The sequence below is a fragment of the Homalodisca vitripennis genome, chromosome 1 (assembly GCF_021130785.1).
Source record: "Homalodisca vitripennis isolate AUS2020 chromosome 1, UT_GWSS_2.1, whole genome shotgun sequence".
In the NCBI taxonomy this organism is placed as follows: domain Eukaryota; kingdom Metazoa; phylum Arthropoda; class Insecta; order Hemiptera; family Cicadellidae; genus Homalodisca; species Homalodisca vitripennis.
The window spans coordinates 90669967-90814145 of NC_060207.1; the positions used below are offsets into that span (position 1 = coordinate 90669967).

The following is a 144179-nucleotide window of genomic DNA, read 5'->3' on the forward strand; positions in this document are numbered from 1 at the left end:
TCAACTCTCCTGTACACGTGTTTGTGTATCATTAGCAGTGTTGGTTTAACATATTTATTGAAGATGGCTCTTCAGAGTAAGGCTGAAATATTTCTAGAACTTACTTGTGTTACCAATTTAAATTGATTTAAGCATTCATGTAAAGAAATCTAACTTTATTAATATTTCTTTTAATGCAACTGATTTAAATTAAATGGGAGAATAGAAACATATTTTTGTAAATGTGGTTTAATACATAAATATAAAGAAAACAAAATAAATAATCACTTTACGGTGTGTGTTTTCTAATACAATACAATACAATGTCATTTTATAGAAGGATAATTTGGAGTGATGCCCGGGTTGCAGAGGTTGGCCTGTACGTCGATGACACAGCCCAGTTTACGGTTGTAAGCCCCCAGAAAGTTGTTGCACTGAGCACAGTACAGGTTTACTACAGTGCTCTCACAGAGCAAGAACGGCAGAAAGGACAATGGCCAGCACCTAAAACATAAAACAAGACTACAGAAAGAATGTTTCTTACAAAATATGAATTAAATTTGATTTGTATCTGATTTTTTTTATTTCTAATATTTATAGTTAATTGTCACATGGTTTGGTTAAAAAATGTACGTATTCTTTAAAACATTTTATTCAACAGAACAAACTGTTTGAAGTGGATTTATTTGTATCATGGAAGGTGTGTTACTAATTTTAGCACCAACATGTTATCAAGGTATCAGTTGATACTAATAACAATAAAAATTCCTTCAAAATACTTGTAATTTACACAGTGTTTTTTTATTTGTATAATATTAACATTTAAGATATTCATAACAGATGACATGGATGGATGAGAAGTGTACACATACACTTGTGAGTGTTTCCGACAACCAATTCAAATGATCTGAAATATTGTTCTGTAAATTTCCCTAAAATTTAATTTAAGATATTTTGTTTGTATGTATTATTTAATAGGAAATACCCATCTATAGAGAATCAGAGTAATAAACCACTTAAATCATTTATATTATTTAGCTTTTCATTTGAAAGGTTCAGGGAATATCGGATCTAAGAACCTTTCTTTCAGACTGTTTAGAAAGGAAATTTTAACGTTTCAATATTGCATTAAAGTGTTATCTATAATTAATTTTAAATTATTGAGAATACAACGTAAGTGTATTAAATATTATTAAAAACACCTTTAAATTGTAGGATTTAGTTCTCCTGTGGCCTTTATTTGTTCAAAAGTGATGTGCAAGAAAAACATCTGTTAATAATTTCCCAATTTCATTTTTGCTGTCAACATTTATCAAGCTTTTTCCTGTACTTTGTTTTAGTGTACTTGTTTGATTCAATAATACTATTCATGAGACAGACCGAAAAGGGCCCTACATCTGTTTAACGATATACAATACAAACTACCAAACACTTAAAAAGTCAGTTTAACCAGATGACATATCTATTAATAAGCAGAAATAAAGATATAAAACCCATTATTGCCAAACTTGGTGACGTGGGAGCATTTACCTAAAATTATTCCTAAACTAATTCAGTGTATGCAATCAAATTTGTATGATCATCTTTTAACTCGGATATTTATTAATCAAGTATGAAAAATGATTAACTTTTTGGACAAGCTACAATTGTAAAAGCATCAATAAAATTTTTAGTTTACAAACAAAAGAGATGCTAATCACCTGTATGAGAATATTATCAAACAAAATAAGTCACAGACATGATTTGAACGTGCGATATCTCTGATTCAGATCCAAAGTTAGATGCCCAGAAATATAAGTCGCTGGCTCGGCCATGTCAGAACTTAATTTACAAAATTATACCTCGATTTAGTACTTATTTTGTACTAATTTGTGCAGCAGTACTGGAGTTGGTACCAAACACAGTAAACACTTCCTAATAAATTAGTATTATGAAGGGAGTTTTCAAGTTTAATGGGATGTAACCCAGAGGCGTATTTACAAATTCTACGTGGTCTCCGCGTTAGCATGGCCAAGTCATGGTGGGACGCCTGAATGTTTAGGTTCGTGCTCGCTCGGTTCGGAACTACCGAGTTAAGTAGGAGATTCATTGAAGAGTTATCGCATGAAAGCCATTCAAATTGGATAACAAAACAAAATTATAAAAATATAAAACATTTCTGTTGTTCAGAAATGATATAAACCTCAAGGAAGGTCTCAATGTGTGATCAATGTTGATGAAGTTCGATAACACCCATTATGTCAATGTTGCTAAAACTTAAAACTATTTAAGGGGTTTAGATGAAACCGTAAGAATTTTTAACTCTTATTTTACACGTGAAATGTCTCCAGGTGCTGCTAAATCCTATAACAAAATTTTAATCATTAAATCGTCCGTTAATGAAAAAGAAATTTTAACCAACTTAGCCAACGCTCAGGCGAATCCAATTTTAAGACAAATTATTCACATGCACAGTTGGAGGAAACGCCGTTCTGTAGACAGAGATCCAGACACATGTTGGGAGGGTGTAAAAACGAAAAAGTTCATCTGGAAAAAAAGGATTTTTTGTAAATGTTGATGGAAAATCTAAAACTGTAGCACTGGTAGTTCCAATCGTGAAACGAGTAAATCTCGTTCTATTATATTACGTTTTCTATATGTTTTTGTGACGATTTTATTTTGATTGGTGGGTATCATAAGTAGTATTTAAAAAGGTTTAATGATACGAGGCTTTGTGATGTGTCTGAAGATGATAGCCTCGCTATTGAAAGGCCTCACAAAACAAATAAAAGTTTTAAATATTGGTTTTATGTTTTTCATGTAATTTAACAGTGACCAATATAAGCTCCATCTACAGCATTTCAACTTTTTACTGTGTTGGGTACAAATTCTGATACTGCTGTACAATTAAGTACGAAATCGTGGTACAATTAATTGTGTTCATGAAGTTATTACGCTGGACTGGCTTGTCGTTGGCCCGGCTACAACGCTTTTGTTAATAACGTTTTACTGTGTTGGGTACTAATTGTGATACTGCTGTAAAATTAGTATGTCTGAATTATATAGTAAATTTAATCTTGATCAAGATGCTTTTATTACAAAAAAATAAAAATTCCATACAAAATCTTTCTATATATATAATTTAACTTAGGTTAGGCTTCAATCTAGTTTGTTAATATCAATCTAGTTATTAATATTACATAATTAATTACCTGTTGATTGCTATTTTGTGTAAAGTTTAATACAAAATCTTGTTTCAACCATGTTTAACATTAAATTACTGCTAAGTAACTTAAGACCATAGTGTTGTTGATAGGACTTTCTGTTACAAGCATGGAAATGATGTGGGTGTTATTTGGGAAAATCAGATTGTACTGCTTAGATTGGTGAAATGTATATGAGTAGTATGAGTCTAAACATAACTAACCCCAACATGAAGCAAGCACCGAGTGAACTATTGGCCAGCTGGTTCCTCTGGCGGCGTATCACAGGTTGGGCCTCGCACCCACAGCAGGGACACACCACCTTCGTAGAGCCTGGCTTCCATGACTCAACTGCCGCAAACCACTTCTTAAATCATTAACAATTCGTTATATGCACTTTTATCAAGTCTATTCGGGGATACAAGAAATCATCCTCTGTTGAAACCTTTTCACAGTTTTGTTTTGAAAAATTTCATAGTTAACTTAAAAAGTTAAAATGATTTCCTATAAAATAATAGAAAACAATCAGTAAATTTCTGTAATGTTATAAACCAGCTAATGACAAATAAAGTTGACCTCTTATATCCTTTACAAGTACTTGCTTATATTAGTGTCATTTACAGTGTTTCAAGCTCTGAAGGTACAACAATTTGGTCTAAGAAATTTTACTGAACTGTAAACAGATTATTCTAAGGTATCAGCTACTATAATTGTAGTGCAAAAATGTATGTTTGCTTGTAGTCTTAGCAACCTACAAGAGTTTTCAGAGTGGTTTCTTGGAGGGAAGCGTTTGGGTTTTATAATCTCTCTCTTCCCCTGATGTCCAAATCTTACATCACAGAATATTTGTGTGTAAACTAGAATAGAATAGAATAGAATATTCTTTATTGCACATAATCTTGGAGAACAGGGCAAAAGTCATGTTTATGTTACAATTGGTGTATGAGTTTATTGTTTGTCAAAAATTGTGTGTTCTACATTGAACAAATTCTTGGATTGTGTAAATTGGTCGCTCCAGTAGCCAGTTTCTCAAGGAGGCTTTGAAGTTCTTTTCTGGCAGTCTTCTTAGGGATTCAGGTAGAATGTTGAAGAACATTGCTCCTCGATAAGAAGGTTTCCTCTCAAATAAGCTGAGATGATGTTGATTTAGGAGAAAGTTGCTCCTGTGTCTGGTTTTATAGGAGTGTCTGTCTCCAGTCCTTGCTTGCCCTGATTTGATTGTATAGAGGATTGTCTCTTGGATGTAGAGTCCTACTACAGTCAGAATTCTCAGTTCTTTGAAGGCTGTTCGGCATGTGTCAAGTGGTCCTAGTCCTTTTAGAGCTCTAATTGTCCTTTTTTGTAGAACCAGCACCCTTTGGAGATTTGAGATTGTCGTGCCTCCCCAGGCTATCAGGCCGTATCTCAAGTGAGATTCAAACAACGAGTAGTATGCTGTCATAGCTACATCAGTGTTGCTGATTTGTGCAATTCTCCTTATTGCGTAAAGACTGCTATTTAGTTTTTGACAGAGCTGGATGATGTGTGGTTCCCAAGATAAATTTCGGTCCAAGGTGAGTCCTAAATATTTTCCGAATTCTATTGTAGTTACTTCTGGGAGACCATGATAGTTATTTTGAGTAGCTGTAAAAATTAGTTGTTGGGTTTTTGATTCATTTAAAACCAAATCATTTAGGTTGCAATATTGTTTAGCCATATTGAAAGCTACAAAGGAGTCAATGTCTAGTTGATCTTTGTTTTTGTTTGCTACAATAAGGGCTGTATCATCAGCGTACATTACCATTTCACAATAGTTTTGACGGTATTCTGGAAAGTCGCTAGTCAGAAGGATATACAAGACAGGTCCAAGAACAGAGCCTTGTGGCACTCCTCTGCTTACTGGTAGTGGTTCAGATTTTACTTTTTTGACTGTGTTGTGTGTAGTGTAAGTAATTTCCACAATCTGTGTCCTATTGCTGAGGTAGCTCTTGAACCAGTCTATTTCTTTGTCAATGATTCCCAGAGTTTGCAGTTTTTTTGTAATGAGGTTGTGGTCTAGACAATCGAAGGCCTTGGTAAAGTCCAAAAGTATACTTGTGGCTATATATCCTGCTTCCAATTTATCAATGATGGTTTCAATTAGTTGGACCAGTGCTGTTGCTGTAGATCTGTCTTTTACAAAACCATGTTGTCTCGGAGTAAGAAGGTGGTGCTGTTTGAGATGGTCCAGTAGTCTAGTTAGCACTACTCGCTCCAGGATTTTGGAAAAAGTGGAGATAAGTGAGATTGGCCGATAACTGGTGGCTTCGTCAGTTGCTCCAGTCTTATATTTTGGATAAATTTTTGCGAGTTTCAACCCGCTGGGAAAAGTCCCTTGTAAAAGTGATTTGTTTATAATAGTTGTTAGTGGAGTGATAATTTCATGTTTGCATTGTTTGACCAATTTAGAAGATATTTCATCGTCTCCTGTTGATGTTTTTGATTTTAAGGTGTCTATGATGTCTCCGACTTCTATTTCATTTGTCTCCTGGAAAATTAGTCCAAATTAGGTATTTGGGGTATGTAATTTGGTTCTATTGTGTGTGTTGTTCGTTGTTCATTTCCTTTGGTATCAAGTGTTCTGTCAGCAATTGTAGCAAAGAAGCTATTTAAGTAATTGGCAATGTCTATTGGAGAGTCTGATGCGTAGTCCTGTATGTTTAAGCGTTCAAGTTGAGTTTTTTCTGATCTCTCTTTTCTTTCATTATTAATCACTTTCCACATGGATTTTGATTTGTTGTCAGATCTTTCAATGTAGGAGGAGTTAAGCTGTTTTCTTAGTGTTTTTAGTTTTAAATCGTAGGATTTTTTCCTTTGGGCTGTTTCTTTTTTGTCGTCAGGATGGCCCGTAATGTGTTCTCGATTTAGTCCTTCTAAGTATGAATTTTTTAGCGCCTGGCTTTCATCAACCCATATATTCTTGGTGGGATTTCTTTTATGTTTTACTATTTTGAGAGGGCAGGCTATGTTCATTGCAGATTGGAGGATCCCATGAAACGCTTTATAAGCAGCATCCACATTGTCTGTGAGCATAACTTGTGACCAGTCCTGTGCTTGTAGATTATACCTCAGTTCTTCTACGGTTCTTGTGTTAAATTGTCTTTTGTATGATTGTGTCTGCGTGGGGCTTGTCATGTTTGTAGAGATAAAGCATAACTGGGCAGTGTGATCTGAGAGGCCTGTTTTTAGCACTCTGGTTGATATTTCAGTTTCGTTAATGTTTGTGCATATGAAATCTATAGAAGTCTTGCTGTGACTGGTTATTCTTGTAGGGGGTAGGTGAAGTCTGCTCAGTCCATAGCCGTGAATCATATCGTCCAAGTTTCTTCTGTCGTTGCTTGCCACCAGGTTGTCTACATTGACATCCCCTATTACGAGTACCGGGTTTTTAAAAGATGTTATTTTGTCCAATTCAGATGATAAAATATCTAATGCTTCTTCCAAGTTGCTACTAGGTGGCCTGTATAAACCTAAAAGGTGCAAGAATCCTTGTTTCATCTCAGTTTTTAGAAGGATGGTTTCACATATAAGTTCTGATGTGGTTCCTGATAAGGATATTACTGTAATTTTATTTTTAAGGTTTAAGTTTGCAAAGACAGCCACTCCACCTTTTCTGTGTTGTTGTCTATTAAAGCAGCCTATAAGTCTGTAGCCAAGGATTCTAGTGCTCTCCAGCTTTTCGTTGTTTAAGCCATGCTCAGTAAGTATTAGTAAGTCTGGTTTGTTGTTGTGGAGAAAATGAGCAAGTCTGTCGGTTTTGTTCTGAAGGCCGTCAATATTTTGGTGTGCAATCATAAGTTTCTGGTGCTTATTCCTAGGTTTGGAAGAATTTATATTTTGGGGATTTTGATTTATTTTTAGTTCTTGTGCTGTTGCTAATTTCGGCTCAGCTATGTCCTTGTGGACTTGATTTTGGTTTTTTCTAAAAAAGAGTCAAGTTGGTGGGTCGCATCCTGTGAAGAGGTTTGAGTCTGAGGTCCTGGTTGTGTAGGAGACTGGTTAGGCATATATGAGGTGGCAGTTTCACATAATACAGAGGGTTTGCCGTATTTTTTTACATTGTCTTTATAAATGTTAATATTGTCCTTGTACTCATCAATGTGACGGTTGAAGAACTCCTCGATACTTTCTCCTTCTTTTCTGATTTTTGCTAAAGCTGGTGGTGATCTTGAGATCTTATGGGAAGATGTGGAAGGTGAAGTTATTTTAAGGCCAGGCATTGCTGATGTTGGTGTCGTCAGAGGACTCGTTTCAGAGGCTTGTCGCCCTGGTTGTTTTCTTGAGTCCTGTCCTTGAAGTGTTGCAGCCTCCTTGCATTTGGCAACTTGCAATGCTACACTGAACTGAGTCTTCTTTTTGTTTTTGGAGATTTTTTTTGATATATTAAATTTAGAGCAGTTATTTTTCTGACTTAGATGTGATGTCATTTTGTGGGGATTTGGGGTTTGAGAGCAAGTTTTCCCAACTTGTTCTTTTAATTTTTGTATTTCACACTCTGTTTCATATTGCCTTCTTTTAAGGGCAGTCAATTCGGTAATTGTTATCAATGGTAAGAGAGTCTCTCCTGTATGTGAGCATGTTTGAATACCAACGTCCCGATTGGTAGCTTGAGGGATTACTGATTTTATTGACTCCGATTTGGAAGTGAGTTCTTTTATAGTTTTTTCTAAGTTAAAAATTGTTTTCTCTAGATTGTCAATAAGTTTGCGTTGGTTGTTGTCTTGTTCTTCAAAAAATTCTTGGAGCTTTGTTTGGTTATTTCTCTCTTTGTCTAGCTGGCTCTGTAACTTTGCCAGTTCTTGGTGTAAATTCTCGATTTTGCTTCTATATTTTTCTTCAGTTAGCTCCATTTTCTCTGTCTTTTCTGAAGTATCTGCCAGCTCCGCCTCGAGTCTCATGCATTTTTCAAGCAGCTTATTGTTTTCTGCTTTTAGCTTTGTATTCTCCTGTAGAAGGACACTACCTGCCTCAGCTGCAAGAGATAAAGACAAATTGAGATTGGCTTCCTCAGGATTTACTAGATTTTGTATTTTCTCCACGATAGTATGAGTGTCATTTGCAAAAGATTTGTTTTCAGTGAGACTGTGCTCCAATTCTTCTTTTAATGAGTTGTTTGCTAGGCCGGTACTGCTCACAGTTAACCCTTGTGTTTTGGGGGTGGAGCAGCAGAGCTTTTCTTTTATGTTAGGTTGGAAATGTTCTTCACCGGTGCCTTGGAAAACTTCCTCTCCTCCTGATAGTGGTGCACAGTCTATGTGAAGTATAGTGGTTGATTCGGGGTTATCTAGTATTGGGAGATTATTCATAACTTGGTTAGAGTCAAGGAGGGTTTTGGTTGGGGATGGAGGAGAGATGTTGCAGTTTCTGCATTTCCAGTTTGATATCTCTTTCTTTGTGAGTTTTGTCACTTGTCTTTCTGTAAGATTCACACAACCACCATGGTACCAGAGGTTGCAGGTGCCTGTGCATAAAATACTGGAGTATTTTACCCCAATACCACACTCTCCACAGGGGTAGTTTCGAGCCTTTGCTCTGGTGTTTGGCATTATCTGGTGTCCTTTTACAGTGAGGCTGTGTGAACGGATAAAACAGCGAAGTAATGATTTCTGCTCCTTCAAACTCATCTGTCCATCATTTTAATCGCATTAGTGCTCAAAAGTAAATTAAAAAAGTGCTAGAAACTGGTTTAGTTAATGCATTTATAAAATCACTGCCTATCTGGAACCTTCTTGTAGGTAATCCTTGTAAAGTCCAAAACAAGTATTATTCAACAGATAACCTGAGAAGAAAATGAACAGAGAGGGAGATCCTTATGGGCATTGTAATATTTCTAGATTTGTTTATTAGGTAGATTTTGAAGAAAAATCTCACTCTTGTGGTTTCTACCTATTTTGGTATCATTATGTGACGTGTTTGTGTTTCCTGATCATCTGAGTAAAAAAGATCTGTTACAAAGGTTAGATATTATTAGATAAAAAATTTGCAATTTTTAAAATTCACTACTTAGACTGTATCGCTTATCATTATAAACATTGGCTTGGTTGAATCAAATTTTATTTGTTGAATTATTCAATAATACCCTTCATTCTTGATGGCGAAGTTGAAATGTTCAGAATCATAACATGACAATGGGATATTGTTGGTAAGGTTTAGATTACTTCAATCTAAGCTATGTATTGCACAAACTGTGTAACTATTTGAGTGCAAGTTGGAGAGTGTTTAGTCTACAGGCTCATCTTGAAGAGCTGTAAGATAACTATCTGAACTCAAAAAGTTGCCTGGTGATGTTTGATGCTTGGAAATTGAGAAGGATTTGAAAAGTGTATTTATATGAGTTATACAGCTATATACAATTCTCATAGGAAATGCATCATATTGCCATTTTCTTATAACTGATTTATTTTGTCATGAGACTATATTTAGTGACATTTAATGAATCTATGAAACAAATGAATACTATAAGAGTCCAAAATGTGAATTTTATACAGTGTAAAGAAATATATTTACCTTAACCAGAATTTTAAGAACTGTATGATCTATAGCCAGAAGGTCCTTCTTGCTTGTATGTTCTAACAAGATGCAAACCAATTTTAACCCCTCAGAAGAAGTAGTTTAATGTATAATGTGTTATTTAGGTATTATATGTAAGTAATGTACAAATATAAGCTTGGTATGTATTGTATTTGGGTAAACAGTTTTAGTAGTAATCATAGTATTTTGGATACGGTTATCTAGGGCCAACATCAAGGGAGATGATGTAATGGAATATGTATCAATAAATCTATGTTAAACAAGATATTAAATTTAGGACAGGAATTAATACAATATTAGGTTAATTTACTTAGAATTTTAATTCTAAATTGTAAGGCTATTAGAGCCAGTAAAGTTCATAAACATTATTTAACACCATCTAAAATGGAAAATGCTATACACTTGAATTGATACTCTAAAAGAATCAGGTGAGGGTACTTGGATAAGGAGGTGACCCATAAAATAAGGTAAGTAGCAATTCAGCAACTAAAAAAACTCCTAATCCTTGCCAAAAGGATTATACTTATCTTAAGGCTAAACAGCTATACTTAAAGTAATTTTATTGAGGCACTTCATAGTGAATTCCTACTCTATGTGAAGGTGTGCACCACTTAAAACTTTAAATGGTTGCCCATTTTTTGTTTTGGTAATTCATTTAGATTTCTGAATGAGTATTTTTGACTAATGGGCATATTTAAATTTATAACACAATCTATGATTACTTTGAAATTAATTCTGAAGACTTTATTCTATGTGTTCTTGTGTCATAATAAGTTTGTGATTCTATTTGTATTTATAATGGTGTCCATACCTGTACACTTGTACTTAGTTCTATTCTCTCTGCGTTGTTGTCTGGCCATAGCCCTGCAGTAGTCATCCTGCGTGGGTGCAGGACAGTTGACAGCACAAGGGATGGGACAGGGGGTGGGTGGGCAGGGTGGAGGTGGTGGGCAAGGCTGGGGTGGACAAGGTCCACAGACGTTGTATGGTTGAGCTGCGTTTGTGGGGATACAGCCGGGGGGGCATGGTCTAGGACAAGGAGGTGGACAAGGAGGTGGACAAGGAGGTGGACAAGGAGGTGGACAAGGGGGTGGACAAGGGGGTGGACAAGGACGTGGGCAAGGAGGTGGACAAGGAGGTGGACAAGGAGGTAAACGAGGAGTTGGGCATGGTGGGCGAGGGGGTGGACACGGTTGGTAGCATGGAGGGCATGCTGGTGGAACTGGAGGACTGGGTTCTGGACGGCGGCATGGAGGGCAATATTCCGGCACTCTAGGCAGTGGGCAAGGACCCAGGCACGCCTTAGGCTGAAAATAGTATTGTTGAGGTTCAAGAAATATGCAATAAACATTTCTTACTTATAACAACAGAACTAATTCACATGGTGTAATTGGTGTTTGGATAATTTTAAGTTATATTTTAATCATAGCCTTTTAAGATAATTCTTTTAATAATATAAAACAGAATACCTACATTTTTTATCATTTCATGAGTAGTTTTATGCATTGAAAGTAATACTTAGGAGCAACTTATAATTAACTAGCCTCAAATAAAAACTGATGAAGATAAGGACATGAATATTTTAGAGTTTATATGAATGATGACTGGAGGAATAATAAAGGTTTTTATTTAATGTGGTATTTATTTGCACTTGCAAAAAATATTTCCTTAGAATAATTAAAAAAAAAACATGTAACTTATAAAAAATGTAAATCACTAAAAATATTTTGTTCCCTGAAAGTATATTATCTCAACCAAATACTGTGAAAAAATAATATTATATTAATCTTCAGAAGTTTTTATTTTGGCCTAACTAGACAAATTCTCGAATGTCCCACTGTAAATGCCCATAGTTCCTCATAGAGTGATATATTTTAGAGAAATCTTTTTTTAGTTTTCGGGGAAATTATCTTTAAGGACTGTAACATTGAAATTAAAAATTTGCAAATTGCAACAAAAAACCGATTACACAACTTTCATGATTGTTAAAATAATTTGATGGTTACTTTTGTGTTTTATTTTTCTTAGTAATGTTAACTTTTGTTAAAACAGAATATTTAAATTGAATTAATACAAAATGTGTGAAAAACAAAATATCACATTTCCGATTTTGCATATGTCTACACTATTATTTTACTTGTACTGCTTTAAACATCTGAAAACAAAGTTATTTCTTTTTTATTAAATCTAGTTTATATTGTGTTATACTTTATTGTATATAATATATAAGCATAACATTCCAAAACAACATTCAAGGTGTAAAAACCTCTTATAACGTAAAGTATTAACAATTGTTAAGCTCAATTAAAGTAATATGAATTTATAACTGATTAAAAAGTTACCACAATTTTAACTGGTAAGATATGTGTTTATCTACAAGAGGATCCTTTAGTTTTATATTTTACTTCAAAATGTTAAATTTATTGTAATTCAATAATTAAGTTGGATCATATAAAAAGAAATCTTCCATAAAATAATTTGTAATTAGAAGTTTTAGTATTATGAGAATATAAAGTAAATAAAATAAATGTTATAAATATATTTTAAGTATCACATCCATTCTCTTTGGTGTCTTATAGCATCATATCTTTCATCCATCATGCTAAGCCCACTGTATGATAGCTTCATCCTTCTCTTTGTAACTTTAACATTAGACATCATCTTCTCAGAAAAGAAAATCCTCTTTGTCCTCTCATCTATACAAACTAAAACATCTATCTCAGCCAACCACATGGCTCCTTAGTAATATTGGTCCTGATCCTTAGGACTAATATATTTTGAAGTATAAAAATAGCTCAAGTAATAACAAGTGCACTTATGCCATAGGAGTATAATTTATACATTTTAAAATTCAAAGAAACAGAGGGCATCACCAGTTTTAAACAATTTTAGTTAGGTAACCCTGTAAGAAAAAATTCACTTAAGATGGTACTAAGTAAAGTACAAATTCCTATTGGAATAATGCTTCAAAACCTAATATTATTTTATGGTAAACGTTTGATTAACCCTTAATGTAACAAGCATTAGAAAGAAAAATAACTTTAGTAAGATAAACATTTGTTAGGAATAAAAGCAGTAAGATAAAAAGTTAACATATTTTATTTTGTTATCCTTATCAATATAGTAAGTATAATCAAAATGATTTGAAACTTAATGTACATTTTTGTAAGAACATTATATACTTTGGAATTTAAAGGAAGTGCAATTACAGAAATAAATCACATTTTATACTAAGTAATGTTATGTCTTAAACTTTTTACCAATGAACATAGCCAAATTTTAGACAAAGTCATTCTTTCTCAATTTTGTTATTTCATTTAACCTAATCCGGCGGTTTTTAATAATCTTGGATCAGTTTATCATTTGGCAAAACTCATGAAAGAATATGTTTACAAATTTTTACCAAATTGATTTCTAGACATAAACTCTTTTAACACCAAAGAAAATTAGCTGAAGGATATGTAAAACATTTAATTTTTATTAAATTAAAACTGATCTCATTTTAGAGACCAGTAAAATTTTGGAACTAATTTGGTTTATGTTTGATATAATATATATATATGATATATATATGAACAGTATTTAAAGGGCTTAAGGCATCATTGGTGCACAGCTGATGAATTGTCTCGTCATGTTTGTATCAGAATAATTATAATTAATTGTGAATTTATAATAAATATGAACATTTCATTTTAATTTTTTATACAACTCTAGTCTGTCAATACAAGGTTTAAAATATCACAGGAAGAAAGTTAGTATATGCTTTACATAAAAATACAGAGTGGTCAATTAATTATCTTAATTTAGACCTAGAGAAATGATTTTTCACCATCTGATTAAGATCAGCTTTCATATTTTTTTTAAGAGCGCCAAAGTTAAAGATTGAGAACGTCATCGAGTCCTTAGTGTCTGTCCGTCCGTCGTGGACGCAGCATATCGCTTAGATGGATGAGGCAAAGTGCTGGGCCGTAGGAACCATGCCTTCAAATATCTTCTCTGCTGCGCTCTCGTACATTTGGAAAGACGAACGTGTCTTTTACTTTGAGTGCAGAGTGGTCACTAATGATGTTGTAGTTTGATCAGAGCCGTATTTAGCTTCATACCACCAGTAAACTATAGGGCTGATCGTAGCTGATGTGATGGGGGGACGGGAGAGAGCAAAAACAATGCCATACCACAAACGTTATTGATCTTCGCCACCTGTTTTTGTACCGTTTCAACATAAAGGGTGTTGGTTGTAATATTTTTATATTGGTACTATAATAGAAAATGGTGAACTGAGAGGATTTTATTAATTTTGAAAACAAGTTTTAAATACCAAAAACAATTCAGGTACTGAGACGTACTGTCGTTATAAACAGCCGTTCCATTATAAAACTTTCTTATAATAGCTCAAGAGAACACCAAAGAGTACGGGCCTGCATCGTCATGAATCTATGTTTTCCCGGAGAATAAACCACTTTGGATCTGCTGGTAGATGTAAGGAAATCGAAGACCACCACCATTAGATTTAATGCTCTAAGTTACCGAACAATAGAGGTTGGTACTCGAGTACAAGCCATGGACTACCAGGAGACTAAATGTTATCAAGTGCCAAAAAGAGGTAATCTCAACTACAGGCTCTTAATAGTTGACGATCTGGAGGCACCACATCAGGTTCTACCTGGCAATTTCGATGCGGAGTACTGATATGTATTATCATTACAAACAGGTGTTCTATTATAAACAGCTGATTTGATCGCTCACCAGTAATGTGATTGAGCGTTTTGCTGTTGTTACGAGTAGAATTATTAAATATACAAGTCATGTTTACAGTTACTTCTATTTTTACATAATAGATACATTTCCCACTTATTAACCCCCATTAATAACTTGGTAAAATATATACATATTTACGTTATGGATGTACGAAACTCAGTCGATATAACAAACTATTTATAAAAGGTTTAAATTAAATTCCTGTAGAATATAAATAAACTTACATATAAATATATACTTATTTGATTGAAAGGGCACACAAATTCTTTTTATCAATAGCTGTTTTAATTTGACATCTAATTGTTGTTATTTATACTTTAATGACAAATAATATTTCATGATTTGTTCTTTATATAAGACATTATGCCGATCGTCTTTCCGTGCAGTTTGCTATCTGTACTTAATCTATATTTGTGGCAACTAGAGAATTATAATAAGTAACATTGTTATGTTGTTTAGTTTCTCTTTATTTAATGTCAATCCGAAATAGTTTTTCATTCTCTTCAAACCTGAAACAATTATTTCACCTGAGCAGTTTGTAGCTAGAATATTCGTAATGACATGTAGACATCTTGCATGGAATATAGACATATTCGTAATGACATGTAAACATCTTGCATGGAATATAGACATATTCGTAATGACATGTAGACATCTTCCATGGAATATAGACATATTCGTAATGACATGTAAACATCTTCCATGGAATATAGACATATTCGTAATGCTAAGTTGATATTTGGATAAACGTCTTGAACTCTTAGTTTTTACGACTAAGGTAGGTTGAAATGTAGGCCTATATCTATTAACAAGCTATCCAGAAATTTTTCAGCTGTTGATACATTTACACAATTTGGTTGAAATTTATCGATAACATACATCTTCGTCAAGATTTTTACGTAAAAATCACACATTTAGAATTTTAATTCGTCTAATCAACTAGTATACCTTCTGGGCGTAGTATAAAACCACTGGCAAAACATTCTGATATATACACAAAATATATTTATATACGTGACAAAAAAAATACATGGGTGTGTTTAAACATTATTTATATCCAGTCTCGTTGAAATCATTGTTATCTTTGTTAACTATGGAAATTGTATATATTGGATACACGCAGTTGTCTAGCTGACTGCCAACTAATTACTCGTACAATTGCTGTGGCACACTTTGGACAAATCCTGTTTCAGTCGGGAAAAATTCACAACTCGTCAACGAATTCAGATATCAATACGAAACCTACGGGATTTGTTTTGTTTATTTTGTTTATCTTGCTACCCAAAACCATTTAAGGCTATCCTTTAAGGGGATATCCTACAGGCTTAACTTAAAAAGATCGTTCTGAACCCCATCATTTGATTTTAGTGAAAGGATAGGCTATACATACCAACCAAAGGTTGAGTTACTATTTTATTTTATTTGAATATTTCGAACTATCATAATAAATAATATCAGGAAACCGAGCTTTGCTCGGTATCTTTTCTGGTAAATCGTGTTTTGGGATTCATTTTATAATATACCAGTTGTCCGCAAACGATAAAACTATGAATGCCAATGTTTTTTATTGTTCCGTCATCTTTTGTATTAAAGGATGCTAGAGCAAAAGATGCGTTTATGTTTCTTATTTTGTTATGAAACCCTTCTGGATATGGGTGACGGTTTAAAAAAGACGTACTAATTAATTTGAACTTTTTTGTTGCTCCATTAAAATTAGTCAATGCACACAAAAGTCACCAAAATAGTTTCTATTTATGCTATTAGAAACCACGTTCCTTAGGGAAATGCAATGCACCGTAATAGATACACAAAATTTCAAATGTTCCTAAAGTGTGACATTGCACAGCTGTACGGCACACATCAAAGCTCAAACCTTAATTTGGTGAACTTAAGCAGGTAGTTTAATAAAGAAAACGGCTTATCATTTAATAGTAAACCTTAAATCGTAAACTCTGACATATCTAGGTTCAACATTTGAATATATTTATGAAGTTTTCTTTTAATGCGGACTTATTAAACTTTATTTTTAATTGAAGAACTTGTAATAAAACATCACAACTAACGTTTATGATAGATATCTAACATAACTTAGATTTTTAGGGAAATATATATTTTAAAATAAATGAATCCGTTAAATATCCCGTTTAGTCAAACAATTTCGTAGTAACCACTTTCTTAAATTGTCATAACAATTCAAATATTCTATATAACTTAAGTTTATTAAAGTTAAATATGCAGTTAACTCTTTTTTCAATGAATTCAGTCTTTTTATATTGCCATAACAGATAAATTATGATGTTTAAGATCAAGAAGTAAATCATATATTCCATTTTCAATGCTAAAACATGTATATAACTGGAAAACTCTAGGTAATAGAACTTAAAACTAAGCCGTAATGTAACTGGAAACAAAAAAATAAATACCTACGGCTACTGGAGATATTTGTTGGCCCACATTTATGAAAGGGTGTTTCTGGCGTAAATGTGTGATAAGAGCGTCTTGGCGATTATTCTTGAGAATTTCTCCACACACCAAACATCGATACTGAAAAATTATAGCCAATGAATAACATAATTTTCATTTCATACAAATCATAGCTATTGAATAGGCCTAACATAGTCGCCAGTACATAGAGTATATAGCAATTCAATATCAATAATAGTCATCATTGCATACAAATTATAGCACTTCAATATCAACAATAGTCATCACTGCATACAAATTATAGCATTTCAATATCAACAATAGTCGTCAGTGCACACAAATTATAGCCAGTGAATGATAACTATACTTGTTGCGTACAAATCATAGTAATTAAGCCTATATTAAAATTATAGTCATTGCATACAAATTACAGCCATTGTACACTAATCGTAGTTATTGCATGACACTATAGTCATCTTATAAAATATTTTTCAATACAAAACATCTAGCGTAGATGATTATGGCGAAACAGATATTAAGCTTATAAATCTAGTTAACAATTTTGAATATTATTGGCAACAGTGTTTCACAAATGTAACAAGAAAGTAACATTTACTTTCACTGAAAACTTAGGTACGTTTGTATGATGAAAACTAAGTTAAACATAATTAATGATACGTTTCCACGTTTGGTTCTAGACGTATACATTTCTTGAAAATATCCAACTACAAATATATCCTAATCTTTTGTATGAATAATATGATTTTTATTTGGGTGCAATTCTCTAGTTGTCCTGATATCAAACGTTACGTTCGTAGAAGTGCAATACGACACAGGGAACTAGTACACAACGGGAACGTTATGTATACAATAAGGCGGCCATGAATGGTAGGTACAACCCACACAGAAAGTTTGTATCACATCAACCTCCCATCGATCGTGGAATGTACAGATGTGCTGGGCGCCTACGCGAGAAATGGCGAGAGCAGTTTGTATCACATCAACCTCCCATCGATCGTGGAATGTACAGATGTGCTGGGCGCCTACGCGAGAAATGGCGAGAGCAGTTTGTATCACATCAACTTCCCATCGATCGTGGAATGTACAGATGTGCTGGGCGCCTACGCGAGAAATGGCGAGAGCAGTTTGTATCACATCAACCTCCCATCGATCGTGGAATGTACAGATGTGCTGGGAGCCTACGCGAGAAATGGCAAGAGCAGTTTGTATCACATCAACCTCCCATCGATCGTGGAATGTACAGATGTGCTGGGCGCCTACGCGAGAAATGGCGAGAGCAGTTTAAATATTGAATTTGTATAGAGTAAACCAAAATATTTGATGTATTCGTCGTGTGCAAGCGATGCTGAGTACTTGCGACATCGTCTCTGATAATGGGGCATCTAAATTTGTTTGTAAAGAAATGGATTTGCTTTGAAAGTTAATATGGTTTTGTTGCACAAATTACGGCAAATAAAGGAATAAATCACGTTCAATAGTAATGTATGTCGCCATTGATGGGTTATCGAACGAATGCTTTTATGCATGTATGTATATATATATAGCCTACATATATTCATGCTACTATATAAACTTACCAGAGTTAAAAAATATGTATTTTTAATCTGAGATATGTAAATAGTAAGGAAACACCTACGTGTCACTTAAATCTTGGCAAGATTTAAGGCGAACCCAATGGGGATGTCCAGGAGCGGTCTTTAACCGCAAATGTCAAGCCAATTTGGTATAATGGGCTGGTAGATTGGTCTAGATTACTACGAATGATCACTGTTACTATGGGGACTTAACGTTAAAGACGTTTAAAGTTAAACATGAGGGAGTATGGCTTCTCCCGTCCACTTTGACTGGAAGAGGCTGCAACAGAACTAACACCCCCCACCCACACCCCAGATGACAGATTTTGCCCGAGTCCTCATGGGGCCTGAACAGAAGGCGGCCTCTACCCCCAACCTCACCCATCCTGAATTTCCTGTCATTCTTTCAGGAGTAAGTGGAATGAGGGGTTGCCATCACTTTTTGTGTTAAGTGAAAAAAACTGGAAATAATAATGAGTTTTAAAACATTTTAAATAAAAGAAATTATACATTTAATTAAACTCAATGTTCTATATATACATTATAAATATCTTTTCATTAGCTATTTCAACAGTTATAAAAGTTCTTAGTTATTTTGTATGCTGTATTTGTGTAATAGGGGTTATCTGCAAGGTGTATTATGTATGTGCATTTATACAGATTACGCCTTTCGTTTTGGAATTATCTATAGGTAATCATATCTCAAAGGTATACATTTTGTTATTACGTATAATACACACAAACAATCACACATCACTTTCATTTAATATATAAAAGATAATTTTATTTAGATTTCAATGAGGTAGAAGTCTAAACTTTTGCAATTTTAAGTTGCAATCTAAAACTACAGAGTAATGAAATTTAAAAAGGGTATTGTGCACATAACACGAACACGTTCTGCGAACCTATTGCAAGTTTGACACTCTGAAATAGCAACACTTCGATACGGTGTTGCCAATTTTCTTTCCCTTTTTGTTTTAGTGCGAATAGAAATAGCCAAAACCCCATTGTTTTAACTTACCGACGATAGGTTTACTCAAAGTTCGTTTAAGGTATAAGTTCAAGTTATGGGAATTTTAGGTTACATCCTAGAAATAAATATAATAGCAACTGTCAAATTGTGTATATTAAATAGAATACGAAATCGCTCAGCGATCTACTTCAAGTTTGACGCTCCCAAAAAGTAACACTCCGATGCGGTGTTGCCGGTTTTCTTTCATTCTTGTATTTTGTAGGATTGAAATTATCAGTATTTTTATAACATGTTTAATAAAATAATTTACACATAAAATATTTAAGGGCGCAAACGGTAAGATACACTTAGCGAGAGCTTACCTTCCCGGGATCCCCCGTCGTGTTGACAACAAGGCGACGAGTACCGAACTCGCCGCCCTAAACAATCACTTTAAGGCGAATTTATTCGTAGAAACTGCCTCGAAACGCGTCCTTGTATAACCACATTACACTTGAAGATGTCAAATATAACTATGATAATTTGTTTGAGCACGAGACAAGTAAATTTATAACATTGTTTTCATTAATTATTTGTTTTTGAAAATATTGAGTTAGATATAACCTACATTACAACCAGCTGTCAGAGAGAAACTCGCAATTTGTTTGCCACGGTAGGTTGAGTCGACATCAGCCAGCCCGCATACACAGTAACATAGTGTAGATACAAAAGTGGGTGCAACTCCGACTAAGCCACCAGATAAAATGTCAAGTTGAAACTGTCAATGTATTGTTTCTGATTATAATTTAAATAATAAACCAAAAATAAACAAAAGGTGTGACAAATCGAACAAATACTAACAAAGTTTTATTCAAATAATCAGCAGTAAACGTAGAGTTTTAATCTTGTTTTAAACAACTAGAAATAAATAATAATAACATCATGAAAAGAAGTAAAGTTAGGCTAATTACGCTAAACATAACATACATATGAATTAAATTGATTTAAACTCCTATAGTTTTTCAGGGTACAAATTCCTCCTTAAAATGGCTCATTTTCATATATCTTTACTTATATCCTAACTAGAAAGTGTTTTTGTTGTTTTAAGTTCAACACCACCTTGATTTCAACTTTGACTCTCAGGTTTGCACGTCATTCTTAGATACAAGAATGATTGCTACTAACTTATGTACCTAACCGATATATGTACCTAACTTATAAAAAAAAAAAAAAAAAAAAAAAAAAAAAAAACAATGAAGAAGTAAGTTCCTGAAAATAATCTGCGTGTGCGAGTGTTATGGTTATGGTGTTTTTTATAAGCTGGTGTAACTTAAAATTTAGACTCGTATAAATAATACAGATGAATTCAGGATAGAAGAATCTCAACGTGCAGATACCAGAGTGGTTCCTGTCGAGATTTCGTGGTAGAGCACCACGAGGAGGAATCGGGCCCTATCTCAACCATACCATCTTGGAAGATGGAAGGGATCTATTCCAGCCTCTAAAGACGTATGTGTTAATTCACACTTTCCACAAGAATGGCAGTGACTGAAATCGAAATGGGTAATAGAGCAAACGGCCGTTCTATGTTAATATAATACTCAATTATAACTCCATAGTTTGCTAAAATTTAGTACTCACAGCGAATGCTCAGACTAAGAAAATACCAAATTCGTATGTATCCAAAAGTTTCCATAATACAGTGAAGTGCAGTTTCCAAAGAGTCATTAAAGTACATAAACATATTATATCCCTTATTGATATTTAGCCACTCAATTTACAACAGCACCATTTATTTCTTGGAAGGCTGTGGAAACTTTATATAGCCTATTTCAGAAACGGTTTGAGATAATAATTTAAAATTTGGTACTCATCTAACTGTGCTACGTTTTCTTCAAATGTGTACTATTTAAAATAATTATAGTTTACATATTTCCCTTATATTCAAAATTTGTCCACAAATTGTGTTATATAGGTAGGATGTAAAAGTATATGTTATTTATTATTGTCTACAATTTAATACAAATGAATCACTAAGAATATTTACACACACACACACACACACACACACACACACACACACACACACACACACACACACACACACACACACACACACACACACACACACACACACACACACACACACACACACACACACACACACACACACACACACACACACACACACACACACACACACACACACACACACACACACACACACACACACACACACACACACACACACACACACACACACACACACACACACACACACACACACACACACACACACACACACACACACACACACACACACACACACACACACGCACGCACACGCACACGCACACGCACGCACGCACACACCACACACACACACACACACACACACACACACACACAACATTTACAATATATGTACAATTTCACTATGCACTATAAAATATCATCCATTTATAAAGTTTTTTTATGGCTAATATATTACAAATTACAGCGAGTATGAATGTCCCTTTCGTCATCACTCATATCGCTCTAGTCGCGAGAGTGAAATGACGACAGCTACACGCGACTCAGGTGTGACGTTAATGCACACTTAACTTACTTATGTCATGTCAGCTGTTGTTTTATCTTTATATCGAGAGTGTCATTTCACATAACTACTGGAGTGTCAAAGAAAATACCGTATTTATAGTCAGCATAATTATTGAAAAATGGTCGAAGTAACTGATGAAAGCTTGATGAGATGGATAAGAAGTTCAAGAATGCAAAGCCAAGATCAACCATATACACGTGCAAAGTATTTTAGTTTTATTGATGGTAAATATTTCACGTCAAAACTATGACCAGTAGACTCAGTAGGAGTAGAGATAGGAAAGAAGGGTGGTGTGGAGGAAGGACTGAGGGAGAACTCATTCTACTTCGTTTATGGATCGGTGGTGGCCTGTTCCGAGTATTACATTATAATTCGATTGATAAAACTACAAACTACAATGCATACAAGAGGCTTCTTATGTGTTGTGTAGCTTAAGTTAAAAATAATTTATCCTCTTAAACATATAATTGCGGTATTTTAAATAGCGGTGTACGTTTCCCATAGAGAAGCTGTACTACTAGTAGATGGCGTAACACTTGTTTTTATACTATTCACAACTATTAGAGGATCTTGCATCTACCCAAAATATTACTCGAAATCCTTCATCGAAATATTCGTAGGCGCATAGCTTTGGTAGGAGTTTGGATAGTTTTAGCGTGATATTAGTCTAGGAAAATTATGTCCTATGAATTGAAATGAAAAATAAACTTCAAGGTTTTGGAAGAAACAAAGGTGGGATAACATTAAAAATATGACATAAGCTTCAGATTTTAATTATTTGGGTTTGTAATTTTGTGCTATTAATAGGAAAACTGCTAAGTTAGATTTTGACAAATCTATTTCTTCGTTAATTACAGTGCTGTGAGAGGGGTTGATTACACCGCACTGATTGACAACTCTGATTGCTAATCGTCCAGGAGCCAAAGCTAATTTGTATTGCAAACAGACAACACAGTTTTCCTTTAAATCGATAGAGAAATGTCCCAAAAAATATATGTAACGTTAGCCGAGTAAGTTTTGGCGGAGGTTGAAATGGGAGTGTTGTCAAAACGATTAAAAGTATTAAATAATTCTCGTATCACACCACTACAATTTTATAATTGTACAGTTGTACTATACAAAATTTTGTTTAGAGGAATTATATTTTTCTTAGCTTGGCTCACTTAAAACATAAATAAATGCTAAGTGATGTGTAACATAGTTTTTCTTTTATATACTGCTAATTATATCTCAGCTTCTACATAAGAATGGCCAAATTCGGGACATTACGTTCTTTATTACATTGATGTGAGTCAATGTATGATCGTACCAAAAAGCACCAGGTGTACCAATGCTTCGTCGTTACTAATCCCTCAAAATTTCAGTTTTGTAAATTCGATATCTGTATTTAAAAATATAATTAAGATTATATAATGCAAAAAGCTATCTAGTTCTTCCCTTTACTTCCTTCTTCTCTAAAGGTCACCAACTAAGTAGGCGCATAACCGTAAACGTCAGTAAAAAAATAATTGCCAAATCAGTTGTAATTTTTATGAGACCTTTAAAACCTGAAATATATAAATTTATAGCTTTTACAAACAATGCGATTATTATCAATATCGTACCATTGAGTCACGAAACATAAAACAATTTAATTAATGCATAAGTAAGACTTTCCCAGTGGAAATAAATTATTATTACTGAATGTAGTAATTATTTTATTTAATACTATCGTGAACTCCATAATATATATGATATGTTTGATTATGTTTTTAATTCTTGGTTTAGGTTCTGTTTCTATGTTTTATTATTAATTCAGTGTGTTTTTGATGAAGGGTTTCTGGGAACTAGAAAATTAAAACAAACATGAACACTGGATTTTCTGTTTTGTTAACTTTAAACTACTTGGATATATATATATATATATATATATATATATATATATATATATATATATATAATATGTATATAAGGAGAAGGCATTTATTTAGGCAATTGGAATTGGCAGATTGTGTATAGGCCTACAAAATCTAACTTATAAAACTGAAAGAATACGTTCATGAAATTCTTTGTAGATATATATATTCTTTAAGTATACTGTTATCAGGTTGTTGTGTTTTTTCGTTCACTGTTTTCAGATACGTTTTTCGACCTGACACCACTAAATATTAGCAGACATAACATCAAAGGAGAATTCTATAATCTGTGTAAGTTGCTTAATGTTAAAAACAAATTTTTAGTTATTATATACTAGTTTTAGGCTATTAAAAGACTACAAGAAACGACTATAGTGTAATAACCTAATAAGTGATTTGTTAACTACTGTTTTTTTATTGGTATCAAAGATTTATTGTTCTTTTTGTCTATTAAAGGTGCTGACATGTATTTCACGATTCAATAAATATTTAATGGTTCTATTTATAGAAATGAAATTTAAATACCCATTTAGAACCTGAACCAAATTTTTTTTCAGCAATGGCGATTATTTACCTTCTCAACGATTATGTAACTGTCGATGAGTCTATTGTAGATCATTAATGTCATTACAGGTAAAATTACACATAATTTCATAGGTTTTTCATGAGACGTGACCTATATTTAAAAACGATGTTCATTTGGGTACTTCTCTAAACTTGGAAACCATATAAGGTTATTTTTTTTTATTACATTCCAACGGCAAACAAGCCAAAGTACAAGCGGGTAGTATACATATATAAACCCATATATATCCCATATATTATTTTATATGGGATAACACTAAGTACCGATTACAATCTTTAATGTTAGTGCACAAAACAACTTGATAAAACGGATATAGGTTAAAGAAACCTACAGGTTACTTTATATTTGTGGTTAAAAAAATAATGTTTATATTCAAATAACTCTTCCCTACAAAAATGTTTTGAAACTCGTATAAAGCCTTCACTTTTGATACAAAGAGAGTTTTATCATAAGATTTTGTTTTTAAAACTCCTGCATAAAACGATGCATCTAATTTAATAGCCGATATCCAAAAGCTGGATATTCAATTTATTGTCCTCATGGTAGCACTTAGCGAAAATATCTGCATAACTTCACCGATCTTATAAATATATAGGCCAAGTTGGTTGGACGGTTTATAGTGCCCCATTTGTGTAAACATGGCGGCTGTTCAAGATTAAAAAAAATTCACAACTCTGTAATTTATGAGCCTGAGTATTTGGAATGCTATCTTAGAGAAATTTGAGATATTGAGTACATGTAAATCCCACGATAATAAATTAATAATATTTCAGTTGTCACAAAATTTACCTACTTATTCCGATTGTGACGGAAAGATTATTTAAATTGGTGTTTTTATCAACGCATAAACATATAGAGCTTAATTATATGTCCAATTTTCAATTGAAACAAATGAAAGCTTAATTTATGTCTGCATGTAAAGGTGAATGTTGGTTAATGGCGTAAAAATTTGGATTTTGAACTTTAATGTACTGTGAAATATGTTTATGTGTACAATTTAAACCATTGATCAGTTATTGCAAACTTCTGGTTATGTGATGTTGCAAAGCATGTTGGAAAATATACGATTGATGGAACTGCATCAATGTAAGTTATTTGTTGCACAAGACGCCTTAGCCTTTTTCTTCCGGAAACTGAAAGATGCAACAAGAATGAGCAACATTTTATGAACACTGCACTAATTTTAACAGGACAAGAAATATACGACTCAGTGTCCATTTATGTGAGGCTGAGCTTACTTCCGGTTAGCCAGCAGATGAAAGATTCGATAGGAAATGGTTACATAGATATGTAACGCACGATTCTCAAAACCGAACTAACATATAGACTTGAAATTTTACATGAAGCTTCATTTATAGTATATTAGCAACACTGAGTTCAATGATGGTGCATGTCACTACATGGGATTCGGCTTATCGTTAGCAAATATTCTTACATTGTTCATCTTACCCATAAGGGTAACCGTCATGGTGACGAGAACATTGCAGAGTAAATAAATGTGTAAACAAGGTGAATACAATCATATGAGATTGCAACATATGGTATACTAACTCATAATCTACATGTGTTCATACAATAATAATAAAACATAATAGTGAAAGTTAATATTAAAAGTTGGTGATAACATCTGATTTCAGTACACAGTAGGGGTTAAAGTAAACCCCCTACTTCACCGGAGCGTTTATTATTTTAAACACTGCAATGAAACCTAACTCAATGAACAAAAATGTGAATGTGTCATGTGGCAAGATGTTTGAAATTTTGCACAACACCTAAACTCTACATAGACAGGAATGAGTAATAGAACTGCCATGGTTGACTGTGCACGTCCAACCATAGCAGTTGGCTGAGCGCGATTGAAGCACTTAGTAGGCTGACACAAATTCTTTTGTTGCCTTCCGAAGGAATGTAAGATGTTTTCTGTACAACGTATATCTGTTTGTTTATCTGGCCGCTAAACATCTCGAGGATAAAATGAGCTGTAGGCTTAAAATCGTACATACAACCTATGCGACACGTGGTGTGTGGCATAAGAAGAAATAGTTATAAATAACTTTTAATGTAGTTTAAAAATTACCGATCAGGCACAAGCTAAAGCTAAGTTTCATGTAGTATACGATACGCACCTAGATATTTATGGTACTTATCACAGAATTGCATTCAGTCTATTTTTAAGGGGATAATCCTGTGCTCGGCAATTATTCCGTGAAGATGACCTGCCCTAATTGCCTAGAGTTTATCTACACCAAACTCTACAGCAGACCTACTCGGAGAACTGTGGTGGCCAACGTGGTCTTATCCGTTACTGGGTAACAGAGAGTAAAGTAGAGTACATAACGTCATAATTATTAGAGATCCTATTTATACAATAGGACTCATATTATATTTTGACCGATTTTTCATAGTAGATTATTAGAATAGTAGAAGATAATAATCTCTATGTACGATTATTACGATTGTTGATACTATTTTAAAAGAAAAATTATCTGTTTTAACGGTTTGGCAATAAATAGTTGAATTGTATTATATGAGTAAATTAGTGCAAAGGATGCTCAATTTCACTACCTCCTTTTACAAATCTGTTAAGGTTGTTATAAGTGCTACCCATATGATTCTTTTCATATGGGCATTCTAAAATGCTGGAAAGTTATCCATATTTCTAGACTAGAGCAATATATACTGTATTATAAACTAATAAGAATATATAGTATTATATCCTCAGAATTCGAGGTTGTTCTTATTTTCGAGGCAGAAACGTAAATACATCATTATTACTCATCTGATAAAAAGTAAAATCTGACACAAATTAGAGTTAATTTTATTTGACAAATAAAATTGAAAGATTGTGTGATGATTTGTGACAAAGTGATATTGTGTGTTTTTGATAGTTCGTTTCAAAATTCCGCACTTTCCATAAATTATGTTTGAGCACAGGGCTAAAGTTTTACGACCAAATTGAAAACTTTTCGAAGAGTGTCATATAGAGCCAGTTGGTGATGGTGCTTCAATGCCTATTCTGCTTCGACCTGTTCAGCATCACTCCAACGACTCACTAGGTGGAGCAGGATAAGGCTCCAAGTACTCAGTAAGCTGCAAAAGTCACATTGATTTCGGTATCAAAAATAGGACGTACTGAAAGACTGCTTCTTGAAGATTGTTCTAGACCCCTTCGAAGGTTTAATGTTTTTCACTGAAGATGAGGCTGGTTGCTGTAAATCTATTGTTAGCACTGGACCAGTTTCTTTCGACGAGGAAAGTGAGCTTTTACCTGACTTTGTTTAAGACTTTTGGATGGTTAGACTTTTGCTTCAACGAAGGAAGATCCTGATAGTCGTTTCTTTGCCACATGTTTGTAGAGGACACCATGTGTAAGGAAGTGATCACAAAAGAATATTCACATATTATTTATCTTATTATCGATGTTCAAGGTTGTTTTGCATCCCGATGTGCTGCCGGCTGTACCACTACTGTGTACATCTTTGCCCGATGTGCTTGATCTACCTAGGTCGCACCAGCCGTCGGTGTATTAAGAAGCGGTGGGTATGTCAGCGTCGGCTTTGGCCCTGCCGCTACGCCAAACCATAGAGATTCATGGTCTGGATACGCTATGGGACAAGAGCAAACTGCCTGTTTTGAGGTCCATGGCAACGAAACTAATCTTTTATGAAGCACACTTTTATTTTATATTTTATGTTTATTTGACCGACTTTACACCCTTGAGTCAAAATAATAATATACAATTTTTGAACAGTATTTATATTTCTTGTATCCACAACATAAAAACATAAACAATGATATGTGAAATGAAAACAGTAACAGAAAGTAAAACAATCTTCCCCGGCATAAAATTATGGCGGTAAATAAAAATACAGAGAAGACTCACGACGACTTTAACGACAGTTCACCTCGGCACTGCGGCAGTACTGTCTCACTTCCACATCACACACCCCCACTTCCACTTCTTTGCACATCACATCTCTCAGTTATGAAAACTATTAAATCGACCGACAGTTATGTCGCTACTCCTACCTCGAAGATCAACACAGAATAAGTTTTCAATGTACGTTTACCGCCCGACACACTGCGGTTTGTGCGGAACGAGCTCTTGATGTTGTGTTGACTGCAGCAGTTGGTACTCCTGTTAATAAGCAACTCTTAGACCAGGTGTTTGAGTGATTTGGTGTGATAACTCTATATCCTCCATATCCTCATATTCTGTCTTCAAATCCGCTTGCTATTGTCATAAAGTATTGATTTCATATAGAAGAGTGACTTGTTTTCTAATTCAACGTTTAGTATAACGTTCAACGGAAGTTATCTTGGCTTGAAAAAGCTTGGAAATAAACGATCTATAAAGTACGGCCTTTAATTAATTGTAAAGAGAACACAGCCGTATGCAATACACATTCCAAGTATTCAAATGTCTCCCCTGAGCTGTATAAGTCCCTCTCTCTCATACAATTTGACAAGAATTACATTTATGTCGTCTTGCTTCGAGTCACTTTACTCATGTATGGTTTGTCAAAACCTTTCATAGTGTAGTAAAAATTGTATTAAATAAAAAGAAGAGGAAAAAGAAAACTACATAGTATTGTTATACGTTTAACGTTGGCACAGTTCAAAGGCTTTTCAACTGCCAGACCTAGGAACTACCAGGCATCAGTAGCGAATTCTGTTGCCTGGTCGTAATTAATAATATCAGTCTGGGTTTGAACAAAGCTGTTGAGTCAAGCTGAATTACCATTAATGATAAGTGTAGATTGACAGTCCGTGTGATCGCAGAACAAACTTGTATTCCATTTAATACAAAAACAAATACAAATTACCAATTGTCAAAGCATTTCAAAGATAAAAGTTATGTACACTTTAAAAAGAAATGAATAACTTTAGGAAACAATGTTGTTTTGATGTGCCACTTAGCACAATTAGTGATAAATTTAAGAAAGTCACCAATTTGTACTTATAAGTACAACTTATATTTTAAGTACTATAAAATGAAAATCTACTAGTAATAAGCTGACATGAAAATACAGTTTTCGTTTTTAACATGAGCATACGGTTTAAAAAGAGAATCTAGTTATTAATAAAGCAACCAACTTTTTACTTTATGAGTAAAAAGTTTCAAATACGTACATCCTTTTTAGTTCGTAAATCCAGTGTTAAATGAATTTTGGGCCTAGCTATTTGAATGATTGTCTAAGCAATGATTCGCTTTACTTTGCTGTTCCAAGAGAAATATTATAGGATCGCTTATATATTAGAAAAATATCAGATTGATTTCTCGATTAAGACTTACTTAATAGAAAGGATAAATAACTCTATATACAAAATTGTTGGACTGGTAACACCTTTTGACAGAAAAATAGAAAATAACTTTCAATTAATTATTTGCTTAAAATTATTCATGTACGATGATGATGGATTACTCAGAATTTTATATACGCTACTAAATGTACGAGATTGGAGCTATTGAATTTCATTGCCTCGTTTTGTTACCAAAACATGCAATAGAAATACTCTAGGCATTGATACTTGTATTTTATATAGTTTACTATAGTAATTTAGTCGGTAGTTAGTTTTATTACAAAAATAGCAATTGCATTGATTTAAATCCTCAGTAAGTTCATGTCATCTAGGAGACGCCATTGTTTGCGTTGTGAATCACCCCGGGCACGCTTGTTTTCTTGTATTTGGCATTGGAAATTTCGTTACAAAGATTAGCAGACAATGATTTTTTTGAAATGTCATAAATATAAAAATCTAAGTTCTGGTATTATAAACCTAGATTTGTTGCCAAACCTCAAGAATTTAAAGATGCTCAACGAACGAATGGAAAATAACTACGCAACAGAACACTTGTAAAATATTAGCCTACATTCTTAAACTACGTATAGTGAACATTGACTATGATATTTGTCGTAGGCAGCAAACTATCGGAATAATAGAGACATTATATAGATAAACATTCCATGCTACGCCGCGCCGGTCAGGTAACAGGTTCAGTATGTGCGATTATTGTACCTTAGCAAAGAAAGGGTTGACATTAGTTTAACCAAAAGATGCTTTATTTAGTAAAACAATTATGCGATTCAAATAAAGAGAGTATATTACCTTTATCGAATAGGTCCGAGTTCCTCTTAAAAGTTGTTATTAATATCAATCTGTGTAAGTTTTATGTGTTTTTAAGATACACGTGTGATTTCCTAAATATGACAATGTTACTGAAGATGATAGGATTTAATTTGTTTTGCCTATATTCGGAAGTAAAGTTACACATTGATCATATACATTAAAATATAGCCTATCTTATATTAACTACGTATAAAAAACCAATGATATAAACTATTTTAAAAATATGGCCGTTAGATTTAGATTATTGTATTGTTTTTATACTGAAGCCTCAAACCTTCTGTAATAATAGAAGGTAAAATATATGGGAAAACGCACCTTATCTTGACTGCAATAATAGGCACTCAATTCTGTGGAATTTCCGTGGAACATGATATCTCGGTCTGTCTAAGTTATTATCCGTAACGCTACTTCAACAAGTTTCTTGTCCTACAAACAAGAAAGAGTCTTAACATTCATAAAAAATAAATACCAAGTTAAAAGATAGTGACAAAGGTTTGAATGACTCTGATGCCTTCATTAATCAACAATGTTCTAATGCCATTTAAAAATCTTGAAGAAATAACTGTAATCGTAGATATACCAATAAAATTTGTCCGACTTACTAGGCAGAGTGAGTTTAGTAAGAATATTCCTGTAAAAGTTGTCCTGAGGAATAATTTTATTGCGGATATGTTTTTAAATTTTTTATCCGAATAAGATTTCCCATTTTATTAAGATATTCTCGTAACACTTTGAAAAAGGACACACATACATATTATTAATGTTTATATAACACATATACAGAATGTAAAAAAAGTGGAATGATTATAAATTTACTTTTTTAAGTAACTACCATTTTTTGTCGTGTCAAGAGAATCTGGCCTGCAAGGAGTCAGAAGAAAACCTTAAATAAAAGCATAGATCGAGTAGTACATAAAATTAAAGGTCTTTATTAGTACAGTACAATGCCGCAAATTCGATCTGAAATGGTTAACTCTTTAAAAAATTACGCTGGTTTAAAGTTTGAAACACTTACAATATAGGTTCTGTTCTAGATGGGTTAATATTCTTGTCTTAGTTAAGTTGTGAAAGTTAAACTCAGTAAATGAATACTGGACTAAAGAAATGGTTTTTAAGGCAGTAGACATCCAATGGAGAATGGTGTACAAGGAGTTTTTAGCGTAAGCTCAAGATGTATATCCTTATAAAGGAGTTTTATCAGAGATGAATACTAAAGAGAAAAACCTGGTATCAGTTATTATAATAGAAAATTCTTATTTTTAGGTTGGGCTTTGGACATCACTTGATGTACATCTTACATTACACTTTAAAACAATGTACATCTTGAGCTATGCTTACGTTAAATGTTTTGCTGAATTCTCTGTAAACCATCCTGCACTTAATGTGAAAAACTCCACTAACTACCTTAAAAACTATTTCATAAGTCCAGTATTAATTTACTTAGTTTAACTTTCAATATTTGAGCCAAGACAAGAATATGTAACCACCTAGAACAGGACTTACATTGTAAATGTTTCAAACTTTATACCAGCATAATGTTTTAAAAAGTGAACACTTTGATGTCAGATTTACGGGATTGTATTCTACTAATAAACAACTTTAATTTGATGTACTATTCGACCTATACTCCCATTTAAGATTTCCTTCTGGCTTCTTGAGGTCCATCCCACAGACAAAAATGTAGTAGTTACTAAAAAAAGTAGATTTATAGTTGCAATAATGATGTGCCAAGTTTTATTGCTTTACCTGTAATCGTTTTAGAATTATCAAGCTCGTGAGGGACTTTGTTTACACCCTGCATGTGTGTGTGTGTGTGTGTGTGTGTGTGTGTGTGTGTGTGTGTGTGTGTGTGTGTGTGTAAGATATGGTAGAATATTTTTTTCGTATCACGTCACTGATTGCTAATGTGGTTCATTCTGTGTGGTTGGAGTTATTTCTTATTCTATTATATTGTTTGTTCCCACTGTATTGTACCACTACACAGGTTGTTTCTAAGGTATTTATTTGTTTACTCAGTTCAGTATTATATAGTTCAGTAGTTATTATTTATTTATTTAGGTTTGTTTGTTATTGTTTAAACACCACTTTCTTACAGGGTCTATTTGTAGTATTTTTATACTGATTTTTATGCATTAATATTTGTTATTTTTTAATGTTTTTATAGAGCTTTATTAGTTGTCATCTGAATTGAGTTTAGGAATGACCTCTATTAACGTCACTATTAATTGTATTGCCTACTGTTATTAATTTTCTGTTACTCATCTATTGTTATTATCATTTGGAGTTGCTTACTCTAGTTATTAGGTTTAGTTCAAACTTTATACCAGCATAATGTTTTAAAAAGTGAACACTTTGATGTAAGATTTGCGGGATTGTATTCTACTAATAAACAACTTTAATTTGATGTACTATTCGACCTATACTCCCATTTAAGATTTCCTTCTGGCTTCTTGAGGTCCATCCCACAGACAAAAATGTAGTAGTTACTAAAAAAAGTAGATTTATAGTTGCAATAATGATGTGCCAAGTTTTATTGCTTTACCTGTAATCGTTTTAGAATTATCGAGCTCGTGAGGGACTTTGTTTACACCCTGCATGTGTGTGTTTGTGTGTGTGTGTGTGTGTGTGTGTGTGTGTGTGTGTGTGTGTGTGTGTGTGTGTGTGTGTGTGTGTGTGTGTGTGTGTGTGTACATACATATTTATTTATTTTCTATTACGCCAAAAGCTGATTGTCCTGTCAGAGTATGTATTTTTTGTCATTCAATTTGATTGAAATGATATATAAATTATATCATATGTAAAATTATTTTGTACATCGTAGTATATTTGGTTGTGACATTTACACAACTATTCTGCCTTAATTGGTTGGACAAATATTTGACGGAAATTGAGTAATTGCTGCCACTGTAGAATGAACATGTAAGTCAATACAAACAAAATGTTTATTTCAGAAAATAAATACGGTTTCAGTAATGGGACAACGTTAGAGTCGGGTAATGTGTTTGGAACGACTGGAACAAACATTGCAAGATACACATCATTGGGGTTGGTTGCTACATAGTCGTACGTTAAAGTGGAGTGCGTGGTGATGCTCACATATTTATTTGAAAAGCTTTAACTGATTTTTGTAGCTAAATAAGTGACACTCAGAATTTTCTCAGAAATATTTATATTTTTATATGATCGACATGCGATTGATTTTGTTTTCACCAATCTCTATTACGTCGTTTGCAATCTCTTTATTTACTGTTGTTTCTTTCTTCTCCATACGCTGTATATTAGAAGGTAATGAGACGGTACATAGAAAAAGATAATTGTTTAAAGTCGAAATTTGTATTATTGATGGAAAGCCTTAATTAAGAAAAAAAGGCTTGTACGCAGTCAGATATAATACGAAAATCTTGATTTTAGGTAACGCCGTGGTGTGGATGTAATAAGTGAAAACCCATATAGTTTTGTTGAAATTAATGTTTCGGAATTTTTATTCTTCAATATTGGTTTGTAGAAAACTATTTCGTTACCGTATAACCAATGATTGTATAATAAGTTTGCAATTAGTTTTATTTGGTTATGCCATTATATGTTTAAGTAAGTGACAAATGCTGATCCATGCCAAATCTCGATTTAGGACTTTGTAAAACATTACATGTTAATTTTGATTGAAATATGATTGAAGCCATGATATACACAACAAGGAGGACCTGTTTATATGTATTTTGGCATTCAATGCTTGTTTATAAATACAAACATTGTTTATAAATCCAAGAAATGTGTATATTTAATAATGTTTAATGTTACAGATTACTTAAACCCAATGTGGTTTTGTGGTACTTGTGCTTTTGTTTTCAAATAACCCTATCGAATTAGAATACATCTTAGCATTCATATCAAATGAAATATTTAAATAAGTGATTTATCATATCTGTAAAAGTTTGATATGTTTTGTAAATAAACAATAAACATATTATATATGTGTTTCGTTGCGTTATGATCATATTTTAATAACGAGAAACTCCTAATAACTAATAATTCAATGACTAAAATTATGATTCTAAAAACGTTTTAAGAATTGTCTCATTGGGCTAAATTCAAGATGGAATTCAGTAAAACCGACTCTTACCGGGCTCTTATCCTCACCTCAGGCCACCCTAGAAAGGTTCATCTCTGAATAGTTGGGTGAATTTCAAGCTCATAAGCGTAATTATTGAAGACATACACGAATAAATCGTTTGATCATTACAATTACGGGTTTCAATACCAGATAGTGTTGGATCTGTTTGGATACTATACCTGTAGTAGAAGGAATTATCGCTGTTACACATCTCCCAGAGTGTTTTAAACATCTTTATATGGTCTACTACCGATCAGAGTTTCGGTTGATCTTACTGCTTGTGTTCACTAAATAATCGTGTCCTGAGGTATACCTACGCTCGTGGAGCCATCTTGGTTAACTTATAAGGGAAATATAAATATCTAGTTATTAAGCGATCACACTAACATTGAGTGACTCTTACTGATGACTCGTCTGCTACCTGAAAACTATTAAGGTTTTAAATAAGCCAAACATAACTTCCTTTTTGTTAAAAAGACATGTCTTGTAAAAAAAAACATAACTTTATTTGTCATCTTTGTGGATAAGACGTCTCAATAATTCTGATACAGCCATACGATCATACGTTCATAGCATTACGTTCATAAAGTCACAAATGAGTCACAAAAGTTACACATTCATGTGTAAATACCTATTGACACGTATCTGGAAAATCTGTAAACAACAATTGGATAACTCATGATCCGCTACTGGCTATAACCAATGGCCTACAACTTGGCCAGTCTAGACAATCCGTGATTCACACCCTATAAGCTCATGATCACATCTAGATAATCTGTGTATCACTACTGGATAACAAGTGTTGCGTGCCTGGGTAACCAGCCATACACAATTCGACAATCCGTGATTCGGGGCCTTTACTGGTTGAGAATTTACAGACTATTCAATTATTAACCTAATGAATTTTTAAACATTTTAACTTAATATTAACAACTTTTTTTATGTCGTACACCATATGAATATAAACTACAAATCGTTAAACCCGTCAAATAATATGTTTATTAATGAATTGAATTGTAAATAGTTGTTAATATTGTATATAGGTGTATTGAATGTTTATAAGAGGTCAATAAAGTATTTCGGAAAATTAAATTATGCACGGAATCTTGATTATGAAAAAGAGATAACCACAACAATCCCAGTTTTAAACGATTTATGTGCAGTATTGCAAAACTATGGTAATAGTGTACTGGTAGTAGTAATAGTGACTAGGAAATGTCACAAAAAACCTATAGTTCATTTATAAAAACCTGCCCTTGTTGAAATACTTTTTATTAGGGGTTCAATGGAGTTGTGTACAATGTTATCTTTAAGAAGAAGCCCCCATGTGTTAGTTTCTGTAATGTCCCGTATCAACTCGCATCGCATTGCATTAGGATACCAGCAAGATATTACCTTGACAATTGGTAGCATTGGTATCAATCTATCACGGATGACAAGGTGTGACAAGGATCATTACGGTGGTGACGATGACACATGATGACACGTGTCATTGCAATACCCTAACAAGCTGCCCACCGATCATCATTGTCATTGTGATCGCTTCTGACACACGTTTTCAACCTGTCCAGCTCAATGGAACCCCAAATAAGACCGTATTATACAATTCAAAAGGTGAATTGAAAACCTTATTACGACATCGATTTTCTGTCTGATTTAAAGCAGTGATTTCCCGATGACATCCTCTTTGAAACACGTTGTTCTGTTAGGGGAACATTACTGATTAGTGTGACTAAATTTGGGGTGATATGTCCAGAAAAAGAGTTTTAAGAATGCATAATTCCTACCCTGATTATTAAACCGAATTGCGGTAAAGAATAATGGTTTGAATCCAAGATATAGTATTAACTTATATGTGTATTATTGGTTGTAAATATAGTTATATGAATACCCAGAATCTTATAATTAGCGGTTTGCTGGATAAAATATTTTGGATTGTCGTATGAAAAAAGTTCTGAATACCTTAATGTAACGTATAAAAAACTGAAATTAAACTTTCCATTTGCAAAAATTATCAATCATACAATTAATTTTTGGCTGTCCAAAAAGTCTAAAATTTTCAAATGTTTCCAAGTTCTCGCCTTTGGTCGATAAAACGGTCCAAAATGTTTTATTTATTGATATTTCTCAATATAGGAGGATCATTCAATAAGTAACGAGACAAGTTACTGCTGCTTACAAACGGTTTATTCAATTAGTTTAAAACCTTGGTTACTTTCAACAAAGTCCCAGCAAAACTTATATACTTGTATCATTTTTCTTCTAATTTATAAATACACTTGCCCTGAAGTTTTTCTTTTATCAACTGTGACGTGTATGGACGAGCGTTGCCATTAAGCAAAATCACGCCTTCAGTCAAGAAACTCGTGGCATTTCGTTCGAATGGCAGATCTTATATTGTTTGTAGTACTGGCTGTTGATTTTTCTTTGGCCTTTAAGAAAATCACAATCAATTAGCCCCTTAAAATTCCAGAATACTGTAATCAGACCTTAACGGCGGATGGCAGGCCCCTGAATTATTTGAGAGTGGGAGAAGTCGTATGCTTCCACTCCAGGCTCTGATGTTTTGACTCTGACTCATAGTGGTGGATCAATGTCTCATTACACGTTACAATTCTTTAAATTAATCTTCTTCAGTCGATTATCGATTTTTCAACTGTTGACTGATTTCAAGCCGGGTTTCATTGTGAGCGTCCGTGATTTGTCTGGGCACCCATGTCGCACAGGTGTTCTTGTACTGCAGCTTGTTATTAATGATTTCATGGACAGTTCCAACACTCACTTTATTTGTACTCTTATCAGTTCATCAGTGACACCCCTAATATCCAGAATTAGCGTCAATCCTAAATTCAAGAGAGGAAGTCTCAACTTCGACCGGTCGTCCACTGCTTTGCTCATCAGACACTTTTGTACGACCACTTTGAAACAGTTCTACTCATTTTTAAACGTTCAATAATTTTAAACAATTGTCTCCATACACTCTTTACATTCTGTTGTGGATTTTAAAATCTTTTTCACCGTTCGTAAAAATATCTGATCACGACACGTTGCTTTTCCACGGTGCAATTCTCGTGCGGACTCACCATTGTTAACTGAGTAAATTTGAGGTTATGTTTATAAAATGAGGTCGAACAGCTCTATGTCATGAAAGTTTCATATGGATCTATTTAGCCGTTTTTAAGCAGTAGTAATTTGTGTCGTTACTTATAGAATGATCCTCGCATATAAAAGTTTATTCATCACCAGAATTTTAAACAAAACTAGATTTATAATAAAGGCACATTAAATTAAAATATTTTTAGTATGTTTCGGGTTTTATTCGTATAACCACGAAATGACTGTTTTATCGATCACTTCACATATATGTTTGTACGACCAAGTTGTACAGTTTGGAGTATGAGCTAGTACAGAAAAATATTAAAAAAAAAACATAATTTTAACTGAGTTTAACTAGATAATACCAAATAAAGTAAAAGGAGGAAATACAAAAATGATATAGATATACAGTATTCAATCATAAATGATTTATGCTTACCTGTTTACAAATAGGCGTTATGTGATTGACAGTGTACTGGTGTTATAGTTAAGTTACGCACCGACAATTTCGCCTGTGAACCAATTTGATTGAAAAATCTTTATTTTGGCCATCTCTCGTATCATGCCAAAAGAGGTGAGACGTATATTGCTGGTTCATAAAAAGATTAACGTGAAGGGAGGAGGCCAACAACAAGCATAAGTCTGTCAAAGCCTGGAGGAAAGATTCGATTTATTCTCTATATTAATTCCAGGTGGTGAGTTGGGTTTATGGATAAAAAAATAGTTACGATCTTGACGGCTTTCAGGGTTTTTCAATTTGTTCATTGTTAAATAGAGTGAAGATATCTAAATTTTCAAACATTTTAGCTCCTAAATTGGACAGGATGTCATGTGAAGTTTCTTATTTGATATATGTTGTAGTATTAGTTAGTCAATGGTTCACAGGAGCAGTTTTTGCTATAATTGGATTTTATTATTGCAGCACACAAGCCAAAAGCCTGCCTTTGGTTGGAGCTGCTTCAAGGATATTTAATCGATAAAGCAAACCAGTTTCTGATATCTATTGTATTTGGAATATATTGTACAGAGACTGCTATCGATTTTTATAAAATAATACCTTTCTCTTTCTAACTCTGGAAGTTTACATACAAAAAAGTTGGGACAAACATACGAAACTAAGATTAAGCAATTGGGAGGGATAAATAAAATATGTTAGGGGTTCAGAGAGTGCTCCTACGCAATAATTAATAACCTATGACCTCAGGACACTAATGTTGACACTTTTGAACTAGTTTTGGAAGACAATACAATATAATGCTCCCTCAATAGTGGTTTTTTTAAGTGAAGGCCTCTTCATATATACTTTTAACATACTTATAAGTTAATATTCCTAGCCGCTCAAAGATAAAATAAGCATAAAGGTAATACATTTATCTTATTTTAATTTTTTATGTTCAAGTCATCGTTTTATTCTATATGTTCCATGGTGTTTAAATATCAACACATTGTGTAAAACTTTGTTATATATACTTTTAAAACATTTCGTATTTATAATGACATGAGGTTTAAGATTACCGTACCCTCTATGTACGATTCTACATAAACATACAAGTTTATATTTTCCAACCAATTTATATTTATAAAAATTGTTGAAATTTAAAATTTGAGTATATAATGATTTTAAGAGGGAAGAAATTCTCAAAAAATTAGACGATCTCAAAAAATGGCTCAGCTTGCAATTTAAGTTTACCACTTTGAGTTTATCTAGTTGCAAGTCCTCCTCATCATTACGCATGTTTTCAATATGGCAATGACTTTTAAATGTAACAATTTCTTAAAATGTTGTTAAAAACTTTACATCTTCAGAGATTTAATTGATTAGTTTCACACAAATCTTTTGTGACAGGTGTTGAGATAACGTTAATCTATGCTGGTGAGTAGTCTCTGCCTCTGGTTTTATATTAATGAACGTCACCGCCACGAATCAAGTTTGCGATAACTTGAAGAATATAGAGGCAAGAAAATCCTAACCCCCTGAAAAATTCCCTTCATGACTCATTATAATTATAATTTTGCCGTTATTTCTACTGCATTTTTTGAAATCTGAAGACTTGCTCTATTTTCCGGAGCACAACATCCCAAAGTCTCACTCCATACGCAAAATGTAATAGATTAGGTCATAGTAGTTTACTTTTAACTCCTGGGGAAGAAAACATTGGTAAATTTTCCTTAGATGCCTCAGGTGCACAACCAAATCAACATGCTCGCAACAGTTAACCCACATATCTACGATCATTCCGGGAAATCTTGTGGAATTAGTCTCTTCTTAAAGGACTTATTGTACAAATACACCAATCTACATGGTATACTCTTGCTGACTAAGGCAGAAATTTACTACATTAGATTTAGACTGATTCCTCTTCAACTTAATATGTGTTCCTAATATAATGTTTAATATTAATATTGCTTCTATAATGGTGTAGACATCTAATATATTTTAATTAGTATGAAATATTAGCTTTTAATTCTTAGAATATTGCTGTATAAGTCTATAATTTATTCATGAGATCGTTCTGCAAAACAGTGTTGAGAACGTAAACAGCTCCTTTTTAGTCTGTGTGAAATCAAAATACAAATATATTTGTAGTTGTTTTTAGCAATTATGTCATTAATAGACACAAAACAATAAGAATGCAATATCATAACTAGTACAAAATTAATAGTTCTCGCATTTAGCATGTAGTTGTTTTATGGAACTGCAAAGAGATGATGCGTCCTTATAGCTGCAGAATTTTTCTGTGAGTAGTCAGATGATGGATCTGATATTTCAATGGAGGAGTAATTAACAACACTGTGGTTGATGAATATACCTACGTGAAGGAATAGAGATGAAAGCAGAGATTTATAACACTGAGAGTGTGTCTTTAATAAATCTGACTCTCGGATGAAGTCTAACCCTACTTCATTATTCTTGATTCTCACGAAGCTTTGGTAAAGTCATCAGTTATTTCAGCTAAAGCAAGCGACTTTATTTATAGAATTGAACACTCTAACCACAGTAAATCGATATTTTCTGTTCTTTATATAGATATGTAGCACTGGAACTTATTGTAAAATCAATAAAAACGATCAAATTGTAACAAATATTTGGAATCATCTTTACGTATTATTATTTCACTATCCCCAAATGATTTTTATTCCTAATCTTCATATTAAGATTTCTTAATAAAGAAATTATTGATACTGTCGTACTGCAATACATAAGACAAGCACGGCCCGTCTTTATGGCATTATATTATCTATTTTAATAGTTATTATCTTTAATGATTAAAATAACGATGTTTTCAAACTGAAAATAATATTCCGTACCCATGGTTTTATTACAATACAAGCAGGGATAATTAGAGTGATTTAAAAGTTATCGAGAAGGAAAAGAACTCGAACAAGGAAGATATCATCAGGTTATCGAAAAACTGGCAACGAGAGATAAAGAAGTCATATTAATTGATGATTTGTCAGGTTAATCAATTATTGGTTTAGCTTCAGCCAATCACGATGCAGCTCGGTTTTACTCAACTGTGGAAGCACAGTCCTACCAATTTTATCTACCATTTGATAACTCAAGGTGGTTTTACAGAGCAAGGTTAAAATATTTCAAAATTTGAATTTATTATAAATTTTTGATGTGAAGTTAGCCGGAAAGTATACATGGTACTTCTTTGTTAGGGATTTTTTACAATAGAAGAATTTAAATGAAAACGGATTTCCCCGGACATTTGACATTGTTCAGTAACACTGATTCTATTGTATCACTGAACGATGGCAAATGACCGGAAGAATCCTGATATACATAGTAGTCATTAAACGACTTCCTGAACACGGTTATAACAGAGCATCTACACATTTTCTTATATAGAGGAGTATAAAATACAAGACTGAACAAGAAAATAAAACGACTCAGATAAAACTTATAATTTTTATTCTTAAACATTTTCTTTTAACAATCTCACCTTATCACATGCCAGCTTAAGCCCCAAATCAACCGTAAAATAATAGAAGTGTAACAAACCTATACACTGTAGAAAAATAAATCACCTAGTTCAATAATAGTGTATAAAGATGTATTAAATTTTATCTTCGCAATAACTGTACAAAATACACTAACACTATATAGTATTCGATTACAATACTTAATGTGTACAAGATATAACAAATTTAACTTGAAAAGTGTTTTTTCCAACATTCAGATCACTACTTGGTCCTCATCGACGCGCCGAACGAGAGAGGGATGGTGGTAGTGAGGGTGTTTAGTGGTGGTGGCTGGGTGGGGGGTTAGAGGGACATAGGCTTGCGTCTGCGGCGCGACCAAGAGCCTTGAGGGACCCCCTGGAAGGAGCGCCGAGCGAAGCGATCGGGCGACTCCTGGCTAGCGGTCACGTCCAACAGGAAATCTGGAGACTGCTGTCTCTTCCTGGAACAGGACACACTTGTGACGAAATGAACCGCAAAAGTTATAAAACAACTATTTTTTATGACTGTAATGTACTTTAATCTTAAGGTATTATAAATTATAGCCTAATATTTCCAATACAATGCTAATAGATAAAAGTTTTAAATAGTCAGTGCGCAGATAACTAACTCCAATTTTAACAATCTATACCGATTCGTAATCAATAAAAGACAGCGCTAATCCGCCCTTACAGTCTGTCCTGAGGGTTATCTTAATTGGGAGCAACGTTGAACGCTTTAACCATTAACTTTTTTAACTGCGCATCTATCTGTTTTGTAGTATACGAAGAATTATTACTGACTAATCAACAAAAGATATAAAAATTTTCACATTGACGTGTAATTATGAAACATGAACAACATTTCGTAAAAGCAGTTGGTTTTTTTAGAAATTATAATTTTAAAGTAAATGGGTCATAAAGCTTTGCAGCAATAACACAAAGGGAACGGGTTAAGGATTTCGTTATTTTTATAGGATAAAACTTAATGGCGTTTAAAGTCGCTCTGCACAACGTAAACGGGTAATAACATTACAACAAATTGAAAATGTACGCAAGCAAAGACCGGTTTTAATGGAAATAATATAGAAGGTGAATAAGCTGTGTAAGCTGAGAGAAAAATATTTTTACAAGGATTCTAAACTAGCATAAACTCCATAGCAGGAAAAAGTTTCTTTCGTTTCATCAAATAAATTATTTCCTCTTAAACAAATACATAGTTTTGGTTCTAAATTTGTCGCTCACTGAAGTGAAAAAATATAATATAAATGTTGGAAGGAATCATCTGTATACAAAACATAAGCAGATGGTTGAACATAACATTTCTTTCGCCATCCAGAACGAAACGTGGTGTCTACAAGGAAGGAAGATTAATTAGGTTGACAGTGTCTGTAATAGTTTTGTCTACAGATGAGTTTTCATCCATCAACAGTCCATTCTACTCCTGTTGACGTCGTATCCTGTAGATGACAACCTCTCTCCTGTTGCTGCTCTCACTATCAGTAATAATTCTCTTCTTCAATGTTCCCTTTCGGTGTCAGAAATATTTAAGTCATATGAAGATTTTAAGTCAAAATATATTATGATGTGTATTGATCAAACAACACGTGTACAGCTAAATTAAATATAGTTGTATTATAAATTGTGCGTTAAAATAAGGAAACTTTATAATAACTCTGTATTGCTTATACTAGTTAAAAATCGGGTCGAATTACCAAGTGATGGATGTAGAACGAATGTGATGTCATTTTTACAGTTCAGAGCATTGAAAGGGACACTTATTTAAAAGAGCATTTTCTCAATGTTAAACACAATAAGGCATCTCAACACTCTAAGCTCTTAAATATTAGATAGGTATTAAGCAAAACATAAGGATTCACAAGATAAAAAAAACATTAAAACTATTTTTTAAATCGGAAATAGTATACAGGGTATTAAAAACTTCAGCCCGTTTATCATTATTTTCATAAGTGGTTCTTTCTACTGCAATGCTATTTTCATCTATTACAAGTTATTAAAGGAAAACGGCCCAAACCCGAATGCACATTTTATGTACTTCTGTAGGAATCGAACCCTAACTCTCGGTCTTACCCCTAGGCTACGATGAAGATAAATTCTTATAATTACATCAGCCTAAGGGATTTTTACAATATTGTACGTGAACTTAAGTCACAGGGACAAGTCTTGTCTGAATCTTTAGGCTGTTGGAATCAAGTCCTATCGCCAAATTTCATCTCTTTATCACTCAAAAGTTACTACATTTGTTACCATTTAAAACAACTTATTAATACTATTATATAAATGTCTAATGTATGTCTGTATATTCGTGTGTGTGTTTTACTTGATCGCGTAAAAACTACGAGCCGATTATAAATTTTACATAGAAATTCTTGAGGTCTCTGGTTAACATATAGACCTACTTCTATTTCGTAAATCCTTCCGGGGTACGACAACTGGTCTTTAAAACTTTATTTTTGGGTTCATCAGCAGATAGTAACTGTGTTTTTATAATGAACTGTTACTTTATTATATTATATGTCTAATTAATGTTAGTACCGTTTTAAATTTCTTTATGTTTATAGTATTGAAAGCATATAGTAAGCGTAAAAGTAACAACACTTCCTATTTTAACTCTGTATTCCTTAATGAGCCTAAAGGTTATCCAGATAATAAGAAGTTTTAGTAAAAAGCAAGTTTTAACTTTAAATTTAAAAAAATATTGGGTATGCAGTACTTAATGCAAATATCAAAGACAGGTGTATAGTTGTTACTGAAATAGTTTATCATGAAATGGAAAGAAATTTGAGTTATTTCACGGTACTTAAAAACCTGTTTCACTCTTCGACTTGAGGGCTCCAAATCACATTAAACTTAAATGAATCAGAAGCTGGAATATTTTTCTATTTTTCAATGATTACCACCTAATTCAGAAGTGTTTAGAATGTCATTTAAAAGGAATATGTCCACGATGTCCCCGTTTAACAGTAAGAAGTTGCGTGTGATGCTTCGGATACCTGCTAGTAAGATATTGTCTGTTGTAAGCCTCTCGTAGTTAAAGTGACAAAATGCAAGTTTATTCGATTGTTTCTTAAATTATTTGCATGCTACTTTCTTGTTGAGAATTGGGTAAATCTTAGGTAGTAAATGAAAAAACTCAGATTGGCTGGATTATGTTCCTACGCGACTTATACATATTAGACTTCATTTTCATCGAGCAAACCAAACAATTTCATTTTTCTGTAATCAGAGGTTTCTAATCTCTCTAAAGGAAACCCAAAATAAGTCGCAGTGAAGTCTGAAAAGTATGTTTAGTCAAATTCGAACCAGTTTTAAAGTTCCATATGAAACGAAACTTCCTTAAAGTTTTGTGGTAAATGTATTTACGCAGGCTTTAAAGTACAAAAAAGAAAAAAAAGAAAGGCTAAAAACAAGAGAAGAAACATTCATTGGTGATACTGATTTATAGCCCTCACAATCTTTAAATTATTTCATTATTTTTTAAACCTAGAAGAGTGTGAGAATTAATAGACCGCCGTAAAGATTGCTTTTACTCCATCATTTATGTTCTTGAATAATATGAAATTTATGTTTCGTTGAAACTTGTAACAGTTTCTAAAAATCTTCATATATTTACAGGTAAACCAATATTAAATGGTTATTAATCAATACAATGAAATATTTTCTATAGTTTAATACACTATATTGTGATTATGAGTTGGACCTAACATTCAAAAATAATATTTGATGTATATTTTGTTGAAACTTGTAGCAGTTTCTACAAATTTTCAAATATTTATAGATAAACCAATAGTATAAGGTTACTAATCAATAAAATAAAATCTTTTCTGTCGTTATACATTATATTGCGATTATTGTTTGGACATAAAGTTCAATACACGTAACGCGTATGATATAAGGCTTCTTGAATAATAAGTATCTGCTTGCTGTTACAATTATTTTGTTCAAAGAATATTATTTTTTAAACTAATTATAGTCATAATATCTAAATCTATTAGTTAAACCGACCTCAGAATTAAATTTATCAAATAATCTGAATAGTTAAAACATCTAACTAACAAATAAATTCATAGTCCCATTTAAAAGATATACATTAAGCTTTAAAATTATTATTATATTTTTGAATATACTAAAACATATTATGTTTTACTCTCCTATCTTTAAGTTTATATTTTAATTGTTTATATGTAAAAGGTCTGCATGCAGCAACACCACGAAAATATTGATCCACAGTCAGTCGTGTACATTATGAAATATCTTCACTGAAGATATTCAAGATCAGAGAGTTTCACCATCGAGGTCGCAATAGCTGGTAAATGACCTTCACGGCGATGCAGGATATTAGATGGGATCACTTCTAAGAATATCATCAGCATAAAAGAGGTCAGTTCATGACAAGGCTCAGCGAACACTGCGATTGCATCATTCGGCTTTAACGCTTCTGAGACTTGTGATCGTACTGGCAGCTTCTTAGATGGGAAACATTCATGTATTTCCAAACAATTGGACTATTTAGTAAAAGAACAATTGAAAATTAAAATCGTTAATCTGTTTAATAAACAGAATCCGGATAAATACATACTACCTTTAGTTTTACTGACCATTTGTAAAAGAATCGTTCTCTCTGCATTACTAATCGCTAAAACAATAATTGGGTTTATATATTTATGTATATCTCAGACAACATTAGTAAATACTGTTTCGCCTTTTACTTTCATGAATAAAATATCTAAATATAATAATAAACTGTCAATGTTGTAATCAGTAGCGGATTTACCACTAGGTCCTAGTCCATGGGCAATCAAAGCTAGGGATTTCAATGCTATTATCATAAGTACGCACTTATGATTTTATCATATTTGGTTATTGAAAAAATAATGCATTTATTCTAAAGTTCTTCAAATTCAATAAAAAAATAACTTTCACGAGAATTACATATTTATTTCGTAAGCACTCCCTTTTGGGTAAGAATTTTAACATTCACAAAAAAGTTTTCAGGGAGACCGCAAATGTTTTCGAGCCTAGGGCCCATGAAAGTTTTATCCACCATTCGTTGTAGTTTTGTCTTAACTAAAATATTTAAAACGCCAACTTTCCCTTGAAAATATTACTGGAAGCGTACAATGAGTCCAAAATATTGCACAACATGTTTAAACATGTTGCATTCTAGGTTAAAGTAAGAAAATTTGGTTCCTGATCATTTCGCAAATAACGCATCCCTCAGGAATCTTCTGCGTCGGATTTTTTAATATTATGTGTATGATGAGTATTTAGATAAGTGGTATAATCATTGGGATTAATACATTTTTATAAAACGAAATACAAGTAATTTAGTATTGCACCATCATCACAATGTGCAATGTGCAATACTACCATATGGACGCCAAAAACTGTATCAGTGTCAATGATTTCACAAAGCCCGACAAAATGAAAAGAAGTAATATTTATTGGCCTGATAGGTCGAAGGAGATGGCTGAAATGCCTCCAGCCAAAAATGTGTTTCTATAAATTACGAAAAGTGTTTCCAAAGAAAATTGTTTTAGTCATAAAACATGTACTTATGAATTCATTGAATTATGAAGTTCGGTTTCAGAGTAGTATGAAGTTTTGAGTAGAATGTTTACACTTAACTAAATAATTATATATATATATATGTGACAGATACGGCCAAATACAAAATAATTGAATCGTAAAAAGTGAGGGCTCTGTGGTGTAATGGTAGCACATTCACCCGGCAAGTGAGAGATCCGGGTTCGAGTCCCGGCGGAGCAAGTACTTTTTGCGATTCAATGTTTATTGATAAAAATAAAATAAGGCAATTGCCATTTATACGAACTTGATTAATGTAAACAAAAGTCGTTTGACAGGTATTTGGTCTTCCGATCATATGTTAAATTTAGTTATTTAAACGCATATGTGACAGATACGGCCAAATACAAAATAATTGAATCGTAAAAAGTGAGGGCTCTGTGGTGTAATGGTAGCACATTCACCCGGCAAGTGAGAGATCCGGGTTCGAGTCCCGGCGGAGCAAGTACTTTTTGCGATTCAATGTTTATTGATAAAAATAAAATAAGGCAATTGCCATTTATACGAACTTGATTAATGTAAACAAAAGTCGTTTGACAGGTATTTGGTCTTCCGATCATATGTTAAGTTTAGTTATTTAAACGCATATGTGACAGATACGGCCAAATACAAAATAATTGAATCGTAAAAAGTGAGGGCTCTGTGGTGTAATGGTAGCACATTCACCCGGCAAGTGAGAGATCCGGGTTCGAGTCCCGGCGGAGCAAGTACTTTTTGCGATTCAATGTTTATTGATAAAAATAAAATAAGGCAATTGCCATTTATACGAACTTGATTAATGTAAACAAAAGTCGTTTGACAGGTATTTGGTCTTCCGATCATATGTTAAGTTTAGTTATTTAAACGCATATGTGACAGATACGGCCAAATACAAAATAATTGAATCGTAAAAAGTGAGGGCTCTGTGGTGTAATGGTAGCACATTCACCCGGCAAGTGAGAGATCCGGGTTCGAGTCCCGGCGGAGCAAGTACTTTTTGCGATTCAATGTTTATTGATAAAAATATATATATATATATATATATATATATAATATATATATATATATATATTATTTTTAAAAACATTTGACATGCATATGAGAACCTCAATATTTATTATCCCAAATCATGAATTTCTAGCAGTTAATTGGTTATCACGTATGATTGCCAGGATGATAAGGGGCTAGTTGCAGGTGTACATTACAAGTATATAAGAAAGTATTAGTTGTTATTTGATACAACTATACAAAAACATGTTTAATCTTTGAAAGGCTCTACCTGTACTCATGCATTTACGTTTCATTTGTATCTGTAGAAAATGTCATATTTTGTAAAAATATGTTAACAGCATGCGTCCAAGTACAGTCTGTATCCAACTATTTGCTGCAAGATTGTTTGTATTTTTTCTTTACTAAGCTGTAAAAATATGCAAAACGTGTCAATGTGAGATTTCCCGTGTATACACATTTCTCCCCATTTACTATTACCTCCTATTGCATAAAACTTACAAGTACTACTGGCTGAAAAGATTAAGTTGACTTACTCCTGCAAGATCTAAGGTGGTTTATCCTTCGTCATGAAATTCCCAGGTTGCCACAGATGTTACCATGGGAGACTATAGGAATTTAATCTATCCCAAAAGAAGTACGTTATCAGTTAGTTTTCCAGGGTATTTATTTTAAAAACATTTATGCGAATTTACGCAGAGTTCAAACTAATGATCTACGCATCACTTTTACATATTCAATACGATATAAGTTACACAAAACATGATGACATTATTACATACATAAGGAATGTAACTTTACACAACCTACTATCGAGATGACACGTCAAATATTTTGATCTCACCTTTTCGCGCCTTGAGTGTCAACCCTCCTCTCGACTTTGGACAGTCGCTGCTTGACAGCCGCCTGGTGACTAACGTACTCAGCCATCAGACGTGCAAATCGCATCTGGAGATTCTCTAGAGTTCTCTCTGGACAAACCATCACTCTTGTCGTAATAGTAATCACTTACTTAAAAGCTTACTAGTAGTCTACTATAAATAATTCTCTATCAGAACTAAAAGAGAAAGTTTAAACAAAAATGCCTTCAATACTTACTAAATTTTGACGTTATAAAGTTACTTATACGACGTTATAAAATACTTATACCCTTACCTTCCAAAGTTTTCTTATATATTTTAAGTCTCCTGGTTCATACGGTGGGAAACAATTGAAACCTTGAATATTTGACATCGCTGAAGAAAGACCTCATCAGTCCTAAGATATTGAACTGAAACTGGCAATTCACTAGCTCTGTAAAATCACTTAGATGTATTTTTGATGAAAAATAGCTTTCCACAGACATGCGGAAATATCTCAGGATTTTAATTGTGTTAGCAGTATTTTGAAACAATTTATAAGAAAACATGTAAGTACTGAAATAAAGATAGAGTACTTAATAAAATTTAAGTAGTAGCTTATAAACAGCATAAACAAATAATGGAACAATTATTTTGTAAGTTTAGTTTAAATATTGATAAAAAAATGAAGGTAGGATCCGGTTTACGAGAGCGGAATTATTACACATAGTTGTTGAGCAGAATGAATCGCTGATCAGAAATTCCTTACTGGTTTATTGGGAAAATGAAAGAAATACTTTAAATACTTGTTGGAAAGTAAATTTTAAACTTTACTGACTTTAATACAGAACCAGCGTGAATGAACCTTGTTTTCACGTTTTAAGAGCAAATCAGGCCTCAATCACTTGTACACCATTATTTTTATTGTGTAATTTGGAAAATAACACATAACAAATCATGAATAATTTACGCATTAATAGCAAAATCTTTAAGCTTTTAATTAATCTTGTACGGTTTGTACTTTTTGAATATAAGAGATCTAAGAGAGTTTGAGATTTTTATCTCATTATGGAATAACAATATCAAGAATATAAACGTTTAGATTCATATTTATTATATAGTGAATGCGGTGTTCAAATTCCAACACAAGATCTAGATTTCAGATCATACATTTTTTACAAATTAGAAAATACGAACACACAGTTTAGTAATTCTTTGTCCTCAATTAGAGAAATTTCATAACTCGCTTTCAGTAGATTAATATAAATACTTCAACTAACAAAGTAAGTCTTCGTAAAAAAAAAATTACAAAATAGCCGGTATATATTGTATTAACTAAGAAATTGGTAATAGTTCAACCTGTTCCTAATTAATTAATTTAAAACACTAAAACGCCAATATTCATTTTATTTGTGTGAGGCCTTTCGTTTTAAACGAACACATAGTCAGTCCCGCATAATTGAAATCAAAGCGGTTACAGTCACTATATGATGTTTTGATTGAAACCGAAAGGCATCACACAAATAACATCGAATTATTATTGGAGTGTTTGTTTTTATATTAATACAAATACAATAAGAACGAAGCTACAACCATTTAGGTTTCTAGTTAGTAAACTATAGCTTAAATGTAATGCATTGAATAACAAAATACATAAAAATAGATCTCACGGCTCAATCGGAATGAGTAAGTAGATTTTGTGACAACTGAAATATTATTAATTTATTCTGAAGGTATTTACATCTGGGAAACCTTTTAAAATACAAAATAATTGTTCATAATCAAAATTTAGGAATTAAGAAAAGGATTCTCGAACATTAAATTTTGTTTATACTTTCAAAAATAATACGGCTGTTAATTGTTATACAATTTGAATGACCGTCATAATGGAACCAATCCAAAGAACTTAGTAAAATTATTTAAAAGATTAGTTTTGAATCAAATTTCGACTTGTTTTGTCCTTTTTTGGAACAATTTATAGTTTCCACATGCCGCGTTATACAGGGTGTTTTGAACAAGATGTTACAAACTTCTGTGGCTAATAGTAGTACTGATAATTTAAACCAAAATTTGTCCTGTAAACATAGGTCAAGGCATATGTCGTTTAGTCGCCAGCTACCATTTTGTACGTTTGTAAAAATTATTATCTCTAGAAATAGAAAACCTATACATACCGATTTTTGCGCATAGGTATTGATAAATAAGTGGAAAAATAGTTGTGTTATTTAATTTAATATTATCGAAATGTCGCCAGTGAAAATAAAAAAAATCAAATACCAAAAAACAAGTATAATTATAAAAACTGTATAAGATATAAATTATTTTGAAATTTTTATTTCAATTCCAACTGTACTTTATTCAACGAAATCTGTCAAAGCATAAGCGAGAACGTTCTTTTTAAAGGTATGCTTGCACAAGCGGGAGCAACAAACATTATTAACAGTTGAGAGGCATCAGCTGTTTTGACAGCTTGAAAATTCGCCTTAGCGTAAAATAGATCTCTAAAATGAGAGCTCTCCCACAAATATAACTAAAAATAAGGGCGTAAAACTGTTTGAAGTTTCATATTTCTCTTATGAGGCTAAAATCAACAAGACCGTCACAGCTCTTAGACATCCGATATCTGAATAGGCTTACATAAGCATGGAGTGGAGGATAAAAAGTTACTACGATGTAAAAATACAATGAAACTTCTAGTCACGTTAATCTTGCTAGTAATTATGAGTTTGAACATAATCTATTAGCATATTTTATTGCTTAGATTTTCAAAAGCAAAATTTTCAAGAGTAAATATTCAATACGTAATTTTATAATAAGAGGTTATTTTTAACTTAGTAGTTAAACCGGTTAGCTTTGTTTCAAATGGCACAATTGTCCTTGACGCGACTACAACTAGAGTGGCTTGCGACTATATTTAGGGACTACAACTGGTCTGAAGGTAGACTCAGTTGCGGTCCCTAAGAGTCATAAACTCGGAGGGCTAAAGTTTACTGGGGGATAGCACCAGACCAGACCGGAAGATCAGGGTATGTACAAATTATAATTTTGTTATTGTTTGGATCACTGTCATCAATGACACTTTTTCCCTCGCTTGTTACAAAGCTCAGTACTTTGTACGTGGTAAAGCTTTATCAGATTTACTTAACTAATTAGATCCCACTTTCGAATAGTGAATTACAGGTGGAAAACAGATTATCTCAGCTTTCTGGTTAAATTCTTGAAATATTTCAACCTCGCTGTCACACATTACAGACATATGGTAATTTCGGTTATAATGTATTAAGTTGACTGAAGGTCTCCTCAACGAATTTGTAATATTTCATTCAAGAATTTGATGTGTAATGAATTTGCAATCCAGGATTATCGGACACTTAGATGATAAAAGATTATGGTATTTATTCATATAGTTAAACAGTGTACACTGCTGATTGTGTCAGATATTTGTAAAAATAGATTATTGTCAAGAAACCATAGTAGACCAAATTAAATTTCCAAAAAACTGAAGGTGATCCTTTGAAAGTTTAAAGAAGTCTGAGACAAGAGTATATCGTCGCTTTGCAAAAGGTTACTTAGATAATAATATTCTAAAGTAGTCTTTTCGCTGTCTTTTTCAAATATGTAATGTGTAAAAGTTCATGGCGTACCATAAAATGTTTTTCTGTCTCGGGCTCATGTTAACACGCAACAATGATCTGAATAGCGACTTCAGGGACAAAGCATGATACAATACTTACCTATCCTTTGTAACTTCTCCTCCATACCCTCCTTGTGCTCCTGGGAGAGATTGAAAATATCCTCATCAAGCAGACCGTCCTTGCGCAGGATCTGACAGCCGCGCTCCAGCAGTGACTTGCGTGCGTCCGGGTAGTCCGCTAGCGCCTTCCACAGATCGGTCTTGGCCAGACAGAACAGGTCCGAGTATCCGATGCTCCTCACGTTGGCCGTGCGCCGGTTCCCTGTCTTGTTGCCGGGGATCTCCAACACGCTGACTTCTCCAAAGACCGCCCCAGCGCTCAGGGTAGCGAGCACCGTGCTCTCGTCGTCCGCCACCACACTCAGTCGCCCTCTCTTCACGATGTACATCTCCTTGCCGATGTCGCCCTTCCGGCAGATGTAGTCTCCCGGGCTGAATACCTACAAAGGCCGGGATTTGTGCTTTAAGTGAACATTCCTTGTGCGAAACAAAGTATTAACAATAGTTTACAAACGTTGTCTCGATATTTAGACGGGTTCACGGTTAAAATCTGGTATGTGTCCGCAACACATTTTAAACATATTTATTTCATGCTAAAATACTATACTGCATTATTCTTCATTAATAACAAGGTATGCCATGCTACGTGTCACGTAAAAGGCTTTGTTGAGGTTGCATCCAAAATTTCATATCTTTAGCTCATTTCATTCTCTAGTTGTCCTGCGGAAGACGCACAGCCAATTATACAGATAAAACATTTTTATATCTCCCTCGGCAGACAAAAGAAGAATTGTACAGGCCCTGTATTAGCCCACTGAAATGTAGGGTTTAATGTCGCTAAGCCAAATTCCATGGTTAGACGATCATCATCATAGAACTCATTATTATTGTCTTTGTAGAAGTGAAGTTTCAAGCAAAATTTAAAGTATACAGATGAAATCTTTCGCGAGACATCTTTCTACATAGTAGATTCACATTTTTGTCCATTAAGTTAGATTTAATAGTAGTGTTCAAAAAAGTAATGTTCTGGCGACTGAGAGAGGATACTAAATGCAAGAGTCACCAACTTTTAACATCGTCTTTACAATCTAATATTTGTTATTTTTCTCTATGGACAAAAATATCGTTTTGAAATCTTACATAATTGTTTAAAACATTATTTCAGACGAAATCCAATAAAATAGTCTGCAATCTACAATATACATTGCATATAAAACGCCATTTATTAAATCTAAATTTTTACATTTATCTCACACCAAGACCACATTAAAATTTACAATTTCAAACATTCACACCCTATTCAATTCCCTTCCAATTAAAACCCACTTCCAGCGCTGGAATAAGTTTCCTCATTGCGTGGTCTTCCAGTTAAATGCCAGAAACTCATCAACAATGTAAAAACGCCAGGTAGAGTTTGAGACAAGTTTTTAACACCTTCGCTGTCGAGGCTTTTTTAATTGAGTTTGTCAATCTATAAAATGAACACCTGCCTGTGAAGATAAGTGTTCATAAACTACCGTTCTATGCATATCCGTACGGTAGTTATCTCTGCCTCTTGTCTCATATTCATGTATGTCTTGACCTCTGGTAAAGACATTCAGACAAACAAAATAACGTAGTTTCTAAGATGTAGAGATATGGAAAAAGTCCTGCACGACGACTGTCTGAGTTTGAAATTAGTGATAGTACGAATTGATTTTTTTGTAATTAAAAAACTCTCATAATATGGTTATTTGTCCAGGCTTCACACAGTACGATTCCATGTGAAAGGTGAGGATAAATTAAGCCATAATCAGTACCTAACTCAGGTAATGTTTTGCCAAATATATTGTCATAAACTCCTGAGGATAATTTTGTACAAACAGATCAATGTGATTATTACGTGTGAAACCTCGATCAAGGTGTATTCCTAGAAACAGTGAAGAATATCTGTATATTTTTTTTACCACTATGCCTACCCATAAAACCAATGTGAAAAAATGCCTAACGCTCTGCTGAATCCACGGAGTGCCATGAACCATCGTAAAACGCAGTGTTGGCTATATAGAAATTAAGATTCATGCAAAATTTCAAGTCTATCGTTCAGTTCGTTTTAGATATATCCTGTAGGGCAATTTTTCCAGCCTCCCTGAGTGATAGACCTTTCTAACGCTTAGCTAAGAAACTATATGTAAATGTCCTTAAATATATCTGCAAAAAATAGTAAAAAGTATTTTCTAATTTATTTTTCATCTTATCCTAACAAAATATGTGCTAAACACATTATATTATTTGAGCAAAAATTTAAAGTCTATCTCCTCTTCATTTTCAATATACGAGTACAAGCAAGAAGGCAGTCAGAGACTGAGAGAAATCAAAGTTTTCCAGCTTCTTGAACAATGTGTTGTCTGTTTTGATCGTATTCACTAAGAGTTTGGAGGTGACCGGGCTGGTTATTGTTTTGAAAGTAAAAAAAACAAATACCAGTAACAAAGTCATAGTAACGGCCGGCAAGGCAATACTTTTATTACCTATTTAATGTAATTTTATGAACTAGTATATTGTTACAACTTAAATAAGTTGCTATACATAGGAATTAATGAGTTATTAAAGGTAATATGTGAACCGCCAATTATAATTTAAAATTGAAATGTTGAATACTGCAAAAACTTTCACTTAGACTACGTTGCCGATTCGTGACATTTCTTAAATGACATGAAGTAACTTAAGAGAAACATAATATTGATCACCTCTGTAGTAATGTTTCTCAACACTCTGGAAACCACATTAAATATTTATGCCACCAAGACGGTCGTGCAATTATGCAGCTTTTCCAGGTATTAAAAAAAATCCAAAGATAATGGTTAAGGTTCACATTTGATTTAATAACAACAAACAGAGATTGTTTAAGTTTTGTCGACAACATATTTGTTTGCAATCAGCTCTAAACTCTTATTTTGAAAATAACAGTTTATTGTGCATAAAGTAAAAATAATCTGAAGAAAATGTTAATGGATAGTGTTAAAGATCGGTTTTAAGCGTAACATTATTTATACTTCAAACTAAGCGAATTAAAATTAACGTTAAAAGTTAAAACAAAATATATTTGTCACTTACATACTAATAACAGGGATTAAAACGTTACAAATGTACAATATAATATACTATTTATTCACCATGTGAAGGAAACAGAATTTTTCCGGACATTTACCATCGTTCAGTGAAACAAATAATCAGTAACACTACGTTCCGAGATCTGCAATTTACCTGAAGAAGAGATCAGATTGCATATCATGAAACGTAGTGTTACTGATTTTTTGTTTCACTGAACGATGGCAAATGTCTGGAAAAAATCATGTTTCCTTCACAATCCTTCCATCGTTAAAAATAAATTTCAAACACAGTTATTGACCAGGTCACAAACACCATACAGTATATTACGTTGATGTTATATATAAAAAACAAATTTAGTACCGATATATGTAACTATTCTTATACCACCGAAGGTGTTTGACGGTGAAGATGTAGTCTCGTATTTTTAAACGCTGTAGGTTAGGTGTCAAAGATATATCTTCAGTTGATATTCAAAGGGCATTTTCACCACTCAGTATAAACCTATATAATATGTAAGCTTGCTTAATAGAATATTATGGGAGATAAAATATTATGTAATGATGAATAATTTACCTTTTAATACATACAGTACATGAGTAAGTAAAACAATAAAAAACATTTATTGTCTGTTACAGCTTACTTTCTAACCAGGGCTCATTATTTGTGTTAAACAAAGAGAAGTTCCAATCCAAAATAAGTTCGGACTTTACCAAATCAACATTGTTATAAATAGCAATAACTTTTTAACACTTTAAAAATATTCAATCGCAAAGTCTTAATTCAGGATTAACTATTCGAAAATTATGTTATAACATTTTTCCTATTAAAATATAATATTTGTATATTCTGTTTTATATAGGTATTTATATTTTCATTTTTAAACAAAGTAAATAAGTGAATCTACTTGTTATTAAATTATATGATTTTATGTACCTATAAATAAAAATCGACAAATAAAACAAAATAAATATTTAATTTGAAGTAATACGATATATTTTAGTGGTGATTACAAATGTATAATAGAACTATGACAATGTAATTCAAAGATACAATATTTCCAGAAGTTTTATTTAATGGAACTAAATTTATGTCATGCTAAAGTTAAAAAATGAAACTTCTCACATTTGTTTTCTTTAATAAAAGTATTTGGGCGGTAGGCCTATATCATGTAAATTGTATCTAAAAAAAAAAAAAAACATTGTGGTGAGGCTGAAGTATCCATAATCACTCAAAATGTGTTACGTCCAATACAAGGTATATCTGAGTTTAGAGTTCACTCACCTGCAGCCTCAACTTGAGTACAAGCTCCTCCAGCAATCCTGGCTCGCAATCCTGGAATATCCGGACCTGCTTGAGAGTGTCGAGATGCACGTGGATGGCGATCTCTGCCTTGAGCTTATCCGGGAGTGCTGCCAGCACTCTGTCCTCGTCTATAGCCTGTGTTCACCATACATTTTTTATTTATGTCCAGTGAAAGTGTTCATTTACTACACATCAAGTCCCCCTAACTCCACTATAAAACAACCATGGGGCATAGCATACTCACATAAGCGTAAATTTAGAAAAAAATCGGTGATTTGGTTAGACAATGTCACCCATCCCCTATGCCCAGTCGCTATGCATTCAATTTTATTCACTCAAGCCGCGGTATTATTATTCAACCTCGGTGTTTTATTTTTTTTTTGATTTCCAGCCCTTAAGACTATATTAGTTTATCTGGTTGATGAGACTGAGCACAAAGTAGTTTCTAGATTAGGTTGTCCCCATGACCCAAACACAGACCTTTGTTGTCTTAACATGTGCCTCACGTGCACCAAAAGCTGATGGGAGCAGATACCTACTTTGAACTTGGTAATGACTATATTCACTCAATGATCGAAGACAACTTAGACTCATATAGAAGTCTGCGCCTAGGCGAGGACTTTGTGGTGACATTTCTAAAGGCTATATTTCATTATTAGGCCTGATACGGATAGAGAAAATTCATTATTCAGAGATTCGGCTATCGTCTGAGCCTTCCTATACTAAATATTTCGTAATTTTGGTCTTCTTTCAGGAGTACATCACTAAGAGTATGAAAACTTTAACTTCGTATTAACTTTCAAAACATATATTATTCCTTTCTGTGTTCATTCCTAATGAAGCCATCTAGATAAGGTGCCCGAAGAGATTAATTTGCAGGTAGGGCGAAAGCAAGTAAGGACTCTTGGAGAATATATTTTTGATGGGAAAGAAGAGTGGAAGCTCTACATAAATGTGTTCAACCTCTTAATCAAAAAATCAAAATCTAATTGATTTGGTCATATCAGAACGTGGAGTTCTTGACGAGTTTAGTACAAACTTATTGTTTTATTCCATTTAAATCACTTCAAATCAAAAGTTATTTTTACAATAAATTATTAAATATTCATCGATAACTTGCAACTTGGTTGATAAGACTTGTGTTTTGTTTATAGTTAGCTCCATATTTGAGTTAGAAATCAGGTTCTACTTTAGTAGCGTATAAGAAAACTCTTAAGCAGGTTTGTATCTTTATATCCATCACACAATTAATACATTATTAAGAGTAATGGAGTATTAAAAACATAAAAATAACTGCAGAGGTATACAACTTACTAAAGATCAAACCAATAATATGTGTATCTTTTATAAAGAAACCTAAGATTTAATCGTATAATTTAATCATTCAGTAAAAATACATGAAGATGAAGGTAAACATACTTGTTCGTACAATGAAATGCATTATATTGTAGCAAGTACATATTTTAACCATAACTTCTCTTTAGCTTGTTTGAACGTGTGTTAGAAACCGTTTTAGTGTATACTGAAAGTAAGAAGCTTGTAACAACCCACTACATAGCGCTGTAGCACTCCTTATACATGATCAGTAACATGTTGGCTGAGGAGTCTATATCAACATCACAGAAACGTTTAATTAAGGCGTGCTCTTGTAAACGTAATATCCAGCTAACGTGTAGCAGCAAAGTTTTATCGTCGTTTAATTTAGGGTCTGGTATTTTAAATTATATGTCCATACTTGTTTGTTATATCATTGGTAAGATATAGAAATTAATGCTAGTTTCCATTTTATAAACAAGCTTCACAATCTACAAACTCAATTTGCTATATTAATTAAACTACGTTTTTACCAAAAGTTTCAAGTAGTAGGTATAGATGCTATACTCATTATTATTTATTGCCTTAATTTAGCGCGTAATTGGTGATTTTATATTGTATTTGATCGCCAGGGTTGAATGACCTGTTTTCTGACTGGTTCTTATTCCTTTTAGTCATAAGGTTAGCCATGGGATATTTAGCCAAGCTTGCGCTGTGTTTTTGTTATCCATAATCTATATTAGGTCCTGCATCACTCCTTTGCCCGAAATATGAATGTCTCTGACAATATCTTAGTTTTTTTCATCTCAGAAAATTACGTTGTTTACACATTTTACAGGAAATACGACACCATCAGAACTAGATGGGGCTGTGTTACGCTTACTTTCATGAAAGACTATACTTAATTACTTTACTTTAATGTTCCACGTTATGACTGAGATCAGTTGCCTTTTTTGTTTGGGCCCAGTTTTTATTCCAGGGCTAGAGTATGTTCCTTTTTAAGATTGATGGGTGTATTTGATCCTTTAACAGCATTATTAATATCATCAAAACCTTATAAGCTATGACTGATAGAAATTTGGACTGGTGGGGCGGTGTGGCACAAGTCAGGTAAACGAATATGAAGATTTTCGTTCATAGTGTCAGTTACCTGAAGATTTTACCTAACTCTCAGAAATTTTACCTTTCCATCTCGCGTTCATACAGCAAGATTTGATTTAGGACAATATGAATTTTCTTTCTTCTATCGGCCATACAAAATATATATAAAAGAATGTAACAAAACGTTGTACTTATAGGAATTGAAGAAATTTTGCGTTTCGAATGATTGTGATAAAATAAATATAGGCTGTTATACCTCAGAAGATATGACTGGAATTGTATTGCTATATAAAGGAGAATTCTAGAAATGTGGAAAAATACTTACTATTAAAAATAAGTAAACCAGTTTCGGAAGTATATCCCTCGATTCCAGCTGTTAATAATGACATCACTGACTCCACTGCGCTTCGTCACTCGCTTGGAGAACATTTTGCAGTTTTTAATAGGCGTAAATTATTTTATGTAGGACAATAATTTCAAGAGAAATCTTAGACGGTAAATGTATCTGAATATAAAAGTTAGTTTAACATTCTAGACACTGATATTTCTCTCGTATCCGTGAAAGCTGAATGCTGCTCCATATGGCATTAATTCTCTCGCTCAGACTACGTCATTTAATTTTTTAAAATAAGAAATTACGTATTACATAATGTTATGAACATTGTAAATATAGGGTGAATTTAATGTGAGTGCCAACGTCTATTTATATCTAACCATTCTGAATTAACAATTTTTCTGTCCATTTTTACACAAAAACCTTAGATGGCCTTTTTTAAACTATGCTAAAACACCGATCCTTGAGTATCTGAAACCTGATCATACCTGTTTGTTGGCCCAGGTGTAAGCGAACCACCGTATAACCCTAGCCTCCAGCTCCTTGGACACTCGTCTGAAACTCATGTACTGCTTCACGCCGTCCATTTTGTTCTGGAACTCCACTCGAGCCACGTTCATGTTGCTGATCATGCTGCCGATGTTGCCCACGATGGTCGCGAAGATAAGCACACCCGCCAGGAAGTCCACGACCACGAATAGGTACTCTATGTCGTTTTCTGGCTGCGGCGTCTCACCTACAGACGTAGAACAGAGCATAACTATCAAGTTATCACAGTTCCAGAATGAGAAAGAACTATTAATTTATAATTTACTCGATCGTATTAAAACAAAGCGGCCATTAAGAACAACAATAAATTAGTTATAAAGAGAATATTGAATGGTTTGGGACAGTTATTAGATCAGCTGTTTTTTTAATCGTCACGCTTTTTTGTTATTTTAAAATGCAATAGGTATACTAAGTACGATTTTCTAACTCTCTTTTTATTTGCACTTGCGGACTTGTTTCCACAAATATTGTCCGTTTAGTCTATCCAATATTGGTTGATAGTCCGCTGTCTGAGTGTTTTTGGAAAAAGAAATTATCTTTGTTTATTTATCACTTATTTCTGTTTCTAAACCAAATGGGAAATACGGGAACAAGATAAAAGTACGTTGTCTTAAGTCTGCACGTGTCTGTGTGTGTTATGTCTGTTTAAGAGGGGGAATTCACTATCCTGGTTGTTAGCACAATTAACAAAATCTGTTTGGATATTTTGGGAGTATTACAAAATGGTATTAGGATTACTACTTGCTAAGTACCTTGAAGTTACAAGTCAAATTTGCCTGAAATGGCAACTCTGCAGCTCGTACATATCTTTGTTATTTTTAATTCAAAAAGATATAATGCAATCTCAAAATATGTAGGAGTCATTCTTGTAAAATATCTGAAACCTTCAATAACCATTTCAATTTGAAGTCCAACTGTAAGTTATGACCGTATTAAGAACTTTCTTAGTAAGAAATTTGCGGATTCTCCACCGCCTCTTACTCGGTAGATAATGCACAGGGTTGAAAATCATAAAGCAGTCTTAGATTAAACGTCCTGATTGTTCACAATTTCAACAAACATGGCTCGCTAGTGTGAATGCAAATCAAATAGGATAAATGTAACGAAAGTTTCCACACAGTTCCGACACAGTTGTGTCGGCGAACTGTCTGCATACACACAGTCTGCAAGTGTAGACGTTTTACGCTACCTAATTAATCACCATAAAACTAAAGGGAAAAACTGTAACATAAAATGTTGAAAAAGGCTAGAAATTGTACATGTGTTAATAAAATAAAAAAAAGGATAGCAGATTCTTAACCTACCTAAGTATGCTGTTTTTCTTTAACAGCTCTAAATAACCGATTTCTTTCATCCATATCTGTTCTGAACCTATGTTTTTATACTAGCAGAATAATAAGACGAGAATTTATAATATCCTGATTAGTTAACAACTCGATTACCAATATGTACCGATGATTTTTTATACGAATAGATTAATGTGAAGTTAGCTCTATTATACTATGATCTGTATTAGTGCGGTACTGACATTCAATTTCTAACATCAATTCCATCCTTTTCGGCAATCTATAGGGATTAAACTATGACCTGCATTAGTACGGTACTGCCATTCAAATTCTAACACCAATCCACCATTCCGACAATCTAGGGTGATTAAACTATGACCTGTATTAGTAGGATACGGTACTGACATTCAATTTCTAACATAAATTCTATCCTTTCGGCGATATATGGTGATTAAACTATGACCTGTATTCGTAGGATACGGTACTGACATTCAATTTCTAACATCAATTCTATCCTTTCGGCGATATATGGTGATTAAACTATGACCTGTATTAGTAGGATACGGTACTGACATTCAATTTCTAACATAAATTCTATCCTTTCGGCGATATATGGTGATTAAACTATGACCTGTATTCGTAGGATACGGTACTGACATTAAATTTCTAACACCAATTCCATCCTTTCGACAATCTATGGTGATCTGGATGTCTATTATCTGAAAGTTTAACGTACAGCAACTTAAATTAGGGAAACTAATTCTACTATATATTAAGCATGAAACTACTGTCAGAATCCGTCCTGCTGGAACTGGATTACTTCCATACCCACCGATAGTAGTGAGGGTGAGAGTCGACCAGTAGAAGCTGTATATATACTGGCGGGACAGTGTAGAGTTCTTGGAATTTTCATTGGTGGAGTTCAGGTTGTACACCCAGTTGTCCGTGCCGAATCCGATGGCGAAGCTGATAGCGAAGTAGAAACAGGCGTTCCAATGGATTAGGACCAAAATAGCGAACACCACCTTTACAGTAAAAAAATGAATTTGGCCAGTTTTTATGGTAATTCCAGATAACTCGATAATAGTTTTTGTAACAAAATTCGTAATATAACATCTTATATATAAAAACAAGGTACAGTGGTATACAGGTATATATAATGCAAATTGCAAAATACGAACTTAATACCTATTTTTAATTTAAAGATGTATTTTCCCTAAAAACACAAGGAAACAAACGTAAACTAAGATAGAGAGGCTAGATGGATACGGAACTCAATATACATTCCTTACTTGTTTTGACATGTAATGAACTAATGGAATGGTGAAGTTTGATAGTGTAATTTATGGACGCCGTATAGTAACTGTATGTACATAATCACTGCCAAGATTTAAAAATAATTGTTAAGAGCTTATTATACACAAAACTACACCCAATCAAATTAAGCGGAATGAGAGCCAAAACTAAACGAAAGAAAATACATTGTATGACATTTCTCTTTTGAGTCTGAGTAACTCTCATATGTGACGCTACGGTATGAAATGGCTAAGGTCTCAATAAATAACATGTGGGTTTCCCCTTGTTTGGTGTTATAAAGATTGACCGAATCTTTTTTGTGCATGGCACAGATTTTCGTTTGTAATTGCCACATACATTAATTTAAAACTATTACAATTCTTTCTCATATAGAAATTGCTGCTCAATTAACAGTTTTTGAAAGAATATTAGCCAAAATGTTACCTAAAGACATCTAAAGACAATTCTTTATTAATTTTCTTAATCAAGGAAGAGGAAATTACATGATAATGTGGTTTTTTGAACACCAATAAAGCAACTGAAAAAATAAGTTTTTTATTAATCAAACAACACAAAATTACTTTTACGTATTTTTCAGAAGGTTTTCATGTATTAGCTCCTTAATGTATATAGCTATTGAGAACTCTGTAACACATATTGCGAAAATAGAAACCAAATTTGTTATGTGCAGTATGTAATTGTTACACATTTTTTTGATAGTAAAATCAAGGTATATATTTCCGGTAATTTATTAATTGAAAGAGTAAGTTAGAAACTGAATAAAGAAACCAACTAAAAACTGGGATTCAACATAATAATCAATGTTATGGATTTAACCATATTTAATTCTTGACAAAAATGAATTATGAATAATTAATATATTTCGATCCCATATATACTGTTATGAGTATTCATAGTTTTTTGAGAAAAAAAAGAGCAGGAACTGTTTTATTTTATTTTATATTGGTTAATAAATCTTAAATATCTTCAGAGAAATTATAAAATATATGACGTTCTCTAGAATGCTGTGATAAACGTATTACTATTATGGTCAAAGGTCGGGCTCTATGGAAAATGTATATTACCTTGCAGATTCTGAAGCTGTTCGGGTACCCAGTGCGCGTCTCCGTCCTGTCGAAGAACTCGAGCATTCTGGGCAGTCTGAACAGGCGATTGACGCGAACGATGACGGGACAAGGAACTATCGGGGCACAGACTGTGCTGGGATACACGAAGTACACCAAGTCCGTCGGGATGAGGCTGACGAAATCGAAAATCCATTTTTTCGAGGACACGTAGTTTTGGCGAAGTTTTGCCGAATTTTTCACCATCATTCCCTGTTCCAGATAACCTAAAACATGCAATTATAAAATTGCTGATTTGGTAATGGAAAAGTTTGATATAGGTGGTCAAGAAAGGTTTGACTGGATAGTGAAAATGTATGCTAGTTCAATAAATATTGGCTATTAGCATACAGTTCTTTGAAAAAATTAAAAATATAGTAGTTGTTTAGTACTACTGCACGGCTAGTTACCTTCGTGCGCGTGGATGAGAGTATCGATGACATAGATGCCGTCGCAAGTGTAGTCTAGGAACCACCAGAGGACGGTGACAGCATTGTTCAGCTCCCAGAACACGCTACGGCCGATGATGAACACCAGGTTGTAGAAAATAGCCAGTGTCACGATTGCCAACCACTGCGACAGAACATTTGCATTCTTATGATAGTTGATCAACACCTAACATAATTATTTCCTTTTTGCACATACTATTTGTTATTCCCTAAAAGTCAGTATCAACAATTTTTCTTTTTGGAACTTGTACAATGGTGAATAATTAGTAGTTTATTGTGCTTTGTTATTCACTAGCCTTAACTTTATTAAAACTTTTAAATATGTTTATTTTTATTCTTAATTTTAAATTAGCTTGCCAACTGATTGCATGAGAAATTTATATATTCCTCTGGAAAGCTAATGAGCTAGAAAAATACTAAGTAAACAATTATTTCAGATAACGTGCAATGTTCCAAAATCTTATAGGCTCGAACTTCCAATAGGTTTAGACAATTTTCAGGAAAGTATTCTTACTGTACTATTTTGATCTCCAAAGTTGACTGATCTCAAAAGTAAAATGCAAGCAACAGTATTTAGTTTAATAATTATTTCTTAAAATCCTTTCTTAGATATGTTCACAAAAAAAATTATGGTTGCCTGTAAAGTCGGTTTTACGGGCGAAGATTTTACGTGACAACGTCTTTTTCTCGGTAGAATATTTATTGATATGAATATTATTAAATTGCACAATAGGAACAAGGAATTGAATGAAAATAAGAATTGCACAAATTTTAACTATAGACATATATTTTGTTTACTAAAACATTGTACATAATTTGAAATTAATTAAAATTTGGTAAATGGTAAAGTTGAATAAAACATTTACTAAAATTGGAATTTGAAATTCTTGCTAAACACAGTTAAATTCTAACTCCGCGCGTGGTGATTGGTCGGTTTAGTTCGTTTGTTTGGTCGCACTGTTATGACAGGTTAGAGGTTATAATTTGTTATTTTAAATGTTTGACTAGCAATACGCGCTGTTTCTTCTCAATCGACTGAATTACGATTGATTGCAGAGTGATTTAAACTAATAATTTACTTAACAATATCAACATTTGTCAATAGTATGACATAACCTATAAACTCAGTTTCTCAACTTTTGTGTCAATCTAACAATTAATCAATCAATCATAGTTTACGATAATGAAATATCAGTGTACAATTATTTACCTTTATTGTTGTAGTTGTTGTAAATGACGAATCTAAGCACTCCACATTTTCACGAATAAACATAGTTATCTGCTTTATCCCGTGCGGCGGACCCACAGTTATCTGCTTTATCCCGTGCGGATCCCGTGCGGCGGACCCACTGGACGGGCATCGTAACGTTACCGGGCGTTACACTTTTTCATGAGTAACTCCGAGCCGCAACCTAATTTAAGACGTTGTCACGTCAATAAAGTAGTTTGGTAGACATTGTGTCCCAGTTGACTTATAGCAAACGAAACATAATAACTTTCGTTCAGTAATGACTAGAACAGATTTTAGTATAGTAAATAATATTTATTATTTCCATTCTAACCAGCCCCATATATCTTTTCTATTAATAATATGAAGTAATAATAATTATTACTCTCTATAACTATAAGTTGACGTTCGAGCCAGAACCAGCAATGCCTCAGTATCCTGACCATAATGGTTATTGGCTACTCTAATCCAATTAATATTAAAACCAACTTTAAGTTGTTTCAGACTGCTAAGAAATGCCAGAAAACATAAATGTTCGAATTGTTATTAAATAATACTGTATCTGGACAGACAGATGTGTTATAACCAATTCCGTAAAAAATGTTTGGATGAAAAGTATAAACTTAGGTTAGCTAATTAGACGCAAAATTAAGTTGGTGGTTTAAAAAAAATTATGAAATAACCACTAAATACTAATACTTAGCCATTCAGTGTCAACCTAACTATTGAGAAACTTAAAATTGAATGAAGTAAACTTAAATAACACGGTTATATAGCAATTCCCTATTCTATAAATATTCTAATTAATTTAAATTGTATAAGTCTACCACTTTTAGAAAAAATTAAAGCCAAACGAGAAAGAAACGATATTTCAGAAATTGTCGTTGTTCAGTGATTAAAAATTCGTAGTTTTGTAACACTACGTTCCGGAGATCTGCTCTTCTCAGGTGAAAAATCCTGTTTCCTGCACAGTCCTTCCATAAAAATAAACTTTAAACAAAGCATTGAAATGAGCCAAGAATTGTATTTTACGATGAAATGTACCCTGTAGTGGAACGGCTGGGTAGGGTCAACGTGTAGGGTGGACCACGAGGCAGGAGTCTTCTCCTCCACCCCTGGCCGGTGCAGGAACTTGGCGGCGAACCAGTTGGGGGGCCGAGACTCCGTCTGGGGCGTCGTATTACTTCTCGTGAAGCGGTTCTAAAACAGTAACACATACCAAGTTGTCACTCCATGCGGGTTTTCATGTATTACAATTCACTTAAAACTATACATACATGGTGGACTAGATGGTGGATGTCAATACATTGGAAATGTTGTCTTATTACTGTTTAACGTCTTCCGATACTTCTATCCGAAGGTCTATCATGATTCCACCGATGAAACAAGTTGTTTAACATGGTATCATACTCACTTTTGTAGTAGTCGGAGAAAATTTAATTCGAAAGCAAAACACAGCTGCTATACTTCTTGAACAGCTTTACTTGGAAAAGCATAGAAAAATGTCCACCTTATGAAGAAAAATTTGTGAATTCGTTTTTCTGTTAAAGGGTTTATTATGGCGTGCTCACAGTTCTTTAAACACCTTTTCCTGGAGATAATAACTATGAAACAAACTGTTTTTCATTATTCCCTGAAGAATTGATAATACTTAATGTAATCATTGCCACCATTTTCAAATCTTTTGCTATATATATGTATTAAGTATAAGTAAAGGGAATGAAGTGTGTATAAATATAAAAAAAATCATTAAGTAATATTTCACTTTAATATTTGATTTTCGTAAGTTATAATTTATTGAAACACATCACATTTAAAGTTATATTTCATTTAACACATGTCACTCCCTTAAGTCTAAATTCATATTTATACTTACAATATTCTTGTAACCCTAAGTTGTTTACAAAAATTCCAAAACTTATATCTTGATATACCTATAATTCCTTTGCGAATAATTAAAACTCTTTTTTCAAATTTTTCACGTTTTCAAGGATCTTTAAGAAGAATGGCTCTGAAAAAAAAAAACTTAAACCATCCAAAAGGCCGATAGCAACACTTCAAGATTTTGAAAGTTAAGCCGCTTGAATTAGTCTCACCTAAAAGTATAAAGATAAACGCACATTTATGAATGTTACTATTTAGCGTCAACATTATTTGCTTGCTAAACGCTAGCTCTCTAATTTTACTGATTGAGAGTTATAATATTGAAAGAGTCAGAGGCACGCATTTTATTACGGACATGAATGAAAGGATGAATGTGGTGAGTGTAAAGTACATATGTGGTATAGTTTTGTAGACTATATGTACGGGGACTGTTACCCAAAAAATAAATAAAATAATAATTTTTTTTAGTTTTCCTTATTTTTCTTTGGAATGTACTGATTTCATTGCAGTAATTTGTTTTTTCCTATGATTAATATAAGTTGGTAAAAAAAAAAAATATTATTGAAACCCTTGCATGTCATTTTTCGACACTAACTGAACATCAGTCATGTTCCACTAACTAACACTTTCATATATTTCACCCCGCATCATTGTTTTGCTGTATTTAACGTTTTATGCTGGCTATACTGTCTAGCATCTTTATTTCAGGTTATTATTATTGTTACTACTGTCAAAAGAGGATGGGAAAGCGGCTTTTTAAATTAAAATCTGTCTCGGGTAAAGTAAAACTTGAGGATGGTATGGGATTAGGTGGGCAGGGTAGGCTAAGTGAGCCTAATATTCAAAAACTGCAGACCTATTATGGCCTGGCCATAAGGCGAAATGTGCAGAGTGTTGAAGAGATGAGAAATGCAATATGGGCAGTGTACTTTCACACGATGTCATCAAATGATAAACCTACTCATCAGCTATGCCCTAAAGACAATGAGACATGGTGTAAATATAACCTGAGTTTACTGACCAATGAAATGTATGACCATGATAAACATTTTCACATCCCTGAGTGTGTTATGAGTTTTATAAAACCCATTTTCAAAGACCTTTCAGAAACCAAACTGTTGGAGCGTTGTTTGAAAGGGAAATCTCAAAACCAAAATGAGTCATTGAATAGTGTCATTTGGTCCCTAATAACAAAAAGAACTTTTGCAACTCTGCCTACCCTTAAATTTGGTGTTTACTCTGCAGTTTGTAGCTTTAATGACGGCTTTTCTAGTAAATTACAAGTTTTGGAAGCATTAAACCTACGTCCAGGGAAACATTTTGTAAAAGCGAGTGCGAGTGAAGGAAGCGGGCAAGAAAGTTCAAGAACTGGAAAAGAAAATAAGGAACAAGAGAGCTTTGAAAAGAAAACGCCTTAAAGACATGTTTACACAAAGTGAAGACCCAGATAATCCATCCTACAGCTCAGGAAACTACTAGGCTATTGTAGTTAAAGACATTTTCTTCGATTCCCGTAAGTTGGTTTTTTCTATTTAGATGCAAGTTTTCTCAGCCATTTATGAACTTAGACCTCTCAAAGTTTTACCACTTGTACTTTGTACTACTATAATCTAGGTCGTGACCAAAGGGTTTTACAAAATAAAAAGTATTATCTTAGAAATAAAATATTTGTTGTGATTTTTTTAGTTTTAAAAAGGTGAATTTTTAAAAATTAGTTTTTTAATACTAAAAGATGATAAATTGTAATTTTGGTTGGTCATGAACTATAAAAAGGTGTGCTTTAAAAGATAAAAAAAATCAAAGCTCTATCATGACTCATTATTTTAGAAACCTGCATTAAGTTTAAATGGACTAAGATAGGCGGTAACAGTCCCCTTAACGCAACAGAAATAGAAACTGTAACCATGGCAATTCCAAAATTTCCATGTTTAATCATGTATATAGATACGTAATTAACAATCGTTCAAATATGTATTTATGTTAAAAAAGTTTCGATTCAGTTAAAAAGTGTCTCTTTAAAATAATTCTACATAAAACACATTTCTGACTAACAAACTCGTGACCGTTCACTGAGCCGACAGTAGTGATGCTCGAATGATTGATCGAGTGCCTGTCTTTCACTATTTACATCAGCATATTGATTATACTTTACAATCAAATATTGCCGGTCTCGGCAAAGTAGAACATTTCTTATATTGCATCTCTATTACTTATCAACTGAAACAATAGATTTTGTCCGTAAGTGTAATAGGATTTATTGGAAAACTTAGACACTTTGAGTTTAAACTTTGAAAACGTTCGGTACTTCGTATGGTTTCACTCAAAATATTCATACGCCTCATTAAAACAAAACGTTTGTCGACTAAAATCAAGGTGCATAAAAAGAACATTGTTAAAGAAGCAATAAAAATGTCTATATTTCTCAATGTCTTCTAACAATACGTCTCTCATCACGAACTTTATCCAAGAGGACCTAACTTTTTGTGCAAATTTAAGCTAAAAGATGATTTCTTTTCTAAAGAAAATCTGCACAAAAGGGTAAAAAGAAGGCATATAAAAAAGAAGAAAGAAGGTTAAGAACATGAACCAGACCCCCAGTGTGTTGCTAGACAACTGGAAAAGGAAATGTTCTTAAAACTTGATTCCCTGAACCATATTTTTCACTATTTATGTTCTTGTGGAAACTATTATTATTATGTACCTGTAGGCTTAAATAGCTTGTGTATCTTTAGCAGGCCTACCAAACTGACGGGAAAAATATTTATAAGTTTTTATTGTCTTGAGTAGTTTAAGTTCTTATAACAAAATGTTAATTTTCATGATTATATAACATTTCTGAAATATATAGTAAAAATTAAACTCATCATTTTTATTTGTTTTTACAACTGGACCGTTTTTACCGGCCCAGACGACTTTTAGTATAAATTATAAAGTTAATATGTTTAGTTAAACATAACATAACGATGCATAAGGAATACATTATACAGTTGGAAAGCTTTTTTTAGTATGTTGTATATAATTATCATGTTATGATTTCATGAACTGTTTTAAACGATCTCTATGTTTAAAGATTGTATTCGCATAAATATTCTATTCGTGTATATAGAAAATTTCCTGAAATACTGTGGGGGCTTGCTGCACATGCCAAGTAAAAATAAGTAAAATTAGTCTTTAATAATAATATATTTTGTCATTCTTTAGATATTATATAAAACGAAATTTATCCCTGCCCTGTAAATATTAACACAATCAAATGAAAACATTTATATTCTAGCTTAACGATAATTGGCAAAAATAGTAATGATCTCATAATTTGAGCTAAACTAATGTTATCAAAAAGATGTATTCCCTACGGTATCCCGAGGAGAGTTCCGAACAAACTAATTACGTAAGGTACTGACACAACTGGGATTATCACTTAAAAAGATTTCTCACTCACCTAATCAATAACTTTTCCACTGAAGCCCTCTGAAACTAGAATCATTGGAGTATAATTCCAAAAATATGTATTAATTTTTAAGCAATTTAAGTACAACACTGTTTTCCAATTTTCACTCAAGAAATATTGTAAATTTAACCACAAACAAGTTTTTAAATATTTGAAGATCTTGAATAATGGTTGTTTAGAAGATCTTTAATGCCCAAATCCAAAAAGTATTAGGATTTGAAGTCCATTATTACAGTTATGTTCATAGTTTTTCATATAATGTGAATAATACGTGACATGTAGTATGAGCTAGATGTGAACTGATATTTTTGTGAAGCCTAATATCAATGTATTTTGTATATTGTACATAGGAACTATGTGCATTACAAAACTGTAATTAACTCTGAGTCCGATATTGTTTTATTTTCGTTAAGTTAACCATTATTGCTGTTCAGAAATAAAAGGTTTTTGGTACTCACTCTGAGCGTAAAGGCAATTCTTTGGAGTAGACGGCGGTTTCTCCTCTCCCCGGAATCCTGTTTAAGAAAGATAAATGTCAATGAACACTACAGCACATTGTCAAATGTTCATGTTAAGTTTAACAAGTTACAGTATTTACATCAAAGTTTGCCAGTTCACAACGCGTCGACAGATAACTCAAACGGTTATATTCTAGAAACATTTCGTCTTAGCTGTGAAGAGCCATCTTCGATCAAGAGATGTTAAACCGAAACTGTCGATAATACATGCTCCCTTGTACAGGTGACTTGAAGGGAGCGGAGCTTTTTCGTGATTGGCTGAAGTTTAACCAAACAATGACAATAATGACTTCTTTATTATAGCTGTTAGCCTTTTGAGAACGGACTGTCTTCTTTTCTGAAGTGGTTTTCTTTCTTACTATCCTTCATTGACTAAATTAAGAGACTCAGCACAGAGAGGCCAAAAATGTCATAAACTTTATAGTGTGAACAATTACGGCTCTGTGTGAACTCAAAAACAAAGACGTTACTTATGACACCGGCCGTGTAAGCCTAAGAACTAAAATGTTTCAAATAGAATTCTCCATAGTTTATTTGAAATTGGTGTACTGTTTTATGGGTTTAATTGAATTATTAGGAAAATAGTGTATTGGAGCAAACAGCAATGTAATCAATAGCCAGTTTGAAGTTAGGTATGACGAAAATGAAACATTACTAACACATGTTTTTAACTGAATTTTAATAAAGTATATTAAAACTTATACTCTACGATTTGTGTATGCAATAACAACTGAAATTAATAAAACAAAATATTAAAATTTCTAATGATTTTTCGGTGGAGCAATGGATGGATAATATACTTAGTACTTAATAATTACCTTCAAAATGATTTTTTATCACCAGTGACAATTGTAATAAAAAAACTTTTTTTATGATTTGAGCTGATATAACTAAAAAAGGTAGGATATAATTAAAATAAGAGATCTGATATTTAATTATGTACAGTTTGAGATAGCCTTGCTACAGAAAGCCGTTACAAAATAAAAATTTATTGACATTGGCTATTGTAATTTTCAGCGTAATGATTGCATAATAGTTTACATGGAATGACAATATATTTTGAAATTATTTATTTACTGCATTCACCGAACAAAGTGCACTGGTATTGGAATCAATGTAATCAAAGATGATATATAGATAGGAAAATAAAGCCAAGTATCCATTTCAGAGTGTAAGAGAATGCTTCTCAGGTACCCTGTACTTGTACTTACGAACTAAAGAATAAATAAAAAAATAAATCTACAGAAGAAATTTATCTTACAAACCCGCCAATAATTTATTGAGAAGAAGCTTATTTGATTACGTACATATTATTTAATTATTATTCACATTTATGAAGTAAAACGTGTATAAGTTTAGTAGCATATTGGAATACATAAAAACATTATGAGGCAGATACAATATTAACACTTATATAAAACATTTAAGAAAAGTGCAAACTAGTTACAAATTTTATTACTCCTTATAGTATGTATAAGTGGAATATATATTAATGAAGTTTATGAAATAAGTAATTTTGGTCTATATAGTGTTTATAATATAATTTTGGTAGTTGGCCTATGATTAACTTTCACAAATCAAGATGCATTTTATATTTAATAATTATTGTGTGTGTCCGTACAATTCTGGTTAGGCTTGAGAGGTATGAAACTAGTGCAATTTTCATTAATTCAATAAGATTCTGATCTTCACCGTAGTGTAGGGATAAAGCTGCGATTTTCTAACCTAGGCGTTACATGTTCAAGGTTTGGACCGTGTTGGCTTAAAAACGTTTAACGTAGTCAATTAATATGCAGTTTGTCGTCAAACGAATCACCTTAAAAAGATGCAAAACCCATAGGAAGTATCTTCTCTTATGACTCAAAACTAGGATACTCACACACTGGAGCAAAGAAGGCTTGGAGAAAAGTTGGTTGGGCGCTGCCCCAGAGTCCGACTCGTTGTTGAAACTTTGCCCGGACACTGTGGGCACTGGCACCACCTGTCGAGGATAGCATTATGTTATACTACATTTGTATTTATTCGTACAAAGTATGTGGAATATTTTATTCCATAACATATCACTCTAACAAGTCTCTGTAGAGAGGACAGTGGTTAGACAAATGTCCATTTACATTTTTGGAATAAGTGCTTAACAAAATTCTGAGAAAATTAGGGGAAAAGCGTCAAACTAAATTGACACGCAATTTATAGATTTATTTCTAGATAAATATGCAAAATTCCAAAGTAATTAGTTTAAATATATGAAATGTAATTTATTAGCACACGCCATTACTACGACGTTATTTTGGCGTTAAGTATTAACACTTGACAATTAAGGGGTACTGCGGTTAATGTTTTCTGAATTGAAATAGTAAGCTTGGTAGTCTTTGAAAACAATAATAAATAAAATTGCATACCTTATGTGTGATAAGTTAAAAAGAATTACAGTAAAATTATTGTTGTTCCAGAGTTGGCTGAACTTCAGGGAGACCTTTCACTCATAGGGTTGAACAAGTTTAATTTCTGTCTATCTGTCTGTCTGTCCACACACTATCTAAAAAACTAACTGTCTTATTGACTGGAAATTTTACATGAAGTTTTATTTATTTTTGAGGATCACTGAGTTCGATGATAATGCTTGTCACATGGGATTTAGCTGAACTTTAGCGAATATTTTAAGATTGGTCTTATGGATAATTAAGATGGTAACGAGGAAATATCAGAACAATTAAATTTGTAAAAGAATGCAACAGATTAAAACTGTGACATATTATTAACACATGTAGCCTAACTATCACAACATATACGTCATTTCATAGTGATTTGGTGTGTAGAATTTTATGATTTAAGGAAACCCAATTTAAAGAAAAAAAATCTAAATTTGTCATGTGGCAAGATATGGAAAAAACATTTCATATGTAGACTTTCAATTTTTCAAGAAACTCCATTTCTACAAGAATGACTTTTATGGTGTGTAATATTTGTGTCAACTTCTATTATTGTATGATTGTCTGTCTGTCTGTACGTCTGCAGAACATCTCGAGAATCACATGAACTATAGATGTGAAATCTTTCATGGTAGTTCTACTTTCTTATAGTAAGAAATATAGGTAAACCCCTCCCCTCTTCAGTTTAGCTAGAAGAAAGTAAAATATTGAATAACCATAAAAACAACCCCGTAAGATAAGTGAAATCAATATTATAGACTAGTAACATAGTTCTTTGTTCAGCTATTGGAATGAACTGCTTAAGAGCTAAACTGAGGTTTGGAATGAATGCATTTTCACGCCCTTTCAGTTTAGAACTGGAGTCTAGCATTAGACTTGAAATACAAGCACGTCGTGGACATATTAATCTTAATTGATGTTCTAACCACTTCTGAGTTATAGGGGATAATCACTGAAAAATATTCTAATCTCCTGATCCAGCTTAGATTTAAGTTTAAAGAGAAGTGTTTTGGGGTTCTCGAATAGGAGAGTGAAACAGTTTTTATAAGTATCGTAAAATAACTCATTATTTCATGATATATGATTTAAGTATTAATGAAAATATTTTAGGTCACCTCGGAGAAATCCTAAAGTCGAAGTGTTTTCCTTCTGAGTTAACACTGCTACGATATAATGAATAATGGGGCGTTCATGTTGAAACAGAAGTTGATTTTGCATTAAAACTCCGATGAGAAGTAAGTCTGAGAAGCCCATTTGGGCCAAAAAGTGTACAGCTATGGCCACTGCAGTTTATTCCTGTCCAAGGTATTGCTGGGGCCATAGTTGATGTTTAAACGGTCTACTTCAGTCAAAAACAACTTGATGTGTTTTTAATAGTCCTTAAATGTGTAACAAAAGCTAGATAGTAGCTTTGTTTTTGATATCTGCATTACACTATTAATCAAGCATTACATACTTAATACTTGCTACTTAAGCTTAAGTATTGTTACTTATTTAAGCTTAGTCTACACTTTCAATACTATAAACGTAAAAATTTATAATGATTAAATTTATCAACCACATTAATTATAATATTTGTCAATTTATAATGTTTACGAAGAACACTGCATTACAAAATAGTTTAATATCTGTTGTTGTAACACTTTTCTTTTAGTGTGTTTGCGTTTTCATGAGATATCAATCATTCACAGTCTATGCTTATCGACTATGAAATAACCTCCAAGATCATATCAGAGGTATTTGCAGTCGGGAACGGTTTCGGGAGGTGATTAGGGACCATCTGTTCCGGGCCTCGTCGGGCTGACGATTTCGTGGCATAAGGTATGGGACGTTGGATTTGTATGAATGGTGATGGGTGATTGTCTGTTAATTTCTTCAGTTTTATTTTATTTATTTATTATTTAATTTTACGAAGAATCTTCTTTTAATTTTATTAATTTATACAAATATAGATTATCATTTTTGAATTTAAAACAGAAATGTATACTATACTGTGGCTCTGTTTTACACGAAACGTATCGATTGTAAATTTATGGTTAGGATTAAGAGAGGACTTAATAGTCCTAACCTCGCCAATTGAATATGTTTTTCTTTTTGTTCAATAAAGACATCATTCATTTAATTTTAATTTTAATTTCATTTATTTCATCCAACAGTTTGTATCATCTGAAAAAAAAAAACAATCCTGGTTTCATAATAGTATGCATCGAAAATGTATTGTATTACATAAGTTTATGTAATTCAGCCCTATAGGAGGGAGTGGTAATTTCCACAGTGGGAATGTAGCATTCGGCACCTGGGGGTTGTGGTTACTCCGGTGTAGAACACATTTAGGACATTAGCCACGCTGCATTTCATCTAACTTAAGGTGAACATTTAGAACTAATCTTCATACCAGCCATAATCAGTACTTAATCCAATTGCCATCCTGATGCTTTAAACTTATACACCCTTTGATAATTTATCGGAACAAAAATAAGAAATACAACCTTGCCAATCATGTACGTCTTACGTCTTACGATGTTCTCACTGAAACTAAGACGAAAAAACTGCAATTTGCTTATAAATCTTATACCTTACCGATTAGAATTCTATATAATAGTACTACTAAGAGCTAAAAAGCTGTTTGGATCCCGATGAAAAGTGGTCAAAAACACGCGGACAGTTATCAAGTACACATATTACAATTTAAATTGTATTTTACAATGTTATATATATAATCCTTCTTGTTGGTGCAGAGAATATTTATTCAAGAACATACAAATTACCTGATATGCAGCATGACTTCTGGATATACGAACAGAACCATCGTCTGCGTGTATGAACCTAGGAGAGTCTAGCGTTCTAGCGGCCATCATGGAGATCCACATTGGTCAGAGGATCCCGGGCCAAGCTTCCGCCCATCCGCATCCCTGCAACACAGCAGTAGTATAATTATTACAACTGAAACAGTAAGGGAACCATAAATATCAGGATAAAGAACATAGCCATAACCTTAGTATAAGGCTGTAGGAGACTTGGAGTTTCACGGTATGTAGAGAACCATATGTAAACTATATCTGTTTCTCTGGAGCTTAAGAAAATTTTGCAGATCAGAACAGAGAATGAAAATTTATAAAACGATGTATAGGAGAGTATTCAGCGCCACCATGGAAATTCTAATTAGTTAGTAGATAGAGGCAAGGGATTACCCATCGACCTAGGGCGTATAGTGGTATGAATCTAGGAGGTATGATGGAGCCATAATGGACATGTAAATTGGTTATTATATATAGAAATAAACATCCTTTATACATATCTCAGACAGAACCACGACAAGGTTATAATCATTGTCATGATGTATAACAGTACCCTCATCTGAGTTCAGCCTAGTATATCTTGTAATAGACCATGATTGAACCGCCGTTGACAAATTTATTCATAGCATATCAAAGTACGTTTCTACTTTAAAATGAACGAAAAGAGTTCACATAATCTATATAGGTTTTATCATTAATTTTATTTATTAAAAATTAAGTTTAATTCCTCATTCCGAAAATGTAACGGCAAATCTGAATCGAAGCCTAAATCGGTGCTTAGGCTTACCCATTAGGAATCACCTAGCTATTGCGTATCCCGATCAGTTGAAATGCTGTAGATGGAGCTTATATTGGTCACTGTTAACTTACATGAAAAAACATAAAACCAATATTTAAGAATTTTATTGTTTTGTGAGGCCTTTCGATAGCGAGACTATCTTCTTCAGACACATCACAAATTTTCCATGTAAGTTATCCCGATCAGGGTGTTCCCAAAAGGATTCAAACCCAAGATGTTTTAGGAAATCCAAGTAATTCCAGAAGTAACTTAAAAGTCAGGTGCATCCGTAATCATCGAAAATAAATTCCAAACCTCCATAAAATAACCAAAACAAAATTAACAATAAATAAAATATTTTGGCCTTTATTAACAATTGGCAAACGTAAATTAACAATTTTCAAATTATCAAACAACAGAATCTTTTTATTTGCTAAGTTTTTCAAAAATTGACACTGGAAACGTTATTAAAACGAGAGTGTGAGCCAAAATCCCAAAAGAAATCAAATGTGGTTGGAAGAAAATATCTACGATCATTTATCCGAAATATGCTTTAATAGTCGGCACATTTTTGAAACTAAAAATGTACGATAAAAATAAACTCTAAATAACACAACTTACTGTTGATGATTAATAACGATTGATAGATTATTGTTATTATTGAGCATTTGGAGGTGCGGTGTTCCATGATAGTAAAGTAGATACGTGATATTTGTGACAAGGTTAAGGAGATGGTGGCGCGGGTTTATGAGTGTTGTTATGGGGTGGGAGGAGGAGGAGGGTCCAGCCATCAATTTAGGTCCGTCTCTATAGCAACCGACCTGCCTTTAACTGCCGTCACAAATTTTGTAACGGCTATTGTAAGCAGGAAGGTGAAATGATTTGTCCTTTGGTAAATACATACTTGTATGGTTCAGTAACATTCCAATTAGAATAATTCTAGAAAAATAATCTTTTAATTTCTAGCAAATAACTCTTATCTCGCCCAGTTGTTTATTTTTATTTTTAGTAGGAAATAAAATCTTGCAAGTCGTAATACTAGTTTTAAACCTAAGAAATTGTTTTGTGCTAATCAGTATTAACTTATTTTATTAATGCTTACCTTAATATAGAGCTAAATATTAAAACTATAAGAAGTGTCGCAAAATCATTGTGTAGCTCTAAACGTTGTTTTCAATGAATGTGTACAACATTCAAAGTTATGACTTCGTCGGCTGAGTTTAGAAAAAAAATTTAATAAATGAATAAAGAACGAATTAGTAAAATAATCTTTTCTTTTGGATCTAGTATTTTATGACTACTGAATATTTTTCGCAGTAGCATATGTTTCGTAAATATGGATTCTTCAATTTGAACCTAAGTCACTGATATAATTATTTTTTAGTTTTATTTGTTTGTGATAGTGAATATATATACTAGTTTATTATTCGTAAATACCAATTCTTAGATAGGACCGATGTGTTATATTTGATTAGAAAGTTTAAGAAAACATAATACAAATCTGAAGACCTTCCAACAACTGCAGCCAACTGTGATGTTGTATACAGTAGAAGCAGTTACCCACTAGTTTTAGCTGCCACTAACACTGACAGCCAGCCCTAATGGGCTTCTATCTCATTTGTCTTGTTATAGCAGAGAATACAGACCCATTCGTATTCGAAACACTGAACGTCTGAACCACTCATCGTCTAAGAGTATGGAAACCATTATATAGAAATGGGAATCACTCAGATCCCTGGAACCAGTGTCATTTTTCCTAAAACTGTTTTCCTCACATCCATGTAGATCGCGTACATAGAATTCACTAAGACAACTTTCGATGGTACCAATTTGAACAGCAGTCCGAAGATTCAACCGATACAACCAAATGGTGTCTTACAGTAGCATAATCAGGGTTTCCAAACCGGAGGGTGTACACGGGGGTTTGTATTTATAAACAATAGATATACCCTCCAAAACCCCCAAGATTGTGTGTAGTTTTTCCAGAACATTAGAAGATCTTTTAATTGACCATCTAATGGACCGAAGCATGGTCGGATACGCAAGAAGTCAGCTATTACTAATGTCATCATTATACAATTCCTAGGTTAAAAAATATAATTCTAAGCCTACTGAAGTAGACTGTGTTGCGTAGACATTTTATACTCTAATTGAATGGCTTTCTTTCGTGGCTCCTAGTTCGCCACTTTTGATTTTTAATGACTAACCTTTTATATATAATTCTAAGCCTACTGAAGTAGACTGTGTTGAATTCACTAAGACAACTTTCGATGGTACCAATTTGAACAGCAGTCCGAAGATTCAACCGATACAACCAAATGGTGTCTTACAGTAGCATAATCAGGGTTTCCAAACCGGAGGGTGTACACGGGGGTTTGTATTTATAAACAATAGATATACCCTCCAAAACCCCCAAGATTGTGTGTAGTTTTTCCAGAACATTAGAAGATCTTTTAATTGACCATCTAATGGACCGAAGCATGGTCGGATACGCAAAAAGTCAGCTATTACTAATGTCATCATTATACAATTCCTAGGTTAAAAAATATAATTCTAAGCCTACTGAAGTAGACTGTGTTGCGTAGACATTTTATACTCTAATTGAATGGCTTTCTTTCGTGGCTCCTAGTTCGCCACTTTTGACTTTTAATGACTAACCTTTGTATAACCATATATTTTTGTTTAACGTTGTATAACCACATAACCCCGTTTAAATTTTTCTCCACTTATTGTGTGAGTCGCAAAAATACAAAGACTCATTAAATGGGTTCACAATAAATTATAAGTAATACTGTACGGCAGTAGAGATAACTCAGAACTGAAACAAAAGAAACATCCGACTTACAGTGACTTTTCCATCGTTATAGCATTGAGTACGGCTAAAATAGACGTTATTCACTTCATGGAACGGCGAAGGTTAAGCCGTGGACGATTGATCCGGGGGCGGTTAAGAAGGCGGCTATTGTACTTCGGATTATATTTTTCTCTTCTCCTTTTATTTTCGATTATATTTTGGGCTATCCATAAAAGACTTCTTTGATGGAAGGGGAGGGGTTTGAAACCCATATAAGCCTCCTTGGCTATACCACTGTCCACCTAAATGCATACGGATTAGTTTTTTAACCCTAGAGGCCTCTATCAGAATTTCTCAAGCGTCAATTTCTTAGTTGTGCGCTGTATTTTATCCAATTTACAGGTTCACTCGGTAAAATTTATATGTTTTATTTTTTAGTGAAATATAAATGTCATATATCAATTCTTGCTAAGAATCAGAAAATAAAACTAAGTAAGGTACGAATAAAAATTTCTTTAATATTTCACGGCATACGTTGTATTTTTATTTAGAGTAAACACTGAATTGGTGTCATGTGAAGAACTGCGTAGACAAGGGACTTGTCTATACTAATATATCGATGGGCAATATGTTTAAACACACCATGCTCGATTTTGAGGCTGGTCGACTCTTTTGAATTCTGTTATTGTTCACCTTTTCATCTTTTGATTATTTGTTTTTATTAATTGCCATATTAAATGGGGTCATGGCAAGATCACATTTAGCGTTCTGACAGTTTTAGTAACTTTAACAACGATATTTGGAGTGAAAGTGGCGATGAAGAAAAAAATGATGTGACAAGGCCTACCCTGGTTGAAGACGAGGCCTTGGAGTGGACAAGGAAAGAAAATGATACACATAATTTTATTTTTAGTGGTAGATCTAATATAAAATACAATATTAACATGTTATATGGTAGATTAATACTATCCGCCCCCACGTAACGATTTACATTGAAAATGAAACAATTTTTGGTACTGAGGCTTAAAATATTTGAATTTTAATTGGTACTCAATGGCAAATAAAGGGGAATAAGAGACATTTGCAGTGATTCCAAACTTAAAATTTAAATTTTTTACTTACTGAACTTTTTATTCGGTTATAGATGTTTCATAACTTTGTATTCAGTACATGCAAGTTTTACCCTACAGTGCACAACTGTATTTTTAAATACAAAAATTATTTACTGATAAACCTATTAAAATTATTTCAATGATTTTAATTTTGTCATAGAGTTTTATAAAGTACACAGAATAAAGTCATGAGCGAATGCTTGAATTTTGCAAAACATTAATAACAATTGTCAATTCTTCATAAAGAAAGGTGTAAAAAAATCGTCAATATACCAAAATTAAAAAAAAAATTGCCTTATACTATTGTAAAGATTACTTGTTATTAATTTATATTTATAGAAATTACATTAAGCTATTACCATATGTACAAATTTAGTAAACACAATGCCAATTCTCTGTAGTGTATAATATACGAATACGAAATAACTGATGATGAGATGAGGATTACAAGAATAGGGATTAGACTCCTTGTTTATGCTAACATTTCATGGGATGTGTATACGGGTGGAAATATGGACAAGACAGAAGCAATTACATAGTCCACACACAGCAAACACAATTCTGGGATGAGATTCCAAGCGGGTTATCACAGGCTGTGGTGGAGAGTGGTCTAGCCGCTCAATAACAGGGTCTGGACAGCCTGTCTTACTTTCTTGGCCGGCTCTCAAGAAACAAGGAGATATGAATCATTGGCAAGCCATTCCACTGAGGCAATCTACGTAGTTACAACATCTACAAAAGTACACTTCTTATATCCATCTAAATTACTTAAATGTACTTCTGTAGTGTTAATTCATTTATCAATTAATGCAATACGGTATACATTGAGGTGGGTTAAGTTTAATTTTTTCAATATTGCCTTGTTCAATATTGTTTGCCTTTGCACAGTAGTTACATTTAAAATCTATAATTCATTATTGCCTGTTTTGATTAGATTGGATAAAAAAAATTGTTATTAGGATTTTGAAACTTTTTACGTATTCTCATTCACAAAATGACTAACACATACGTGTTAGAACCGAGTGCAACATAGAACTGTATAAGCACGATTTATAGAGGAATTGGAAAATGAAATCGATAACCAGCGGCACTAGTTTCGACGGAGATCAAATGGGAGCGGAAGGGTTAATCAAATGATCAATTTTAATACAGATCACATATTTTTAATTTGAAAATTAAAACCACTTGTCAGAAACCTAAATGGAAGTTTCACCCCAGCCAGCCAACGAAATAGCAATGTAGCTGTCTTGAACCGCACTGTGTCTTGTTGTAATTCGTTGTCCATTTATAAATAATTAAATGCAGACCTACATATTATTTGGCTGAACATCGTGATTTTGTTTCTTTATCTTGGCTGATATTACTATTATTTATTAGGTTTCTAAAGAAACAATTGCATATATTCATACAGATGCAGAACTACAAACATAAACTACGATAAAAACTTATCATTCATTTATTGCTTTCATTCTTCGAATCCTGTGTCGATTTAAGAGAAAACTAGCATGAGTCCTTCTCGTAAAATAAAATTGCACTTAGATAGTCCAATTTTAATCATTAGTTCACAAGTGCGAGGAAAATAATTTTCGAATCTAAAAAATTCAGAGAAAATAAAACATTTCTATATCGAATATCTCGCTCCGTATTGAAAATACATGGTTTTCTGTAAGATAAAATGAAATTATAATAAAACAGTTTTGTTATTGGGAAACAATAAACGAAGTTCTTCATTTAAAGTTTTTTTTATCTCTGTAAGCAGATTCCAATGTCGATACTCTTAAAAAAACACTCTGTGTATAATATAATAATATACTTTAAATATCTCTCCCGCGTAAGTGAGAGATCCGAGTTCGAGTCCCGCTTGAGCGAGCACTTTTTGTTCACCAATCTTTATTCATATATAACAATATAAAGCGGAGTAGATTTAGATATGCCTAAGATTCCACATCTAAATAAAATAAGACTAAAAAGATATTTCATATTGATTTTGTGTAAGAAAGCAATTAAAACCACGGATTCACAAAGTTGTAAAGGAATTGCAAAATGGTTACTATTATTGAATGGGAGAAAGTTTGTGCCCTGTTTTGGGGCGTGCCTAGTTATCAAAGTGGAGTGATGAGATTGGACCCTTCCACTGAAAGAGTTCAGGGTTAGTGTAGCAAATCAGCACATGGTCACTAACTCTTCTATCGCTGCCGTACAAACCGGACTGAGGAATGTCCCCAGGTTAGAGTTTCCTGATGTGGTAAGAGTACAATAAACTCGAGCTATGAGGAAGACGTCGTTGGAACCCCATAAACTCATAAAAGCCACGGGGTTATAAGACATCGGAGAGGAGTGAAGTGGCGTTGGCCGAGCTCCAACTGGCTGAAGAGTTTACATTTATTGCTGCACTCAGCGCGGCAACTTACAACATTCACCAACTAAAGTAATTATCCTGCTTTACTTTAACCATCCGTTTCCACTGTCCTTTGTTGTAAAAAACCTGACCTAGCTCTGGAGTCACGTAATGTAGTGAAACATCTTTGCCGGGTTGTTATTACTTGTACATGGTATTAAAAACATATTAAAAAATCATTTATGAAAGAAGTTGAAATAGTAATTTCCTAGTTGGGTACTAAAATTGTGTAAAATTACTGTTCTGTTCTCTTGGAACAAGGAGATGAGGAAACTTCTCATTGCTAGTCTTTAAAAGAACTTGGTGCTACTTTCATAACGACATAATATTCAGGTTAGGTAAGGTTGGAGTTGAGGCCGCCTCTTATGGAGATCCCACGAGGAAGAATAACAGGCACTAGCTCTCAGTCATATCAAGAGAGAGAGAGAGAGAGACTAGCTCTACTCTAGTCAGGGTGGGTAGGGGAGAAATTACTCCCTCATGTTTAGACTTGCAACAGCTGTCAACGTGAGGGAGTCTCACCCACTCTGTCATTCTATGCAGTATACTACATCTGCTTATTAACGAACAGTTTTTACAATTGTGTTTAGTAGTGTGGCGCTTTTAGACATAAAGTTACAGATTACTAGCCCAGATTAAGGTACAGATCGATTTTTGCTGTACCCAGTACAGGTTCTACTGTCATGCATAAACCAAATGTATTCTAATTGTATTAGTGCCATTAAACCTGACTGATGACTGTTGATTCTGGAGATAGATCATAAACTAAAGTTACTACCATATGTTAGATGGCCATTAGATAGCATGGTAATTTATAAAGCTATGCAAGCAGACGAGCCAGTGCTGATGAGTGTGATGTGCAATGACATTGGTTTCGCTGGATACAGTACAGTTTGCGGACAATTTACAGGGTTAAATCGAGCTGGTGTTGGTTATAAAGAAGCACGCAAAGGGTGTCTCCTGGATTCTATTAAAATCACTTATTTATTCGGAAACCTAAATCAAAACCAGTATATCTTATTTAAAAAATAACAATTCCATAGTAATAGACAGCCCTCTTTTTTGCTATGTTAATACATTATTTTTAACAGTTTTAAGAGAAGAAATAAATTAAGATGTACTGGATATAAGTTATGCTCTCATAAAATAGAGTTCTACTTTACAGTACATACTGAAAAATCAAGGTAATAAGTGACACATAGGGCTGGAGATCCTTCCTAGCTTCTACATCGATACCAGTGTCCACAAAAGGGACATCCTAGCTTCTATATTGATACATAGTGTTCACAGTGATCTTCACTATATTCTGTGTGTCAATGCACAGTGGCCACACAGAATCATCATACACTGTTGATTACAATAACTAGAAGACCAATAGTCTGGAAACAATTATGTTACAGTTCTATATATATATATATATATATATATATATATATATATATATATATATATATATATATGCGAAATAAAAATGCGAATTGTTTAGAGTTCATATCAGTTATAATTTTTCGTCGTTTCACTTCAAATATTTGATATTATGGTATATAAGTTCTATGATCCGTAAACAGATTCATTGGTCTTTGCTAGAAATGCTGCGTTTTGCAACATTCTGTTGCATCGTCTATCTTGATGAGTTAGAATTGTAATGCTTTCCAAGAATTGGGAATGAAAACAATCTCGGTTACCTCCACGCTACCACAATATTGTTTCTGAATAATGTTTGCTGCGTTAGATAATGTGAGTGTAACGCTTCACACAATGATTCATTAGATTCATTAAGAGATATTTTAGAAAAAGTGTTTGCAGAGAATTGTATATTACCATCAGTTTTAAACAAGTGATGCTAGAATCTGGTTACAGATTTTGTATGTCATATAGCTGATTTGTTTGTCAATTTCGTTTCTTCGTTTGTCGACCAATCTCTTGAAGCGTAAGATTTAAAGCAAATAGTTTCAAAATGTTCATTAAATCCACGTCTATATTCCTAAACGTGAGGGAAACCTGTAAATCCCTAAACTCAATTATACTAGGCCTTAATCATTACAACAGTACAAACAGAGTACAATTCCAATAACAATTGCCGAACAAGGGAGAGAGTCCTCTATTCAATATCAAACCAGAGTCGTATTAACCGGATACACAGTCTATTCTGACCAGGTGACGAGCAGAAACGGCTCGAGTTCATTTTGTCTCTGGGCCAATTAGCTGATTGCTGTCGTTTAGCTAACAAAATAATTCCGAAGAAAAACCCTATTTTTTTGGGAGAGTATATTGCGTGCCATAACTTAATTTTCCAATCAATTAAGCAAACACAGTAAAATCTCATAACTTAGCCTACAATGGTATGAGCCGTATTCTTTTGGATTGTGTACAGATACGACAGATATGAGTAGAAAATTACGTGAGAGTAAATGTATTTTGTTCACCAGATTGGGAAACACTGGCCAGTGAGTATAAACGAATCGAGTAAACAGCGCACGTGCTGAATATTTTCACCCCTCATTCAACCCTTACTTCACGTTTATAGTGTTACACCTTATCGCCGAAATAGAATTCCACCTGATAGCTTGAAATACATCATCTTCAGCGGTAATCAACTCTTGTCACGTACTTTGATCTTACAACATTTTTCAGCAGTATATTAAATGCAGCCGTTATTTCTATAATGATAATAGATATATTGCCTAAATTGAATATTTACTAATTGATCATTTATTTGTAAGAATAACATAGGTTTTGGGGGGTTTTAATACCTAAAATAACAAAAGCAACAGAAAAGATCAGTTCACTGCTGGGAATTTACAGTTACGAACAAATAAACCCATGTAAATATAGAAAACGTTCTTAGATAATATTTATATAAGTTTAAAATATTTAACGAATTTATATTTATAAAATAAGATTACTACGCTACGAATATTATTTACTAGCAAGCTTGTTATAATAAAATAGATTTTGGTCTTCTTAGCTGCTAAAGAAATGATAAGATAATGTATTCGTAAAGCCAATCTTAAAATAATAGCTACTATATTTGAGTAAAATATTTATCCTGCTAAGCAGTTTAGAAAAAAGTGTTCAAATTTTAATGTGAGCTAGTTTAACGCAGCAGATGGGAACGGAATTGAAAGAGTAATTGGCAACGCTAGGTGCTGTTGTACAAGCGTTTGCTCACAACGGGGAAAAATAATTTATATGCAAAACCAGATCTGAACTTGCAAATTTGTTTGAATTATTCTTCCTTTCTCTACATTCTTTAAGCGCGTATATTGTTTCTTCGCCCGTCTCCTTCTAAAAGTAAAAAAATCTGTTACATTAATTTTAACTCAAATTTTTAAAAACCAACTAACTGAGCAATACCAATAAAACAGGAAATAATTTTAGTTAATTTTAAATTGTTAAGGAGCAATCTTTCTCAGACTTATTCTATTTATTTATCATTTAAGTTACTATTGATTTTGAGAAGAAAACTAAATAATTTCACAACAAAATTCTAACAAATTTTTATTTTGAAGAAAACTGTATTTTAATATTTACAAAGTGATCTTTTTCACAAACGAATTTTCGATTAATTACAGGTTGTTATTCAAGAATGCGTGAAAGAGAACAAAACATTGTCTTTTCAATGCACTCTAATCGTTCGGTAACTTTCCTTTACTAGTAACTAAAGTTCGAATGTCGTAGAAATATTTTAAGAATTTTGCCAATGCAACGTTCTAAAGAGTGAGGAAATACTGAAAAATTTCCTAACAATTATTAATACAAATAGATCAAAATATGATAAAGTTTTATTGTAGAAGTCTGCAAATCTAGTAAAACCACACGAAATATAAGGTCAGATTGTAAAATCAGTAATTGGTTTGATCTTAGAACTCGTGCGATGATCCAGATTATCCTAATAGTATTCACCCATTACAATAAGCACTACGTCATGCGGAGTTCATGTGCCAGCGTTATGCTCAATTGGAGCTCTTTACGGAAATGTCATATACGCAAAAATAACTATCAATACTGTAAAATAATCAGATAACCGATTCCAGATAAGAATTTTGAATTACCCGTCAAAATGAAATGTTATAAAAGTAAGGATCCCTAAAGACGCTTACTAAAGGTATCATATTCCAGCGGCCACTTAGATGACATTGAGGACTCAAGGTGTTTACCTAGAGGCTGTAAGTCACACAGTTTACCGCCCAAGTGTCCGTCCCTCTGTTTGCTAAGGGGAGCCACCTAGCCTGGTCGATGCTAATAAACTTATAAATTCGCACCAGCATACTTTGTCTCTCCATTAAGTGCTTTACATTTTCTTCTTATTTCTTAGAATCAAAAACAATTTTTTTTATTGAATAAAATCAAAAGTAATTAAGTTAAATAAAGTTTGTGAAGCAATAGTTAGCCTACACAAAATTTATACTTAGTATTTAAAAAATTATACATAAACCGATACATAGAAAAAAAATGCGAAGAACGTAACGAATGCCTCACAAACCAATCCAACAAAGTAACTGTATCAAATCTGTTGGTACTGAGAAATAACAAGTTATTAAACTCAATTTGTTTGCAAATGCGTTTATTCTGCGTTTTTTTATCGTTCCCATCATGTTTATCTATACAAAAATGTGAAGTTTTAATATTTGCAATTTTGTTACCCTTTGACTTTTTGATCTAAAAATCAGAGCGTTTACTTGAACTAAGGGGAGCCTACTTACCAAGAGTCAAGTACTACACATTTCTGTCAAAAGTGTCAAAAGGACGGGCGGACGTACAGACTACACGATTGAAAAGAACCTGTTACTTAGATGATGTTTCTGTATGTTAGCAAAACATTGTATCAAACTACCACTTTTACCAACACAAATTAATTACGTAGCTACGGTGGGAAGGATTGAATCGTTGGTGGGAAGAGTTGACTTTTCTCTTAGTGCAGCGTCCAAAATCTGACGCTGTTACAGACTGAACTCCTGGAATCTGTAGTCATGTTCGTCTGAAAAGTGCACCATCAGCTGAATGTTCTTCAAATTGTTCTTCAGTTGCACCTTTAGAGAGCATGTTCAATTGTACGACTGATAAGAAAATGAGAATACCTCTTCTTCGAGATTTACACCACATTTTTGTAGTCTATATGTCTCTGATTTCGAAACGAAGTAAAGAGTTATTTTTGATCTTCTTCGTTGTCGACTTATTTTGGATATCTTCAGACGGACATGGCTTCAGGTTCCAGCAGTCAAGTCTGCGACAGCGACAGGTTTCAAACGTTGCAATAAGCGGAAAGTGAACTGGTGTTAAACTCAACATTCACTTCTTTCCAAATTTATTATGATTTAAATGTTCTACATCAATCTAAAATTTATGTTTGATTTATTAATTAAAATGGGTAAAGCTTAAAAAACGCGGCAAGTAATTCACATCAACACAGGAAAGAATTAACAAGCAAGGATTTTGACATGCGTCATCTAGAACTTAATTTTTTGATCTAATTCACCAACTGCAATTAGATGATTTGATCATTCTGTAATGTACCGGAAAAATAGTTTCTAAACCAATATTTATTTATATATTTAAAAATGATTTGGCAACAAGCACTTTTATAGAATCTTCCCACGTATATCAATTAATTTTCATACCTAGATACGAAAGTATTAATTGTTAATAATATTTTTAAGTATTATTAATAACGAGGGTGTAATTGTTTTCCTTAATAATTAATTACAAAGTAATATACAGAGATATACAGAGGTTTGGAAATTGTTACATCAATGTTAGGGGATTTTTTGGGAAGTACGCACATATTAAGTACAAAATATATTTCAAAAATCTTCATTCAAAAACGTTTCAGTTTTTTCAACTTCTTTCCATTTAACTACATATAAAACATTTTAATCCTTAGCATAATTACATCTGCGTAAAATTTATTTGCAGTTATTGTGGATTACAATTAACTAAATCGTAGATTTTAAAACTAATAGTGCTACGTCTGCCTTACGCACTTTTTTCATTATACCTACTGTATATAAACATATTCACAAAGAATCAAATATTTATTTCGTTTCTACAGTTAGTATTCGTGGTATGAGAAATACATCAACAATAATTTGAGCAATTCCTTACATGTGTAGACAACAGCAAATAAATATATTGATTACCGGTGCTGTTAACATTTTTTTTCAAACGAACTTTCTGGTATATGTTTTTTTTTAGTTTTATAGTTTATAATATCTGTAAGTGAACTATTATTATTAATAAATGATGCCTAGGATAAGAAGATTAAAAGAAATTCTTTTAGAGGCAATCAGTATAGTAAAAGCCGGACGATTGGCAACTGAAGGGCTGTTGGACAACGCCAAAAATAGAATTTGAAAAGCAGACAAGGAAGAAAAAGGGAAGAATAAGAGAAAGGGATAAGAAGAAGACTTCATGAGAATATGAAATGAAAAGCAGTAGAGATGTGTGGTGTTTATAAACAATTAGTTTAGCGTTAAACTTTTTAAGCTGAATTTCCTGAAAGTACACACTGTAACAAACACTAATAGATCTATGCACTTAAAGCTTTGCTTGGTCCCTTTTTGTTAATAAACATACATTTCTACCGTGTTTAGATTTAAAACAACTATTAGAAAAAATGTATATTTTATGTTACATTTTTATTTATCATTCTACACCCAATTGGAGTATTAACAAGTTTTATTTTTATTTCATAAATAATATCCAACACAATCTTATAAGTTTGTACGAGACCTACGTTCAGTGGACTGAAGATGACAGCGAGGCCGAAGTTTTCCAAGAACATTCCAAAATATAATTGTGTTAACACTGTTTTGATGTTCCACCCGAAAACTTCATTATAGTAATTCCCACTGCAGAGTTCACATTAAAAAGTTAAAACATACGTTTAATTTAATTTGAAATACCTCAGAGAATAATATTAGAGGTTATTATGTATTTCCACTGTCACATAAATGTTTGACAGTACAACAATAAAAATGAGTTGGCCTGTAGTTAATGTGGATGAATAACTCTACAGATTCCAAGCAAAAACCTTCAACACACAATATTCTAACTTTGGAACTCGTTCAGCTTTTTGCAAACACCGGACAACTTGGACTCATATATGATGCATGTGACCCCCGGATCTGCACCAAAGTCCAGAAAAGTTATTATAACATTTCAGTAACTCTTTCTATCAAACTTTACACTATTTCCTTTTTGTTGTTGATATAGGAGATGAAAATATTATACTTGGCTTCCAACTGCAGAAGCAATGACTTTGCATCCTATAAACCTTATTTTATTTAGTGGTATTTACGATAAAAATGCAAAATATAAAACTAAAATGTCACGGTAGACAACTTTTGGACCTATCGCCTCACAAGTATATGGTAGACATGTGAGGAGAGAACCACAATTGAGTGAATCAGCAATCTAGTTTTAATCTGTTATATATGTGGAATATATCTATATCTACAAATGGTGAAAGAATTTGCCATTCTTTTAGTTTAGAAGGAAATTAGTGCAAGTCGGGACACGGTGTTCTAGACCCGTCTAATCAATTTTTACGCTAAAATCTACACGACAACACTTCGTTTACAAAGGAAGTATGTGTTCTAAGCATAAACCTTACCTCGAGTTTTCGGAAGACTATCTCATTAAGGCAGATAATTAGGCGCTTAACAAGGCTACATCGTGGAGCCCTGTTAGCTGGTTCTTCTTTGGACTTGATACGTAATTCCGGAAATCAGTAAACTTTATCTCTTCATTAGAAAACACTTAGTATTAGTTAAGACAAAGTGAGATTCTCAGAATACACACATACAAAATAATGCGAAAATATTTGAAAGAATTGAAAATTTTCAACAAAGAGAATGCTAATTTCTATATATTTTCTTCTTCAATTTAAAATGACTACTTGGATAAACTAATAAGATTATGGTTGCCAGAGTGTAATAAACAGTATATATTTCCATTAGTTCGGTTGTTTATACATTTTATCTCATGGACAAGATAAAAACCAGGTATAATCTTGTACTCCATCATCTGTGTACTTATTTCTGTGTGTGTGTATTTACTCAGATTAAACTTTTTGACAGTTACCCATACTGGTTGCATCCGTATTTAATTGAAAATGTGCAGCTAATATGTAATGAGCCTATATACAGCTATAGATAATAAGTCCACTTTCCAAGGAATGCAGGATACTTATAGTTTCAATAATTTTAAAATATAACAGTAATTAGTAATTGTTTCCAACACATCATAGTGCACTTAATTGTGCACCTGATGAGACAATGAATACCTCATTGCCTAGTTTAAACTTTATTTTGTAGTCTAGGCATCTTTGATGTCGAAGCGATACAAACGTTTTGAGCTTCTTTGTCACCGAGTTTTCGGATCTCTTCACGGACATGAATGAAATGAAATGAAAAATGTCTTTATTGAATACAACGTAAAACATATTCAATTGGCGAGGTTAGGACTATTAAGTCCTCTCTTACACCTAACCATAAATTAATAAACTATACTATTATTGTAAAACAAGAGCCACAATACAGTTTACTATTTTACATTCAAAAATTATAATATCTACTTATATAAAGTAATAAAATGAAATAGAGGTTCTCTATGAAACTAAAAATAAATAAATAGAATAAAACTTGCAAGGAAATTAACAGACATTCACCCATCACCATTCATACAAAGCCATCGTCCCATACCCTATGCCACGATATCGTCAACCCGACGAGGCCCTAAACAGATGGTCCCTAAGCATCCCCCGAAACCGTTCCCGACTACGAATACCTCTGATATGATCCGGGAGATTATTCCAGAGTCGACAAGCAGATACTGTGAATGATTTGCTGTAAATAGAGGATCTATGAACAGGAATAGATAACAGAGAGGCTCCACGTCGAGTATTCCAATTGCTTGTTTCAGAAATGAAAGAAAAGCGTTCAGACAGATAGGAAGGGGAATAATCGTTATACAAAATAGAATGTAACATACTAAGAATGTGGAACTGACGGAGTAGATTCAACTTTAACAGATGTAACTGATTGATGAAGGGTGTATATGGTCATATCGTCTCAGGCTGAAGATAAAGCGAACACAATAATTTTGAGCACGTTGTAATCTGTCCGAAAGCTCCACCGTCATGTCATTTATAACTTCGCTACAGTAATTGAAATGGCAGAAAATCAGGGTCTTCACTAGCATTACTTTCAAATTCAAGGGTAAATAAATAGCAAATTGCTTGAGACTATGAATACCAGCAAACACCCTGCCACAAGTCTCAGTAACATTATCGACCCAACTAAGAGTTTTTGTAATAGTCAGTCCAAGATTTTTGACCTTGTCACTGTATGAAAGAGGACGACCGTTCAATATGAGTGTAGGAGAGTTGTTCAAGTCGATACCGCTCAGGAGTCTGGAAGTTCCAATAAGAATAGTTTGAGTCTTGCTTTCGTTAAAGTTCAGTCCGTGTTTGAAGGCCCACGTTGCAATAGCGTCAATGTCAGTGTTCATGTCAGCAACAATGTTTGGATAGTTTGAAACGGAAAAGTGGCTGTAAATTTGCAAATCGTCGGCATACAGGTGAAAAAATGAGTGTTTGACCATAGCAGTCAAATCGTCGATGTAAACTGAAAAAAAGAAGAGGGCCAAGGACAGAGCCCTGTGGCATCCCTCGATTCACAGGAGTCTTTGTCGTTGGACCTAACACACTGCTGACGATCTGACAGATACGACCCAAACCACTCCACACAGCCATCTGAGAATCCGATTTTAGACAATTTCAAAAGAAGTAATGGGTGGTAAACGCAGTCGAAAGCCTTAGAAAAATCAAAAAGCGTTAAAATGGTAACAAGCCTTACCAGAATCCAGATTACAGGAGTAAAGTATAAAATATCGTCAGATTTCAGAATCTGCACTAAACGGTAGTTGAACTTTCAGCTAAACTCATCATACACGTTGAATTAATCCTTACTACCTAAGGCATTAAGACTCAAAAATATCGCCTCTGTAATCTATGCCATCTATTGTTATATTAATGAGACGATGTTAAGTTGTCCCGAGGTAAATTGCTAATCAGCCGAGAGTGAACCACTGCCTTGCCGAGCATATTTGAGAAACTGATTAAGTAATAGTTCCTCTGTCTAATAGGAAATACCTTCTGCTGCTGGTTTGTAAATCTAATCAGGATTTGATTTGCTTTTCTCTGATCACAAAGAATTCCAATTAATCGATATTTTCTTTTTCTAATGTAAAATACCAATTGTATCTGGACTGGTCACAAGGTTTGGCCGTTGAAACAATTCTGTATACGTTCGGGACGTTCGAGTCGACCCGTCGGGTAAATGGGTCAAGGTGTCTGGAAAGCTTTTCTTATTTTATATTTATGGATGTACAGGATTTTCGGTTTGCATAAGAGTATTATAATACTATTCGCAATGTATGTTACTCATGCAGGTTGTCCTCCGCAAAATTATATGTAAAGAGTAGACTTGTAAACAACCTTCTATCAAGTGATAATATCCTTGTTTTCAATATCTGGAGATGGACAGTTAGGGCTGACTCCAGTTCAGGACTGTGGATAGGCAAGGGTAATTAATTAAGCCTATACTTTAAGGCACAGGTTCCTCGGGACAGGCTAAGGCTTTGACTGTCGAGTCTAATATCTCTTTAACGGCAGATAACTCTCTATATGTAGTCACAGAAGCGTATAGAGTTTTTAATAACTTCAATTAAATTGAAGTTATAACGCTTTTACGTAATCTTAATACGAAAATTACCTGTTTTATAGCATAAATATGTACTGATCCAAAGTGAGTCCCATGCAAAAACATTGAACTTTATGTAGCAATTCAATTTTATTCATTGATAATTCGATTGTGTTTGATGTGGAAGTCTCAACTACCAACTCATAGTTACTCTTATAACGGTTAAGACCACGGAAGAAACATTTAAGTAAACATTTTGATAGAACAATCTAACCCTCCCCCTCTAAATATCACACTGGTTACTGTTAGATGAAAAAGCTCCAAATTATTTCGATACCAATGAGAAATTTAAAATAGTCTAACTTCATTACAGCACATTTAAAATAAAATAAAATACACCTATATATATATGTTGGATAATGATAATGATGATGTACAAGTCACAAACTAAGAGAGCTGGTGACAGCAGGGACGGTATTCTCCCGGAAGACGCGTGATTTAGGACGTCATTAAACTGATTACATGTATACCATGGTTCATACTTATCACATCATGCTCTTATCAATTTACAGGGGAAATAGCATATGTTAGCACTCGTTAAATTGACATTTCATAGAATAGTTTATATTACTTGACCAGTAACAGAACAAAATACTGTTTAATTTGAAACTTATTCCTCAAAATCTAATGTTAAATAAGTCTGTAAGGATTTGATATTTGATAAACATCTATGAACTAAACAACTATATCTCGTATACTGTTGTAGATATTTATTGCTCCCGAATTGTGCAAGCCATTATCTTTATAATGGTCTTACTCGCTTGTGCATTGACGGATTTCATTGAAAAATTGCCGTTGGAATTTTTATAAATAATGCAAAGTAGTTTTTGATTTGTAAATTAATTTGTTGTTGTATTATTTGACTTGAAAAAGTTAAAACATGCACCATTTTGTTAACATTAAAGCAAATCACGCAATTATTGTTTTGAGCTTTTATTTATTTGTCACAATCATTGTGAAAAGTTTGGTACCGGTATCTGTAATTATTAGTTCTAGTGATACTAATTAAAAAACTCGAAGCACAATAACATAGTTGTTTATACATCGATATGTTTTAATAGGGAAATACTAAACTTGTATACAGGAGGCATATTATCCGTTGGTAATAATGAAACAAAATAAAGTAATGTTTGGGAGAGGGAACTTATCTAAATTAGCTACGAGGGAAACGGTGACTTCACACATTTTAGCTGTATTGGAAAGAAGCCCATTACCATACAGAGTGATGGTGAGGTAATTCATTACTAAACCACTTGCAAATATAATATGGATAGTCAGGGAACGAGTAAGCTAGAAGTAATGAATACATAGAATTAGCGCATGTCTGCAAGTTCAATCAAACTATTTACTAAGTAAAGTGGATATACAGATTTAAAACGTGCCGCTACAACACAAACGTTACGTCGTGACTGTGTGAGGTGTTGTGCTGAGGGAGGCGCGAAGGTTTGGATGAGACGGAAGCGATGAAATCAGCTGAAGCAGCGTATTTCCGCACGTTCAGATCCATCATTCCCTCACGCTTAGTCTTGTGTTGCAGTTGGAATAGATCAACAGTTTTATTTATTTTACATTAGATCTGCGACAAAATTATTTCTGCAGCAAGGGTTGTTTCATTTGGAATCTGTACATGATTACTCAGGAGTTAATAATGCATTCAGTATTGATACAGTAAATCACGTTTTACAAAAAAAAAGAAAAAAGTAAGACATTAAAAATAACACGATAATTTGTATTCTAACAAAAGTAATATTCATTAACGATAATTGAAGACAACAACATTGTAGAATAAAAAAGGTTTTGTATTTAAATACTACATTTGTTTTGATGTACGTTAAAAATTATACCTCTAAAAACACGTGTATTTAGAGGTTCTTATTTCACTGTGGACAATAATTATAATTCATGTTTTACTATATACAAAATAACATTTGTATTTCAATGGCTTTAATTTTATGTTCATGTTACATGCTGTGCATGAGATTTACAAATATAGTTATCATTAAAGTACTTACTTATTTAAAAGTACTGAATAATATATTATTAGGTGAATATTATTAAAAATGGTGATTTGATTACCTTTTCGAGTCATATAATTATTTCATAACAAAGGAACATATGAAATAAATAAGATTTGAATTATGATACAAAAATGATTACATAAAATTGACTGATGTACGGAACGGGTCAAAAGAAGTGAATCTGAACAAGAAAACGTACATGCTTCCCTTCAGTGAGTTATTGGGAGTAAAGCTTTTTTGTTATATATAAATGTTATAATTACCATAAAATTGAGAGTTTTATAATAAGCGTATACATGCACATGTGTTAGACATGTAGTTCTTGTTAATAAGTTATATGAAATTGATAGTTCATTTAATTATAATTCCTTACATAAGTTATCTCAGCTTAAACTAAGGAAACATTTGTCACCAGCTTACTTCCGAGCTGTATTATTTAAACACAAGTAAGAACCTTTTTAAACAGGAATAGAGACACATACTCCACATATGTGTGACACCCACACACTCCACACCTGGAGTTTAGGTGTGAGCCGTGCAACACAACTAGAAGGAAAAGTATGCGTCTGGAGTATGCCGAGGGAGGGCTGACGCTGGAGACCGTCATGACCACTCTAAAGGAAATGCAGGAAGTGCAGAAAAACAACGCGGCGGACTTCAACAAAGCGTATGAGGCTCTGCATACTGGACTACAAGAGAACACCGGTACTCTGAGAGGCGGCATGGAGAGAATTGAGGAGTACGTTAAGGAAATTGATGAACTGAAACGTGAAAATGCAGCACTAAAGAGTAAAGTGGTGAATCTGGAGCAGCGGGTTGAAGATCTGGAAAACTACTCTAGGAGGAATTGTCTAGAAATACACGGGATTCCTGAAGGGCGGGGTGAGAGGGTCTCTGACGTCGTGAAAGAGGTGGGGAAAGCACTGAACATGAACATTGATGAGGGAATGATTGATGCTTGTCACCGAATCGGTAGGAAAGGTTCTGAGAAGGACCGTCCAAGGGGAATCATCGTGAAGTTTGTGCGTAGAACTGACAGGGATGCGCTGATGAACAAGAGGCGAGAGCGAAAGAAGGACTTCTCGACCCGTCACTTAGGCTTGAACACCGACATCCCCATCTTCGTCAACGACTCACTGTCACCATCAAGGAGGAGGCTCTTCGCACTGGCTCGGCAGCAGAAGAAGGACAAAGGCTACAAATATCTATGGCTGCGGAATGGAAACATCCTGATGAGGCAACACGACTGAGGGGAAATTATTGAAATTAGAACCCAGGCTGATCTCAGTAATCTGTAAATATTTGTAAGTAGGTACTGTAGAAAGGTTCTTTAAACATATGTTCATATTAATTAGGGTAGAAAATGTTTTATTTCCCTTTTGTGTATATTATGTTTTATAAATTATAAAATAGCTGTAAGTAGTGTTATTTTATAGAACACTAATATAAAAGGCAATAATGATGAAATAATAGATTCGCTGTTCATCGTACAACAAAATATCCGTAGCTTAAGAGCAAACTTTGATAATTTTTTGGCAGAAATATCAACTTGGGATAAATATCCCGATATTATTATATTTTCCGAAATATGGATTAAACAAAATGAGATTAATTTTTTCAGATTCCTGGTTACAATTTGGTAGTTAATACAAATGAAGATCATCGGTCAGCAGGAGTAGCGGTATTTATTAGGGATAATTGTGTAAATATAGTAGAACAGGAAATTCCTCAGTTTAGGTCAGCAGATATAATAAGAATTAAGTTTAGTTTTTTAAGTAATGAGTTTAATCTTTTAGCTATTTATAGAATATTGCAATCGACAATAAATCAGTTTGTTGGCGAATTATTTGGTTATTTAAATGGGGAAAGTGTTAATAAACCTGCAATAAATTTATTAATTCTTGGTGATTCACAACGTGGATATACTAAGTGGGAATATTTATGATGTAGATAATTACAAAATAAAGCTGGCAAGTTTAGGTCTAGAATCATTAGTAAATGAACCAACACGAGTAACAAATATTTCTCAGACTTGCATTGATCACGTGTTTGTTAGACTAGCCAGTAAACGTAAATTTGAGTGTAAAGCTTATGTATTGCAGACACAGATAACAGATCACTACATGACGGGCCTACGGTTGTGGGGTGCGATGGGAGGGATGCGGGGGGACCGGTCAGCTGACTGTGCTGCCTCCGCCCCTCCCCGCGTCACCTTCGCTATGATAGACTGATAAGCTTACTTGAGACTGTAGACTGGTCTATAGTAAAAACACAAGGTGATGCGTCAATTGCTTATGATGTCTTTGAAGCGCAACTTTTTACTTGTATTTCTGCCTGTACATTCGAAGTTGGGAGTGACAGTAATGTTGACAAAAAACTTAAGCCTTGGATAACAAATAACATATGTAGACGTATTAAAAAAAGAAATGAGTTATTTAATAAAGTTAAGTATAGATCTAGTGATGATAAGTTTAAGCAGTATTACATACGTTTTAGAAATAAACTAAAGAAAGATATAAAGCTAGAGAAAATTAATTATTATACTGATAAGTTTTGTACAAATAACAGTAATCTGAGAAAAATATGGAATACTGTTAACGAAATAGCCGGCCAAAGAAAAACGACAAAACACGTTTCTTTAAATATTAATGGTAATATAATAAATGACTCAGAGGCGGTAGCTGAAGAATTTAATAAATACTTTTTAGCTGTAGTAAAAGATGTGGTAGGTAACTATTCTATTGATACTACAATCACAAACTTGGTTTACAGTAATACCTTTACTGAGTGTCATGAAGTTAATTCTATATTCCTGGGGGCAGTTTTGAGCCGGGATGTAGAAAAAGCAATCAATTCTCTAAAAAACGGTAAATCACCAGGTCTGGATGGCATTAATACAGTGATGCTAAAAAAAATTTACCCCACAATTTTGGACGTTTTGACTTTTTTAATAGATTTAAGTTTTAAAACAGGAGTTTTTCCAGAAAAATTAAAAAATACAGTAGTAATACCAATACATAAGAGTGGCTCAGCAAGCAATTGTTCCAATTTTAGGCCTATCTCATTAATTTCAACATTTTCAAAGATATATGAGAAGGTCATGAAAAAAAATGTTAACTTTCTTAAACAAAATAAAATTTTTTCTGAAAATCAGTTTGGATTTAGGTTGGGTATGAGTACAGAGCTCGCTTTATATTAGTTTATGGAATCAATAAATGAAGGTATAAATAAAGGAGATAATGTGAAGGGACTTTTTTTGGATATTAAAAAAGCTTTCGATACGATAGATCATGATTTACTACTAAAGAAATTATATAATTGTGGTTTTATAGGTGTAGCTCAGAATTGGTTTAAAAGTTACTTGAATAAGGGGCAGCAGTGTGTTAAAGTAAACGGTAAGATAAGTCAAATGGGAGAAATATGCTGTGGAGTCCCACAGGGATCAGTTCTTGGAGCGGTCCTGTTTATAATATTTATTAATGACTTATGCAATGGCACGTTTAAGGGTAAAGTAACAGCATTTGCTGACGACACTGCTCTTTGCTATGTTGGGGGGGTCGTGGGACTTAATTAATTATAATATGAATAAGGATTTAAATTCATTAAATTGGTGTTTTTTAAACAATAAGTTAGTATTAAATACAGAAAAAACCATGTATATTGATTTTTCATTGCGAAAGAACGTTAAACTGCAACAATATTGTTTTTTCAAATGTATTGATTGTTTGCGAAATTCACAAACCTGCACTCAGTGTTCAAAAATTAACCAAACTTCAAAAACGAAATACTTGGGAATAATTTTGGATAGTGAATTGAACTGGAAAACTCATATAGAGAGATTGAAAAACAAAGTAATTACCAGTGTGCGTTTGTTTTATTTTTTGAAAGATATTTGTCCATTGGCTGTTTTAAGATCGTTATATTTCGCTTTGATTAATAGTAGGTTAGAGTATGGGATAATGTGCTGGGGAGGAACTTATTTTACGAGCTTAAAACCACTTGTTACATTGCAAAAATTATTTGTGAGATTGATTTTAAAAAAGGAAAAATTTTGTTCGTCTTTTCCATGTTTTCAACAGGTAAAGATTTTGCCACTAAGATCTCTATTTCTATATAAAGTAATAAAAATGTTTTTTATTGGTGGAAGATTCTTAGTTCAGGAGAATATTTACACATTAAGATTAAGAAATGCAAATCAATGTCAAGTTCCGAAACCTAATTCAACATTTTATACTAAAACGTTCAATTTTATAGCACCAAGATTATTTAATAAATTGCCAAGCAACATAAAAAGTGAGACAAATTGTATAAAGTTTTTGAGGTTATTGAGAGAATGGTTAATGATTCAGCAAAACACGGAGGCATTTTTACAAATAGTAAGTTAGTTATATTTAATTATTGTTCAATTTATATTTCAAATCTGCGTTAAAGTTGGTTGATTAGTTGATTACTAAAAGTAGTATTATCTGGTTTTATTTTGTTTGTAAATATTAATTTTGTTATTATCTGAAATTTAATAATAGGCAGTAAGCACACGTATTGATTGTGATGTTAGATGATTTTAAATTTCTACTTCTATTTTAAATAAACTGTTTCGCTCTGAGCTCTGAAAACTTTAAGTTTATTTCTGGTTTTATTTTAATGAAGGAACCCCTAATCAGATTAATTATAATCTTAGGGGCCCTATATTTTTCTCAAAGTTGTATTTTATTTTTAGTAAAAATGTTATAATAAGTTTAAAAGTTAAGTTAGTATATAGGTCAGCCTGGGAAAAAAGTATATTTTGTAAAGTGATAATTGTTGACTTGATATACATAATATTGTTTTTCATAATATTGCTTTGTGCATTATGTTTCTTGAGAAAAATAAATAATTTGATTGATTGATTGATTGATATACTGGCTTTAGTCATTACGATTTGTAAACCTACTCTTCGGTACTCGAAATGATTAATAGTTCAGGGAGGATCTCAACAGATATATTCTTAGATCAATAATAGAGGGATTGCTGATAGAGGGATATTTAACTTAATAATACATTTTTATACATATATGTTTCTTCAAAGAAGGGATCGGATCGGTTCGGATGTTTTACCGGATCATATGATTTTAAACTAAGCAAGCAGTAAAACCCGTCTAGTATGACCAGGAAGACAATGTTGACCAAACCATCAATATTGATAGTTTTGCCAAAAATAAATAGTAAATTAAATTTTTATTAAGGTCTAGAAAACTTGTAGATTTCCTATTGTGGCAGACTCCTCGATTGCGTCAGGATAATGGTCAAAGATCTGGATAAATTCATAATTTTAGAGATAATAAATGTCATTATTATGGATGGTATCGTAGTTGTTTTATTAATGATATGCATAAAATGCATTTCTGGATCATAAGTAAAGTTACTCTTGGTCAAGAATCTTAAGATGCCGTTGGGAAGGTGATCTAATATACCTGTAGGCTCCAAAAAAGCTTTACTCGACTTGATAAAAAGACATGCCTTTGCAGAATATTGATTCATCGCAGCTCAATTGATGTTGCGAAGAACAAAATCTTTCCTATCAATAATATTGAAGCTGATCAACAGCCCAGTATCCCTATAATATTATTGATACCCTGGTGTATTAGTATAAGTTAGGTAGTAAAAATATGTTTACTAACCAGTAAAGGTCACTCAACATGTTCGGGTATGAAGATAAGTTCCAAAAACATGTCTTTGAACATGCAATAGTGTGAGGTACTTAGGGTAATTACGTACAAACATATTAAATGTAAATTGACTTCAAATGGAATATGATCAGTCTTTTATTAGCATAAACACATTAAAATGTAAAGCAAATGTCATCATATATCTGTAAATAAAATTTTAACACATACCACAAGAAATATTATTAAACATACCATTTACTCATACATACATCTATCCATTTGCCAACCCTCTCACTTCCAGCAACGGTGTCAGTCTTATCGGGTGGTCTCCCAGTCGTATGCCAGAAACTCGTTAAAATTATAACATTTTTGTAACACTAAACCGTGCTTTAAACGAGTTTTTAACGCCTTGGGTGTTTGGTTATTTGTTATAGAATTTGGCGATTGAAAATGAACACCTACCTGCGTGGGCAAATGTTCATGGACTACCGTTCTGTGTCTTCCAGTTCGGTAGTCATCTCTGACTCTAGTCAAATACCTATGAATATCATGGCCACATATTATAGCACATTTATAGATACAAAACAACGTTGTACTGTAAGGGCAAAGATGTAGAGGCAGGACAAAGTTAATAGTTTAAACTTTTTAACGATTCGTTACAAGACTGCCTGTGTCAAATGTGCGATAATGTGAATCGCTTGTTTTTGAAGTTTAAATGCTCTCATGAATTGATTGTTTGTGCTCCCATAAAAACAAACCAGTAGGTGAGGTAGATGTATATCAAGCCTTTTCTACACAAGAAAAAGGTTTATAAAAAATCAATACACCTTTTTTTGGAACCATTGTGTAGTTTTCAATATGTACAACCTAAGTTTTATATATATATATATATATATATATATATATATATATATATATATATATATATAAGTAGATAGTAATATGGGGTTCCTGGCGCACTTTCGGAGCCGACCGAAAAGCAATGTAAAATACTGTTCAATGTGCCATAAAGGAAGCTGAGAAATAACACAGCAAATCTCAATGAAAAAATTAACCGAATCTACAGTCGTTCGTCTACAAAAGCGATCGGTACATTACTATCTACTTCTGTGAATGAAAAATTAACCAAAATCTACAGCTGTTTGCTTCTACTTTTCTTAAGCTGTGCTTTTGTAAAATGTTGTCAAATCTGCTACGAATAAAGGATTTATCTTAATAAAATTTAATCAATTTAAAACATTTTTACTAAAAACATACTGTACTTTAATAAAAAAACTTTTCTACTAAATAAACAACATGAACTCACCAAGCTCTCTTCAGTTTCTAGCATTTCAAAAACTTACAAAGAAAGACAATTTTTAACGAGTTTCAAACGAATTACCAAAACATTTTAAAGAACAGTTGATACTTTCCTTAAATGATACAGAATTCAAAGAACTTGTAAAGTCTTTTGCAGAAAAAACGTCTAATGGAGTGTTTTACTATCGGCAAAAAACTAAAAAAGTAAGGGATTACATATTTAATATAATTACGAAAGATATTGAAAAGAAAGTAAAAAATAAACAAACAGAGAGTTTTTCATCGTTTTTTTTATGACATTTTTCCCATTATTATACGTTCTTTCAAGATAATCAAGGACTAATTGATGAATTTCTTAGGAATTTTTGTGAGTATCAAGATTTATCAACACAATTCATTAAAGAGCATTATAGAATTTTTCTATAGAATATAGCCACATTTTGTGTTGAAACAAAAGGTATTACTGTAGATAATAATTCCATGTGATTCCTATGAAGAAAAGACACCAACTATGGTTATCAAAACAGTACTATGACGTGGGGAGGGACTGCAAGTTTTAGAGTTAAGACTTTATTCTACAAAGTTAATTGTTATAATTTCTTTATCTTTTATAGTCTTCTTTCCAGTAACAATCAAGTGTAATTTTTCATTTTTGTTTAATTCTTTAATCTTTTTTTCATCCAAAACAGTCAAAAATCTGTTCGGTAAGTGTACTTTACAATCTTCCAACTCGGCAATTATTGTAAACCCGAATTTATCTTTCATTTTCCTCCAAATTCAAGATTCTATGTTTCTTCCTTTCTTCCAATTCATTTAACTTCTTTATACTCTTTAAACTTACATTCTCCAATATCATTTAACTCTTTCAAGAACTCCATTTAAATAGAAAAAAATCAAAGTCAAAAAGTGCAAAACCATTTCTCGGTCGACCTTTTCTCCTCCCTCTGTCTCTTTCTCTCTCCCTCTCTTTTTTATGCCTATGACACGATCACTTCTGCCGTTTATTAGGCTAGGATCTATATTCAGGCTAGAGAGAGAGAGAAGAGCGAGATACGGATAGAGAAAATGGTTCCGGAATACGATCTGAATACTTCTCTGAACTTGGTGTTTCTCCGCTATGGCCACTCGCATTGAAACAGTTCAGAAGTAAACTTCCTAAACCGACCAAACCGAATTCGCGGACATATATACTCAGCAACACAATACAACAGCCCATCGAGAAGTAAAAAATTTTTAAGAAATTAATTTAAAATATAATTTGAAAATTACAAGTAACAAAATGTACGCATATTTAAAAATAGGTAAAATTATCTAAAACATTTTGAAAAAGAAAATGTTATAATAGTAAAACGGGAACACAATTTTTATTCTTAAAAAGCAAATCTGCATTACCGACATTTTAGTTCCGAAAGATTGCGCTGTGTGTATCAATGACAGTCGAGTGTGCTACTACAGGACCGACCATCACGATAATCGCTTTCGCCTGCGTCATATCCGTAGTGATATCACGCCGTGAGAGGCGCAATCGTTGGTTTTACAAGCACCATTTAGTTAAATAAATTTTTTCTATCTAAATGGGAGCGCGATAAAATATCATGGTCCGTTCTGCAAAAAAGAAATTTTAAGAAAAAACTATGATCGCCATTATAATTCTAAAAGTCATGAAAAAAAAACAAGCAAATTTACGATAATGAACTAAATTATTTAAGACAGTGGGCTAGAGAAAATAAAATTGCCGATCACGAAAACATGTTTAATATTGAGAAAATTACGTGAATTAAAGAGAAATTTTCAAAGTTGAAAAGAAAAAATCTCGACCTATTTAATGATGAAAAACTTCATTCAATAGCTGAAAAAAGTTGGCTATCGGTACTAACGATAAAACCAAGTCTGAAATGATCGAAGAAATTGATAAAACTCTTAAAGTAAAATCCGAAAATATCATTGATGTAGAAGTTTTATCCTCAATACACGGTCTTTTCAAGCAATACATTTTTTAACAAACTTGAACGACAATTCCATGTCAATTTACAAATATCTTTCAATTATGCGGTCAGAAATTAAAAGTTTAATCGAGAAATTTCAAGAAAATGTTAAAAATATGAAGGGCTATCTCTCTTTGGAATGTGAATACGAACGAACTTTAGTGAATGGTGAACCGCAAACATGTCTAATGTATTTTACTATCAAAGCAGACGAAATCTTTGACGTAAACGACTTTATTACTAAGCAATTTAATAAATTAACACATCGAGAACAAACGAATAATCCAAATAAAGGTTCCGGATGGACATTTTAAAAAAGTTGTAAACAACTAGTTTTGAGCCTTAACAAACACGAAAATGATGAATGCAGGATCATACATCGATTTACCAAAGAATATCAAAGATAAAAAAAGCTTGTATAAATATAAAAAATAGAGATGATTTTTGCTTTATTTAATCAATAAGATGTGCTATTGAAAAACCAGAAAGAGACTGTGAACGTGTAAAGCAATACGAAAAAATTTGTGAATGACGAAATATTTTCAGGTTTTGAGTATCCAATGTCTCTGAAAGATATACAAATATTTGAATAAAACGAAGCTACAATTCCAAGTATAAGTATCCAACAATGTCTATCAATGTCTACAGTTTTGATGAAAATATTTAACATTGTTCCGTTACAAATTTCTGAAAAATTATGACGCTGAAACAAACATTGATTTATTTGTATGTTAAACAAGATGATAAATCTCATTATGTTTTGATAACCGATTTAAATAAGCTTGTTTCTTCGCAGTTGTCTAAACATAAAGAAAGAAAATTTTTGTGTAGAAGATGTTTAAGCCATTTTTACAAATCTGGAGAGATTTAACAGATCACTTAGAAATTTGTAAAAATCATGAAGTTTGTAAGCCAATTATGCCATTTCCAGGTCAAACAACTAAATTTACTAATTATCAAAAGAAATTTAAACCATCCGTACGTAATTTATATGGACTTTGAGAGCATATTAGAAAAAATTCCGACATGCAAGAACAATCCACAAAGATCGACTACAACCAAGATTCAGAGGCACATTCCTTATGGTTTTACTCTATATTTAGTGTCGAATGTGACCAATCGCATGTACAAACCGATATGTTATCGTGCCAAAAATGAAGAAGATTTGAAAAACGTCCCGACAAAATTGTTTGAAGAACTCAATAAATTATCGAAATACATAGCGAAAAAATATAATTCTAAGAACATGAAACCTATGAAATTGACAGAAGAAGAAGAAATTTCGTATCAAAAATTCAAACGTTTGTCATATCTGTGAATGGTCTGCTTATGATGTTGGGTCAATTCAGTATGGTTTTACTCCTGATAGTTGGAAAGATAAGAGTTATAATAAAGTGAGAGATCATTGTCATTTAACCGGCAAGTTTCGAGGCGCAGCTCATGCATGTTGCAATCTAAATTTGAAATTTCCTCAGAATATTCCCCGTTTTCTGCCACAATATGTCAAATTACGATACTCATTTGTACATAAAAAGAATTGGCTAAACAATATGGAAATGTTGATTTGATTGCAAACACCGATGAAAAATATATAAATTATTCTGTAAATTCTGGATATGGCTATGAATTCGAAGGTGATAAGCCAAGAAAATTCATTCAAGTTTTCGTTTGTAGACACGTTCAGATTCATGGCCTCGTCTATTGAAAAATTAGCGAAAAATTTTAAAGAAAGAAGACTTCAAACATACAAATCATTTTATACAGGATGGATTGATGAAAATTATAGGAAAGACAGCCAAATGACGGACGACGAGATTTTTAAAATATTGTCTGGAAAAAGGCATATTTCCTTACGAATTTATCGATAGTATTGAAAAACTTGATTACACAGAACAGCTGAAAATTCAAGATTTCTATTCACTTTTTGACAGACGAGAGCATATCTGAGAAAGATTATCAACACTACTTGAGCGTTTGGAACAAATTAAAAGAGAAAAATCTTGGAAATTACTCTGATTTGTACAATAATCCAAGATGTTTTATTGCTTGCTGATATATTCGAAAATTTCAGAAATATTTGCTTAAATTGCTATAAACTTGATCCGGCACATTATCTAACAGCTCCAAGTCTCGCATGGGATGCTATGTTAAAATTAACGAAAATTGAGCTTCAGCTAATTAACGATTATAATATGTATTTGATGATTGAAAAAGGCATTCGCGGGGGCATTTCTCAATGTAATTAAACGATATGTGAAAGCAAATAACAAATATTTAAAAAGATTTTGATAAGGACAAAGCCCGAAAACTATTTACTCTATCTCGATGCAAACAACCTTTATGGGTATGGCCTCATGCAAAGTTTACCATACGGCGATATCAAGTGGATGGATCCTAAAACGTATACAAAAAGAAGAGTGGCAAGAAAACAATTTTAGAACTCACTGGCGACGAAGATTATGGCTATATTCTCGAAGTCGATCTTGGATATCCAACAAATTTACACGAACATCACAAGGATTTACCTCTTGCTCAGAACATTTTAAAAACAAACTTTGGCACAACTCTACTGGATAAAAACTGAATACGTTGTTCATTCGAGAAATTTGAAGTTCTATTTGGAACAAAGGTATGATTTTTGAAACATGTGAATAGAGTTTATTGCATTCGATCAGAAGCCTTTTATGAAAGAATACATTGATTTTAACACAAACATGAGAACCAAAGCTACAAGCGACTTTGAAAAGGACTTTTATAAGCTGATGAACAACTCAGTTTTTGGAAAATCTATGGAAAATGTGAGAAACAGATGTGATATTAAGCTTGGAAATGAAGAATTTTCAATGAAACAAGCTAAGAAAACAAATTTCAAATGCTTTAACATCTTTGACGACAACTGTATAGCGAGTCACATGTACAAACAAAAGGTTAAATTTAACAAACCGATTTACATAGGATTTTCAGTTCTCGACCTCTCAAAATTGCTAATGTACGAGTTTTATTACAACAAATTAAAGAAGTTTGATCCAGATTTGAATCTGTGTTACATGGATACAGACAGTTATTTTCTAGAATTGAAACGAGATCCTTTTAAAATTATTAAAGAAAATATAGATGACTTTGATACAAGTGATTATCCAAAAGATCATGAATGTTTCACTATTAAAAATAAGAAGGTAATAGGGAAATTCAAAGATGAGTTAAATAGCGAAGTTTTAGAAGAATTTGTGGTTTAAGGTCTAAGATGTACTCGTACAAAATATCTAGATAAAAACCCAGTTAGGTGTAAAAGGAATTAAGAGAAGCGTTGTAAATAAAACAATAAATATCGAAAACTTGAAGAAATGTTTGTTCGAAGATAAAGAAGAATTTAGGGAGATGACAGTCATCAAAAGTTTATAAACATGAGTTGTACACTGTTTACCATAAACAAGCTGGCACTGAACGCTAAAGATGATAAGAGAATTGTCCTAGAAAATAAGATCGATACAGTACCGTATGGCTATAAAAAATGAAGCAAAATCTGATATATTAGACGAATTAAATAAACTTGGAAACTTTGATATGTAAATGGAAGATGATTTAATTCACTGTCACAAAGTGTAAAAAGAAAACGAAAAATATAGATTCAAAAAATCGTTCAAACTCAAAATGGATTGCATAGAATTGCTGCAAAATGTTCAAAATGTAAGACAAACAAGAGTAAGTTTATAAAGAATCCAAATCCAAAACCTGTTAAGCAAGAATTGAAGACTAAAGATGAGATAGAGATTGAAGCTCGAGAAATTCATGCACCAGTACGAAGAAAGTTTTAAAAAGAGAAAAATTATAACATTAGGAATTGACGATTTATGGGCAGCAGATTTAGTTATAATGTCTAACTATTCAGATCAAAATGATGGATTTAAGTATATGTTAAATGTTGTTGATACTTTCTCAAAATATGCTTGGTCAAGAGCTATCAAAAAAGAAAAAACGGCAAGGATATTTCAAAAGCTTTCGAAGATATAGTAAAAGATTGCCATAAGGATCAATCACAAACCTCCTAACCTACTTCATACAGATAAGGGTTTAGAGTTTAAAAATAAAGAATTTAAACGATGTTTTGAGGGAAATAAAACATTCAGATTTATCATACTGAAAAACGAAGAGAAATCAAGTATTGTAGAGAGATATAACAGAACTCAAAATGAGAGAATGAAAGTAGATTTTTGAGATTAATAAAAACTTTAAATGGATCGATATTCTTCAAAAAATCGTAAACAATTATAACGATACAGTTCACAGCACAATCAAAATGAAAGCCTAAAGGACGTAGATAAAGATGCAGAAAAAAGAGTTATTAGAGTCGGTTTTTCAAGTATGTTCCACCTGAAATTCACACGAAAACTAAATTTAAAGTCAATGATCATGTAAGAATTGTTAGTAAAAAACAAACATTTTCGAACAAATATAAGAACAATTGGTCAAGAGAAATCTTTGTGATTTATCAAATTAATAACACAGATCCTGTAACTTATAGTATAAAAGATTTAAATAATGAAGAAATAACCGGAAAGTTTTATGAATATGAATTGAAGAAGTCAAAGCTGTAATTTTTTCTATATAAATGGAGTCTCAAAAGAAATGTACAAAGTGCAAAGAATTTAAAGATTTAAATGAATTTTATAAAGATAAAAATAGGAAAGATGGAATGCATTATAATTGCAAAGATTGTGAAAGGGAATATCATAAAGAATTATATGATAAAATAGAAAAATTAACTTTGGAAGATAAAGAATGTCTTAAATGTAAAGAAACTAAAAAAATTTCAGAGTTTAATAGTGATCACTATAGTAGAGATAAGAAAGACTCATATTGTAAAGATTTGTGTAAAGAAGAATCTTCATAGATTATATTATGAAGATACTCAATGTGAATGTGGAAGAACTATAAAATGGTTAAAATAATTATCAAAAACATTTACAAACCAAATATCATAAGTTAAGAGTTTAACATTTTCATCGTGTAATAATTTTTTCTATATAAATGGAGTCTCAAAAGAAATGTACAAAGTGTCAAGAAGAGAATAGAAAAGACTGTTATTGTAAGGAATTATATGATAAAATGAACAAATTAACTTTAGAAGAGAAAAAGTGTTACTTTTGTAAAGAAAATTAAAAATATTTCTGAATTTAAAATAAACTGGCAGTATAGTAAAGATAGAAAAGATGCTTTTTGCAAAGATTGTGCTAAAAAAAATTTTCAGCGAAAGTTATAAAAACGAAATGCCTTGTGAATATGAAAAAAAAATTCTACGATGGTTACCTAGTTATGCTAAACATTTACAAACAAAATATAATAAATCGAGAGTTTTTAGTAAAATTTAGAAACATTTTCATCGTTGTAATTTAGATATTCTATAAAATCAGTCGAGATTCTGCCATATTTGTAGTAAAATGATTTCCGTTGTATAAAATATTCAAAGATTCTTTCATTTGGTTATACAGATTGATAGAATTTGGTTCGTCATCAATGAACAAAATCTCTAATTCAGGATAATTTATTTTTAGATGTTTTTTTAATCGGTTTGGTATTTCTCGTTTCTGAGCTCTGATAACATAATAAGGCCATTCCCACATGTGATTCTTCTTAATTAATTACAAAAACATGGTTGTTTTTTCTTATCAAAATCTTTACATACCATATCTCTCTTCATTAATTCCATTCGCAATTCTTGATTCTCTATTTTCAAGGATTTCATTTGACCTGAAATTTGTAACTGTTTTATTTCATCTTTTAACTGCTTATTTTCGTTTTCAAGTTTGTACACACCAAATTTACGAATACTTGGTAAAACTTCTTCTAAAACCCAATCTTGAAACATTTCTGCTATTTTCATTTTAGATTTCAAGATTAAAGAATATATGCCTGCTTCATTAATGAAAACAGCGTTTTTTTTTGAAAGTTTGAAGGCGGGGGCGAATCACCCCTACCTTCAGAATGTATGTTTTTCGAAGCTTTTTTTTTATATTTTTCTTTGACATGTTCTTTAATTGCTTTCTTCGTATCTTTATATTCTAACACCTCTGCAACATCTTTCGCCTTAAACCAAAATTCATTATTTTTCGTCAACAAATGTTAAAATTTCTTTATTATTGAATTTGAGTAGATTCACAACTGACTCCATTTAGATAGAAAAAAAAATTTAACTAGTAATTTTTATTTCGGAGAATAAAGGCCAGATTCATTGATAAAAACAGTGTCAGGATGAAGATTTTGAAAGGGTCTATGGCATAGGACTCTTGTAATTTTTATACATTCAAAAGTTGTTTTTCTTGAAAAATTTGAAGGTAAGAACGATTCGTTCCCCCCCTTGATTCATCATTCTTTCGACAATCTTAAATAAATTGTTGTTTTACTCTCATTATTTAATAAATTTCCCCTCAGAGTCTTGAATAGTTAGAAACGATTTTTTGAATTCTTTTAATATTTTTTCTAATTGGAATATAATCGATTTCATTCGGTTTTTCACTGATTTTTGATCCATAAGCAACATTTGGGAAAAAAGTGTACAAAAATTTCAGATTCTTTGTGTAAAATGTTCGGTATGATTTTCAAAACTAGGTTCAACGAGATTGCAGTGCACTTCAATTACATCAAACGGTCTAAATTTTTGGCGTTTTTATTTCCTAAATATACCTGATTTGGCTCAATTAGTTTTCTTGAACAAACCCTAACAATTCTACAATAATTGCTGAAAACATTATTCTTACTGGTGATTTTATTTGAATTTTATTAGAGAGATAATTTTTTTGCATTTCAAACTTGTTTTTCGTCAAAGTTTAAAAGATTTATCTGATTGTTTTGAATGTTTTCAGATAATTTTTAAGGGAATTTTTTATTTTGATCGAAAGTATAATATCCTTTGTTTTAAACCATAGTATTTTGTTATGTTCTTCTCACTAAATCCTATGCAATAAGGAGAAACTTTCACTAATATTTATTACAAAATTGTCAGAATAAAAACCGCTTAAACCGATAAAATAATTTGATTCTTCCTCTAAGTGTATAGGATGTTCCAAGTTTAAAACTAATTTAGAGCTTTCTGAAGTCAACTTGAACAGCTTCATTTTCGCAAGCGTTGCTTCAAGATGAAAATCTTCTATTTAAATGGAGAAATTTTTAAAGCAAAAAGATCAGATAAAACTTCAAACGTTTGAAGAAAAATAAGAAAGATCAAACCAATCAGATTGTTAATTGTTGGTTCAAGTGGATGTGGAAAAACAACTTTATTATTGAATTTTATCTACAATAGGTTGATTCCTTATTCCAATTTGTATGTTTTTTAGTAAATCTTTAGAACAAGACGCCTATAAAAAATTACAAGAAAGATTTGAAAAATTGAGAAAAACTTAAACAAAAAAATATCACATTTTTATAATGCTTCTGAGGACATTAGTTCCGTTAAGCGAATGTAAACCCAATTCGTTAATCGTTTTTGATGATTGTATTTTAGAAAATCAAGACGTTATTAAGGAATATTTCGTAATGTCCCCGTCACAAAAAAATATCTTGTATCTATCTTTTCCCAATGCTTTTCAAAGGTTGATAAACAAGTTATAAGAAAATAACCTGAATATGTTGTGTATTTTAAAGCAAGATGAATCACTATTCGAGAAAGATTTATAACAATTATGTGGGATCTGATATGAGTTTTAACCACTTTATTGAGTTATGTGATAAAATTTGGAAGGAAGACTACGGATTTTTAACTATTAATCTAACTTATTGAAGCCTAAAAAATGGTAAATATCTGAATAAATTTTCTAATATAAATGCTGCTCAGTGGTCTCGATAAAATATTTGTTACAATTATTTTTATATTATCTTTAATTTTTATTTACATTATGAAAATAACAGAAAAACGGTAAATCTGTTCACGTTCCACGTTCACGTTCATGTTTCACGTTCATGTTTCACGTTCGTGTTTTACGTTTCACGTTCATGTTTTACGTTCGTGTTTTACGTTTCACGTTCGTGTTTCACGTTCCACGTTTCACGTTCCACGTTCACGTTCCACGTTCAGTGTTCACGTTTCGTGTTCACGTTTCCACGTTCCACGTTTACGTTTCAAAATTTTCCTAAATAAATGGCGAACGTAACTTCAGAAGAAGCAAAAAAACTTGAATCAAATAGAAAAGAAATTAATCAAAGAATTTAAAGAACAGATTCGAATGGATGAAGAAGAACAAGAACTTATTCAAAAAATTAATCAACCTGTAACATCTGCAATAAAAAATGTTGAGGGCAAAATTGAAAATGTTTTAAGCGATAATCAAAATTTGATGAATTTGGTTCCAGTTGTACGACAATTTGCTGATATTTCGATACCAGAAATCTGAGTTTGAATTGCCAAAATTACCATCTTCAACACCCAATTTAGACCTCGAATCATTGAAGACTCTACCATAGTTGAACCAATAAGTCCTGGAACAACGGATTATAATAATTGGTGAAAATTGGTAAAAAAATTTCTTCCTAGAGCAAAAGGATGATAAATTTGGTTTGTATTGGGACAGAAAAAAGAAAAAGTTTTATGATTGGAAATTTGCCCGTGAATTTTGAGCATAATGATATCATTATTAATGAAAAAACATATGAAGGAACTCAAGGTTTATGGAGATTATTAACAGGCACTGATGTTCCAAAGAGACGGTTTATATTCTGAAGAAGACTTGAAAACGTATACTGAAATTTTATGGAAATCTGATTCAATTTACAAAAATAAATGATCCATCAACTAAGAAACCAAAGTCAAGGTAAAGGTAAAAAATATCTCAAATTTGATTAAAACCAATTTGGGAAAAAAAGAATCGAAGGATCAGGTGTGAGAAAATACAGTGATAATAAGATTGAATACAGATATATCGACGATTTGACAAAACTCGATGGAATTATTAATTTATATTTATGCTCAAGAAAAGGCTGGAAACAACAATTTTTTGAACGAAAAGAAAGCGATTAAAGATTTTATTTCGAACAAACTTGACGAAATGATTGAAAAACCTGATGGAATTAAAATATTTAAAACGAGTTTTGCCGGCAATAAGTTCATCTATGATTGAGGGTAGTGGACTTTTGAATGATTTTATCAACAATTTACCCTTTTGAATTACACGTACCAACTTATCAGTATCTGGGGCCTGGCACAAAACTCGAAAAAAAAGACTAAAAAGAGGAGATCCTGGTATAAATAAATTAGATCAAGCTGCTATGGAACACGATATTTTTTATGCAAAACATAGAGACACAAATTCCAGACATATCGCAGATAAAGTTTTTGCAAGATAAGGCAATGGATAGATTTTTTTATCAAAAGATGCTAGTTTAGGGTGAAAGATTTGTTGCGCTTCCAACAGCTGGAGCAATGTTTTTGAAGAGGAAAACTAGGAATGGGAATCGAAGAGAACTTGAAATTTTAACTATATAAATGGAGGTGAATGTAAATTTCAGCAAAAATCAGAAAGAAAAAATAAAATCCGCTTTTAAGAAGAAAATACCCGTTAGTATTCAATTTAAAATAGATCAACTAAAAAATGGCGAAGATAAGATATTTTTAACAAATAGACAATACAATAAACTCGAAAAACATAAGAAAAAACAATAAAGGAACCAGAATAGAATTTTCTTATAATCAGTTGAAAGAACTCAAAAATGGTGGACTTTTGAAAGATTTATTAGATTTTTGGAGAAAATATTCCAGTTGTTAAAAATGTTGTTCCTTATGTTCGTAAAGCTGCTCCAATCGTTAAAAAAGATGTGATTCTATTGTTCGAAACATTTTAAATTGGTTAGATAAAGAGTTGGAAGATGTTACAGGATCTGGATTAGATGAAAAAACTTTGAATTACGTGAAATCAAACATTGAAAAAAAAATTTAAACCTTTAACATTCGGGGGAATTGGAAGAAATCTGCAAAAATATTAAACATTTTAGAGGAATCTTCATGAGAGATACATTACCTGAAAAAGTTAAGAAATTTGAATGTGGAATTGTGAATTTAGACTCGATTATGGGGAAGTGGAACGCATTGGGTTTGTTATTATAAGAATGATAAGAATGCCTGTTATTTTGATTCGTATGGAAGAATTGAGGACAAACCGCCGATAGAATCGATAAAATATTTGAAAAAATCAAGCGTCTACTACAATGACTCTCAGATTCAAGACTATAAACGATCCCCCAATTTGTGGACATTTGTGTATTTTTGTTTTGAATGAACTGAGTAATGGTAAAGATTTTAAAGAAGTTGTTAACAAATTATTGCTTAATAAATATGGATTCACAAAATATTTTTGACGTATTTGGAACACAAATTATTCAAAATGTAGATAATAGTTTGAATTTTTGATAGTTTGAGAAATGAGTTTGATAACAAGTTAGAAAATTTATTACAAAACCTTCCAGATTCAGATATGTTTGCTGTCGAGATTGAAGATTTTAAAGCAGAATATGATAACAAACTTGCAAATTTCATGAGTTCAAATGAAGTTGCTGATAAAATAAAAACATTGGAAAAAGAAGTTGATGATGGTGTAAAAAAATTATTTACCAATTTAATGTCTCATATCGAAAAAGCTGATAAAAATTACTGAAGCAATCAAAGTTGAAAAGAATTATGTTAGTTTGGCTAATAAAAAAAGAATTGTCGGTGTTCGACCTGGTATTGACAAACATGAATGTTGTTGTTAAAGAACAAATTTTAAAACCTCTAAAATTATCAGAAAACATCGATATTGTTGATTTACATGATCCGAATGTTAAAAAATGCCTTAGATTTTTTAAAGGAAAAAGAATTAAGCGGTGTTAGTAAAAGGAATTAATCCATTTGATGTTGTTGTAATGATTCAATTAGAAGATCCTATTAAAATGTTTAATGAACTAAAACAAAATTATGAGAATCATAAACAGCATGTTAAAGATTTTACAACAGAAGTCTATGACAAGTTAGAAGCCAGAAATAGAAGATCAGTAGACGATGTTGGGTGAATTACTTGATAAAGTAAATAAACTAGAAGAAAAACTTTAATACATATAAAAATGATGTTGATGTATTAGTTGTGCAGTAATTAACAAAATTCTGGAAGATTTTGATACACGTTTTCAATGAGAAAGTAACACATAATAATGAATTACTTAAAAGAATAAGATGATCGATAACTCTTTATATCTCGATAAAGTAAATAAACTAGAAGAAAACTTTAATAAATTTAAAGAAGATGTTAATAAAACTTTTGAAAATATTGATAAACAGATTTAATGGAGTAGGCGGCTATGATGACTAATTTTCCTTATATAAATGGCGCTCATATATTGTGTGAGATGTAAAGAAAAAACTGCAACAAATGATATAAAATACTATGCAAACATCAATGGAGTTAAGAGAATTTCTGGAAAAATGTGCTGAATGTAACGCAAAAAAGAGCCAATTTATAAAAACTTGATTTTGAAATTTTTTCCTAATAAATAGAGATGGCGGGACATTACAGTGCTTTCGATCTTTTTTATCATGCAACACGAAAGAGATTTGAAAAAAGAACATTGGGATGACATTTCTCAAAAATATGAATTATCCGAAGATATGATGAGATTATACGTAAACAAATTGAATTGGTATAACATTGCTAAATATCAAACTTTATCATCAGAGTTCATTCAAGAAAATATACATTATCAATTAAAAGATCATATGTCTGTTCTTTGTCTCTATCAAACACTTGAGTATAAAGTTTTGTGATTGAAAATAAAGATACAGTTGATTGGAACAATATTATAGATAGCGGTTACTATCCTGTTCAGATTTTATTGAAATATGTGACCGAGATCGCAAAATTTAAGGAAGAGAATCCTGAATATTGACGAAGTAGATCATTAAAAATGACTCTAATCTTTTTAATTATTTTACTAAAATTTATATCTTTTTCTTATAAAAACGTACATTAGATCGATGAAAAAATGATACACGCATGTTTTAAAATTTTCTAAATTTTCTCTTATTAAATGGCGGACTACTGAAAATATGCTAGTGATATTGAAAGGGCGGAGTTTAAAAATTTCTATCCAATTAGTAAACAACATTTGAATGAACCGAATAAAAGAACTGAGTTTAATATTGATTTTGGAGATAACTTTTTGCTCGTCTAACTTCCAGTTTTATATTTCTGGAACTTTAACAAAACAAGATGGTCAAGCATATCTTGGAACTGATAATGTTAGATTAATCGATAATTTTATACCGTTTTTATTTTCTAAAGATTGAAGTAAGAAAACACAATAAATTGATAGAAGAAGTCGAAAACTGTGGCCAATTAAGCACAATTAAAGGAACTATTTCGTATTCAAAAAGTGATGTTATTTCTCAAACTTCTAATGGCTTTGAATCAGATTTTAAATTTGGTGTTTTTGAAGCAGCTGGAAATTTATCTCATTTTGGATTAGGATTTTTTGAAAATGTTACTATTCCGATCTATAAAGGAGGATTTTATCTAAGTTTTTTATAAGAGCAGAAGACGATGATGTGATTCTGAAGACTGCAACTGGAAATGTTATGCCTGTTGATGGAAAAATAACAATTACAGATTTTTTTTATTAGAGTTCCAATGATTGATTATAAAACCACGAGTAAAATTAGGTTGATTGATGAAATTACAAAAAGTCAAAACATTATGTTTAATTTTCTAGATTGGCAATGTATTGAACAAAAAGGTATTTCCGGAACAACTTATTCGTTCGATATTACAAATTTATAGAAAATATCTTCAATCCCAAGTTCGTTATCATAGGTTTTCAAACAGATAGACAGAATAATCAAGAAAAAAATCCTTCAAAGTTTGATAGTTTGGATGTAAAAAAATATCAGAGTAAAAATTGAACGGTTCTTATTATCCAGATGAATTACAAAATTTAAACATTTCCGGAGGTCTTTTCAGAATCATGTATCAGATGTATCAAGATTTTAAGAAAGTTTACTGTAATAATAAGGAAATGTATTACAATCCTAAAGAATTTTTTAGCGAATAGACCTATTTATGTCATTGATACAACAAAGAGTTTGACAAATATTTCTGGTTCAAAGAACGATATAATTATCAATATGGATTTTCAAAAAGCTGTTACAAACGCGATTTGTTATGTTGTTGTGGTTTCTGATAAATTTTTAGCCTATTGATGTGATTAAGAACGATATTAGAGAAATTCAGTAGTTAATGATGTTCATATTATTCTCTTTCATTCCTTCTAATATTTCAAAAATATACTCTTTCGCCACTGAAAAAATCCCGATTTCTCCCGTAATAATCTTTATAATCGTACACATAATATCCTAAATAGTTGTACAATAGAATGAAATTATTTCTATTTATCTCTGTTGTAGAAATGTAAACACAAACATTTGCGTTGAAAAAATTTATATCTCGGCAGACTTAGGTTCCATAATCTCCATTTAAACAATAAATCTTTCTGTTTAAATGGAAGAGTATAATGCCAACTGTTACAAGTGTTCTAATAGAGGAGAAATTATCGATAAAAGATATTTAGTTTGTAGAGGTTGTAATTTAATTTTGTACGAAAGACCTAAACCTAAGAAATTTCGAAATAAACTAACACATTTGAATAATCTGCTTATGAAATTACAATACGGAGACAAGAAGCAAACAAAATTTGTTACAGAATTTAGAAAACAGAATAAAAATTTTTACTTATCTCTTGGAACCATTGACAAAATTATTTTCCTTTTCAAAGAATACATTAGGTTTGTAGGTATCGATACACACGTTTATTATGAAAAGATTTTACCTATAATCTTTCACTATTTGGATATTGAATTTGATTACGATTTTAAGCCTGAAATCTTTGATGATTTTATAGTACATTTGGAGAAATTAAACGAAGAACCTCGTGAAAAGAATGCGGTTTTACTCACATTCTCCCCGACTTCTCGAGTGATTGTTAGCAAATTTCATTTTTTCCGTCTTTAAATTTTTTCTATTTAAATGGAGTTCTTGAAAGAGTTAAATGATATTGGAGAATGTAAGTTTAAAGAGTATAAGAAGTTAAATGAATTGGAAGAAAGGAAGAAACATAGAATCTTGAATTTGGAGAAAATGAAAGATAAATTCGGGTTTACAATAATTGCCGAGTTGGAAGATTGTAAAGTACACTTGCCGAACAGATTTTTGACTGTTTTGGATGAGAAAAAGATTAAAGAATTAAACAAAAATGAAAAATTACACTTGATTGTTACTGGAAAGAAGACTATAAAAGATAAAGAAATTATAACAATTAACTTTGTAGAATAAAGTCTTAACTCTAAAACTTGCAGTCCCTCCCCACGTCATAGTACTGTTTTGATAACCATAGTTGGTGTCTTTCTTCATAGGAATCACATGGAATATTATCTACAGTAATACCTTTTGTTTCACACAAAATGTGGCTATATTCTATAAGAAAAATTCTATAATGCTCTTTAATGAATTGTGTTGATAAATCTTGATACTCACAAAAATTCCTAAGAAATTCATCAATTAAGTCTTGATTATCTTGAAAGAACGTATAATATGGGAAAAATGTCATAAAAAAACGATGAAAACTCTCTGTTTGTTTATTTTTTACTTTCTTTTCAATATCTTTCGTAATTATATATTAAATATGTAATCCCTTACTTTTTTAGTTTTTTGCCGATAGTAAAACACTCCATTAGACGTTTTTTCTGCAAAAGACTTTACAAGTTCTTTGAATTCTGTATCATTTAAGGAAAGTATCAACTGTTCTTTAAAATGTTTTGGTAATTCGTTGAACTCGTTAAAATTGTCTTTCTTTGTAAGTTTTTGAAATGCTAGAAACTGAAGAGAGCTTGGTGAGTTCATGTTGTTTATTTAGTAGAAAAGTTTTTTATTAAAGTACAGTATGTTTTTAGTAAAAATGTTTTAAATTGATTAAATTTTATTAAGATAAATCCTTTATTCGTAGCAGATTTGACAACATTTTACAAAGCACAGCTTAAGAAAGTAGAAGCTCAGATTTGGTTAATTTTTCATTCCACAGAGTAGATAGTAATGTACCGATCGCTTTTGGAGACGAACGACTGTAGATTCGGTTAATTTTTCATTGAGATTTGCTGTGTTATTTCTCAGCTTCCTTTATGGTACATTGAACAGTATTTTACATTGCTTTTCGGTTGGCTCCGAAAGTGCGCCAGGAACCCCATATTACTATCTACTTATATATATATATATATATATATATATATATATATATATATATACATATAAATAAATAAGTATATAAATACATACATATATATATATATATATATTTGTAGTCTTATAAGCTTCTTCGTTTAGGGTTAGTTTTAGAAGGAAGGATTGTGGAATCAGGATTTTATGGAAATTTAGCAATGTCTGATACAAGAAATCAGTAACATATATGTCGAAATCGCATTTTTATCTCTTCCTCAGGTGGGTAACTAACCTAACGCATTTAGTGAAATCAAATAATTTTAATTTTAATAAACTATATGTTCGTTAAGGGTTTTTAGCCTCCAATACTATAAAAATGTATATATTGGTCACTATGTGCTCACAAATACTCAATCTCACTGTATACGCCCATCGGTGATAAGATAAAGCCCGTGATCAATGGGTGCGCATGTTGTCAATACATTCTTCTCCAAAACTTGATAACACTGATTGATAACATATTCAAGACTCGGTTTTGGAATTTAAATTAATATGTTTCTTAACGGTTTACTTAACCTTTTCATCAAGATGTTATGCTGAATATGATTTTAGAACACAAATGTCGAGTTTAACATTCAGGTAACTATAACATGATCACCAGGGAAATGCGTGCATGCCTTTCCAAAGAACAAATCTAGAAGTTAGGTAAGCTTTCTGGATTGATGGACTAATACTGATGGGACTCGGAGTTTTGATTGCTTCTGCCAGTATAATGTACCCATGCGTGGAGGCATAGGAGTTTCTCATTTAAATAGCACATCAGTATTAGTTGCATCCGTTATACTAGTTTAATTTGCTGAGCGTTAGCGAAGCCTATCACTCCAGGGGTTGGGCAATGTTTTTTTTCATCTGTCCACACCATATATCGAGAGCAAACAGATGTATAGAATTGAACTTTTTCATGAAGTTTCTTTTCTAGAAATGTAATACCAAATTCGATAATAATGCAAGTTACTCTATGAGATTTGGTTGAGTGTTAATGAGAGTTTTTACCGTTCTATGGTATGGCAACAAGAGTACATACATAGTATATGGAAACAGCTGAGTACATCAGTAGAAGTAGCTGAGAGAATCAGAAACACAATGTTTCGAAATGTAAAATCTGATCTCTTCCTTACACGAATAACTGACCTAATAAATAACTACGACGATCTAGTTTAAAATAAACGAATCATACAAGATCTTTGTGACACACTTGATAATAAAAAAAAACATGTTTGGTGCCAACTTTATACACACCGACTCTATAAAACATGATCTTAATAAAAACACTTATTATTAACACGGGAGAAAGGTACATATGGAAATATTTGTGTACCTCTTGTTTATTTTAACATAGATTGCAGGTATGTGCCAGTTATTCACCTAAGAAAGAGTTCAGATTGTAGATCTAAAATGTAGCATATTTCTTGTATTACTGAAAGACGGCAAATGTTAAAAAAAATCTTGTGTAAGATGTTATGCACACTGTATCATTAACAGTGTTATGATTAAAATGTGTTATTGTCAAATTTCTCAAAACTTGTATTTTTAAATTTGTGTTACAGATTCGCTCATTGGGTGTAGACCACTATAATCGACCACGTGTATCACTATAAAAGTTGTACTGTAAAATATTTAATATATGAAAATAAATCTTTTGCCAGTTCAAACAAATGTTAGTCAGATTTAGTTAACACAAATTTTCACGCAAAATTAAAGTTTGTAGTATAAACCAAGACTTTGCCAGGTTCTTGGAAGACATCAATAGTTAGTGCACCCTTTGACATTAAGAAAATGTCCTGAGAGACATAGCTCTAACGGGTATGGGGAAGTTGGGTCATGACAGAGGAAAGTAAAACTCAATTACTTAGAACCTCAAACTAAACTTGGCTGATGTAATTATGCCAAGTCGACATTGCCTGTTCAGCGCCGACCGCAAAAGCAGAGAAGATAGCGTCTTGATTGATTGTTTGGCAAACAAAGTTACTTTTCAAAATTGAAATCATTACCGTGAAATGTACCTAATATTTTATACATTTAAAATGAAATATTATACAGATAATTAAATACGTAACTGAACACCCACACTATATGCCTTAAAATAAAGTTAGTTACTCTTTTCTCTAACACTTTACCATTTATTTCAGCTTTCAATATGCTTACTCTCAGCTTTCGGCGAAATTCGTGGCGGTGTTTGAATGTAATAATTAAATATTTTGTTTATTGCCTTTGATTTTGAATTCAACTAGAATATATATATATATATATATATATATATATATATATATAAGAATAATATATATATTATTCTTCATTAAAGGTTGAAATCCGTAGAATTGAAGTGACGGTCCTGGGATCTGTGAAATGACATTTGAGTAAATACAAATAACGGGGTGCCGCAATAGGTGAGTTATAGCTTTATTGCTGCGAATAATGCTATAACTTTGGCATGCGACCGTCCGACACTTCTAATTCAGTCTGAGAAGACGCGGCAAAGAAGCAATGGGAAAACCAGCACTGGGAGCAGTGGCGACTCTGGCGTCATTCGTTTGTACTGGTTGTCATAGTTCACTATGAAACTATGATTTATCTATTGAAGAGTTTCTTAAATCCATGGTAGTAGTGCTACAATTCTAATAGTCATAACTTGCCGATACCCCTCGCTCTTCCAGGTCCCACTATGAATAACTGCACTCAAATGTTTCTAGACAAATTTTACCAAAAGTTCGGCATATAATGTTTATTTTTATATCAGTAACATCAACATCTGAGACAAGCGACGCTGAAATATATAGAACAGGTTAACGACTGTAACATGTAACTTTGAATTTATACTTGACTAATTGAAAAAACCAAAAAGTAGTAAATAAATGTTGCATAAGAGCCATTAAAACTATACAAACTTTGAACGGTGCCTATGCATTAAAAGGAATCAGAAATTTATAAATTCCCTTCAAATTGGTTATACAGATTTATCATTTTTTTAAATGACATTCAAGAATAATTAGCATTAATGATCACTGAATATTATAATTCAAAAAACGACTAAAACCTTGGTACAGTATTTTACTAACTAGATTTCTCTTTGTAAAGTCAATAATAAAACTAGCAGCTACCCGCGGCTTCGCACATAATTCCTCCTGGAAAATAGGGACACCAGAGGCATATTTTTAAGAGACTGAACAAATCTGAAATAAGTATAGTCGTTGAAATATATTCCAATCTCCTAATTCAAACGCGCAGTTTTTTTGGACCCTGAAGTCTAAGAGTGGAACGGTTTTTAGAAATACATGTGAAATAATTCGAATTTATCCCAACATTACGTGATGTTTGATTGGATACCTCCAACTATTTCAGCAACACTTGAACTACTTTATGCCAGTGGGGAGTCCATACCATTCCAGTTAATGCACTATTGTGTAATACATTATGCAACTTTGTGTCAGGTTGAAATAGGCATACTTTAGGTACAGTTTATTTAGAATCAAGTAGGCTTTGTGAGTGTATAAGCACTTAAATTTAGAATAAATTACATTCACGCTACGGTTGAGTTTGCCTTAGTGGCCCGTCAAGAAACTATATACATGTGTAGGTCTGAGAAGTCTACTTCGGTATAAAATTGTACAGTTATTGCCATTGTAATTAATTCCAGACTAAGGCGTTTCTAGTGACTTACTTAAATTTGTCTTGTTATCCAAGCCAAGAATATATCGAATTTGCTTTGTTGTATCCCGAAGAAATACGTTCATACGCAGGTCTGAGAAGCCTACCCCAATCAAAAGTAACTAAGGTAGGATTTATAACACTCCTCAAATCTATAGATAAACACTTTTTCTTTGATATCATAAGGATCAAATTTTATTACTGACCAAGCATTGTATATTTAATATTTTTCAAGTTTACTTTTAAAAGTATAATGTTACTAAAACTTCCAATTTTATTATCTGGATAAAATCTCTATCTTTTATGGTTTTGCTGGGCGTTGATGGATTGGCCAGTCAGATAAACTAACGTTTTTAAAAAAATAAAGCAACGATTTTGATGTATGTATACATAAGAAATTTTTAAACGTGAGACTACTAACACAGGACAAGGTAGGAGTATGCCACACGTCGTTACCACATCGTGTTAAAATCTCATATGATTGTACTGAGTTTGTTTGCAAATTTATTTATTCTGAGATTTGCTCGTTTCAATCATAGTTACCAGCAAGACCAAGACAAATGCTCGATTAGAATAACGCTTAGTCAAACCCCATGGAGTAATATGCCCCATAATCGAACTTGATGTTGCTTTTATAGAAAAGAAGCTTCATTCTCTAGATATCGTGCGGATAGACTTACGGACAGACATAAGGTTCAAAACTAGGTTGGGAGAGATACGGTAGTATTGTAATAATACAAAAATATTACAAATATGAACAAAATACGATATTTAAAAATAAAAATATGTTTCATTAGGTCAAAATAATGTTTTAGTATCTGTAAACTTTTGTAAATGGAATACACTTTTCAATACAATTTTTCAAGTTAACCAGTGATAAAGGTAATCAGTTTTCTTCGCTTCAGCAGTAAATTACACAGACTGATGAATCCATACCGCTTTGTTAAACGTGGTGGTTTGTTACCTATACCGTACAGAGACAATTGTTATTCTAAACTTATGTATCGTTTTATTTCACTTTTTAGCACGATAAGATAAAAAATAACGTATTTGTTTTTTCAAAAATTAAATACAATTTTTTAAATATACTTCAATTTACCAAGCTACTAAACAATATTTATTTATGTAATTGGATTATCGCTAAACGAATAATAAGCCGTTACGCCACAATTTAGCCGCGCGGATAAACATGGCAATATTTATCGCTTGAAAATCATACTTTTAAGTCTTTATTAAATTCTTTATGTTTTCGTTAATGATGGTATTTATTTTGAGTTAAAATTTTTTTAAATCTTGACAATTACATTATATCTAAAAATGTATCATATATATGAAGTGATCAGGTTTAAGTTGGGTTTTATTTAGCGAGTATTTAATTAATTTTAGTCAATAATGTATGACCAAAGATTATACAGCTGCTCTACATAAAGCAAATTGATCTGGTCATTTTCATACATATTTAAACGCTACAACGGCAACACAATTTTAAGCCATGCTATTTATTTCAACAAATTTATTCATTATTAATTTTCTGATAAAAAATAGCGGTTTTCATGATTGTGGAAAACTTCTATTTAACAAGCATGCTTTTAATAAATAACATTAAGTTTTAACAAAAGAGTGTGTTTTATACTGACTGCCTAGTTTTAAGTAATCCGCTATTCGGCATGCGTGTGCCTACAGGTGGGTTAGTGAGCTGCGTTGCCAACAGTGCAAAGTGCAAGTGAAAAGGCACATATATTTTAGGTCTATATACTTGTATGTACAGGGTGAGTCAGAAATATGGTAAAATATTTTAATACGTGATTGTAGAGCTAAAAACAAGAAACAAATGTTATATAAAGGTAGGTCCGGAAACGCTCCATTAGTGAGTAATGGCTGGCGAAAGATTTTGCTTTGTTTTCAGTTCACCTGGTGAATTTAAGTGATTCTGAAATGTTTTGTTCTTACTTTTTAACTCAAATAAGGTGGATTTATAAGTAAAATCACCTGAAAAATCAAATAAAACCACTCTAGAGGTTGTACTGTGAACAGTTTTCGAGAAAAAGTATGAAATTTACCAAAAATCTAATAACAGCCCCAGCGAGCCGAAGGCGAGTTTTTAGCCATACAATCACGTCTTAAAATATTTTACCGTATTTCTGACTCATCGTGTACACACACACACACACACACACACACACACACACACACAACACACACACACACACACACACACACACACACACACACACACACACACACACACACACACACACAAAACGCAATATAAATGTTTGTTGTACTTTGTACATACCACAATATGTAGATATGTACATAAATATATGGTACGTGTATCGTAAATATGTATATTTCATGCACATTATTAATAGTCTAAAATATTCGATTTAATAGCTACTTTACATTTAGCGGACGTGACTGAAAACACAAAGTTTTGATAATAACTGATCGAACTAAATGCATGAGATCAGTAATTTACTCTATAGAGTTCAATATCTTGGTGATTGCTTGAATGGGAAATATTTTAACCCAGGGTGTGATACCCTACAATACATTTTCATGTACTGTTTTTTTAAAGGTCGAAATAATATTGTTACAAAAATGAAGAAGTACGGATTTGTATTTCAAATAAAATAAAAGTTTTAATTTCATTCTAGCTCAAATGTATGTAAATCATGATTATATTATTTCAGAAATATGAACTCTATCTACTCATACTTCGATATGTTAAATCATCTTGTCCTGGCCTAATTCCGATAAACATAAAATGTATATTTTGTGTCTGCAAGATGTATACATTTTATGTACAATAAAACACAACAGTTAGAGGAAATTAAGGTGGTCTTGCATTTTCAAGTAATGCAGGCATAGAAATATATTTGCAGGTAGATAACAGTACAACTCAGAAATACAACAAAAATAATAACTTTGTGACATAGCCTATTCTTTTCTCATGTACACAATTATATTCACGTTGTATTAAAGTATATACAGGTATTTGGTATTCAAAAAAACTTATTTTATTGCGTCAGTAACATTAACATCTTCAATTATACATATATTACGTGTGTTTAGATAAAAAGTTAAAAGATATTGGAAGTTCAATGAAACTGTGTTATCTTTCTTAGCTCTCCACTATGTAATTTAAAATAATTTTTATATACGACTGGGATAAGGTTTCTCCCATTATTTATATAAAACCACACATGCATTCTTACAAGGTTTTGGTAGTTCTCGGTTTCTCAAAATATGTTCTAACAAAATAAGCTAAGATTTTAACTGTTTTAATTTATCTTATCAGCCTCGGAACATTTATAAGGAGTGCATTCCCTATTCCAAGAAACACTATCTCTATCTCTCTAGCCCATGACAATAATAGAAATTGATTACCTTCATCTGTTAACTGGAATCTGTTATTGGAAATACATCTTGAGTTATCAACTTAATTATTGAAATACACTTGATTCACCAGCTGTCCATTCGGCACCATGACTGTATTGAAAATACTTAGTTTTCCCTCGCAACCATTCCACATCAACCTGATACCAGGTTCGCAATACAGAAAACTCTCTGGAAACCATACCTCACCATTGGGACATTCGGAATTAACAGTTTTCCTTGAAAGCTCTGAATTGGATTTAACAATACACGAATTCCATCTGAAACAATATTTCTATCCTATATACGATTGATATTGCAAATATAACCTAGATGTACATTTTAATAAAATAAACATTCCTAGTACCAATATATTATAATACAAATGTAACATACTTATAAAAAAGTAAATTAAATGTTTAAACTGCGTGTTTGTTGGATGCGTCTCTCCGTGAAGGTTTTGTTTCTCAGACCAAAATAATTTATTGTAACACTATAATTTTTCATCAAACTTTTTATTTAACATTGGATTTGTGAATGGTTCACAGATAGTTCACAAATCCAAATACTATAAAGATGCTGTGTTAACAAATTCTTTTTTACTCTCCATTATTTTCATAATATATCCTTATGACAAATTTAAAGTACGTTACAAAACGCTGGTGGGAAAAAACAGTAGGAACTAATGTAATTGTTTGTGCGTTAAATTATATTTTAAGATTATTTTTTACTCTATGTATTAACCATCGTTAAACTAGCTATGTCTAACCATTAACAAAGCATGTATCCATTTAGAGCATACCACCAACAAAGCATATTCTCATTAGTGTGGGTCACACATTGTATACTGCTAAGTGAAGAATTAAAAGAAAAAATAATAAAACAGTTTCTGTAAAAAACAATTAATTTTACAACAATTAGGTTTTGATTTCTTTTACAATGCTATGAATCACCAGACCGGTCTTACAATTTTGAATTTCCCCGCCTCATCTTCCCATTACAATAAAACAATAAAATCCAATCTGGGAAACAATAAAACACAAATTGATAAGAAACATTACATAGGCAACCTTGAGACATGTGGGTTGACTTTAGTTGTTAAAAAAGAGAGGTTCTAGTTAATATACACTTATTTTAAAATTGTTAAACCAATTTGGACTGTTTAGTAATAAAAAAATTAAAAAGTAAACTATTTCTGGTGTATAAAACATTAGATGTTATCGAACATGTAGAATTAACTAGTCTAGAATTGGGTTTATAGCCTGTATATACAGCAATAACTTCGTGGATGTCGAGGGGGAGAAAAGTAATCTCACTAATGCAGGTACAGGCCATCACATACACCTGTCTGTCCCGTCAGTTGTACCTATCCAGTGTATAGGAGGCTTTCTGATTTCATAGGCCTGACAAACCACACTTAACTCTGCATTTCAGCTCCAAACTAAAATACAAATGTATTCTACTTGCAGCACGTAAACTAAATGGTTCAGCAGTTCAATCTTCTGGATCAGTGTATATTCTGCACTTATAGAGGCTTCAAATTCCTTTCTTCTTCATGACAGAAATCATAATTTGATAATTTGAAAAACGTAGGTGAAAATTAAAAGGACTTCACTAAAATAACATTGGTATAATACAACTAAAATTATAACGATTCTAATAACATCAGTACCTTTTTGTCACTTATATTCTCGAAATATAAAACATTATAATAGTTTATTTATATACTTTTAATTATTCTAATTTAGGCAATCCTTCGCCCTCAAACATTTCACGAATAACAACTGGATTTTGGTAACACTTGCTGTTGAGTTCATGCACTTTTTGTATAACAATTTGGTTAAGTTGATTTTTTAATATATACCAAACATTTACAAAATGTACACTTAGCTAGTGAGATTTTTGCTTCAGGAAACTAACAGTTAACTATATGACGTTGCAAGTGAAATACGAGTGCACAAATGGTATAGTAATTAAATATAACATAAGATCATTGTATGTGTCTCGGAGTAATGTCTAGGTGTTACAGCTGCATGGTTTTTCAATGGCAGCTGGTTGAGTTTGAAGTTGATAATTATGTCTCAGGCTATGTTTGATATTAGCTACCAGTTTCTATGTATTCAATGGTAGTATTCTGTTCTATTGAAATAGCCAGACGTGACTGTTGATAAACAAAATCTTCTTCAAAATTCCCCATAAAAACGATTGGCATACGCAGGACCATCCTGGTGCCCACAGCTGTTCCATTAATTTGTGAATAATTTTTATTTTACAATTTAAAATTTCTCAAAGCTAAAGTAAAATAAAGTAAAATCATTATAAATTTTGTCCTAGGACTTACTGGCTTAGGTCCAATGGTTAAAAAATGTGTTATGCTTCTTCATCTTAATAGTGAGGAATGTATACGTAATTATACACTCATACATACTCTCCCCCCACACACACCCATACATTCACACAGAATTTTAAGAAATTGAATGGTACAGAGTAGTATTAACAATTAGGAATATAAAGGCAAATGGATTGTTAGATTTAGATTATTTAAAAGGTGCGAGAGTGTCGACAAAGAGTTCAGGAGAGACCAATTTACTGAGTTTAATCTGTTTACCAAAGTTTGTACAGTGTTAAAGTCTTTTACATTTTCGTCATGGGGCTTGCAATCTCCTTAGAGACTAGTTTTCTTATTGTCATTTAAAAACTGAAGAGCATAGTCGTTTAAATATGATTAGTTAACAAAATTGATTATTCTAGCAAGAAAATGTTCAAATGTAAGAAATTTTAGTAGCCATAATTAAACTAAACGTAGAGCTTGTATTAGAGAAAACTGATTAATTTCTAAAGTGACTTTGAACTAGAAAGAATTTACAAATAAATCTAAACTGACACGTGTACGAGTGGTGTAGGTAAACAAAAAGTAAATTAATAAATATATCAAATACAAAAAATACGTGTTTCAAAACAATACAAATCTAAAATTTGTTTTTCTTGTACTGAAAATCCATCGGAATATTTGTATGTTGCCAATTTGTATGAAACTATATAATCTATCTATTTTGCTGTATTCGTGCAAAACAAATCTTTGTGTACAATTAACCTTAATATACCTTTAATTTATTATTAATCGATCTTAACCACGATTGGTGTATGCGATCCATAAGTAAATATCTATAACTCGAGTTCATTGTTGAAGCCTGTTGAAGGACCTGAGACGGTGGAGCCCAGGTTTACTATTGATCGAGCACTGTATCCTTGATTTTCTAAAATTTATAGTTAAAAGTATATTTTAACTAAAACTTTCAATTTTATTATCTGGATAAGCTCTGTGTTTATCGGTGATTATAGAGAAAGTTAAAATAAGGAGTGTTATTCCTTTCGCTGACGATTTGCTCTTATGATTATATAAGTAAAGAAATATAAAATGGTGTGCAAATTATTAAAGCATATGATTGTGTTGTCATTGTGTCTCTATCCTGGATCGTTTTTGCTGGGCGTTTATGAAATTTATATTTCATGGCGGTTTTAAGTTTTAATCAGTCAGTCAGAACATTTCAATTTTATACGTGTAGATTATTTATGAAAGACATTCAATAAGAAACTCTTTACAACTTTACATGTAACATGAACCTTGCAAAGTTCGTTCAGCAGTCACCTCTGCAGACAATGATAAAATATAATGTAAACTAAATGTCAGTATTGATCGTGTCTGGGTGCAATCGCTCTCGAACTTTTAATGATTTAATTATAACTTGACTAAACGTTATCATCGTCTACCGCTCCTGAAAACTGGGCTGTTAAAACTTTGGCGTTAATTAGTTATGAAGCCCGAAAGGGCTTTACTTGATAAATTGTATTATCGTTAAGATTTAAAATGTATTGATCCTTTGTGGACGATTATTTGAAAATCTCTATAAGAAATAAATATTATATGCGAGATTTATGGAATCCAATTGTGTCTTGCAGCTAAGGAAAAATTGAAGAAAGTATTTCGAAGGCTTCCTGTTAACAGAATTTAAGCGATCTTCTTCAGAAACTAAACAATCTGGACCAGGCCATTTTAAAAATTTATTTCCAAACTTGTAGAAGCAGTTATGATTCGAATTAGTTATACTTCAGGTGCCAGAGTTGAGTTTTTCTCGTTAACCTCATTAAGAAATAATGTACATAGGTCTAAGAAGCCTATTTTGATCGAAAAGCGTCTATTTTCGGTACTCGTAATCTAATTATGATCTGATATTACAGGTATTTTATGGGTAAACATAGGGAAAACTCCAATAAAATCTTTTAGTGTGTTTTTTATCAGAAACCATTGCTGAGTAACATGTCCGAAACGAAAGAAAATCGGCCCTACGCGAACACCCAAAAAAACTTATTCAAAATATCTGACTTAATACTTTGCATGAAAATATATAGTTTTATTTCGACTTAAACAATGTTTTATTTAACTTCTCTGTTATAGTTTCTATAGTGTACATATATTTTATACATTTGTTTTACCAATCTTAGAATATTGCAATCATCCATGTAAAAGCTTCAATTTTGTTACAATTCTGCATTGATTTTATGGTATTCACAATCAGAAGTACCATGCATTTCATACCCGTACTCCTACAGCTAATAAACAGCACAGTCCGCTACGTCTAGATCCGCATCACAGTGTTGCGCAGTTTACTTTGCAGGAAGTAAGCAATCTCTCGCTGATGGTAAATCGCAGAGTATCTGGAATAAGAATTATTTTAAGATTCCAACCGCATTTCTCTGCCTTAATTTCTTCTTCTACGCCCTTTCCAGACATTATTTTGAAGTAAGCTCAAAAGCTATGTTACTTAATTGTAGAATCAATCGGAGGCAGACGTTCTGTTATATAAAACGATTTTGCTGTCGCTGCTTTCCCAGCTCAAAACCAGTCAGTTTTACAAATCCCAGTGACTTACAAACATAGAACACAACCATGGTGTTCTATTATCTTCCTCAACATCTGACTGTTACTTGCAATAAGAAAACACATTTTTCTAACAGCACGTTCTTTTATTAGTTTGTGGAATACTGTTGATTTTTCAATCGAAAAAAGTTTGATAACGTATCACATCCTTTGTAACCGTTATAAAATAAAAGCAACTCACTATTTTTATGACCCAATGTCGATTTGCCTTTCAGTATTTTATACAAAGGATCCATAAACTAGAATATTTGGAAATGCTTGCAGTTTTTAAATATTCAACCAAAGAAGCTCAAAAATGTAAAACAGTAGTAAATTATATAGGGACAATAAAACGTATTAGTTCAATATTACTTCTAGAAAACAAAAAAACAAATTTGATTTTCATGCCAATTCCACTTGGTCACATTTCCATTTACATTCATGAGCGTGTAGTTTAGAAAGGGTCGAACGCCTTACCTAATGGATTAAAACACTAAATGAGATTACTCTAATGCATTAGCAAATTTGAATACAACAGTCGTGATGTCGGAGAGTTCCCTGTCCCACAGTTAGCTTACTTCGAGTGACATAATAAAAAGTTACAGGAATAAATATAATATATTGCACACACACACACACACACACACACACACACACACACACACACACACACACACACACACACACACACACACACACACACACACACACACACACACACACACACACACACACACACACACACACACACACACACACACACACACACACACACACACACACACACACACACACACACACACACACACACACACACACACACACACTCGTATAAATTCTATAAACAATTAAAATCAGACTATTGCCACCTATACAAATTTAATACACACACTCACATTTTATAGTTATGTATAATTCTCATACTTTATCCCATTTATAAGCCTTTTCAATTTCTAGTACGTTAAATGTTACATGAAAATATATAGATATAGAACAACGGTTTTCACCATTGGAACTAAATAAATAATTAAAAAAATGATGTGTCACATGAATGGGAGTACTTTCTCAGAACATTCTGTAAAATAAGCCCCAAACAGATAATTTTTCAACAAAGAATAAATATTAATAAAACGTTTTAATGTACTATCAAGATAATATTTAACTCGATTGAATACATTAAATGCCAGATTACTTTTTAAGTAATAAACATTTAATAATTGTAAAGTCTTTTCCAGTTTTTACCTGAGAGGGTGAAGGGGTACTTAACAAAGTAGAGGTTGCCAACAGCCATTAGGAGGGAGTGAGCGGACGGGACTGTACCGGTGAAGCGATCCATTACAGCTCCGACTGTACCGACAAGCAGTTTACATGTAATCATTTTAATTGGTTCATTATCTGTCGCCTTCCCTCTCATCGTTATCTGTGATAGCACTGTTTGATCACATATAAAATTTGATAAAAAATAGTTATTTCAGTCTAAGGATAAGATATACATCTAAATGAGATACAAGAGACTTAAAATGGTACAGCTGTAAGTAAATGTTCTTCATCTTTTAAAGTTGTGTTTTGTTGCCATATTTGTATTTGAAAATCTCTTTGTTTCCTGGGGATGCCATTAGCTTTTCCTACTATCAAGATGTTGGAGCAATTGAAAGAAATATGATAATCCATGATATATATTACCAAGGATATATAAAATAACTTCACTTTTCAATATCTGCTGATGCTGAAAGTAGTTTTTCATTTTGCCGCTAGATCTCAGCATTTAACAGAGTTTTACTTATACCTGTTGGCCATAAAACATTTTTAATACACTCAGGATATGGCTTCTGCAGTTAACTCAGAAAAAACCATAAAGTCACTTGTACCCCTTGGCTTCTGACCCCTTCATATATATATAGTTATAATATTTAATTATTCAATGGTATAAAATATATTGTACTAGAAGCGTATTAACATTATTTAAGTAGTACACTGTTTGTCAATAATGACCATGAAATATTTAATTTAAACAACTGAAAACAGTGATTTTAACATAAATATTATACTTCAGATAGTTAAGAAAATATGAAGTGTTAAACTAGAAAAGTGAGATTTTTAGTGTCATTGATAACTGCGGCTTAATAACATACCATGTGGTTATTGCCTACATTTAATTCTTTGTTACCTTCCAAAATATATGGGCTCTGATAGTTTCATGATTTTTATCTCATACAAGAAACGTTCAAAATATAAATAATCCAAAATAACCCTGTATACAAAATAATGATTATACAGCAAGTAAAATTTTCATAGAATAGTTAGATGTGAAGAAGTAACGCTAATTCAAGATCTTTTATACAATATAAAGTCTCTTCAGTCAACCTTTAATCAAATATTTGTATAAATGAAAACAATTATTTGTACCGTATGACGATAACACATGGGGGTGGTGACTTCTGAGGTCGTAGTAATAAATACTAGAAATACAAAGTGTACTTATAAGTTCAGTTTAATTGCGAAAACTTAAAAGCACCACTTTTAGATGGTAAAGGAAAAGTTATGTACTGCCACGTTGCTGCCAATTAGAATATAATAACTAAAAAGTATATCTTCTAGGTGGTCCTAAAATATCCAATGTTCTATTGAATTATGCATACGACGTTTTACTTTACAAAACAATAATATTTCACTTCCCTTCGCAATAGGTAGACTCACAACCCGGGTGTCGGCGTCTTGGCACGAGACATTGAAGCTGTAGTCTAAGAACGGTTATTTCTAGAAGAGGAGTAGAAGTTGGGAAGTGGTAGCCATCTATTCAAACAACACGTGAGATACATCAGCTACGTAAACTCGCCTAAAACAAATTCGCGACGGTATTAGCCATTTAATGATACAAATTACTATTTATAACAACGTGCTCGTCGCCATAAGGACGACGCCACAACCTTTATCTATCTCAATCAAGCAAGTAAATGATCTTCAAGGGTAAGTTACTTTACTATTCACATCTTTACTTTACGTTACATTCATTTTATACGTTTGGCATCAAAGGGCTAATTTAATAATACGAAAAGATAAATTTTACTTACGGACAAAGCGTGCGAGGTCTGATCGGTTACGTAGTTGGGCTGCTACAAAGGGTTAGAAGAAAAAATTCATACGCGTGCCAATTAGGTAGTTACTCCGCCCAATAATTTAGTTCCGGAACATTGGATGTAAAATAATATTATATTATACTGGCTGATTAGGTTGCGAAATTTACATTGTATGGAATTTAATTAACTAATTTATAATTTACGGTACATATTGTTGAAGGGAGTTTTGTATATCGCTTAAGATTTAGTAAAAATCTGCCTATTACAGTCATCCTCATGACGAAACATTGTTTTGTTTTCGCCAACCATGGTGCCCAGTACAATAATTCAAAAATGTATATGTAATAGCTTATATAATTCAGTGCAGGCACAGTATGCCACGGTTTTTAATTAATCAATCAAACTTAGTACAGAGATGGTAAGAATAACAAGTGACTAGTGGTCAGTAGCCAGTCTCAACTAATATCAAGTTTCAAAATTACATTTGTGCAACATCTATATCTTGAATATTTTAGAGCAAAGACAAAAATCTTAAGTACTTTACTATTCAATGTTATTCCTACACTATTTTGATGTCTCGTAATTTTCCGATGATTATTGTAAAACAATTTGAGAAGAGGATAACATCCAACTAATGCAGTACTGATTGCAGTACTGATTATTTTTTTCTTTAAGCTTCTTTTTAAAAATTGAAGGTTGTGGAGCTAACATGAATTCCGCCCATTTGGTTTCTTTCAATGATAAAAATCAGTAACACTACGTTTTTAGACTTGCAATATAATCTCTTCCTCAGGTACGTAATAGCGAAAGTCTAAACGAATAATTCATTCCAAAGGATTGTGGAACGTACTAGTGTTGTTTATGTATCTCTGAACAATGGCAAGTATTCAATGTGGTTTACAAAAATAGTTTATAACTAACTCGCAGTTCTACTAAGTCCTTATAGAAGAAAACAGTCTCTTATATACTTTAAACTATGTAAATCTTGTAAAGTAAGGTTTTAAGATAATACATTTTCTAAATGTTTGAAAGTGTTGCGAGTACATTAATAATGGGACTGTTAAGATTCATCGTACTATTCGTATTGAAAATTATAACATTAAAATCTATGATGCATTTTTGTTTCGATATTTCAAGATCAAATACACACGTAAAGTCTACTTTCTTCCGATTTACAGGAAGGAATAATTTTATTTAAAACGAATTTAACAACTAATGATAACATATTTATCTGAACGACGTACTTTTCAGGGAGAAAAAAGCGTGAAAATTTCACCGGCTCCCTTATTTGAATTCGGAGCTATTCTTAATCGCAGTGAACGGGAATCTATTGAGTCTTGAAGCTTAAGACAGCTCGGTAAAAGAGGAAGCTTCGCACGAGAATGTTGGAATTTCAAGCTTCCACCCAAGAAATGCAATTTAAATTCAGGGAATATTGTGGTGTTTCTTGTCTTAATCGTTGTCGAACCCATCCCAACCTATCTAAATAGTCACGTTTTAAATACACATTTGAGTTCCGTTTTATATATATATATATATATATATATATATATATATATATATATAAAAGCTATTTCATTATATGTAATATAAATATAATATTGTACATGCATATCTATTTAAAACTAATAATGGTAATTATAGGTTTGTTGTAATATTCTATTTACCCCTATTAATTTAATAAATACAATTAATTTCTCGTTTTAGATGAGACTAGAAATTTAGGAAAACGTAATGAGTAATTAAAACTTAGTAATTAAAAGGTATTTATTGAATCCTTTTGTTTTTGTAATGGAGTAAATTATAGGACCGATAAAAAAATATTAGACTACTAGTTCATTTATTTACATTTAGTTTTAGAAGAAATATTAAGACCAAAATATAATACAATATACTGTTCTAAACAATATAATATTAGAAGACCAGCTAATATCTTGATTTAGCTGGTATCTGCTACTTCGCATCCTTATCAAATATTCTCCTTTATACATAAAACAATATAAGGAACTTTATCGCCTATGTCTTTACTTTTAGTGGTGGAAAGGGGAGATCTCGGGATGTAAAAAATACTTTTTAAGTTACTACTTTTGGGTGATGTATTACCTACTTTTATTTTTTAGCTTGGATTCATTTTGATTATAAACCCTACGCATATTATTAAGTTGTATGCTTAGTAACCAACATCCGATAATCCAGACATTCAGTTGTAGCTATCAATATTGGCCTATAGAGTGATGGGAGCAACAGAACATACAACCTGAGAAAAGTCCGTTGTAGTACCTTCCCTAGCTCACTAGAACTTTTATTATTTAAACAATGTTATGAAACTTAAATTGAAGAAAGAAACTCATATGACAAAATATCTCGAGAAAGACGTCTTCGGGAGACTTTAAATGATGCGTAACACTTCATTTATACATAGACTAGTTCTATGTCCAACCATAGAGTTTGTCTGAGCGTCATTGAAGCCTATCACTCGGTAGGCTGGCAAAATTTCCCTTTTCTGATTCAAATGGTTATTAAAATTTCATCTGTCATCGGATCATCTCGAGAGTAAAAACAGCTCTATACTAGACAGTTGCATGCAACCTCAGCGAAGCCCGTGGTGTGGTGTACTCCTACCTTGTACAATAAGCAAATACCTGGTTAATGCGCATTTAATTTCATAAAAATTGTGTAACTGCGCTTTAGTTTTATTTTAACAACAATAAAAAGTTACTATTAACTTACATTTAAGATTTTTATTTTAATTGATACTGTGTACAATAGTAAGAAGTAAGTACCATCACTGAATTTTCCGCACAACTGAGAATCTTAAGTATAACAAGATTCTCGTCGAGGACAGGTCACGAGCTTCTCCTAGGGTCAACATTAGTGAGATTGCTTTCTCTCCTCCGCCTTACACTATAGTCATAACTTTCCTCTCAACTTTAGAGATCATCATATAATATTAAGGTCATCAGCTCAAGAAAGGTTTGTTGAATTTTCCACAGAATTTGTAGTGGGATAATGGTAAATATTAATAAATAATCTACGCTAAATATTTATTAGTTCAGTCGTACCACATTCCAATATATAATACTTACGCTTTTATACATATAATCGTGTTTCATACTAAATAGTCTAAGTTCTAAGATTTCATAACATTTTACATTTACGAAAATTAACAAGTTCATCTTAAACGTTTAATATAAAGTGCTATTTCTCATAAAATTTTTGTGACTTTATGTTACAAAATAAGAAACTCAATTTTGACTAGATTTTATGCATTAGTCTGCATGAGGTTAGGCAAATATTTTATTCGCTGAAATAAAATCTTGGTTACCGAATTTTAATTGTTCACTTACAACTCTATTATTTTTTCCTCCATTCCAGTCTACAAACACAGTCGCCAAAAGGTGTTGGATAAGTAGGTTAGACCGTATTTGTCACAGATTTAAATCTCATATGATCGTACGCAGATTGTTTAAACATTTATTAATGCTGCTATTTTTTCGTTACCATTATGGTTGCCCATTAGACTAATGTTCAAACGTTCGCTTGAAGTGACATGCTCCATAATAATTGAGTTCAGTGTTTACTGTATAGAAATGAAGCTTAATGTAATTCTAAAATATTCAGCATCTGAAATATTGAATTTTGACTTCCCCTAATTTTTATAATAACGTAAAGCTGACTAAAATTAATTTTGTGCTTTTCCAAAGTGAACAATGGCGGCTCGGGGTAGCTGGAGAGAGGATATTGAAGTACTCTTGGCCCACTTCTCCAACCAACTCGGAACTTTCATTCACTGTAATGTGGAAGTCAATGGAATTTCAATGTTGTTTTAGGTGACACTAGTATACTTCCTCAGCTTTATTGTAACTTACTCCTTAACCTAGTGATTAAAACATTTTTATTTATTTTATAAGGAACATTTAACACCTTTTCATATAATGTCCCAAGTACAAGAAAACAAATAGCCTCTAACCACATACTGAATATTCATTTCATAAATGACTAGAAACAAATCAATATATCTAAATAGTGTTGTATAAATGTTAGCAGCACAACATGCCTGCTACACGGACGGATTGACGTATGTTATACATAAGCACACAGAACACAGCACAAGACTGAAGTGGGCTCACAATAAACACTAATGAGAATGTGCTGTGTGTCATATGAGAACCGTCCTAACGTCATATCGTACATTCTGCAACATAGTTAAGTGTCAATGTTTGCGCTATTCTATAGGCTGTTATAAATAACCCAAACACACAGATATCCCTGGGTAGCGGAGCTCTATATTTGGCCAATCTTCTAGTGACCGTTATAGTGTGTAGACTCACTAGGAAGTTCATTTTGAGCCTGTGCATGATCAGCCGAGTTATGACGTCATCATTCACCTGTGTCCTGCTCAGTTTTGATCAAGTGAAACTGTACAGAGTAGTGTTTATGAAAACACATATGTGAGCATTAACAGAAGAAATCTGTTAACTGTAGTTTTGCAAGAGAAAGGTCCTTATATATCAAGTTGTGATGAGTTATGAGTAATTTATATTTTTTGGTGTTTTAATTCAATATTAATAGTTTAAATAATATCTGGAAGTATTGATTTTACAAGTGTAAACTGAAGAGAATGATGCGTCAATGAGAGTTAATGCGTTTCCTGTCGATGGTATGAATGAATTTTTATTTTTATCTTATAGTCTTTGAACCTTTACAGTTAATTCTATGTATAACATGTTATCTTTGTCTTGTCATTTGTATTGTTTTAGTTCACAGTATATACTAGTAATTTGATGTTAATGCTTCTCACTCTTGAAGGTTTTTTACGTTGCTTTTGCAGAACAAGGCTAGAATACGTCACTCCACGTATAGGCGCAACGAATTTCACTAAGGTTGGATCCTCATTTCATTTCAAATATCTTACGGACGATAGGCAGACGGAATACCATACATAAGAGACATAAGAGAATACATTCCCCTAGCTGAAAGATAAGAAATTGTGCCAGTCTTCTGGGTGACAGGCTTCAATGATGCCCAGAAAATATCCAAAGGATAGAAATGCACCATCTCTTGTTTATCTAGAAATTAACTTTCATGTAATATTTAAGTGTACACAAATAATATTTCTCAAGATTTCTTGTAAATAGTGTCACTCACACTGAAACACTGCAGTAGTTTTTATGTGCTTCCATGTTATGTGTTAAACTGTCATGTGATTGTACTCAGTTTGTATACGAATGTATCTACTCTGTGGTTACTGAAACCGTTAGTAAATTGAATTTAGTACACTTTAATAAAAAGCCAATTATAAAGGTATTGGGTTTTCTTCACTTTATTGGTAAATTACACACACAACTGAAGTTATAGGTTTGTTAAAAATGGTAGTGTTAGTGTTGTTCAAGTCTATAGGTAAGTTCGTTATCGAGATATATACGTATATAAATGAAATTTGTCCAGTTCCTTCAGTAATAAATAAGCTTCGTCAATGCTCAGCCAATAATTGATAATTAACTATAATTGCCTGGGATAAATTTATTTGCCCTTTGACCTGCTTTGTTGAACTATTTAGTAGTACAGTTATTTAGTTACGTACAGTTATGTACAGTTATTTAGTTGTATTATATATAACACATATTTTCCCAATCCTGTTACTCGTATTGGTTAATAATAAGTTACATCCGATGTTGTTGGAACTAAATTCTTGGCAGATTAATAACCTCCTCGCGCGCCTTGTCCGTAAGTTAAATTTATATTTTCGTATTATAAATTATCCCTTTCATGGAAGACATCTAATTTTGAATGTAATACAAAGTAAAATTGTAAATAGTACAGTAAATTACCTTGATTGACGTTTTATTTGGTAGATAAATATGGATAATCGTGTGGTGATGTCCATCTGACGAGACCATGTTGTCACGAATCTCAAGTTGTCTCAATAAATGGCTAATACCGTCGTGGTTTTGTTTTAGTCGAGTTTAACTTCGAGTCTCTGAAATTGACTTTAACTATGAGTACAACTTTAGTGCTTCCAGCATTCATTTTTTAGACTTCTAGTCTACTAATCTTCACTTTTCCCTGCAATATCGATTCCTGCATTTGATGCTGACGCTCGCGATTGTGAGTTGACATCAACGTGAGGGGAAGTCAATTTTAAAGTTTTAATAATTATTAATTTCGTATGTAAAACTCCCATAGAACATTGGAACCATTAGGCCTACGCCCATGATACAATTTAGTTCATCATCACTCTATTTGGCAGCAACGTTGTAAAAGCATTAGTTTATTTTTAAATTCTAGAAGCGGTGCTTTTATGCTTATTTGCTAAAATTAAAAATAAGTAAACTTTGCAAATCGAGTATTCATTACTAGGACCTCAGTGGTATCCAAACCCATTCGGTTTCGTTCATTCGATACAACCATTAACAAAATTTCGCTGGTTCCTTTTGGAAAATTGATTAAAGCATGCGCATCTCTTTTTAATTTCTGGACAATTAGTTAAAGATGCTTACGGACTGCCCATATTGTTATAACAAATTTACTGAAAGCTTGTTGAAATAGCCATCCCTTGTATATGAAAGTTATAAAAGTTAACTAATTGTATAATGTTTCGAGTAAGCATAATATGGAGAGAAGTAAAGCACCTGCACGTGTAATAATAAAATAATCCTTACTTGCCTAGCCATTACTTATATTTAACCTGAACCACAGCTACCACCGAGCTATCCAGCGCCCGGGGGGAGATGAACTTATCAACGTTTTGTATGTGTATACATAATTTTATAGTGTTAGTGGCCGTCTAGCCTGGCCTCTGAAAACCTTGGCATTACTTGATTCACGAATCAAATAGCAGCGTGTTAGTCAATTAATGAGTTCTGACAATATTTGGTTTACTTACACAACATGTACAGATTAGCTAGTAGTGTTTCTCATTTTTGAAAAATGTACAACTCGGAAATCACCCGAGAGGTTCTACTACTCTGAGAAACTCATTGTTAAAATAGATAAAAGTCAATTTCGTGAAACCAAACTGATAATGGCGGAACAAAATGGCCGGAGAAGAGTATTGGAGAACTCTTGGCCCTCTTCTACAACTAACTCGGCACTTCCATTCATTGTTATGTTGATGGTGATGGAACTTTAGTGTTGCTTTTAATGGTATTTGCGTATTAGATTAGTGAATTGAACAATTTTGTACAACAAAAATGCCATACGTCTTTCCAAAATAAATCATTAAACGTCTTTCCAATAATTATTTAACTCACCTAAAATTATTGTTGTATGTATATATACAAATTAGTCAAAATAAATAATCATAATTAGGTTAACGACGTTAGAGCTATGTTCATATCATGTCCCTGCATTACCGTGAGATGCATGTATCACATAAGCACACATAGCACACCACAAGACTGAAGTGATCTCACAATATACTCTAATGAGAATGCGCTGTGTGTCATGTGAAAGGGTGCCCCATGTCACGTCACGTCGTACATTCTGTAACGTTATTAAGTGTCATTGTTCACCATCCTACACGTGAGTGTGGTTAATTAGTTGTATCCATTCTTAGATAGTGAATTGGGAAATCTCAATTAATTTACATTCATCACAAATACTATAAAATCCGTATTATCGTATATATAGTTATAATTAGTAATTCTGAAACGAGGTATAGTAAAGAGATATTATCTTGCTTAAAATTTGTGACAACAAAGACAAATAAAAAAATGAAATAAAATATGAAGCATGCTTTTTGCACATGACTCAGGTAAAAAGCAGTGCACTATGTCACCATATAAGAAGACCAAGAGAAATATTTATTTTCCCTTAATAGAGGTACAAGATTTGTTGCATAGCTACCATTAAAAATGAAAAGACATTCATGCCTGGGAAAAAAATAAAACATAATTTGTTGTACATATGATGTATTTTCAAAAGATAATACTGACAATAATGTAATATTTTTTTTATTCACCTAATGATATCTCTCATATAACATTGTCATATACCCCATA

General features: G+C 32.5%; 3 protein-coding genes across 3 annotated transcripts; 1 reads left to right on the forward strand and 2 right to left on the reverse strand.

Moving 5' to 3' along the window:
* Positions 1-210: 210 nt before the first annotated feature.
* Positions 211-21964, reverse strand: LOC124369651 (WW domain-binding protein 11-like). Its single transcript, XM_046827730.1, has 6 exons — positions 21938-21964; positions 19823-19879; positions 16896-17012; positions 10522-11017; positions 3386-3512; positions 211-483 (listed from the first exon to the last, which is right to left on the reverse strand). Exons 1-6 carry the CDS (start codon positions 21962-21964, stop codon positions 306-308), a joined length of 1002 nt encoding a protein of 333 aa, XP_046683686.1. The 3' UTR covers positions 211-305.
* Positions 21965-22065: 101 nt separating this feature from the next.
* Positions 22066-28245, forward strand: LOC124352995. Its single transcript, XM_046802776.1, has 4 exons — positions 22066-22262; positions 24156-24224; positions 26696-26828; positions 27948-28245. The coding sequence occupies exons 1-4, from the start codon at positions 22157-22159 to the stop codon at positions 28102-28104; spliced, it is 465 nt and encodes a 154-aa protein (XP_046658732.1). The 5' UTR covers positions 22066-22156; the 3' UTR covers positions 28105-28245.
* A 13515-nt stretch (positions 28246-41760) lies between these two features.
* On the reverse strand, positions 41761-77142 carry LOC124369802 (cyclic nucleotide-gated cation channel subunit A-like). Its single transcript, XM_046827950.1, has 12 exons — positions 77056-77142; positions 73738-73839; positions 71799-71855; positions 67053-67208; positions 64742-64904; positions 64293-64558; positions 62744-62936; positions 60565-60812; positions 57307-57462; positions 52973-53372; positions 49244-49370; positions 41761-42269 (listed from the first exon to the last, which is right to left on the reverse strand). The coding sequence occupies exons 1-12, from the start codon at positions 77140-77142 to the stop codon at positions 42131-42133; spliced, it is 2094 nt and encodes a 697-aa protein (XP_046683906.1). The 3' UTR covers positions 41761-42130.
* Positions 77143-144179: the final 67037 nt, after the last annotated feature.

Excerpts from the sequence above, each read along its gene's own strand:
- LOC124369651 (XM_046827730.1), bottom strand. The coding sequence starts at position 21,964 with ATGACGAAAGGGACATTCATACTCGCT. Across the intron at positions 11,018-16,895 it reads AACAAATATCTCCAGTAGCC|CCTAAGGCGTGCCTGGGTCC; the intron begins GTAGGTATTTAT and ends TACTATTTTCAG. Across the intron at positions 3,513-10,521 it reads AACTAAGTACAAGTGTACAG|TTGAGTCATGGAAGCCAGGC; the intron begins GTATGGACACCA and ends GGTTTGCGGCAG.
- LOC124352995 (XM_046802776.1), top strand. The coding sequence starts at position 22,157 with ATGGTCGAAGTAACTGATGAAAGCTTGATGAGATGGATAAGAAGTTCA. Across the intron at positions 22,263-24,155 it reads GTATTTTAGTTTTATTGATG|ATACGTTTTTCGACCTGACA; the intron begins GTAAATATTTCA and ends CACTGTTTTCAG. Across the intron at positions 26,829-27,947 it reads GTGGTCTTATCCGTTACTGG|GTTGTTTTGCATCCCGATGT; the intron begins GTAACAGAGAGT and ends TCGATGTTCAAG.
- LOC124369802 (XM_046827950.1), bottom strand. The coding sequence starts at position 77,142 with ATGGCCGCTAGAACGCTAGACTCTCCTAGGTTCATACACGCAGACGAT. Across the intron at positions 73,840-77,055 it reads GAAGTCATGCTGCATATCAG|GTGGTGCCAGTGCCCACAGT; the intron begins GTAATTTGTATG and ends TATCCTCGACAG. Across the intron at positions 71,856-73,737 it reads AGCCTTCTTTGCTCCAGTGT|GATTCCGGGGAGAGGAGAAA; the intron begins GTGAGTATCCTA and ends TTTCTTAAACAG.